The sequence below is a fragment of the Rana temporaria genome, chromosome 1 (genome assembly GCF_905171775.1).
Source record: "Rana temporaria chromosome 1, aRanTem1.1, whole genome shotgun sequence".
Taxonomy (NCBI): domain Eukaryota; kingdom Metazoa; phylum Chordata; class Amphibia; order Anura; family Ranidae; genus Rana; species Rana temporaria.
In genome coordinates this window covers 367325994-367470172 of record NC_053489.1, presented here as the reverse complement: position 1 = coordinate 367470172, position 144179 = coordinate 367325994, and the positions used below count along the sequence as shown (strand labels likewise).

The window sequence follows — 144179 nt, the reverse complement described above, 5'->3', positions numbered from 1 at the left end:
GTCCATGACCAGCACTGTTGACTGTAGACACAGAGGCTGCTTGCCGTCTTTTAGTGGCCTGTGAGCATCTGGCTCTCCTTGGTGGCCTTGCGGACATGATGATTTTTTGTTTTTCAACACCACACTACACTGTATTAGATACGGTGTACACCGCCTGAAGTGTATTAGAAACCGTACACACTGTATTGGATACTGTGTACACCGTCTGCACTGTATTAGCAACTGTACTATGGCTGCACTGTATTGTATACTGTGTACAGCACCAGAAGTGTAGTAGAAACTGTAACAATGTATTAGATACTGTGTACACTGCCTGAAGTGTATTAGAAACGGTCCACCACAGAATGCACTGTAGATATATATATATATATATATATATATATATATATATACACACACACACAAGACTGTGTGTGTATATATATTGTGACAGGAAGTCAGGTAAATCTGTGGGTGTTGTCACATACATTTCTGCCTTGTTTAGACAATACACAAATGGTTATTAGGCGTCGGCTGCAAACATAGCCAGAGAAAGGCTAAAGGCCAGTGAAAAACTTCAGCTGTTCAGAATGAGGCAATTAAGGCCTCTATAAGAAGTCCAGAGGATTACCACTGAATTGCTGCAGGTTGAGACTTTCTGAGTGAAGGAGAAGCAGTGTACTGAAAGTTTCTGAGGAGGTGAGGAGAAGATTGATTTTTCTGTGTGATAAAAAATCAAAAGACTATTGTTTTTCTGCTGTATGACCAGCACTGTCTGACCAGCACTAGGCTGAGCCAGACTCCATAGATAGGTTCCTGTGTGGTGAAGGTAGACGCCCAAAGTGGCTAGGGTTTATTTTATGTTTGATTTTGTTTATGCTGTTTGGATGCTTGCACTTGTTTCCAGCAAGACGGACGAATAAACCAAAATCTTTGTTTTCAACCGTCTTTGACTGCCAGTCTGTATAAATTCAGTGTGTAGTGAACCCATCAGGGGGGGTCACACACCCCGCTACCGAGCAAACCCTACAATATATATATATATATATATTAATACACCATTTAAAGTGTATTTGAAGCACTACACCACAGAATGCACTGTAGATATAGGGTACACTAAATACAGAGTGTGTTTGTGTGTGTATATATATATATATATATATATATATATATATATATATATATATTAATACACCGCCAGAAGTGTAATAGAAACAGTACACCACAGAATCCAATGTAGATATAGGCTACACTGGATGCAGAGTGTGAATGTGTTTGTGCGTGTGTATATATATATATATATATATATATATATATATATATATATATATATAAAATATATGAGACTGTATATACAGTATATCACAAGTGAGTACACCCCTCACATTTTTTGTAAATATTTTATTATATCTTTTCATGTGACAACACTGAGGAAATTACATGTTGCTACAATGTAAAGTAGTGAGTGAACAGCTTGTATAACAATGTAAATTATCTGTTCCCTAAAGATAATTCTACACACAACCATTAGTGTCTAAACCACTGGCAACAAAAGTGAGTACACCCCTAAATGAAAATGTCCAAATTGGTCCCAAAGTGCCATTTTTTGTGTGGCCACCTTTATTTTCCAGCGCTGCCTTAACCCTCTTGGGCATGGCGTTCACCAGAGCTCTACAGGTTGCACTGAAGTCCTTTTCTTCTCCTCCATGATGACATCACAGAGTTGGTGGATGTTAGAGACCTTGCACTCCTCCACCTTCTGTTTGAGGATGCCCCACAGATGCTCAATAGGGTTTAGGTCTGGAGACATGCTAGGCTAGTCCATCAACTTTACCCTCATCTTCTTTAGTAAGGCAGTGATTGTTTTGGAGGTGTGTTTGGGGTTGTTACCATGTTGGAATACTCCGAACAAAGGGGATCGTGCTCTGCTTCAGTATGTCATAGTACATGTTGGCAATCATGGTTCCCTAAATGAACTATAGCTCCCCAGTGCTGGCAGCACTCATGCAGCCCCAGACCATGACACACTCACCACCATGCTTGACTGTAGGCAAGACACACTTGTCTTTGTACTTCTCACCTGGTTGCCGCCACACACACTTGACACCATCTGAATCAAATAAGTTTATCTTGGTCTCATCAGACCAAAGAACATGGTTCCAGTAATCCATGTCCTTAGTCTGCTTGCCTTCAGCAAACTGCAGGCTTTGTTGTGCATCATCTTTAGAAGAAGCTTCCTTCTGGGACGACAGCCATGCAGACCAATTTGATGCAGTGTGAGGCCTATGGTCTGAGCACTGACAGGCTGACCCCCCACCCCATCAACCTCTGCAGTAATATAGGCAGCACTCATACGTTTATTTCCCGAAGATATGATGCTGAGCACGTGCACTCAACTTCTTTGGTCGACCATGGCAAGGCCTGTTCTGAGTGGAACCTGTCCTGTTAAACAGCTGTATGGTTTTGGCCACCCTTCTACAGCTCAGTTTCAGGCTCTTGACAATCTTCTTATAGTAAGGTGACCAGATTTTTTAAATGAAATGCGGGGACATATTTTTTTTTTACTAGTAATGGCAACAATCAGCGTCTTTCTGCCCGCCTCACAGCCTCTCAAGTCTTACTGTCCGGGCCCTGGCTCCTACTGGATGGGGAGCGGAGGAAGATCACTCCACCAGGGAAGGCAAGGAGATAGGCAGGTGGCTGGCCAGGATTTGAGCCAAGGCAGAAGAACATGCGAGTGAAGCTGAATGGGCATGCGCCCGAAACTGTAGAAATATTCCCTCCACTCCGACCAGCATATGATCATCAGAAAGGGCTAGTAGGCACGGCAGAGCGGGGGTGTGTAATTCAATTTTTTTTATTTTAATTCTGCACTGACTGTGTTTGAAATTGCCCCTGCCCCCTATTAAATCCAATCTGGGGACAGACTTGGTCCGGGGACAGTGTCCTCAATCAGAGTACTGTCCCCTGAAACTGGGGATGTCTGGTCACCCTATCTTATAGCCTAGGCCATCTTTATGTAGAGCAACAATTTTTTTTTCAGATCCTCAGAGATTTTTTTGCCATGAGGAGCCATGTTGAACTTCCAGTGACCAGTATGAGAGAGTGAGAGCGCCAAATTTAACACACCTGATACCCATTCACACCTGAGACCTTGTAACACACACTTTTGTTGCCAGCGGTTTAGACATTAATGGCTGTGTGTTGAGTTATTTTGAGGGGACAGCAAATTTACACTGCTATACAAGCTGTACATTCACTACTTTACATTGTAGCATAGTATAATTTCTTCAGTGTTGTCACATGAAAAGATATAATAAAATATTTACAAAAATGTGAGGGGTGTACTCACTTTTGTGAGATACTGTATATATCTTAATACACTGCCTGCACTGACTGAGTATCGTCTAAACACTGAATACAGTATATATGCTAGACTGACTGTGTGTGTCAGACACACCTGATACCCATTCACACCTGAGACCTTGTAACACTAACAAGTCACATGACATCGGGGAGGGAAAATGGCTAATTGGGCCCAATTTGGATGTTTTCACTTAGGCGTGTACTCACTTTTGTTGCCAGCGGTTTAGACATTAATGGCTGTGTGTTGAGTTATTTTGAGGGGACAGCAAATTTACACTGTTATACAAGATGTACATTCACTACTTTACATACTTTAGCAAAGTATAATTTCTTCAGTGTTGTCACATGAAAAGATATAATAAAATATTTACAAAAATGTGAGGGGTGTACTCACTTTTGTGAGATACTGTATATATCTTAATACACTGCCTGCACTGACTGAGTATCGTCTAAACACTGAATACAATATATATGCTAGACTGACTGTGTGTGTGTGTATATGTATGTATGTGTATATGTGTGTATATATATATATATATATATATATATATATTGTACAGGACGCCGTGGCTGGGTCCTGGAAGGACGTTATATTTCCCCTCTGTTTGGACTGTGGTGCCTTTAAGGGAATGGAAAGGGTTAACGCACCTGTCTAAGGAAGTAGTTTAAAGCAGACAGGAAGTGCAAGTGAGAGTGAAGGAGTGTAGGAGAGTCTATGCATGGTGAATGGTGGACAAGGAAAGCTGTGGAAGCTATGAAAAGCTGTGAAAGGACTTGGCAGTGTCCTGCCTGAAAGCCTGCTACTGAACGACTTACCTGCAAGGACTGTTTAACTGCGATAGCAGTTCTGAGCTGTACAAGTCGGTGAGACTATTATTTCTTTCGTTTTTGCTGCTGCTAAGCCATTTAAGTTTAATAAACCTCAGTTTTGATTTAAAAAGCCTGTGTCCTGCGATCAAGCCGGTCCCCCAAACATTACACTGGTGGAGAATCCGGGCAGGACAGAATAACAGGCATAAGAAGGGAAAAAAAAAACGTTTTTTTTTTTCTGTTGCATTGGACTTTATATTGAACTGACATTTAAAGGGACAGTACATTGAATTTATGTCCTGGGTTAAAGCTGCACAAACATTGAAAGTTGAAGCAATGGAGGAGCTAATTAAACAGCTGACCCTGGCTAACATACAAGCGCAAACTTACCACAAAGAGGCGCTGGCTCTGCAGCAAGAAAATACTCGCCTGTTGGTGGCCCAGTTAGCAGCCCAGCAAGCAGCCCAGCAATGGGTTATGCAGGCTCAGGTGACTGCCTTAAAGGAAGCGGTGCAGCAGCTGTCTCAGGTTCAGGAGCCAGCGGCTGTTGCCCCTGGCAACCAGGTGACTGTGAGGGCAAGCCATTTTCTACAGAAATTGTCCCTGAGCGATGATGTAGAGGCATTTCTTGCTACGTTTGAGAGGACAGCGGAGAGAGAAGGATGGTCTCAGGACCAGTGGGCCGGCCTCATTGCTCCTTTTCTCACTGGAGATCCTCAAAAAGCCTACTTTGACCTGCCACCAGATGATGCTAAAGACTATCAAAAGCTAAAGGCAGAAACTCTGGCTCGTCTGGGGGTGACTACGGCCGTTCGGGCCCAACGTGTACACCAATGGATATATCGTCCAGATCGGCCACCCCGTTCTCAAATGCATGACCTGGTGCAACTAGTAAAAAAATAGATGCAGCCTGAGGTGTTGTCTGGCCCCCAAATTGTGGAGCGGGTCGTGCTGGACCGATACCTGAGGTCCCTGCCAGATGACCTCCAACGGTGGGTCAGCCATGGAGACCCCAAAACAGCAAACCTCCTTGTTGAGATGGTGGAACGATATACAGTGGTGGAGGACCTGCTCGGACCTACCAATCGCATAGGGCCTAGTCTGCCACGGCCTGTTCGACCAACTGCTGCCCTTCGAAAGGATGTTCCAAGGAGCCCTGGGACAAACCCCCCGGAAGGCCAAGAGACACTCCCGGTACCTTTGCAGCGTTCTGTTCCTGTTCGGAGAGGAGGGGATGTACAATTTTGGCGATGTCATTCCTGGGGTCATACCCGGGCACACTGCCCACTGCAAGAGGAGCCCATGGAATGTGGGGTTCTTCGGAGGGGGGCTTTTTGTGCCCATAAAGTGTGCACCACACACCTCGACCTGGATGAGGAAAAGTTTGAGTGGGAAGTCCAAGTGAACCACCTCCCTGCCCAGGCTTTGTTGGACTCTGGAAGCATGGTAACCCTGGTTCATCCTAGAGTGATTGGGAAGATCGGTCCGGTAAGAAAAACTTTACGGGTGTATGCATTTACGGGGACACTAGAGAGTACCCGCTCATCGCGTTGTCTATCTCCTCAGCATGTGGCACTGTTACTCAAGAGGTGGGGGTGATAAAGAACTTGGTGCATGATGTTATAATAGGACGAGACTGTCCATTGTTTACAAAACTGTGGGAACAAGGAGAACAGTTCAGAGACTGGGGAGAAACTAGCCCCCCTGTTCCTGCTGCTGAGAGGGATAACCCTGAACTGCCAAATGTTAATGTGGACCCAGATGAGGAAAATGCTAATGATTGGGTTAATGGTGATGAAAGTTGTGTTGATACTATTGAGGATGTCAAGATATGTGGTCCACAGACCTACCAAAACACTAAGGGGGAGGATCCTTTCCCACTTCAGGTAATGCTGGGGGAAGAGGATGAGGAAGTGGCCTCTACCCCTGCGCTGCCGGATTTGGGTGTTCCCCAGGGGGCATTTGGGACTGCTCAGATGCAGGACCCCACTTTGGCCCATGCACGGGAACAAGTTGTAGTAGTAAATGGGGTTCCCCAAGAGCCAGGTGCGAATGAGAGGTGGCCACACTTTGCAATATATAATGAATTGCTGTATCGGGTTACCAAGGAGAGAGAAAATGTGGTAGAGCAATTGTTGGTACCCCAACAATATAGACGAAAGGTTCTGGACCTGGCCCATGACGATGTGTTAGGGGGACACCTGGGAGTTGAAAAAACGGAGGCACGGATCACCGACCGGTTTTACTGGCCAGGTCTGAAAGCAGAGGTAAAGAGATACTGTACCTCTTGTCCCACCTGTCAGTTGACCGCTCCGATGACTTATTTTCGGAGCCCTTTGGTCCCTCTGCCCATAATTGAGGTCCCATTCGAGAGGATAGCCATGGATATAGTGGGTCCCTTGGTAAAGTCAGCTCGAGGTCACTCCTACATATTGGTGATTCTTGACTATGCCACCCGATATCCTGAGGCGCTACCCCTGCGGAATACCTCCTCAAAGGCCATTGCCCGGGAATTATTCCAGATGTTTACACGGACTGGTTTCCCCAAGGAAATACTCACAGACCAGGGTACCCCGTTTATGTCAAGGGTTATGGCCGATGTGTGTAAGCTGTTCCGGATTAAACAGCTACGCACATCGGTCTACCATCCCCAAACGGACGGGTTGGTGGAACGCTTTAATAAGACCCTTAAGTCTATGCTCAAGAAAGTGGTACAAAGGGATGGGAAAGATTGGGACTGCCTGTTACCAGCTCTCCTGTTTGCTATCCAGGAAGTGCCCCAGGCCTCCACAGGGTTTTCGCCCTTTGAGTTGGTATATGGGCGGAGACCTCGCGGACTTCTTGACGTGGTTAAAGAGGAGTGGGAAAGTGAACTTGTTCAGCATAAGAGTGTCCTGGAATATGTCTCCCAAATGCAGGAAATGATCCAAACTGTGATGCCGCTAGTCAAAGAGCATTTGCAAAAGGCCCAGGAGGCTCAACGACGGGTCTATAACAGGGCTGCTAAAATAAGGCACTTCCAAGTGGGGGATCGAGTAGCGGTGCTAATTCCCACTGTGGAAAGTAAGTTCTTAGCCAGGTGGCAAGGACCCTTTGAAGTTGTGGAAAAAGTGGGAGAGGTCAATTATAGAGTCCACCAGCCAGGCAAGAGGAAACCGTATCAGATATATCATGTCAACTTGTTAAAGCCCTGGACAGACAGGGAACCGGTGACCTCCCTGGCTAGTGCAAGGCTTGATCCACAGGTTGGGGTGGAGAGTGTCCAAGTAGCAAATACCCTAACTAAATACCAAAGTCAGCAGGCAAAAGAGTTCTTGCAGAGAAATAAAGAGAAGTTTTCAGACTTGCGGGGGCTAACTAGTATCATAGAGCATGATATTATCACGGAACCTGGAGTCAAAGTTTTTGTCAGGCCCTACCGCATCCCAGAGGCTCAAAGGAAGGCCGTTTCAGAGGAAGTAAAGAAGATGCTGGACCTGCAGATCATTGAGGAATCGCAGAGTGAGTGGTCGAGCCCGATTGTGTTGGTACCAAAGCCCAACGGGACTCTGCGATTCTGCAATGATTTCCGGAAACTTAATGAGGTTTCACGGTTTGATGCCTACCCCATGCCCCGGGTAGATGAACTTATTGAGAGACTAGGTCCAGCCAGGTATATCACAACATTAGACCTTACCAAGGGGTATTGGCAAATCCCATTAACTAAGGCTGCTAAAGAGAAAACTGCCTTTTCTACTCCAGAGGGGAGTTTTCAGTACAAAAGAATGCCTTTTGGACTGCAAACTGCTCCAGCCACGTTCCAGCGAGCAATGGATAGGATTTTACGACCTCATCGGGAGTATGCCTCAGTGTACTTGGACGACATAGTCATTTTTAGCAGAGACTGGGAGTCACACTTGCTCAAAGTCCAGGCAGTACTGGACTCTCTCTGGAAAGAGGGGTTTACAATAAATCCTGAAAAATGTGCTTTGGGAATGGAGGAGGTGAAATACCTGGGCTATATCGTGGGTAGAGGGGTGGTGAAACCTCAGGTCAGCAAGGTAGAGGCTATAAAGAGTTGGCCCCGACCCCTCACAAAAAAGCAGGTACGTGCATTCCTGGGCATGGTGGGATACTACAGGAGGTTCGTACCCAACTTTGCCACATTGGCGGCTCCATTGACCGATCTGACTAAGGGTCGGAAATCGGTCATGGTGGAGTGGAATGCAGAAGCTGACAAGGCTTTTTTGGTGCTCAAGTCAGCACTGTGCCAACACCCTGTCTTGATAGCGCCCAATTTTTCAGAAGAGTTTGTTGTCCAAACTGATGCTTCCGATGTGGGATTGGGAGCTGTATTGTCACAGGTTGTTCGTGGTGAGGAACACCCAGTAGTCTTCCTCAGTAGAAAGTTGACACCAGCAGAGAAAAACTACGCTGTTATTGAAAGAGAGTGTCTGGCCATTAAGTGGGCTCTGGAGTCCCTCAGGTATTACCTCTTGGGGAGGAAGTTTAGGCTCATTTCTGATCATGCCCCTTTAACATGGATGTGGCAGGGTAAAGGGACTAATGCCAGGATTACACGTTGGTTCCTGGCGCTCCAAGAATTTAAGTTTGTAGTGGAGCATAGGCCCGGGAGACTGCATCAAAATGCAGATGCCCTCTCCCGAGTCCATTGTTTGAGCTCCACTGTTGCCTCCACCTCCTTGGCGTTGGGGCACAGGGGGGGGGATATGTACAGGACGCCGTGGCTGGGTCCTGGAAGGACGTTATATTTCCCCTCTGTTTGGACTGTGGTGCCTTTAAGGGAATGGAAAGGGTTAACACACCTGTCTAAGGAAGTAGTTTAGAGCAGACAGGAAGTGCAGGTGAGAGTGAAGGAGTGTAGGAGAGTCTATGCATGGTGAATGGTGGACAAGGAAAGCTGTGGAAGCTATGAAAAGCTGTGAAAGGACTTGGCAGTGTCCTGCCTGAAAGCCTGCTACTGAAGGACTTACCTGCAAGGACTGTTTAACTGCGATAGCAGTTCTAAACTGTACAAGTCGGTGAGACTGTTATTTCTTTTGTTTTTGCTGCTGCTAAGCCATTTAAGTTTAATAAACCTCAGTTTTGATTTAAAAAGCCTGTGTCCTGCGATCAAGCCGGTCCCCCAAACATTACAATATATATATATCTCGCAGAGCTCAGGTAGGAGGATCTGTCCATAGGATAACTATTAGTCGTGCACTCCACATATCTGGCTTTTATGGAAGAGTGGCAAGAAGAAAGTCATCATTAAAAGAAAAGCCATAAGAAGTCCCGTTTGCAGTTTACAAGAAGTCACGTGGGGGAAATGGCAAACATGTGGAAGAAGGTGCTCTGGTCAGATGAGAAAGCAAAAATCTGTGTGGTGGAAAACTAACACTGCACATCACCCTGAACACACCATCCCCACTGTGAGTGAATGAGTGAAAAACTTATATAGCGCTGCACATGCAAACTAAATCGCATCTGGGCGCTGTGAAACATGGTGGTGGCAGCATGACGTTGTGGGGATGCTTTTCTTCAGCAGGGACAGGGAAGCTGGTCAGAGTTGATGGGAAGACAGATGGAGCCAAATACAGGGCAATCTTAGAAGAAGACCTGTTGGAATCTGCAAAAGACTTGAGACTAGGGCAGAGGTTCACCTTCCAGCAGGACAACAACCCTAAACATACAGCCAGAGCTACAATGGAATGGTTTAGATCAAAGAATATCCATGTGTTAGAATGTCCAGACCTAAATCCAATTGAGAATCTGTGGCAAGACTTGAAAATTGCTGTTCACAGATCCTCTCCGTGCAATATGACAAAGCTTGAGCTATTTTGCAAAGAAGAATGGGCAAAAATGTCACTCTCTAGATGTGCAAAGCTGGTAGAGACACACCTAGAAAGACTTTTATCTGTAATTGCAGCGAAAGGTGGTTCTACAAACTATTGAATACAAATGCAGATATTTATTTGTAAAAAAAATGGAAACCATTTATCATTTTCTTTCCACTTCACAATTATGTGCCACTTTCTGTTGATCTATCACATAAAAATCCCAATAAAAAACATTTAAGTTTTTGGTTGTAACATGACACAATGTGGAAAATATTAAGGGGTATGAATACTTTTTCAAGGCACTGTTGAGGATGGGTTAGATGTGATGTGTGTACATGGTCACACTAGAGAGTTTCCCATGGCAACGGTGTTCTTTGAGACCTCCCTAGGTAATCTGTGTCCTCATATGGTTGTAGTTTCCCACCTAACAAAATTAACAAAATTGTGGTATCTTTGAAATTGCCCAGACCACCAATCAATTGATTCCTTGGAGTAAGAAGGTGATCCTGGGAAAAACTATGATGGTTAAGTGAACTTCCCTGAGTCTCTCCTCCTCTATGTTAGCAGGGATAGCAATGAAGCCTAGAGGAAGTGAACCAAAAACCTCTTGAGTTTGCCAATTTAACTATACACAGAGAAAATTGTACTACTGAACAATTGAGTGACCCAATGCCAATAAGGGCCTGGGAGAATGTGGTAAAAATAGAAGGGGAGACTGGTGAATCCAGATAAGAGCATTTTCGAGCCCATATTTTATTGTTGAAGGGGACCTCTTTTACCAAAGTGCCACAAACTGAGGAAGAAACCACTGAGCAACTGGTGATGCCCAAACCTTACCAAAATATGGCCTATGGGTTTACCTCACTCTGAACTACTAGGCTGCAAGAGCAACTCTTGCATTGAGTGCCCAGTTCAGCTGTCACCTCTAGCTGCTGTACAGTGGACACTCTGGGGGGGGGGGGGGTGGGGTTGTACTCCCTTATCTATGCCCCTGGCTCTTTGTTCCCTCTCCTAATTATTGAGGTTCATTTCAAGGGGATTGCTATAGATTTGACCAGCTCCTTGTTGAAGTTCGCTAGTAATATTGAAATCTAGTGTCTCTAATAATGGATTATGCCACGTATTATCCAGAAGCAAGCTGCATTTGCATTGCAAAGACAAAATAATTGATCACCTGAGAATGGCAGGTTCAGCAAGCAAAGATAATGGCAGATCCCCTCTCAGCAGTCAGCCAAGGAAAAAACTGCGGGCCAAATTCTCAAAAAGTCTGCCTAACTTAAATTTCAGCAGTTAAGTTACACTGACTTAAAATTTCTACCTAAGTGCCCGATCGTCAAAGCACTTACCTAGAAATTTCAGGCCGTGTAACTTAAGTGCCGCCGTCGTAAGGCGGTCCTCCTCTCCTGGGGGCGTTTAAAATTTAAATGAGGCGCGCTCCCGCGCCGGCCGTACTGCGCATGCGTGTGACGTCATTTTCCCGACGTGCAGCGCGCGAACGTAATTAACGCCGGGCGGCTTTGAGAATTTTGACGGGACACTAAAGTTGCGACGGGTGAAAAAAAAAAGACGCGCCGGGAAAACAAATAATTATAAAAAAAAATGACAGCGTCGCTCAGCATGCATTCCTGAGAGGGAGAACTCCATGCCAATTTTCAAAGAAAAAACCGGCATGGGTACCCCCCCCAGGAGCATACCAGGCCCTTAGGTCTGGTATGGGTTGTAAGGAGACCCCCCCACGCCGAAAAATTGACGTAGGGGGTCCCCCTACAATCCATACCAGACCCGTATCCAAAGCACGCTACCCGGCCGGTCAGGAAGGGAGTGGGGACGAGCGAGCGCCCCCCCCCCCTCCTGAGCCGTGCCAGGCCGCATGCCCTCAACATGGGGGGGTTGGGTGCTCTGGGGCAGGGGGGCGCACTGCGGGCCCCCCCACCCCAGAGCACCCTGTCCCCATGTTGATGAGGACAGGACCTCTTCCCGACAACCCTTGCCGTTGGTTGTCGGGGTCTGCGGGCGGGGGCTTATCGGAATCTGGGAGTCCCCTTTAATAAGGGGGCCCCCAGATACCGGCCCCCCACCCTAAGTGAATGGATATGGGGTACATCGTACCCCTACCCATTCACCTGGAGGCAAAAAGTAAAAGTTAGTAAACACACAACACAAGGCTTTTTAAAATAATTTATTATTCTGCTCCGGATGCCCCCCCTGTCTTCTTTATTAGCTCTATTTCCAGGGGGGGCTTCTTCTTCCGCTCTCCGGGGGTCTTCTTCCACTCTCCGGGGGTCTTCTCCGCTCTCCGGGGGGGGGGTTTCTTCTTCCGCTCTCCGGGGGGGGGCTTCTCCAGACTCCGGGGGGCTTCTTCCATCTTCTCCCCTCTTCCGCTGTTGACTCGGCGAACCCCGGTTCTTCTCCAGCTGTCCGGTGCCTTCTTCTTCAGCGCTGGCTGCCTGCTATGTTTGTGTGTTAGCTCAATTAGTAACAGGCAGCCGGCGCGGTCTTCTGTGACGTCAGGGTCTTCTCTTCTGTTCTTCTCCCCTCTTCCGATGTTGACTCGTCGCCTGTTGTCGCTGTAATGATGGAAGCGCGCCTTGCATCCCATTTATATAGGCATCACCGTCCCATCATGCTCCGGCAGGTACCCACGTGGTGGGTGCACGTGGGTAGGCACCCACCACGTGGGTACCTACCGGAGCATGATGGGACGGTGATGCCTATATAAATGGGATGCAAGGCGCGCTTCCATCATTACAGCGACAACAGGCGACGAGTCAACATCGGAAGAGGGGAGAAGAACAGAAGACCCTGACGTCACAGAAGACCGCGCCGGCTGCCTGTTACTAATTGAGCTAACACACAAACATAGCAGGCAGCCAGCGCTGAAGAAGAAGGCACCGGACATCTGCAGAAGAACCGGGGTTCGCCGAGTCAACAGCGGAAGAGGGGAGAAGATGGAAGAAGCCCCCCGGAGTCCGGAGAAGCCCCCCCCGGAGAGCGGAAGAAGAAACCCCCCCCGGAGAGCGGAGAAGACCCCCGGAGAGTGGAAGAAGACCCCCGGAGAGCGGAAGAAGAAGCCCCCCTGGAAATAGAGCTAATAAAGAAGACAGGGGGGCATCCGGAGCAGAATAATAAATTATTTTAAAAAGCCTTGTGTTGTGTGTTTACTAACTTTTACTTTTTGCCTCCAGGTGAATGGGTAGGGGTACGATGTACCCCATATCCATTCACTTAGGGTGGGGGGCCGGTATCTGGGGGCCCCCTTATTAAAGGGGACTCCCAGATTCCGATAAGCCTGGTATGGATTGTAGGGGGACCCCCTACATCAATTTTTCGGCGTGGGGGGGTCTCCTTACAACCCATACCAGACCTAAGGGCCTGGTATGCTCCGGGGGGGGGAACCCATGCCGGTTTTTACTTTGAAAATTGGCATGGAGTTCTCCCTCTCAGGAATGCATGCTGAGCGACGCTGTCATTTTTTTTTATAATTATTTGTTTTCCCGGCGCGTCTTTTTTTTTTCACCCGTCGCAACTTGTGTCCCGTCGAAATTCTCAAAGCCGCCCGGCGTTAATTACGTTCGCGCGCTGCACGTCGGGAAAATGACGTCACACGCATGCGCAGTACGGCCGGCGCGGGAGCGCGCCTCATTTAAATTTTAAACGCCCCCAGGAGAGGAGGACCGCCTTACGACGGCGGCACTTAAGTTACACGGCCTGAAATTTCTAGGTAAGTGCTTTGACGATCGGGCACTTAGGTAGAAATTTTAAGTCAGTGTAACTTAACTGCTGAAATTTAAGTTAGGCAGACTTTTTGAGAATTTGGCCCCCTATTTTCTTGATCATACATCACGGGACACAGAGCCTTAATTACTTAATGGGATGTCCCATAGCAATGCTAAAATTTGAGGGGAGGAAGACACAGATCGGAATAAGACCGCCATCATGCCAGAGGATCTATAGTGCTGCCTGCAGCACACTACGCCCGAAGGCGGCATCCTCGTTAACCTCTCACATCTACCTGGTAGAATTTAGTAAATGTATGGACCGAAGACCAAGTAGCAGCCTTACAGATCTGAGCCATGGAGGCCTGGTGATGCACTGCCCATGAAGCACCAACTGCTCTAGTCGAGTGCGCTTTCACCTGAAAAGGAAGGATATTGTTTTCTAAACCATAGGCTTGAATAATGACGTGTCGAATCCACCTTGCAATAGTGGATTTTGACACTGCCTGGCCTTTCTTTGGGCCTTGTGGCAGAATGAATAGACAATCAGTCTTCCTTATCTGAGCCGTAGCTTGCAGATAAACCTTTACCGCTCTTACAACATCTAGAGCAGGCGTCACTAAATGGTGGACCGCGTTCCGGCCCCAGTGGCTATTCTACCTGGACCGCAACATCGTCAAGTAGTTTCCAGTGTGTACTCTGCCTGTCGCTGGCTCGCCGCAGGTCTGTGCCTTCTCTAATGTCTCTGCGCTGCCCCCTCCCCACACTGCCTGTCTTAATTACACAAAACATGAAGTGCGACCGCTCTGGACAAAGGGCGGGACTTTTTATGTTCAAAAGTGGGTGATTGGTTGCTAGGCAGCGGGGCAGTCCCAGCAATAAATCACTCACTTTTAATGGGAAAAGTCCCGCCCATTGTCCAGAGTGCCCATGCTTCATGACCTGTGTGATTAAGGTAGGGTTCTGTGGGGAGGGGGGGTGCTGTGCTGTGAAGGACAGATGTTTGATATCAAGAGAGGACTGTGATGGGGGGTCTGTGATTGTGGGGGGTTCAGTCTGTGATTTGGGGGGTCTGTGATGGGGAGTCTGTGATGGGTCAGGACCAGTTTGTGATTTGGGGGGTCAGTCTGTGATGGGTCAGTCTGTGATGGGTCAGGACCAGTTTGTGATGGGGTCTGTGATGGGTCAGGTCAGTCTGTGATGGGGGGGGTCAGTCTGTGATGGGGTCTGTGATGGGTCAGGACCAGTTTGTGATGGGGGGGTCAGTCTGTGATAGGGGGTCTGTGATTTGGGGGGTCAGTCTGTGATAGGGGGTCTGTATTTTGGGGGGCCAGTCTGTGATGAGGGGTCTGTGATGGGTCAGGACCAGTTTGTGATGGGGGGGTCAGTCTGTGATGGGGGTCTGTGATGGGTCAGGTCAGTCTGTGATAGGGGGTCAGTCTGTGATAGGGGGTCTGTGATTTGGGGGGTCAGTCTGTGATAGGGGGACTGTGATGGGGAGTCTGTGATGGGTCAGGACTAGTTTGTAATGGGGATCTGTGATGGGCGGTCAGTCTGTAATGAGGGGTCTGTGATTTGGGTCATCAGTCTGTGATGGGTTAGGTCAGTTTGTGATGGGAGGGTCTGTGATGAGTCAGGTCAGTCTGTGGTGGGGGGTCAGTCTGTAATGAGGGGGTCTGTGATTTGGGCGGTCAGTCTGTGATGGGGGTCTGTGATGGGTCAGGTCAGTCTGTGATGGGGGTCAGTCTGTAATGAGTGGTCTGTGATTTGGGCGGTCAGTCTGTGATGGGGGTCTGTGATGGGTCAGGTCAGTCTGTGATGGGGGATCAGTCTGTAATGAGGGGTCTGTGATTTGGGCGGTCAGTCTGTGATGGGAGGGTCTGTGATGGGTCAGTCTGTGATGGGGTTCTGTGTCGGGTCAGGTCAGTCTGTGATGGGTCAGGTCAGTCTGTGATGGGGGGGTCAGTCTGTAATGAGGGGTCTGTGATTTGGGCGGTCAGTCTGTGATGGGTCAGTCTGTAAGGGGGGTCTGTGATGGGGGGTTTGTGATGAGGCAGGGGGATGTGACATAAGGGGGGGCTGAGGACACTGAACTAAAAGGGGGTCTGTGATGTAAAGAGGGGGAAGCAAGACACTGATGTAAAAGGGGGTCTGTGATTTCTGCACTAGCAAAACACAGGTCTCTGCAAGGGCAATAGAAAACAATTGTTATCTATGTGTCCTGTTTACACTGCAACAGCGTCCCTGCGTGCTGAGCAGTGTGGTGCAAAATGCATACTGTTTCTATGCACCGCAACTGAGCTGTGGTGCATAAAAATGAATGAAATGTATTTTGACATTTCAATAAAGTTGAAAGAAAAAAAGCACAAAGTGTGATGTGTGTGGGTCGTAAAGGTATGTGCATGTGTGTGGTGGTGATGGGAGGGTGTGAAGTGGAGGATATCATGTGGAGTCATAGCACCAATATGACATTCGGACCTCCGCTGGAAGAATTTTTTTCCGACCGGACCCCCGTGAATTTTAATTCAGTACCCCTGCAATAGCACATTATTTAAGGCAAATTTTGTGTTAAGAAAGCCATAGCTTATTTGTGCAGTCTATGAAGCTAATAAACAAAAGAAAAAGCCGCGCCACAAAAGTCAATTAAATCACACTCAATAAAGATGTGATGGATCCGTGGTTGATCAGATGACACACATATGTTCACAGATATTTTGATACGGTCCTTGTAATGGTAGATCCTACGTTCCACACCACCCAGTGACACATATGCATAAGGTGACCCTCCACCAGAAAATGGAAAGCCGCTTACCAGAAGGCAAGCGGTTTGAAGCAGGTGGCTATAGCCCAGCCCAGGCCTTTAATCCTCAGATTTTCACCAGGAAGCTCTCCGTCCCCTGAGCGTGATGTCTCAGCACCACCGTTGAAATATAAATAAAAAAAGACAGGCGCACATAGCGTGACTCTGTGACATACACTTTTATTTAAAAAAAAGGGTAAAATATACTCACAAACGAGCGTATTAAAAACAGCATAAAGGTAAATTGCCGGCCGGCATACAGGAGCCCTACTCCTTGTCGTGGTGACGTCACTGCGTGATCCTTTCCCAGACGCGTTTCGTCGCTATTGGACGTTGTCAATGGGGGTAGGGCCAAGCAGTACTTCACCATCTATATATAGACCCACCGCCTATTGTGAACGGCTGTCTATGAGTCCAGGTGCGCCATCTTTAGTGTGGTAAACCTTGCCCATACTTGGACCGCACTTAGTGCGTCCATACAAAAGAAAAAGAGAATAAAAAACCTTTACAGGATTTAAACGTTAGAGTTACCCACCTCTATAGCGGAGCTGCCCATCTCGGGCGGGTGCACAATTACGGTCACTGCGACGGAGGGGCTTATGGGAGCTAGAAGAGGGAAGGCTGAATGTCTGGCACCGGACATTCCTTCCAATTTCGTTCGCTCAACCTCACCACCGCCATCTAGCGTATGCAGGGGAATTAGTTTCCCTCAAGCAAAAAACGAGATATATAGAAATGCACTCTCTCTCACCACAATCCTACCAGCTACTCAAGCCACATGTAAGATCTGGGGAATCATGTACATTAATGGACCTAAATTCTTCTGGAAATGTATCCATAAAAGAAAAAATTAATTGAAAAATTATTGTATTTAACCCGTAATAGTGGAGCTAGTGTAAATATTGAAAACTCTCCGTGCAAATATGAACTTTAATACTACTTGATTGGTGAAAAATATATAATGTCATCTGACACTATCACTGTCAGAATGACCACCTCTTCATACGTTTATGTGCTGGATAGGCACAAACGGAGCAAACAAAAATGTTAACCCCCGAACGTCCTGTGCAGGAAATTACTCCTTAATGTGCTTCACAAAAATTAATTATAGACGGCGTCCATGAAATGTTGGCTTTTCGCCACACCTCAATATTCACCGACCACAGTGTAAATGTGGGATATATATAAAAAAAGAGAAGAAAATTATGTGACTAAAAAATGTGACTACAAAAATTGACTTTTGTGTATACGGTGACTGTTGTCCCTGAAGTGCATAGATCAAAGCAACCTGGACATATGATCTATCTATTATTAATTTATCACCAAATTGTATATTATTTGCTATCAAAGCAGATTATATACATGTGCAAAAATAACTATCTATATAAATAATCATATAAATAATTCATAATTATAAATTTGAAAAAATATGAAAAAATATATTAAAAAAATAGAAAAATCAAAAAAAATAGAATTTTTTTTTTTTTTTTAGAAAAAATTATATTTAGAAAAAGATAAAGATAAATACCAATTGAATTATATTACTTCACAGAAGCGCTTATCATAGAAAAAAGTTTTGCCAATCCCACCCTCATGACAGCCGATCACATCAGGCTTACATTAGGCGTTGTTAATAAAGGCGTTGACATCTGTTTCTATATTCAAGCCGAAAGGTGTATAAGTTTTGAGGCGAAAAATCCACCCCATTTCCATCTGTGAGATTTCACGTACCAGATTCCCTCCTCTCCAGTGGGGCCTATATTTATCAATCCCTAGGAACAGTGTGTTAGAGGGATCCTTCTTGTGTTTGAGCCGGTAATGGTTTGAAACAGAATGGTTTTTGAACCCCGAAAGTATGTTTGTAATGTGTTCATTGACACGTATTTGAAACGCCCGTTTAGTACGGCCTACGTACTGAAGACCGCACGGGCATTGTATCAAATAGACCACGCCTAAAGAGGCGCAAGTCACACAGGGTCCAATCTTAAAAGTCTTCCCAGTTGCTGTGGAGGTGAAAGACCTAACACATCTTTGTCTGTTTGAATTTAAAGCACAGACTCGACATCGGCCACACCTATAGTAGCCCTTTAATTGATCGAAAATAAAACCCGATCCCCTAAGGGGAGGGTCAATAACATTACTAGAGATCTTGGTCCTCAGGGGTTGGACCCCCCTGAAGATCACCCTAGGTTTCGGAGGCAAGATGTCCTTTAGGTGTGGGTCACTCATGGCGATATGCCAATGTTTATTGACAAGGTGAGTTATGGCCCTGTGCTGGATCGAGTAGGTGGTAATAAAGGGCACACCTACGGGAAAATTATCTCCCTCTCTAACCTCCCTATCCCGTAACAGATCCTTCCTATCTAATGCCGAGACCTGATCCCGGACTATTTGCAGGGATTTATGACAATACCCCTTCTCTAGAAACCGTTCGGTCAAAACTTTGGCCTGAGTGTGAAAATCACCAAGGTCAGAACAGTTGCGTCTCACCCTAAGGTACTGGCTTTTAGGAACTCCCTTAAGCCACGGTGCATGGTGGCAACTGTCTAAGGGTATGACCGCGTTCCTATCCGTGCTCTTGAAATAAGTCGAGGTCACAAGTTTACCGTCCTTGGCCTGAATGGTTAAGTCAAGGTAATGCACACTAGTCTGACTTGCCTCGAATTTCAGTTTTATCCCTCTATCGTTGGTATTGAGGTTCCCAATAAAGTCAACCATATCACCATGTTCACCGGCCCATAGGAGGAGGATGTCATCAATATACCTCGCCCAAAGGACAATATGGGGAGTCCCCTCGAGATGGATGACATCCTCCTCCCACTTGGCCATGAACAGGTTGGCCAAACTCGGAGCGTACTTGGCTCCCATCGCCACCCCCGTGTTTTGTTTATAGAAACAGTTTTCAAACCAAAAGTAGTTTGAATCTGCCGCAAATTTTAACAGGGACATGATGAAATCTACCTGCTCTGGCTGTAGGCCAGAGTCTCTATCAAGGTACAGCTTGACTGCTTCAAAACCGAGGGCATGGGGTATGATCGTATATAATGATGTTACATCTATAGTGGCCATCCATAGGTTGGGTGTAACTGGTAGATCAGAGATAATATTCATAATATGCTTGGAGTCCCTCACATACGATGGAATTTTCTTAACTAAAGGTTGCAAATAAAGATCGATATATCTGCCCACCCGGGACGTAATGGAATCTATACCACTTACTATAGGGCGTCCCGGGGGGCAGACAGGATCCTTATGTAACTTGGGGAGATAGTACATAGTGGGAGTACGGGGAGCTCGAGGTATGAGAAAGAGTTTCTCTTTAGTTGATAGTATACCTTTGAACACACCCCTCTCCACTAGTTTCTCCAATTCCCTTTTATAGCGGTTTTTGGGGTCACTTAGTAGGATGGAATACGTATTGACATCATCTACTATGTTGTGCATTTCTCTCAGGTAATCTACCCTATCGAGAATCACAATCCCGCCCCCCTTATCCGCTGGCCTGATTACCAGGTCCTTATTCGTACAGAGAGAATCTAATCCTTCTTGCAAATTTTTATTTAATCTTGCCTTTTTGATCTCAATCGACTCCAGATCTCTAATAAGAACATCCCTAAAGGTTTTCAGGGATGGTGCCAGTCCTCCCGGAGGGTTGAATAAAGAGGCGTTCGCTAGGCCAGAATGCACATAGTTGTTAATAGATGATTGATTGGAGGATGACACTCCCATCATGTACCGTTTAATATTGATTTTTCTAATAAATTTGTGGATGTCCATGTAAGTGCCGAACTTATTTAAACTTTGGGGGGGTGCGTATTTTAATCCTTTATCTAACAATAATTTCTCGGAATCACTCAAGACCTTAGAGCTTAGGTTAAAGATACCCTGCCCAGTTATATTTTGGGACGTTTGAACTGTCCTGTGGCGCCTCCCCCCTCTGTTTCCTCTCCTCTTTCTCCTAATCTCTTGGTGCCCTGCCCGGCCCTGCGAAAACCCCAATTCGGGCAGTCATTGGGTCTCAGGACAGGGACACCCTGGGATGGCGGAGGGGGTGGTGCGTACCACTCCCCTCCATTAGAGGTTGAGTATTGGGATAGTTCGGGTGCTGAATACCCTTCAGGACCCACCTTATCCCTAAGAGGGAAAAAGGAATTAGATGTGGGAACATTGTAATCCCATCCTGAACCCAACTCAGGGTGAAGGTAGGACGGTGAGGAATATTCGTCTTCCCCCGCTAATCTCCAATTATTACCAGCCGGGGTGGTGTTCCCATTGTTTGGGACACCCCATCCCCTCACCCTAGGTTCATGGGGATACATGTGGTATCCCTGATTCGGGTAATAACTCCCCATATTGGGAGGTGGCCCATAGCCCAAACCCCCTTGGGGTTGGTTTCCTTGAAAACCAGGACCATTATGAGATCTGGGTGGTCCCACAAACCGTGCGTGGTCTTTCAAGGGGGGGGGGGTCCCCTGGGGGCACCTCTACCCCTTCTAGGGGAGGGCCTAGATGCCTGCCCTCCCAACCTATTGGCAGGATTACGGCTCTGGGTCAGTGGTACCTGAGGGTTAGCGCCCCCTGGATTACCCACCATTTGCCCAGATACTTCCATTTCGGTGGTATTCTGTTTGGAAAGTTCTTCCAAATTTTTTTTCTGCCAATTGAACACTAGGTTATTTTGATAATCCTCCAGGTCCCTATTAAATTTCTTTTTCTTCTTGTTCTTTTGATCTCGGTCCTCTTTTTCAAGGAGATTCAGAAGAGTGAGGGATTTTTCTTTATACTCTTGTCCTTCTTTAAAGGGATCCAGTTTGGTTTTAATACTTTTAATCTCTTCATCTAGCCGGGTAAGTTTGGTGGTCTTCCTGTCTGTGAGGAACCTCAGAAAGGAGACTCCAGCTTGATTAAAATATTTAAACCACTCCTCGAGGTCAATATCCCCTTTTTGAGGGGAGACCTCCCACCTTAGACTCCTTGGAACCATCCCCAATTTGATGTATGATTCCAAGTACGCCATATCCCATTTAGTATGATTCTCTGAGACAAATAGATTTTTCAGCCGAGTAAACAAACCCCCCAGGTCGCCCTCATCCTCTTTGTAGGATTCAAATACTCCTTCAGTATTTAGCGTTTGCTTAGCTCTGAACTCAAAAATATCCATGACGATCCCTTTATAGATTAAACTATAAACAATAAGCAGCAGTAGTACTATCAGAAACAGCAATCAAAAACAACAAAAAAACGCGCTAATATCCCCCCGCCCTCCAATCCCCGGCAGCAGCTGGCGTGCGAAAACACAATACAAAATAAACAAAAGAAAAAGCCGCGCCACAAAAGTCAAGACAGGAAGACCACCAAACTTACCCGGCTAGATGAAGAGATTAAAAGTATTAAAACCAAACTGGATCCCTTTAAAGAAGGACAAGAGTATAAAGAAAAATCCCTCACTCTTCTGAATCTCCTTAAAAAAGAGGACCGAGATCAAAAGAACAAGAAGAAAAAGAAATTTAATAGGGACCTGGAGGATTATCAAAATAACCTAGTGTTCAATTGGCAGAAATTTTTTTTGGAAGAACTTTCCAAACAGAATACCACCGAAATGGAAGTATCTGGGCAAATGGTGGGTAATCCAGGGGGCGCTAACCCTCAGGTACCACTGACCCAGAGCCGTAATCCTGCCAATAGGTTGGGAGGGCAGGCATCTAGGCCCTCCCCTAGAAGGGGTAGAGGTGCCCCCAGGGGACCCCCCCCTTGAAAGACCACGCACGGTTTGTGGGACCACCCAGATCTCATAATGGTCCTGGTTTTCAAGGAAATCAACCCCGAGGGGGTTTGGGCTATGGGCCACCTCCCAATATGGGGAGTTATTACCCGAATCAGGGATACCACATGTATCCCCATGAACCTAGGGTGAGGGGATGGGGTGTCCCAAACAATGGGAACACCACCCCCACTGGTAATAATTGGAGATTAGCGGGGGAAGACGAATATTTCTCACCGTCCTACCTTCACCCTGAGTTGGGTTCAGGATGGGATTACAATGTTCCCACATCTAATTCCTTTTTCCCTCTTAGGGATAAGGTGGGTCCTAAAGGGTATTCAGCACCCGAACTATCCCAATACTCAACCTCTAATGGAGGGGAGTGGTACGCACCACCCCCTCCGCCATCCCAGGGTGTCCCTGTCCTGAGACCCAATGACTGCCCGAATTGGGGTTTTCGCAGGGCCGGGCAGGGCACCAAGAGATTAGGAGAAAGAGGAGAGGGAACAGAGGGGGGAGGCGCCACAGGACAGTTCAAACGTCCCAAAATATAACTGGGCAGGGTATCTTTAACCTAAGCTCTAAGGCATTGGTCTTCAAACTATGGCCCTCCAGTTGTTCAGGAACTACAATTCCCATCATGTCTAGTCATGTCTGTGAATGTCAGAGTTTTACAATGCCTCATGGGATGTGTAGTTCCGCAACAGCTGGAGGGCCATAGTTTGAGGATCCCTGCTCTAAGGTCTTGAGTGATTCCGAGAAATTATTGCTAGATAAAGGATTAAAATACGCACCCCCCCCAAAGTTTAAATAAGTTCGGCACTTACATGGACATCCACAAATTTATTAGAAAAATCAATATTAAACGGTACATGATGGGAGTGTCATCCTCCAATCAATCATCTATTAACAACTATGTGCATTCTGGCCTAGCGAACGCCTCTTTATTCAACCCTCCGGGAGGACTGGCACCATCCCTGAAAACCTTTAGGGATGTTCTTATTAGAGATCTGGAGTCGATTGAGATCAAAAAGGCAAGATTAAATAAAAATTTGCAAGAAGGATTAGATTCTCTCTGTACGAATAAGGACCTGGTAATCAGGCCAGCGGATAAGGGGGGCGGGATTGTGATTCTCGATAGGGTAGATTACCTGAGAGAAATTCACAACATAGTAGATGATGTCAATACGTATTCCATCCTGCTAAGTGACCCCAAAAACCGCTATAAAAGGGAATTGGAGAAACTAGTGGAGAGGGGTGTGTTCAAAGGTATACTATCAACTAAAGAGAAACTCTTTCTCATACCTCGAGCTCCCCGTACTCCCACTATGTACTATCTCCCCAAGTTACATAAGGATCCTGTCTGCCCCCCGGGACGCCCTATAGTAAGTGGTATAGATTCCATTACGTCCCGGGTGGGCAGATATATCGATCTTTATTTGCAACCTTTAGTTAAGAAAATTCCATCGTATGTGAGGGACTCCAAGCATATTATGAATATTATCTCTGATCTACCAGTTACACCCAACCTATGGATGGCCACTATAGATGTAACATCATTATATACGATCATACCCCATGCCCTCGGTTTTGAAGCAGTCAAGCTGTACCTTGATAGAGACTCTGGCCTACAGCCAGAGCAGGTAGATTTCATCATGTCCCTGTTAAAATTTGCGGCAGATTCAAACTACTTTTGGTTTGAAAACTGTTTCTATAAACAAAACACGGGGGTGGCGATGGGAGCCAAGTACGCTCCGAGTTTGGCCAACCTGTTCATGGCCAAGTGGGAGGAGGATGTCATCCATCTCGAGGGGACTCCCCATATTGTCCTTTGGGCGAGGTATATTGATGACATCCTCCTCCTATGGGCCGGTGAACATGGTGATATGGTTGACTTTATTGGGAACCTCAATACCAACGATAGAGGGATAAAACTGAAATTCGAGGCAAGTCAGACTAGTGTGCATTACCTTGACTTAACCATTCAGGCCAAGGACGGTAAACTTGTGACCTCGACTTATTTCAAGAGCACGGATAGGAACGCGGTCATACCCTTAGACAGTTGCCACCATGCACCGTGGCTTAAGGGAGTTCCTAAATGCCAGTACCTTAGGGTGAGACGCAACTGTTCTGACCTTGGTGATTTTCACACTCAGGCCAAAGTTTTGACCGAACGGTTTCTAGAGAAGGGGTATTGTCATAAATCCCTGCAAATAGTCCGGGATCAGGTCGCGGCATTAGATAGGAAGGATCTGTTACGGGATAGGGAGGTTAGAGAGGGAGATAATTTTCCCGTAGGTGTGCCCTTTATTACCACCTACTCGATCCAGCACAGGGCCATAACTCACCTTGTCAATAAACATTGGCATATCGCCATGAGTGACCCACACCTAAAGGACATCTTGCCTCCGAAACCTAGGGTGATCTTCAGGGGGGTCCAACCCCTGAGGACCAAGATCTCTAGTAATGTTATTGACCCTCCCCTTAGGGGATCGGGTTTTATTTTCGATCAATTAAAGGGCTACTATAGGTGTGGCCGATGTCGAGTCTGTGCTTTAAATTCAAACAGACAAAGATGTGTTAGGTCTTTCACCTCCACAGCAACTGGGAAGACTTTTAAGATTGGACCCTGTGTGACTTGCGCCTCTTTAGGCGTGGTCTATTTGATACAATGCCCTGCGGCCTTCAGTACGTAGGCCGTACTAAACGGGCATTTCAAATACGTGTCAATGAACACATTACAAACATACTTTCGGGGTTCAAAAACCATTCTGTTTCAAACCATTACCGGCTCAAACACAAGAAGGATCCCTCTAACACACTGTTCCTAGGGATTGATAAATATAGGCCCCACTGGAGAGGAGGGAATCTGGTACGTGAAATCTCACAGATGGAAATGGGGTGGATTTTTCGCCTCAAAACTTATACACCTTTCGGCTTGAATATAGAAACAGATGTCAACGCCTTTATTAACAACGCCTAATGTAAGCCTGATGTGATCGGCTGTCATGAGGGTGGGATTGGCAAAACATTTTTCTATGATAAGCGCTTCTGTGAAGTAATATCATTCAATTGGTATTTATCTTTATCTTTTTCTAAATATAATTTTTTCTAAAAAAAAAAACAATTCTATTTTTTTTGATTTTTCTATTTTTTCAATATATTTTTTCATATTTTTTCAAATTTATAATTATGAATTATTTATATGATTATTTATATAGATAGTTATTTTTGCACATGTATATAATCTGCTTTGATAGCAAATAATATACAATTTTGTGATAAATTAATAATAGATAGATCATATGTCCAGGTTGCTTTGATCTATGCACTTCAGGGACAACAGTCACCGTATACACAAAAGTCAATTTTTGTAGTCACATTTTTTAGTCACATAATTTTCTTCTCTTTTTTTATATATATCCCACATTTACACTGTGGTCGGTGAATATTGAGGTGTGGCGAAAAGCCAACATTTCATGGACGCCGTCTATAATTAATTTTTGTGAAGCACATTAAGGAGTAATTTCCTGCACAGGACGTTCGGGGGTTAACATTTTTGTTTGCTTCGTTTGTGCCTATCCAGCACATAAACGTATGAAGAGGTGGTCATTCTGACAGTGATAGTGTCAGATGACATTATATATTTTTCACCAATCAAGTAGTATTAAAGTTCATATTTGCACGGAGAGTTTTCAATATTTACACTAGCTCCACTATTACGGGTTAAATACAATAATTTTTCAATTAATTTTTTCTTTTATGGATACATTTCCAGAAGAATTTAGGTCCATTAATGTACATGATTCCCCAGATCTTACATGTGGCTTGAGTAGCTGGTAGGATTGTGGTGAGAGAGAGTGCATTTCTATATATCTCGTTTTTTGCTTGAGGGAAACTAATTCCCCTGCATACGCTAGATGGCGGTGGTGAGGTTGAGCGAACGAAATTGGAAGGAATGTCCGGTGCCAGACATTCAGCCTTCCCTCTTCTATCTCCCATAAGCCCCTCCGTCGCAGTGACCGTAATTGTGCCCCCGCCCGAGATGGGCAGCTCCGCTATAGAGGTGGGTAACTCTAACGTTTAAATCCTGTAAAGGTTTTTTATTCTCTTTTTCTTTTGTATGGACGCACTAAGTGCGGTCCAAGTATGGGCAAGGTTTACCACACTAAAGATGGCGCACCTGGACTCATAGACAGCCGTTCACAATAGGCGGTGGGTCTATATATAGATGGTGAAGTACTGCTTGGTCCTACCCCCATTGACAACGTCCAATAGCGACGAAACGCGTCTGGGAAAGGATCACGCAGTGACGTCACCACGACAAGGAGTATGAATGAATGAATGAATGAAAAACTTATAAAGCGCGGCGCATGCGAACTGAATCGCTTCTGGGCGCTAGTTGTTCGTGTCTCATGTCATCAAAAGAGCAGAGTTTTGATTCGTCTTCTGAAAGTCAGGTGGTTTTCCTCCAACCGAATGCTGGTTGGTAAAGCGTTCCATAGTCTAGGACCCTGAAAAGCAAACCTTCTTTCTCCTTTGGACTTGTATTTGGTTTTTGGTACCCTGACCAGATTTTGGTCGGTGGATCGCAGAACGCGATTCGAATTGTGAGGTTCTATCTTGTCGCAAAGATATTGCGGAGCCTTCCCATGGATGCACTTATGTGTCAGGCAGAGTGCTTTAAATGCAATTCTGTCTTTTACTGGCAGCCAGTGAAGGGTTCTCAACGAAGGTGAGATTGATTCCCATTTTTTTTTTCCCAGTCACAAGTCTGGCGGCCGTATTCTGTACGACTTGCAGACGAGAGATTTGGTACTTTGGGAGTCCGAGGTAAAGGGCATTTGCATAGTCCAGTCTGGAATTCACGATTGTTCCCACCACGACTGCTACGTCTTCTTTGGGGATAAATGGAATAAGTCTGCGTAGTAGGCGCAACAGATGGTGCGCTCCGCTGACTACTGACCCTATTTGTGCGTCCATTGTCATGAAGGTGTCGAAGATGACCCCGAGACTTTTGACTTTGGAGCTAGGGGTGATGATTTGGCCCAGAATGGGCGGGGGTGTCCAGGTTGTTGCCAGTTGACTCTTTCGGCTGGCGTGAAACATAAGGAGTTCTGTTTTTGAACTGTTGAGTTTAAGATAACTCTTAGTCATCCAGTTTTCTATCAAAGAGAGACATTTCTCTAAACTGAGATGATGATCCTTTTTGTTGCAGATGCGAAAATACAGTTGCGTATCGTCTGCATAAGAGTGATAGAGTAGTTCTTGGCTACTGATAATATCAAAGAGAGGGCGAAGATAGATGTTGAAAAGCACCGGTGACAGGGGGGATCCTTGGGGGACTCCACATGACACCGTGCGCTTTTCCGACGTGAAACAACCCAATTTAACTGTTTGTGATCGGTTTTCAAGAAAGGAAGAAAACCATGGTAAATCACCTTCTGCGACTTCTGCTACCTTGGCTAGTCGCATCAGTAACAGTTTGTGGTCTACCGTGTCAAAGGCTGCGCTTAGGTCCAGCAGAACCAGGAGACAAGATTCTCCTTCGTCTGCGGCCTCGAGGGCATCGTCCCATATTTTGAGTAAGGCCGTTTCTGTCCCGTGTCCGGGACGGAAGCCTGATTGTAATGGATCCAGTAGATTGTGGGTATCTAGATGCTGTTGCAGCTGTTGCAGCTGTAGTAGGGCTCCTGTATGCCGGCCGGCAATTTACCTTTATGCTGTTTTTAATACGCTCGTTTGTGAGTATATTTTACCCTTTTTTTTAAATAAAAGTGTATGTCACAGAGTCACGCTATGTGCGCCTGTCTTTTTTTATTTATATTTCAACGGTGGTGCTGAGACATCACGCTCAGGGGACGGAGAGCTTCCTGGTGAAAATCTGAGGATTAAAGGCCTGGGCTGGGCTATAGCCACCTGCTTCAAACCGCTTGCCTTCTGGTAAGCGGCTTTCCATTTTCTGGTGGAGGGTCACCTTATGCATATGTGTCACTGGGTGGTGTGGAACGTAGGATCTACCATTACAAGGACCGTATCAAAATATCTGTGAACATATGTGTGTCATCTGATCAACCACGGATCCATCACATCTTTATTGAGTGTGATTTAATTGACTTTTGTGGCGCGGCTTTTTCTTTTGTTTATTTTGTATTGTGTTTTCGCACGCCAGCTGCTGCCGGGGATTCGAGGGCGGGGGGATATTAGCGCGTTTTTTTGTTGTTTATGAAGCTAATAAGCATATGTTACATTGAACCATACCCCCTTAGGACACACACACCTTTCTGCATGAGGTGGCCACACAAATCATTAACTGCAGAAAACTGCAGATTTCTCTATTCCATGCACTTATTGGTTGAACTAGATGGGCTTGTGTCTTTTTTCAGTCAGACTAACAATGTAATTATGTAACTGCACTAGCTATGCACTAACCCTTAGTAAGTCTCATTTATACAGGAATGTGACATACTGCAGATGTGCACCCCAAAGCTCAAACACACGTTTGTGTGTGTGTACTGTATATTATATATATATATATATATATATATATATATATATATATATATATATATATATATATATATATATATACATATATATAGCGGATTTTTGGTTCCCCCTATTCCTGCACAGCCAGGCAACATGCATTTTACAACTTCCACACAGAGTCAGTAACCGGTCCATGAGCTTGTTTTTGAGGGATTTGCCCCCGGCCTAGCCAACTTATTTATGGCCCTATGGGAGAATGATTTTTTTATTTTCTTGCGGTGACACGCGTCTGCTGTTTTGGAAACGCTACATAGACGATGCCTTCTTTTTGTGGAGGGGGGACGAGGAGTCACTGCATGAATTTATGGGATATTTAAACTCCAACACATGGGGTGTCAGATTTACGTATCAATTTAGTTTTTCCTCTATTCCCTTTTTAGATTTAGTAATTTTTAAGGAACAAAATAATTGCTGACCAAAACACATTTTAAAATTACTGATCGTAATGGGTTTATCCCTAGGGAAAGCTTCCATCATCCCAGTTGGCTGAGGGCCGTCCCTAAGTGACAGTACCAACGAATCAGAAGGAATTGCTCCAGTTTAGATGATTTTTCAGCTCAAACAGAAATTTTAACCAAAGGTTTTTTTTTTAGAAAAAGGTTACTGTGGGGTTGATATGGAACAGGAACTAGAAAAGGTTAAATTAATGGACAGAAATCAGCAATTAACATAAAATAAATCAAAAAGGGTGAAAATAACCCATATGAATGGTCTTTGGTTACTACTTTTTTTTCTCAATATTGGTGGATTAATTAGAATATTAAAAAACATTGGCTAGTTCTCAAGAGTGATAATATTCTGAGGATCCGAAATTCCAGATAAACCTAACGTCATATTTAGGAGGAATATCACTCTTAAAGATACCCTGGCACCTAGTAGTATTAACCCACCTGAACCAGTCACTGGTATGTTTGGAAATATGATGGGGTTCTTCCCTTGACGTCCTTGAAGGTGGAAAACATCTAGGACTATGAGAACATATCATCCTTTACATCCAATATCCCATCCAAGGTGTATCAAATCAACGGATTTATCACCTGCGGGACAGTAGGAGTTATTTATTTATTTATTTGCCCATGTTGGGAGAACTACTCAAGCTTTAAAGATTAGACTTGGTGAGCATTTGGCAAATATCCATAAAGGATTTATTGGTCACAGTGTATACAGACATTTTCGTGAATGCCACAATAAAGATCACTCTGAATTCAAAATTACATCAATTGAGAAGTATTCTGCACACTGGAGGGGTAGTAAAATGACAAGAAAGATTTCCAGGAGAGAGACCAGATGGATTTTTGACATTTGCTCATACCATCCTATGGAGTTAAATTTTGAATGGGATATTAACTGCTATATCAATAATAGTTAAATCCCTTTTCAATTAACTTTGAGTATTCCAGAATAATTTTTGAAATTAACATGTGGTAATATCTATTTTGCTTTTTATTAGTGACAGGAGGTGTTGATCCTGCTATTAGGGGCTGTGGAGCGGGATCAGCTACCTTTTGAATATGTGTCACACATGCTATCTTAATTTATATTGGTTCCCTATGCTGCCTGACTATGTGTTACAGTAGTCTCCATCGTTTAAAAAAATATGGGATTTTTTTATGTAATTTCATGTCATTTTTGATGTTTAGATTATTCATAAATGTGAGCCGTTTCATTTTTGATTTAATTTACTAGAAAGAAATACTCACTTAAGTTGGGTTTTGAGTGTTACTGGAATCATAATGTTTTTGATATTTGAGGATTATGTTATGTTTTTTATGAAATAGGTATCTCTATTGAGTGTTTACCAGGGGCGGACTGACAACTCATGGGGCACCTGGGCAATAGAAGATTATGGGGCCCCTGGACTTACAGGTGGCCACCATGCCAGGAGGCAGTGCAGAGGTGGGACAACTAAAATCTCGGGATCTTCAAATCAAAAGCATGTCAGTTTCGGACATATCAGGGACAGATGTAAAAAAACACAGATTTTTTCATATTGTCCCTGGTTTTTCCTGAGCCCGACAGCCCTGATAGGGCCATCTAGTGGCATGGGACCCTCGGTCAATGCCCGAGTGTCTCAATGGTCAGTCCGCCCCTGGTGTTTACATAACGTGTGTTTTTAATATTGATACAAATGAGCAGTCATACTGTTAATCATTTTATTAGTTCATTTTATTTACATTTTAATTGTAATTGTTTTCTTAGAGTATGAAGTTCATTGTTAAGCCGGCACACTGATTAGTGTCAGCTGAGTAGGAGTAGGAGTAGGAGTATTGAGTGTATAAGGTTTCACTATATATTGTTTAACATGTGTGACACTGATTGAGGAATATAAATATTCTGTCTTTCCGGTGCCATTCCTGCTGAGTATAAAAGTATGTGGTGGCTGACGTCTGGGATATCTCCATTCCCAATCGATGCTTCTGAGGCCCCGTACTCACGACCAAACATGTCTGCTGAAACTGGTCCGCAGACCAGTTTCAGCAGACATGTTTGGCCGTGTGTAGGCCCGAGCGGACCATTTTCTGGCGGATCGGACAGGTTTCCAGCGGACAACTGTTTCCTGGACTTGCTTTAAAACAGTCCGCTGGAAACCTGTCCCCCCGACATGTACGGTCGTCTGTACAGACCTACCGTACATGTCCGGCCGCCCGCCATCCCTCGCATGCGTCGAATGACTTCGACGCATGCGTGGAAGCATTTTAAAGGCAGGCCGCCCACGTCGCCGCGTCATTGTCGCGGCGACACCGCGTCATCGATGCGGCGACACCGCGGACAAGCCCCGCGTATTGTTTACGCGCGGACCTCTGTTCGATGGTGTGTACAGCCATCGAACAGAAGTCCCCGGGCAGTCCCCGGGCAGACATGTCCGATGAAAACGGTCCGCGGACCGGTTTCATCGGACATGTCTGCTCGTGAGTACAAGGCCTTACAGGGAAATGTGTCGTAGGAGAGAATTTTGTGACGTCACCACGCACCAGCAGGCAACCTGAACCTTTGCAGCTGTGGGTTTTTACATGTTCCTTTTTTAAATGTGCTTGGAATAAGTTTTTTTGGGAATAAAGCACCAAAATTTTACCGCACATGAAGTTCTCCTATTTTTCTCTCTTTTTTAACTGCACTACTGATAAACGGAACCATTGAGCTAAACAATTGTGAAGCGGCTATCTTATGGAAGTAGAAGCTGAGCGAAGTGGAAGTCTGCTGCCGTAAATCCGTGAAATAGCTCAGTGACCCAGGGAGACTCACACGGAGGTGGGTGTGAAGCCGATCCGAGAGTGTAAATCTACAGCTGATCGCTTCAGACAAATATACGAGACCGACTCCCGTAATTAGGAGTCCATCGTGTCTGGTAAGAGGCCATCTGGCTGCTTTTTCTATCATCATATGGATTGATGTGTCATACCTGATCCGCTATTGGAATACAATATTATTTCAGAGTGTGAAGGATCCCCCGAGTTTGCTTTGCTTCTTCCATTTGGGACACATTTTTTTTTGATTGTTGTTTTTCCATATATATAAATATTTTCTATGGACTATTTTTTAATGTTATCCTGTGAACTTTAATTTATTCACCTTTGGCATTTGGTATCAATTGTTTTTTAACAATTTTTTACATCAAATGTGTTTATTTTTTACATCAGTTTATAGCTATCAATTTTTATCACATATAATTTTTCTCAACCCTTTAGCAACACAGTTTTTTTCACTTTTTAATCAATAGTTGCAATATATAGGGGGAAATACTTGGTTATATATGTGAATATTTAACAGATGTTTTGATCATTGGTCACATTTTGTTTTTGCGCAACTTTTTTTGTTTTATTGACAACATGGCTCGGCTGGGCGAAAGAACGTTATGTTACGTTGCTTCGCCCTGTGACCACTAGGGGCGTGCGCCCGCTGCTCGCCCCCGGAGCCAATGCGAGTGACCGGCGGGTGCGATGACCACCGGGCACCTGCGATCGCTCGTGACAGAGTAAGAATCGGGAGCTGTGTGTGCAAACACACAGCTCCCAGTTCTTTCAGGGGAGAAATGACAGATCGCTGTTCATACAAAGTATGAATAGCGATCTGTCCATTCCCCTAGTAAATCCCATCCCCTCAACAGTTAGAACATGCAGTGGGAACACAATTAACCCCTTGATCGCCCCTAGTGTTAACCCCTTCACTGCCAGTACATTTTTTACAGTCACAGGGCATTTTTATAGCACTGATCGCTGTAAAATTGTCAATGGTTCCAAAAATTTGATCTGTCCGCCATAATGTCGCAGTCCCGATAAAAAAAAAAAAAGAAAATCGCACATCAATGCCATTACTAGTAAAAATAAAAAATAAAATGCCATAATTCTATCCCCCATTTTGTAGACGCTATAACTTTTGCGCAAACCAATCAATATACGCTTATTGCAATTTTTTTTACCAAACATATGTAGAAGAATACATATCGGCCTAAACAGAGGAAAAAAATTGGGATATTTATTATAGCAAAAAGTAAAAGATATTGTGTTTTTTTTTAAATTGATGCTGTTCTTTTGTTTAGAGCGAAAAAAAAAAAAAAAACAACGCAGAGGTGATCAAATACCACCAAAAAAGGACGCAAATTTTGTTTGGGTACAGCATCGCACGACGTGCAATTGTCAGTTAAATCGACGCAGTGCCCAATCGCAAAAAGTGTTCTGGTCAGGAAAGGGGTAAAATCTTCTGAGGCTGAAGTGGTTAAAGGAGTTGTAAAGGAAAACATTTTTTTTGCTGAAATGACTGTTTACAGGGTATAGAGACATAATTGTTAACTGATTCCTTTTAAAAACGATTACAAATAGATAAAAATCAATCATATAATGTACCTGTAGTTTCTAGTTTCGTTTTTGCATGTTATTTCCTGCCTCTGTGCTATACCGAGCATACAGAGCCATAGAGCAGTGATGGTTTTGAAAACGAAACTAGAAACTAGACACACAGGGGCAGATCCTCAAAGATCTGCCCCGGCGCATCGTATTCGAGATACGCTACGCCGCCGTACCTTACCTGGCTTTAAATCGAATCCATAAAGAATTTGCGACGTAAGTTACGGCGGCATAGTGTATCTCAAGCGGCGTAACGGCGCGGAATTCAAATCGGCGATTAGGGGGCATGTTTCATTTAAATGAAGCGCGTCCCCGCGCCAAATGAACTGCGCAGGCGCCGTCCCTAAATTTCCCGCCGTGCATTGCGCTAAATGACGTCGCAAGGACGTCATTTTTTTTAACATAGACGTGAATTACGTCCATCCCGATTCACGGACGACTTACGCAAACAAAAAAAAAAAATTCAAAATAAACGCAGGAATGACGGCCATACTTAACATGGCAGGTCTAACTATACGCCACGAAATACCAGATTTAACTATACGCCAGAAAAAGCCGACTAGAGACGACGTAAAGGAATGCGCCGGCCGCTCGTACGTTCGTGGATCGTTGGAAACAGCTAATTTGCATACTCGACGAGGAAAACGACGTGAACGCCACCCAGCGGACGCCGAAGAATTGCATCTTAGATCCAAAGGCTTACGAAGACGTAAGCCTGTCGGATCTAACCCAGATCCCGTCGTATCTTGTTTTGAGGATTCAAAACAACGATACGTCGCGGGTAATTTGAAAATACGCTGACGTATCAGTAGATATGCCGGCGTACTCTCTCTGTGGATCTGCCCCACAGTAATCACACCTCCTTGAAGTTAGTGACCACAGAGAGAAAGCTCCCAGTACTGTGGTCATCAGGAAACAGACAACCAAGAAGTGTGGAGATCAGAGAAGAATTACAGCAACCTGAGAGAAAAAAAGAACAATGAGGACATGAAAACAGCACTGCATTAAGGTAAAGGAAGCTTTTAAGATAAAAAAAATAAAATATTTTACAAACCCTTTAAGCTGCATATGTGCTAAAACTTTTACTGGAATGAGAAATTGCTCTTTGGAATTTCTGTGTACATCTTTCTTGGGATTTTACAGCAGATATGTAAACATATTATAGGTTTTCATTTGGAAGAAAAATTGTAAAAAAAAAAAACACATGTAGTAACAAGATTTTAAAACAAACACATAATAAGGATAATTTACATCAGATTGGCCTTGTGTACATTCATATGTTGAAATACACTGTAATTTATTTCCCCTTTAATAGGATTATTCCTTCCTTCCTTCATTAATAATACATTAAAGCAGTATTAAACCCAAAAACAAAAATGCATTCAATTTCAGCTCATCAGATCTAAGATGTGCTGGCTACATTCGTTTTTCTGTTTAGACTTTTTTCCTTTATTTTCACCTGGTGATCGTACCTGTAAGTCGGATATTTTTCAACTTCCTTTAACAAGCCAAGATATCCAGCAAAAGTGGCAGTTAGAGGATTGAGAAAAAAAACATGCAACGCTAATAACCGGTCGGCTTTTATTTGCTTTATCCCAAAAGGAAAAAAAAAAAAACAGCTATAACTGCCTCTAAAGTGTTATCTGGAGTTCAGCTTCAATTTGTCAAGTCCATCTAAATTGCTAGTCTACCACTACCCTCTCCCCAGCCTGACAACGTTTCTGTCTAAAGGTGTCTGCTTTTCTTCTTCATCCAGTGTGTTACTGGCAGGATCATCTGGTGAAATAAAGGGGAATAGGGATGAGCCGAACATACCCGGGTTCGGTTCGCACCAGAACGTTCGAACAGACCCCGGGTTCGTGCGAACATTTAGAACCCCATTGAAGTCTATGGGACTCGAACGTTCGAATTCAAAAACGCTCATTTTAAAGACCAATATTCAATTAAATGTTGGAAAACATCTTTCAGAAACCGGGTCTTGCCCCAGGGAACATGTATCAATGAAAAAATTTTTTTTTAAAACGACCGTTTTTCCGGAGCAGCGATTTTAATGATGCTTAAAGTGAAAAAAATAAATGAAAAATTCCTTCAAATATCACACTTGCTGTGTGTCTATAGTAGTGGCACGTGTTTAGAAATGTCCCTGCACAACATGAAATTATTATAAGAACAAAGTAATTTAATACTGTTTGCGCACGTGCTGTGTGGCAACAATATCTCGATTATTTTAGGGGTGGTGGGGGGGGCAATTATTTTTTTGTGAAAGCAAAATTGTAGAAAAAAGGGTACCCCTCAAACATACTGTAATTGGAGCACAACAAAGAGCCACGTGAAAAGTATTGCATCAAAAATTGTTATTAGGCGCCCCTGTTACACAGGGGCACAACAATTTGTCCGTAGGCACAACACAACACTGCAACCCCTCCCAATATCTGTAATTGGAGCGCAACAAGGAGCCACGTGCAAAGTATTGCATCAAAAATTGTTAATAGACAGGGGCACAAAAATGTGTCCGTAGGCACAACACAACACTGCAACCCCTCCCAATATCTGTAATTGGAGCGCAACAAGGAGCCACGTGCAAAGTATTGCATCAAAAATTGTTATTAGGCGCCCCTGTTACACAGGGGCACAAAAATTTGTCCGTAGACACAACACTGCAACCCCTCCCAATATCTGTAATTGGAGCGCAACAAGGAGCCACGTGCAAAGTATTGCATCAAAAATTGTTATTAGACGCCCGTGTTATACAGGGGCACAAAAATGTGTCCGTAGGCACAACACAACACTGCAACCCCTCCCAATATCTGTAATTGGAGCGCAACAAGGAGCCACGTGCAAAGTATTGCATCAAAAATTGTTATTAGACGCCCCTGTTATACAGGGGCACAAAAATGTGTCCGTAGGCACAACACAACACTGCAACCCCTCCCAATATCTGTAATTGGAGCGCAACAAGGAGCCACATGCAAAGTATTGCATCAAAAATTGTTATCAGGCGCCCCTGTTACACAGGGGCAGAAAGATTAGGCCTTAGGCACAACACAACACTGCAACCCCTCCCAATATCTTTAATTGAAGTGCAACAAGGAGCCACGTGCAAAGTATTGCATCAAAGATTGTTATTAGATGCCCCTGTTACACAGGGGCACAAAAATGTGTCCGTAGGCACAACACAACACTGCAACCCCTCCCAATATCTGTAATTGGAGCGCAACAAGGAGCCACGTGCAAAGTATTGCATCAAAAATTGTTATCAGGCGCCCCTGTTACACAGGGGCAGAAAAATTAGGCCTTAGGCACAACACAACACTGCAACCCCTCCCAATATCTTTAATTGGAGTGCAACAAGGAGCCACATGCAAAGTATTGCATCAAAATTTTTTATTAGGCGCCCCTGTTAAACAGGGGCAGAAAAATTAGGCCTTAGGCACTGGTGGCGGAGCACAGAAAAACAAAATTTATTACTAGCTATCAGCAAGAAAAGTGAGGAGGAGAAAGATATTCCATCAGCAGCATAACAGGACAGTCACTCAGCATCAGCAGTCTCAAAGGGATCTAACATTTCAACAAAAAATTCTTATTCAGTAACATCAGCATCAGGTGCTTGGTAGCTGGTGTTGATCCAAGCCTGATTCATTTTGATGAAGGTCAGTCGATCAACAGAGTCGGTGGAGAGGCGCACCCTGTGATCGGTCACAAAGCCTCCAGCAGCACTGAATGTGCGGTCTGAAAGAACACTGGATGCAGGGCAAGCCAGTAGCTCAATTGCGTACTGTGCAAGCTCTGGCCAGTGATCCATCTTCAAGACCCAGTAAGCCAGAGGATTTTCCGTGGGGAAGGTGACCAAGTCGGATCTTGCTGCTAGGTATTCCCGGACCATGTAAACCAGATGCTGGCGATGGTTGCTGGAACCGGTCAGACCTTGGGGCTGCGGACTAAAAAATTGTCTGAATGCATCGGTCAGACGGCCACCTTCTCCACCGCTCCTTCTCTGACTCACCGAAGCCTCAGCAAGACGTTGTCCAGGGCCAGGTTTTGGTAATCCCCCTGGTTCTGGGAACGCATTGCACAGACCCTTCTGCAAGGCCTCCCGCAGAAGTTTCATCTTCTGCTCCCTCTGCGATGGCAACATAAGGTCCGCTACCTTACTCTTGTAACGTGGATCAAGGAGAGTTGCCAGCCAGTAATGATCCCTCTCCTTGATAGCACGTATACGAGGATCCTTACTCAGGCTTTGCAGGATCAGGGAGGCCATGCAGCGTAGGTTTGCAGAGGCATTCGGGGCAGAGCCCTCTGGGTCACTGAGGACGACAGGATCCGCAGCCACCTCATCCCAGCCACGTAAAAGTCCACGTGTTCCTTGGGACTGTAAATGATCCCTTGAAGACTGCTGCTGTTGATGCTGTGTGCTAGGCTCCACCTCCACGCAGCTGATACAATCATCCTCCTCCTTCTCCTCTTCCTCCTCCTCTTCCTGTGTTCTGGGTGGGCAAGCAGGAACAGTGTCTGGATAAAGGGGGCCTTGAGAGGTAAGGAAGTCCTCCTCTTCCTCCCTCTGTTCTGCCTCAAGGGCCCTGTCCATTATTCCACGTAGGGTGTGCTCCAACATGTGAATAAGCGGGACAGTCTCACTGATGCATGCACTGTCACTGCTCACCATCCTCGTGGCCTCCTCAAATGGTGACAGGACAATGCATGCATCCCTGATCAAGGCCCACTGGTGTGGTGAAAAAAACCCAAGCTCCCCTGAGCCAGTTCTGCTGCCATATTGGCACAGGTACTCATTGATGGCCCTCTGCTGCGTGTGCAGCCGCTGCAGCATGGCCAACGTAGAGTTCCATCTGGTGGGCATGTCACAGATTAGGCGGTTCTTGGGCAGGTTGTATTCCCTCTGGAGGTCTGTCAGCCGAGCAGTGGCATTATATGACCTCCGGAAATGCACACAGACTTTCCTGGCCTGCTTCAGGACATCCTGTAAGCCCGGGTACCTGCCCAAGAACCGCTGCACCACCAAATTGAGAACATGCGCAAAACAGGGCACATGGGTGAGTTTTCCCTGTCGCAGGGCAGAGAGGAGGTTGGTGCCATTATCGCTGACCACCATTCCAGGCTTCAGCTGGCGTGACGTCAACCACCTCTGAGCCTGCCCCTGCAGAGCTGAAAGAACCTCTTCCCCAGTGTGGCTCCTGTCTCCCAAGCACACCAGCTCTAGCACCGCATGGCATCTCTTGGCCTGCATTCCTGCGTAGCCCCTCGTACGCCTACGGAGCACGGCTGGTTCTGAGGAAACATCACCACAGGAAGAGGCCACAGAGGAAGAAGAAGAGGAGGGGGTGGAGGAGAGAGGTGTGTCACAAGCAGTAGTAGTGTTTTGGAGGCGTGGTGGCGGAACAACCTCCAAAACTACTGTGCCTTGCCCTGCGTCCTTCCCAGCTGCCAGCAGAGTCACCCAATGGGCCGTAAAAGACAGGTAACGTCCCTGTCCATGCCTGCTGGACCATGGGTCAGCAGTAAGATGCACCTTACCACTGACCGCCCTGTCCAGCGAGGCATGGACATTGCCTTCCACATGCCAGTAGAGAGCCGGAATCGCCTTCTGTGAGAAAAAGTGGCGTTTGGGTGCTTGCACATTCCACAAACTCACGGAAGGGGGCAGAATCTACCAACTGAAAAGGTAACAGTTGAAGTGCTAGCAAATTTGCTAAGCTAGCATTCAACCGCTGGGCATGAGGATGGCTGGGAGTGTACTTTTCTCGGCGCTGCAGCAGCTGGGGCAGGGAAATTTGTCTGGTACTATCAGTAGATTGCCCGCATGTACTACCACTACTAGGTTGTGACACACCTATTTCTACAACTTCAGTGCAGGCTTCAGAGAGGACTGGGGGTCTAGTGGGGTTGGAGGTCACAGAAGGGCAAGGGGAGGTACGCTTTGGTCTTTGGTGTGGGTCTTTCTGGTATGCTTGCCAACGAGCTGCATGGCAGCTCGATATATGTCTGGACAAGCATGTGGTGCCCAAGCTGGTGATGTTTTGGCCACGCGAGATACTCTTGAGATATATGTTGCAAACAGCAAAGGTACGATCTGATGGACATGTTTCAAAAAAGGCCCACACCAAAGAACTTTTGCTGTACCGTTGAGACACAGCAGTGCCACGTAATGCAGTTGGTGTGCTGCCCTTAAGCTGACCCCTGGAGGGCATCCTGCCTCTTTGGAGATGTGCCTGTGCTTCATCCTCCTCCTCCTCTTCCTCCTCCTCTCTCCTATCAGGCACCCAGGTAGAGTCAGTGACCTCATCATCCCCTCCCTCCTCATCATCACTGTCGAAAACCTGGCAGTATGCTCCAGCTGGGGGAACATCACTCCCAGATTGTTGTCCCTCTCGGCCACCCCCTCTCCCTGGGCTCACATCAATGCCTTCCTCTATCTGTGTTCCGTCATCGGAGTCTTCAAAACGCTGCGCATCTTCATGTAGCATGTACCCAACACTGTGTTGAAACAGTTCGGGGGACTCCTCAGGAGGACACGGTGGGACTAGGGAAGGATTGTGTGATGCCATTGTGCAGAGGGTAGAGGATGCCTTGGCAGCTGCTTTGCCAGACGAACTATGATCAGTCTGTGTGAGAGAGGATGAGGAGGACGAGGACGGCTTGGTCATCCACTCAACTAATTTCTCTGCATGTTGAGGCTCAACACGGCCAGCTCCCGAAAAAAAGGGAAGAGCGGCCACGGGCACGTGCTGAAGAGGATGCACCACATCCACCACCAGTGTTACCTCTAGATGCAGAGCCTGCTTGCCCTCGTGACTCTCTGCCTCTCTTTGTCCTTCCAGCCATATTTATGCGTTCAGGTGCTATGTAACAAAACAGGCGCAGTCACGCCGACTGCGTTCAGGTGTTAGTAAACTGCACACACGCAGTAAGAGCGACTGCGTTCAGGTGCTATGTAACAAAATAGTCGCAGTCACACCAACTGCGTTTAGGTGGTATTAAACAGCACCCGAACAGTAAGAGCGACTGCGTTCAAGTGCTATGTAACAGCACACACGCAGTGACACCAACTGCGTTTAGGTGGTATTAAACAGCACCCACGCAGTAAGAGCGACTGCGTTCAGGTGCTATGTATAAAATAGTCGCAGTCACACCAACTGCGTTCAGGTGGTATTAAACAGCACCCGTGCAGTAAGAGCGACTGCGTTCAGGTGCTATGTAACAAAATAGTCGCAGTCACACCAACTGCGTTCAGGTGGTATTAAACAGCACCTGCGCAGTAAGAGCGACTGCGCTCAAGTGCTATGTAACAGCACACACGCAGTCACACCAACTGCGTTCAGGTGGTATTAAACAGCACCCGAACAGTAAGAGCGACTGTGCTCAAGTGCTATGTAACAGCACACACGCAGTGACACCAACTGCGTTTAGGTGGTATTAAACAGCACCCGTGCAGTAAGAGCGACTGCGTTCAGGTGCTATGTTACAAAATAGTCGCAGTCACACAAACTGCGTTCAGGTGGTATTAAACAGCACCCGCGCAGTAAGAGCGACTGCGCTCAAGTGCTATGTAACAGCACACACGCAGTGACACCAACTGCGTTTAGGTGGTATTAAACAGCACCCGCACAGTAAGAGCGACTGCATTCAGGTGCTATGTAACAGCACACACGCAGTGACACCAACTGCGTTTAGTTGCTATTAAACAGCACACACACAGTAAGAATGACTGCGTTTCTGTGCAATTCAATAGCCCAGTTGCATTAACAGCGAATGCGTTTCTGTGCAAATAAATTGCACACGTGCAGTAACAGGTAATGCGTGTATGTGCAATTACCTAGCACACGTTGAATAACAGAGTACTATGTTTAAGCTAATCCCTAATGCAGCCAATACAACACGTTAGAGCACTGCATGTAGAACAATCTCCTGCCTGACAGATACTAATAGCAGATCTAGCTGAGCTATACAGTTTACAAATATATTGACAACTCCTAGGGATGTGAATATATTCTCTACAAACTGTAGATTTAACTATACTGACTAGCCTTCCTGCTCTATCTATCTATCTATCTATCTATCTATCTATCTATCTATCTATCTAACTGCGTTCAGGTGGTATTAAACAGCACCCGCGCAGTAAGAGCGACTGCGCTCAAGTGCTATGTAACAGCACACACGCAGTGACACCAACTGCGTTTAGGTGGTATTAAACAGCACCCGCACAGTAAGAGCGACTGCATTCAGGTGCTATGTAACAGCACACACGCAGTGACACCAACTGCGTTTAGTTGCTATTAAACAGCACACACACAGTAAGAATGACTGCGTTTCTGTGCAATTCAATAGCCCAGTTGCATTAACAGCGAATGCGTTTCTGTGCAAATAAATTGCACACGTGCAGTAACAGGTAATGCGTGTATGTGCAATTACCTAGCACACGTTGAATAACAGAGTACTATGTTTAAGCTAATCCCTAATGCAGCCAATACAACACGTTAGAGCACTGCATGTAGAACAATCTCCTGCCTGACAGATACTAATAGCAGATCTAGCTGAGCTATACAGTTTACAAATATATTGACAACTCCTAGGGATGTGAATATATTCTCTACAAACTGTAGATTTAACTATACTGACTAGCCTTCCTGCTCTATCTATCTATCTATCTATCTATCTATCTATCTATCTATCTATCTATCTATCTATCTATCTATCTAACTGCGTTCAGGTGGTATTAAACAGCACCTGCGCAGTAAGAGCGACTGCGCTCAAGTGCTATGTAACAGCACACACGCAGTGACACCAACTGCGTTTAGGTGGTATTAAACAGCACCCGCGCAGTAAGAGCGTCTGCGTTCAGGTGCTATGTAACAAAATAGTCGCAGTCACACCAACTGCGTTTAGGTGGTATTAAACAGCACCCGCACAGTAAGAGCGACTACGTTCAAGTGCTATGTAACAGCACACACGCAGTGACACCAACTGCGTTTAGGTGGTATTAAACAGCACCCGTGCAGTAAGAGCGACTGCGTTCAGGTGCTATGTAACAAAATAGTCGCAGTCATACCAACTGCGTTCAGGTGGTATTAAACAGCACCCGCGCAGTAAGAGCGACTGCGTTCAGGTGCTATGTAACAAAATAGTCGCAGTCACACCAACTGCGTTCAGGTGGTATTAAACAGCACCCGCACAGTAAGAGCGACTGCGCTCAAGTGCTATGTAACAGCACACACGCAGTGACACCAACTGCGCTTAGGTGGTATTAAACAGCACCCGCACAGTAAGAGCGACTGCGTTCAAGTGCTATGTAACAGCACACACGCAGTGACACCAACTGCGTTTAGGTGGTATTAAACAGCACCCGCGCAGTAAGAGCGTCTGCGTTCAGGTGCTATGTAACAAAATAGTCGCAGTCACACCAACTGCGTTTAGGTGGTATTAAACAGCACCCGCACAGTAAGAGCGACTGCGTTCAAGTGCTATGTAACAGCACACACGCAGTGACACCAACTGCGTTTAGGTGGTATTAAACAGCACCCGTGCAGTAAGAGCGACTGCGTTCAGGTGCTATGTAACAAAATAGTCGCAGTCATACCAACTGCGTTCAGGTGGTATTAAACAGCACCCGCGCAGTAAGAGCGACTGCGTTCAGGTGCTATGTTACAAAATAGTCGCAATCACACAAACTGCGTTCAGGTGGTATTAAACAGCACCCGCGCAGTAAGAGCGACTGCGCTCAAGTGCTATGTAACAGCACACACGCAGTGACACCAACTGCGTTTAGGTGGTATTAAACAGCACCCTTTTATAGTGTGGGGCGTGTACTAATCCCCCTGAGCCATAATTGGCCAAAGCCACCCTGGCTTTGGCCAATTATGGATCTTCATTTTTTGCGTGCTGTGATTGGCCAAGCATGCGGGACATACAGCATGCTTGGCCAATCATCAGCGCTCAACGCCGCAGTGAATTATGGGACGTTTTGCGTCACTCGAATTTGGCGCGAACGACCCGTTTTGTTCGAGTTTCGTCGAACGATCGAACGACCGATGTTCGAGTCGAACATAGGTTTGTATCGAACGCGAAGCTCATCCCTAAAGGGGAACAAAAAGCTAAAAAATAAAAATATAAAAAGTATAACACTAGTGAAGCTCACCACATCTAAGTACTGGTAAGCTGCAATATATTGTATTTTTAGTTTTAGAGTTAATACCTCTTTAACCACTTGTCCACCGCGCGCCGTCAAATGACGGCGGGCGGAGGACTCCATTGTTCTGACAGGACGTCATATGACGTCATGTCATTTAAATAGGGAATGCGCGCGATCGCGTGCGCGCATCCCTGTACTGTCGGTGGCGGCGTGTCACCGAGACACCGCTCGTCACCGACAGGGGTGAACAGCGGCGCGGATGCGCTGTTAACCCTGTGATCGGCCGTGATGAATTCACGGCTGATCACATAATAGGAAGAAGCGGTGTATGCGTCGCGCGCGCGATCGCGCGCGCGCCGCGAGTGCACGTCGGTGGCAGCGTGTTCTCGGGAACACTGCTCGTCACCGACAATGGTACACAGCCATTGGTCAGGGCTGTGTACCACGTGATCAGCTGTGATCCATTCACAGCCTGATCACTAAATGTAAACACAGAGCCTGCAACACTGTTGCCAGCTCTTTTTCTCCTCACACATCGTTTCCAGTGTGAGGAGAGAAGAGCTAGAAGCAGTGAGTTAGTTCTGTGTTTCTGTAGTGTCTGCACAAACACCACACCTGTCCCTTTGCCCCCCCCAATTGTCACTAGTCACCCAACAGTCACCCATAAAGTGCACCTGTCACACAAAGAGACTGCCATCAACCGTCAACCATCAGTGACCTGCCCTGTCCCGTCACCCATCAGTGACCTGCCCTGTCCCGTCACCCATCGGTGACCCGTCCTGTCACCCATCAGTGACCCGTCCTGTCACCCGTCACCCATCAGTGACCCGTCCTGTCACCCGTCACCCATCAGTGACCCGTCCTGTCACCCGTCACCTATCAGTGACCCGTCACCCATCAGTGACCTGCCCTGTCACCCATCTGTGACCATCAGCGGTGCACCTGTCACCCATCACGCGTCACCCATCAGTGACTGTGCTCTATCTCCCATCACCCATCAGCGGTGCACCCGTCACACATCAGTGACATGCCCTATCACCCGTCACCCATCAGTGACCATCAGCGGTGCACCCATCAGTGACCATCGCCGTCACCGTCTGTCGCTTGTCACCCATCTGTGACCATCACCCGTCACCGTCTGTCGCTTGTCACCCATCTGTGACCATCACCCATCACCGTCTGTGACCTGTCACCCCATTAGTGACCATCGTCTGTCACCCATCTGTGACCATCGCCGTCACCGTCTGTGGCTTGTCACCCATCACCCGTCACCGTCCGTGGCCTGTCACCCCATCAGTGACCATCTCCCGTCACACCATCACCCATCAGTGACCGTCACCTGCCACCCATCGTATACAGCTACCCGCCAAAATGTCCAAAAGATTGTATTCTGGTGAGGAGGCGTTCCAGATCATCTCAATGACCGATGAGAGCACCGGGGAGCTCTCATCAGATTCCATTTCTGATTCCGAATCAAATTCGTCATTTGAACCGATTCAACACAGCAATGACTCAGATGAAGAATGGGTCCCCCCTAAAAGGGCAAGGCCCTCTGAAAACCAGGCAGCCGCCAGCAATAGGCCCAGTACCAGCGCTGTCGCCAGCAATAGGCCCAGTACCAGCGCTGCCGCCAGCAATAGGCCCAGTACCAGCGCTGCCGCCAGCAATAGGCCCAGTACCAGCGCTGCCGCCAGCAATAGGCCCCGGGAACAAAGGTCCAGTACCAGCGATGCCGCCAGCGAAACCCCTCGCGAACAAATGCCCAGGCCCAGTACCAATGCTGCCACATCACATCCAAGTACCAGCGCAAGAAATTCAACCCCCCCAACTCCTGGAGTGTCACGTCCCCCAGGAGCCAGGGCCACTACATTTATGCCAGATGTTCTTGCCAATCCAACATGGCTGCCTTCCGGATCTGGATCAACAATTATTCCCCCTTTCACAGCACAGCCAGGTGTGCAGGCCAACACCCAAAATTTTTTAGAAATTGATTTTTTTCATCTTTTTTTGCCCGACACTTTTCTGCAGTTCCTTATCAACCAGACAAATTTGTATGCCCAGCAGTTTATTGCCAACAACCCCCAATCATCTTATGCCCGTCCATTTGAGTGGAGAGAAGTAAATTTGGAGGAGTTCAAATTGTTTATTGGCCTTACGATAAACATGGGGCTTAACAAAAAAATTCAAGGACATTCCTATTGGTCCACCAAACCCATCTACCACCAGCCCATGTATTCTGCCACAATGCCCAGGTCCCGATATGAAATGATAATGAGATTCTTTCATATCAATGACAATACCCAGTGCCCTCCCCGTAATCATCCAGATTCCGATAAGTTGTATAAGATTCGCCCCCTGATAAATTTCCTTTCCCAACAATTTGCAGAACTCTATGTCCCCGATAAACACATATGTGTGGATGAATCCCTGGTACCCTTTTGTGGCCGTCTAGGAATAAAGCAATATATTCCTAGTAAAAAGGCTAAATATGGTGTCAAGTTTTACAAACTGTGTGAGAGAGCCACGGGATATTTGTATGCGTTCCGCATATATGAAGGAAAAGATTCCCAGCTCCAGCCCCCTGAGTGCCCGGCCTACATAGGCACAGCTGGAAAAATTGTATGGGACCTGGCTTACCCACTCCTGAGAAAAGGATATCATCTTTACCTTGACAATTTTTATACGAGCCTGCCCCTTTTCCGACACTTATATGTTGAAAAAACCCTGGCCTGCGGAACCTCCAGAAAAAATAGGAAGGGCTTCCCACAATCCATTGTAAGCAAAAAGCTGCAAAGGGGGCAAAGAGCAACACTGAGGTGCAACGAAGTGCTGGCCTTGAGGTGGAAGGATAGCAGAGACGTGCACATGCTGTCCACCATTCATAATGACACTGCTGTTGTTGTTCAACGAAGACAAGGTCCCATTGAAAAGCCAACATGTGTCCAAGAATATAATTTGTACATGGGGGGGGTGGATTTCAACGATCAAATGATTCAGCCCTATCTATCAATAAGGAGGTCCCGATTCTGGTACAAGAAGGTAGCAATTTACCTTATCCATTTGGCCATTTATAACTCTTATGTAGTCTACTCCAAATCCACTGAAAACCCTGCCCCCTTCCTACACTTCACAGAAGAAGTAGTCATGGCCCTCATCTATGCAAAAAGACCCCCCTCTGAAACCCTTTGCTCTGATGTTGTTAGCCGACTTCATGGACGCCACTACCCTTACAACATCCCACCATCCGAAGAAGGCCGAAGACGGCAAAAAAGATGTCGCGTGTGCAGCAAAAAAGGATTTCGAAAAGATACCAGCTACCATTGTCCCCGATGTCCCTCCCAACCTGGCCTTTGCATTGGAGAATGCTTCGAAAATTATCATGAATCCCTAAAATATTAGTCTATATTTTTAACCATTTCCCCCATCTCACCATTTTCTGACCATTTTCATCCTACTGCCTTCCACGTGAACTGACCCTGGCCTGTTTTTTGACTATGCCTCTGCCTACCGTTTGGACTGCTTATACGTAAATTGACCCTGGCCTGTTTTTTGACAATGCCTCTGCCTACCGTTTGGACTGATTTCACGTGAACTGACCCTGGCTTGTTTTATGGACTATGCTTTTGCCTACCGCTTGGACTGCTTCCACGTAAACTGACCCTGGCCTGTTTTTTGACAATGCCTCTGCCTACCGTTTGGACTGATTTCACGTGAACTGACCCTGGCTTGTTTTATGGACTATGCATTTGCCTTCCACTTGGACTGATCTGTTGCCCTGCTATTGTAGTACACAGGGGTCTCACATATGTGAGGGGCTCCAGAATAGTTTTTCCGGATGGAGAAAACATTTTTTTTGTTTTCTCCGGGTTTCGTAATTTCCGGATTAGGGTCTGGAGTCCGGAGGCTTCATAGAGATTTGGGTGGGTCGAAGCCTCTACCCCTGTGCCCCTGTGCACAGGTCTTACCCGATTGCAGCCCTCAGCCTGCTGCTGACTTACTGCCATCATGCCTGCCATCATATTTGCCTGCGGCATGAATGAGCCAGACCACTGCTATCTGGAAATATGCTGCCTGGAGAATCACTATAGCTGTCGCTAAACACATCCCTGACTGCTGCCTGGACCAGTGCTCTCTTCTGTGGACACTACTAAAAGCACAGGTAAGACTTTTTTTTACCCTTTCCGCAATATAATTTATTTTGGATTGTAATTCTAGGTATGTACATGCTATGTGTTAGAAATATGAAGAGCCTTCAAAAATGATAGGTTGCCAGGAAATTATATATGTAATGTATGCTCCTAGAATGCCTGATGGTGCTACTTGGATGTTGGGCATCTGTATGTGGCCAAGCTGTGTAACAGTCTCACACATGTGGTATCCCCATACTCAGAACGAGTAGCAGAATGTATTTTAGGGTGTAATTTTTGCTATGTACATGCTATGTGTTGGAAATATCTTATAAATGGACAACTCTGTGTAAAAAAAATGAGTTTTATTTTTTTTTCCACGTTTTCCCAAAACTTCTGGAAAAAAAATAACCGCTCAAAAGACTCATTATGCCTCATAGATTATACGTTGGGGTGTCTGCTTTCCAAAATGGTGTCATTTGTTGGGCAATTCCATTGTCCTGGTGCTCCAGGGCCTTCAAAAGTGTAATAGGTGGTTGAGAAATGAGATGTGCAATTTATGCTCGTAGATCGCCTGATGGTGCTACTTCAATGTTGGGCCTTTGTATGGGGCCAGGCTGTGTAAAAGTCCCACACATTTGGTATCCCCATACTCAGGAGGAGTTGCAGAATGTATTTTGGGGTGTCATTTTTGCTATGCATATGCTATGTGTTCGAAATATCTTTATAAATAGACAACTTTGTGTAAATAAAATGCGTTTTCATTTTTTTTGCACATTTTCCCAAAACTTCTGGAAAAAAATAACCGCTCAAAAGACTCATTATGCCTCCTAGATTATACGTTGGGGTGTCTGCTTTCCAAAATGGGGTAATTTTGTGGGCAATTCCATTGTCCTGGTGCTCCAGGGCCTTCAAAAGTGTAATAGGTGGTTGAGAAATGAGATGTGCAATTTATGCTCGTAGATCGCCTGATGGCGCTACTTCAATGTTGGGCCTTTGTATGTGGCCAGGCTGTGTAAAAGTCCCACACATTTGATATCCCCATACTCAGGAGGAACAGCAGAATGTATTTTGGGGTGTAATTTGTTGTATGCATATGCTCTGTGAGAGAAATAGCCAGTTAATATGTCAATTTTGTAAAAAAAAAAAAAAAAAAAAATTCTTCATTTTGCAAAGAATTGTGGGAAAAAATTACAACTTAAAAAAAATCGCCATGCTACTTATTTAATACCTTGGAATGTCTACTTTCTAAAATGGGGTAATTTGGGGGGTATTTGTACTTTTCTGACTTGTTAGTATCTCAAGAAATTAGATAGGCAGTCAGTACTTCAAGTGTGATCAGATTGATCATTTTTCAGGGATTGGCACCATAGTTTGTAGACTCTATAACTTTCACAAAGACCAAATAATATACACCAATTTGGGTTATTTTTACCAAAGATATGTAGCAGTATACATTTTGGCCAAAATGTATGAAGAAAAATTACTAATTTGCTAAATTTTATGACAAAAACAAAGAAAAAGGCAATTTTTCACAAAATTTACGGTCTTTTTTTGTTTATAGCGCAAAAAATAAAAAACCCACGAGTGATTAAATACCACCAAAAGAAAGCTCTATTTGTGTGAAAAAAAGGACGCAATTTTTATTTGGGTACAATGCTGCATGACTGAGTAATTGTCATTCAAAGTGTGAGAGCACCGAAAGCTGAAAATTGGTCTGGGTAAGAAGGGGGTTTAGAAGCACTGTATTGAAGTGGTTAAAGTGGTCATAATATGATAAACATGATGATAATAATAAAATGAGTCATGGCCCAGGTTAAGCCCACCACAATTTAATACATTTACACTGTAATGCAAATACATAATTATTATTACTCTAATCGGCTGATTGTGTTGGCGTATTATGCAATCTCTGCTTTGCAAAGGTATACACAGACAAAATAATTTCATAGCAAAGTGCAGTGCCATGAACACTTGAAATGCGTACACTGTGCAGCCAGTTATAGCTGAGTGTTCTAGACTAGAGATCAAACACTCCCTCATGTGGTAGTATTAACATACTACAGTACCTGGAAAAAGGTTAGAGATTACAGTTCAGTTTTACTGTTACATTGCAATTGCCAGAAACTAAAGAAATCCATTATGTTAGACACTTTTGCTGTAGAAATGATAGATGTACAATTAATAACAATACTATTGGCCTAAATAGTAGCATAATGATTCAGTGAGAATAAAAGTTTATTAAATCATAATACACATAATTGAATATTGCTAAAGAGCATTTGCAGCTTTATTTATTTCAGCCTGATTATCCATTCTCATAATTTGTCACATTATCTCACATTTTTCCTCAGCTACTTTTTTCACTTCTGTAATGGTTCCTTGAGCCCTTGTCTTCAGCACATTCATATCAAAGTCAGGCAGCATGGAATGTAAAAAGCCCTGTTCTTCTTCCTCCTCTTCATCCTCCTGCACCATCTTCGCAAGATCTTCTGGAAGCTCCACATCTCCCCCTGCCATCTGCAACTGGGCATCATCCTTCTCACTCTGCAGATTAAAAAAAAAAAAAATGTATTTTTTTTATATGTATTCTTAACTCAAAAGTGACTTCTATTGCTCTCAGCCTTCGCCAAATTGCTTTTTATTGCACTAATGACCCGATTTCCTATTGAAAGGTGGCTGGCTGCATTTGTTCTTCATGGTCCCACTGTCATGGTCCCCTGTCTTGCTTGCTCCCAAGATTGACTAGGAAATATGGACTTGAGGATTTGTAGTGTGCATATAGCAGTGCACATGACCACAACTAATGTACACTAATCGTTCCAAACAAATAGAAGTTAGATAGAAAAGGAAAGTTTAAAAGATCTCACGGAGGACATTACAAGAAACCACAAACCGCAGTAAGAAACAATTAAATTTATAATAGTGTGAAAGTCTTGGCTGCAAATTAGATGTCTTGGAGCTGTGTGTTTTAAATTACGTTAATTTGCATGAAATTATCATTCATATACATAATTATTTGCAGCACAAGTGTAACCTGTGCAGATAGGCACCAAAGCAATAGGAGGCCACAGCTGTAACCAGGTTCTTTCAAAATACAATAATAAATTCAAATTCAGACAAAAAAATATTTGTGTTAACATCAGTTATATTCTCGATAGCAAGCTTTGGAAAAGGGTTGGGGTCCTTTCACACAGGCTTGTCTGCTTGGCGGACCCCACTTACTCAGCGGTGGATCGATCTGCTGATCCCCCGCTGAGCAGGTGGATGACAGGTCTAAATCCTCCAAACAGAATTGATTAATTTCTTCACATGTCTTTATTGGAAGAATGGAAGAAGAAACTTTCAACAAGTTATGGAGCAGCAGGGGCGGACTGACCATTCGGAAACTCGGGCACTGCCACTAGGGGGCCCCATCAGGGTTGCCAGCTTCAGTAAAACCAGGGCGATTATGTAAAAATCAAGCCATAACCGTCTACAGCACCCAACTGAGGCACTGTGAAAATAATAACAGTAAAACCTTGGTTTGAGAGTAACTTGGTTTGAGAGCATTTTGCAAGACAAGCAACACTTTTTTTTATAAATTTTGACTTGATATACAAGCAATGTCTTGATATAAGAGTAGTGTCATGTCACAACTGAGTATAAAATAAAAGAGAGTGTAGCAATAGGGTTACATTTAACCACTTAAGGGCCGCCTCCTGCACATATACGTCGGCAGAATGGCACGGCTGGGCACAAGCACGTACCGCGATCGGTCCCCGGAGCTGAAGAACGAGGAGAGCTGTGTGTGAACAGAGCTTCCCCGTTCTTCACTGTGGCGCTGTCATTGATCGTGTGTTCTCTGATATAGGGAAGCACGATCAATGACGTCACACGTCCAGCCCGGCTCCCCTACAGTTAGAAACACATATGAGGTCACACTTAACCCCTTCAGCGCCCCTAGTGGTTAACTCCCAAACTGCATTTGTCATTTTCACAGTAAACTATGCATTTTTATAGCATTTTTTGCTGTGAAAATGACAATTGTTCCAAAAATGATTCAAAATGGTCCGATGTGTCCGCCATAATGTCGCGGTCACGGAAAAAAAAAAATCACTGATCACCGCCATTAGTAGTAAACACATTTTTGTTATAAAAATACAATAAAACTATCCCCTATTTTGTAAACACTATAAATTTAGCGCAAACCAATCGATAACCGCTTATTGCGATTTTTTTACCAAAAATAGGTAGAAGAATACGTATCGGCTTAAACTGAGGAAAATTATTTTTTTTTTATATATTTTTGGGGGATATTTATTATAGCATAAAGGAAAATAATATTGCATTTTTTTCAAAATTGTCGCTCTATTTTTGTTTATAGCGCAACAAATGATCAAATACCACCAAAAGAAAGCTCCATTTGTGGGAAAAAAAGGACGCCAATTTTGTTTGGGAGCCACGTCGCACGACCGCACAATTGTCAGTTAAAACGACACAGTGCCGAATCACAAAAACCGTCCGGGTCCTTTACCTGCATTTTGGTCCGGGTCTTAAAGCGGTTGTAAACCCGCATCAAAAATTTTTTTTTCTCCTGCAAGGCAAAAGTCATAATGCACCGAATTATGAAATACTTACCTCGGAACGAGGTGTGTAGAACTTACCTGGTCCACGCCGAGCGAGATATCACCTTGACTCGGCGTGTCTTCCGGGTATCGCCGCTCCAGCGATGACGTCACTCCCGCGCATGCGCGGGAGATTTAAGTTCGGCAAGGTCCGGCGACTGCCGGTCCTTTCGCCGTAGATCCCCCCTGCGCATGCGCCGCTGCAATCAGCGGAGCATTGCGAGGGGAATATCTCCTAAACCGTGCAGGTTTAGAAGATATTCTCCTTACCTACAGGTAAGCCTTGTTATAAGCTTACCTGTAGGTAAAAGTAAAAAAAAAGTGTTTTTCAACCACTTTAAGTGGTTAATGAAGGTATAACATTTAGAAACTCACATGGTTGATGATTAAAACAGGCCCATCTAAGTATGCAGGCATCTGGGGTAAAGCTGTCCACAAACAGCTACTGACACCTCCCACAAATTTTTTTATTGTAAAAAATAAACATAAAAAATAAATTTACACTGTCTATTGCCCTACTGACACCATCCTACACATACTACCCACCACCATATACTCCACACCCTTCTCCTGCACATACTACAGACTGCCATATACTGATCATTATATTACTGTCACTGTTACTGTCAGTGACAGCCAAAGATGAATTTAACTTAGTTTAGCAGGGATCGGCTAAGATTCAAACCATCTATTAGTAGGCTGATTGTACACAAGTGATAGACCGACTTGGGTACAATCAGCCTGTCTGATTGTTACATGCAAGGATTTTTTCGAGGTGGGGTTGGGGGTGGACAGGGTGAGGTTGAGGGTGGGGCTGAAGGGGGCCCTGGGAAGCACAGTAAACAATGCCAACATACTGACGTAACAGACGGAACAGAGCAACTTGCAGCACCTTATACCCAAAACTGTCATTGGATGAGGCCTGAAAATCCACCCCGTAAAGCTTAGGTGGCAGCCTTGCAAATATCAGAAACAGATGCCTGATGCTGTAAAGCCTTTGAAGCATGGATCTGGAGGGAAGAGAGAACCCTATGCTTTAGATCAGGGGTAGGACATTTTTGGTACTCCAGGTGTTGTTCTGACAGCTTGCACAGGCATGCTTGGACTTATAGCTAGACCTTATGCTTGAAAGATTTCGTCACAAGATGAAGAAATCTCTGTGCTGGCAGCTCAGCTGTCAGCTAATTGCCAGCTCCTATCTCTCCACAGTGATCCACCTGTTGATGATCCTGCTCGTCAGCTCTGTCTAATTAAAGCCTTCCGGTTCATTTGCTCTTTGCCTTCGCCTGTGTTAACATCACAAGAGACTTTCTCAGTCGCTCACCAGTACAATAGAAGGGACAGACTGCACCTAAATGAGGAGGGTGCAGATGTGCTGGGAGAAATGATAGCCAAAAAGTTAGAGAGGTTTTTAAACTAGGCGATGGGGGGGGGGGGGTTCAGAGGTAGATATAGTCAGTGTGGAACATAGTCCAGAGGGTAGTATTGGGGGCATTAGTGGTAGGTTGACTAAAGCACAAAAACCCAAGGTAAGTATAGTAACAAGTCCTAGTTGCAATCTCGGAACACCCAATAAGAGGATAGTATGCAACCGGTCTAAACTACATGGCATGCTCACCAATGCCAGGAGCCTGGCGGACAAGATGGGTAACTGATACTGCTGTACAAGGAGAATTTGGATTTTGTGGGCTTTTCAGAGACTTGGTTCAACAGCTCTCATGATTGGCTGGCAACCATTCAGGAGTATACCCTTTTTCGCAGAGATAGAGAGGGTAAAAAAGGGGAGGGGTATGCCTGCATATCAAGAATAATGTGCAAGTGAATGTGAGAGATGACACCACTAAGGGAGCTAGGGAGGAGGTGGAATCCTTATGTGAAAATAATACTGGGAATATGTTAGGGCCCACTAACCTGAGGGAGGAGGGGGAGGCAGACCTCCTATCACAATTTAGATTAGCAGCAAAGATGGGAATTGTTATCATAATGGAGGATTTTAATTATCCAGACATAGACTGGGCGTAGGGAACCACACATTTGTCTAAGGCACACCATTTCCTAAATGTCTTGCAGGACAATTGCATGGGTCAGATGGTAGATTTACCAACTAGAAATAAAGCGTTACTGGATCTACTGAATGTCAACAATACAGACCTGATCACGCATGTGGAAATATGGGGCAATTTAGGAAAGAGCGATCACAGGTCAATTGGCTTCAGTATAAATTAACCAAATAGGAAACATGAGGTAAATACAAAGACACTGAATTTCAAAAGAGCCAAATTGCCTAAACTATGAACCTTGCTAGAAGATATAAATTGGGATAAAATCTTAGAAACAAAGAACATGGAGGAGATATGGGTTCGCTTTAAGAGCATATTAAATAAGGGCATTTGCCAATGCATCCCAATGCAAACAAAAGTCCTGGATGGCTTAACATCAATGTAAAAATGCATATAAAAAGCAAAGGAGAAGGCCTTCAAAAAAATTCAAGGTTGAGAGATCATCACCAGCATTCAGACTTTATATATAATATAAATAATATATTTATGCAATTAATGCAAAAAGAAATGTAGGGGTGCAATTAGATAGAACACATAACGGAGGAGAGCAAAAAAAATCCCAAGAAATGCTTTAAAGTATGTAAACAGTAAAAAAGGGACAGACCATATTGGCATATTCATAAAGAATGAGGAAGGATATCGGGTTACAAAGGATGGTGAAATGGCGAAGGTATTGAATTTATTCTTCTTGTCTTCATGAGGGAATCGGAGGGCTTCAGTAACCAAAACTGCAGTGTTTATCTTCCTGACACGTCACAGGATGCACCTCCTTGGTTAACAAAGGACAGAATTAAAACTAGACTTGGGAAACTTAACATTAATAAATCACTGGGACCAGATGGCTTGCACCCGAGGGTACTTAGGGAACTCAGTCAAGTAATTGCCAGACCATTGTTCTTAATTTTTACTGACAGACAGTCCAATATTTAAAAAGGGCCCAAAATTCACCCCTGGGAATTACAGAACAGTTAGCCTAACATCAATAGTATGCAAGTTATTGGAGGGGATAAGGGAATATATACAATATTTTAGTAATGAGAACGGTATCATTAGCAGTAATCAGCATGGATTCATGAAGAATCGTTCTTGCTAAACCAATCTAATAACCTTCTATGAGGTGGTGAGTTGCCATCTAGATAAAGGAAAGCCTGTAGACATGGTGTATCTGGATTTTGCAAAATGTTTACTGTACAAAGTAAGGTCCATTGGCATGGACCATAGGGTGAGTACATGACTTGAAAACTGGCTACAAGGGTGAGTTCAGAGGGTGGTAAAAAATGTGGAGTACTCAGAATGGTCAGGGGTGGGTAGTGGGGTCTCCCAGATCCTATATTGGAATGCTATTTTACAAGGTTTTTAATGTGTTATACATAGTTTGAATAAAATCTTTGGAGGTTTTACATACAACATTATGGTAGTTTTTCTGTGATTATGAGCTCTGTCTAGAGATTGCCACAGGGATATCCATGAGACTAACTGGATAAGGAGAGAGCAGATACTGAACTCCATCTGAGCGGTGACCATCAGCCAGGGATAAATGTATTTTATTTTGTATAATACAGACCCTAACTCTAATTAGCCCAAACCCCTCATGTACCCAGATATCACATTAGAAATCAGAAGTGCTAGATTTAAAAACTAATATGCAAATTTTTTCCTAAAAAGGGTTTGGGGATCCGGGTCCTGCCCCAGGTAACATGTATCAATGCAAAAAAAAGTTGTAAAAACTGCAGTTTTTTCGGTAGCAGTGATTTTAATGATGCTTAAAGTGAAAAAAAAAAGTGAAACATTCCTTTAAATATCGTACCTGCTGGGTGTCAATAGTATGCCTGTGAAGTGGCACGTGTTTCCCGTGTTTAGAACTGTCCCTGCACAAAATTACATTTCTATAGGAAAAAAGTAATTTAAAACTGCTTGCGGCTTTAATGTAATGTCTAGTCCCGGGAATATGAATGAAAATCATTGATAAAAATGGCATGGGTCAACCCCCCCCCCCCCCAGGCCATTACCAGCCCCCTTGGGTCTTGTATGGATATTAAAGCGGAGGTTCACCCTAAAAAACAACAATGTACCATCCAAACCAGCATACCAGCGTCAGCTACAGTATGCCTTTTTTTGCGCTGTACTTACTGTTTAATCCGTCACTTTCGTTTCAGACTCCCGCAGGAAATAGGCGTTCCTATGAAGAGGGGAACATGATTGACGGCCGGCTATGGCGTGTCACGTGTTCCGAAAATAGCCAGAGTAGGACTCGGCACTTCACAACGCTATACGGCGCCATAGCCGGCGGTCAATCATGTTCCCCTCTTCATAGGAACGCCTACTCCCCGCGGGAGTCTGAAACTAAACTAAAGGATTAAACTGTAAGTACAGCGCCAAAAAAAATAAATAAAGGCATACCGTAGCTGATGCTAGTATGCTGGAATGGATGGTAGACCAAGAATTTTTTTTTAGTGTGAACCCCCGCTTTAAGAGGGGAACCCCGCACCCAACTTAAAAAAAGGAAAGGCGTTTGTAATTTTGAACTGGTACATTTTTAAAGTGTAGCTCCAGCAAAAGAAAATCTATTTTTAAGCTTTTTGGAAAACATAGGGAAGGGTTATCACCCCTGTAGCATTTGTTTTGCTGTCTGTGCATCTGTTCAGAAGATTTCACCTCACTTTCTGTCCCAATGTTTTTTTGAACATTTGGGGTTTTTAGTGAAACAAGGATTGATGATAAAGCATCAGTGAAGAGGAGACACCTCTTAGGCCCCGTACACACGACCGAGTTTCTCGGCAGAATTCAGCCAGAAACTCGAGCCGTATTCTGCCGAGAAACCCGGTCGTGTGTACACTTTTGGCCGAGGAAACCGACGAGGATCTCGTCGGGCCAAATAGAGAACATGTTCTCTATTTCCTCGTTAGTCAATGAGGAAACTTGGCTCGCCGAGATCCTCGGCAGCTTCACAAGGAACTCGACGAGCAAAACGATGTGTTTTGCCCGTCTAGTTTCTCGGATGTGTGTGTACTGGGCCTTACAGGAGAGATAAATAGAGGAAAGTACCGCGCTTGGGAACAGTCTGGGAGTAGTAGAAAGAGGGGAAGGTGTGTTGAATAACTAATGAATATATAGAGAGACTGCTGCCCCCCGAAGAGTGATCCCCTAGAGGACACAAAAGAATAGAAAAAAGATGTGAGGGTCGTGGCGCTGTCTCGGCTGGGGCTAGATATATCAATTAATGATAAGGTGGACTTGTGTGTGTGAACCAGATGAGGGGATCCAAACAACACAAGCGCCCAAAAAGTTCCTGGTGTGAGTAAGCAATGCAGTCTAACTCTCAGACATGGAGTATGCTGTATATAATAAACGCGACAAGATTATAAATGTGAGGTGTGTGTAACAATAGAGGCACTAAGTGGCATCACAAGGTGCCCAATGTGTGTGACAGTCAGTCACAAAAATAAACAAACCAAAATGTGCACTAAGTGAAAACCAGTACAAAAAATAAAAATAAAAATAAACACAGATACAATAAATGTATGGTGACAGATGGCCGCCTCCCAGCATTAAATACGCTGGATCAGGATCGGCTGTGCGCAGGTGAACAACTCAGAAGTTGTTAATTATAATCATCTATTAGTCCAAAAGTGATAAATTCAAAAGAATATAGTTCATTAATCCACGTGGGGTGATCAAATGCAGAAAAAAATCAAAAATCAAAAAATATAATAAACAGTAGTGTTCGTGAACAGATGGTTCCAATCAAGGTGACTAGTCACAGTATGCAGTTGGTGAAAGTTCACGCAGTGATTCCGGTGCTCCCCCTCCTGGGTCCCCACTCACCAGAGACACTCACCCCTGCAGGGGTAAAGTGCATATATGTGTATAATCTCCAACGGCAGGGCTTTCTCCTTCCTGGGTCCTCTGGGTGGAAATTCCAATCCCGGTGGTTCAGATCTCCTTGACCTTCCGAGTTCCTCCAGGGGAAAGAAATGAGCTCATATAGCGTAGTATGTTCAAAAAATAGGTGGTAATTTATTCGCACTGCCACTCATGGCATGCACAGAATAGGCAAGTTAATACAAAAATAAATAAATAGAGGCCATATCTGGGGCTGGGGTTGGGGTATCAGCGTAGCTGGGCTAGATGAACCCGCATTGTCTCCCCTCCCTCTCCCCCAAAAATGCCCTGAGACCACCTTCATATCAGCCGCGATTGGACGGGGAAACTCCTGCAAATTCCCACGATTGGCTATCACTTTAATGTGGGAGGGTCTCTCCACGTTGACGCTTGCTATTTAAGCCGCAAGCTGCGGCAGGCGTGTACCCGCTTCAGAAGACGTTATACTTACGAAACGTGCGTAAAGCGGATACACGCACGCCCACACGCACTTCCGGGTTAACCAGCTGTTTGTGTTTGGAACGCACGCCGTTCCCAGGCTGGCGCTGACATTTCTTAGAGAACACGAGTGCTGTGCTGGGAAGTTACTTCTAGTGTACAGCTAGCTGCATACCTGTTTTTTCCTTTGTTTTTAATTCTTTTATTGGGAACTCGGTTCCAGTTTTATTATTTATTTATTTATTTTTGTATTAACTTGCCTATTCTGTGCATGCCATGAGTGGCAGTGCGAATAAATTACCACCTATTTTTTGAACATACCACGCTATATGAGCTCATTTCTTTCCCCTGGAGGAACTCGGAAAGTCAAGGAGATTTGAACCACCGGGATTGGAATTTCCACCCAGAGGACCCAGGAAGGAGAAAGCCCTGCCGTTGGAGATTATACACATATATGCACTTTACCCCTGCAGGGGTGAGTGTCTCTGGTGAGTGGGGACCCAGGAGGGGGAGCACCGGAATCACTGCGTGAACTTTCACCAACTGCATACTGTGACTAGTCACCTTGATTGGAACCATCTGTTCACGAACACTACTGTTTATTATATTTTTTGATTTTTGATTTTTTTCTGCATTTGATCACCCCACGTGGATTAATGAACTATATTCTTTTGAATTTATCACTTTTGGACTAATAGATGATTATAATTAACAACTTCTGAGTTGTTCACCTGCGCACAGCCAATCCTGATCCAGCGTATTTAATGCTGGGAGGCGGCCATCTGTCACCATACATTTATTGTATCTGTTTATTTTTATTTAAATTTTTTGTACTGGTTTTCACTTAGTGCACATTTTGGTTTGTTTATTTTTGTGACTGACTGTCACACACATTGGGCACCTTGTGATGCCACTTAGTGCCTCTATTGTTACACACACCTCACATTTATAATCTTGTCGCGTTTATTATATACAGCATACTCCATGTCTGAGAGTTAGACTGCATTGCTTACTCACACCAGGAACTTTTTGGGCGCTTGTGTTGTTTGGATCCCCTCATCTGGTTCACACACACAAGTCCACCTTATCATTAATTGATATATCTAGCCCCAGCCGAGACAGCGCCACAACCCTCACATCTTACAGGAGAGAATTTCCCTTCCTAGGGGTAGATTTCCTCTCACTTCCTGTTGTCTCCTTCCGTTTGCAAGTAGGAGTCGTTTGTAAGTTGGATGTTTAAAAGTAGGGGCCTGCCGAATATACTCTGCAGAAATTTGGGCCTTAGGTGTTGGTGTTGCCACAACACTGTAAGCCCTCACAGTTAGTCTTGGTGGGCGCTGGAACGCCCTGCTGTGAACTATTATATCAACATTTTTAATTACATGCCATTGTTGAACATTGTGAACATTGTTGAAAAATTGGGCCTTTGGTGGTGGTGCTGGTGCCACAACACTAAGTCCTCACAGTTACTCTTGGTGGGCGCAGGAATGGGCCCTGCTGTTAAATGTTAGATCAATAATTGTAATTACATGCCCCTATTGAACAGGGGCAGCAAAATTGGGCCTTTGTTGGTGGTGGTGCTGGTGCCACAACACTGCAACCCCTCACAGATACTCTAGTTGGAGCACTGGAATGAGCCCTGCTGCAAAGTATTGCATCAAAAAATTGTAAATACACGCCCCTGTTAAACAGGGGCAGAAAAACTGGGCCTTAGCCACTGGTGGCGGTGCCCAGAACCAAAAATTTTCTTACAAGCTATCAACATGATCATTGAGGAGGAAGAGGATAGTCACTCAGCATCAGCATAGACAGTCTTGAAGGGATCTGACATTTAAAAAAAAAATATTTGGTTACATCAGCATCAGGTACTTGGTAGCTGGTGGTGATCCAAGACTGATTCATTTTTAGGAAGGTCAGTTGATCGACGGAGTCGGTGGACAGGCGCACCCTGTGATTGGTTACAAAGCCTCCAGAAGCACTAAATATGCGTTCTGAAAGAACACTGGATTCAGGACAGACCAGTAGCTCAATTGCATACTGTGCAAGCTCTGGCCAGTGATTCATCCTTAAGACCCAGTAACCCAGAGGATTTTCGGTGGGAAAGGTGTCCAAGTCTCTTACCCCTAGGTATTCCCGCACCATGTAAAACAGACGCTGGTGATGGTTGCTGGAACCGCTCATACCTTGGGGCTGCGGACTAAAAAATTGGTCATCGGTCAAATGGCCACCTTCTCCACCGCTCCTTCTTTGACTGACTGAAGCCTCAGCAACACGTTGTCCAGGACCAGGATTTTGTAGCCTCCCAGTCTTTGGGAACGCATTGCACAGACCTTTCTGCAAGGCCTCCCGAAGATGTTTCATCCTCTGCTCCCTCTGCGCCAGCAAGATAAGGTCCGCAACCTTACCCTTGTACAGTGGCGGAACTACCACCATAGCGACCCACGCGGGCGCTATGGGGCCCGCAGCCGAGTGAGGATCAGGGGGGCCCGGCAGGAACGTTGTTCCCGTTAGCAGCTGTGGCTGCTTACACACACACACTGCTCCAGGCACGCTCTGCCAATGAGAGCACACTGCCGAGGGATCTCCTAGAGACTTCACAGCTCTGACACAGCCGAAGGGAGACCGGAGATGCAGAAGATTTCATTTCCTGCCTGTGCCGTGCCGATTTCTGAAGATGAGGTCAGGTAGGTGGAGAAGCATGGCTTTCTATGTGGAGGAAGGAGGGGGTGAGAATTCCTGCCTGGAGCAGTTTATTTTAGTGGGAAGGTTAAGGAAAGGGGGTGGGTTTGCTTTTGGAGAAGGACCCCCCTCCCCCCTGTAAGTTTCTTGTAGGGAAGTTTACAGGGGGTGGTTGGCAGGGATTTGGTTCTGGGTGGGAAGTTTGTTAAATGAAGGGAGATATTATTTAGCATTAGATATGAGGGAGATATTTTTGCCTTGAGGTTTGATCAGAGACAGGGGGGTTAATATTGTGGGGATATATGAGGGAGGGTGGTGTTTTTCAGTGGGGAGTTTTGTTTGTGGGGGTTCTTAAGCAGTAGAGGGGGGGATTTTTTCCTTTAGTTCACACTAATGTGGCTCTGCAAGGTGTATTTTGTGTGGGCATGGCAGCCCATTTATACTGTGTGGGCTGCTGTGCCTCCTTAAATACAAAGAAAAGGTCAAAAGGACCCTCCACCATTTCTGGAGTCGCAGCCCGCACAGGAATCGCAAATGCAGAGCAGTTCCCACATCGCATGTCTCCTGTCGGCAGTTTACACTGCCCCATATGAACTGCTGGGAGTGCCAATTAAAACTTAATGGCACCCCCAAATCAGTTCGCATATCGCAGTGCGATCTGCAAATTCGGACAGGAATTGAATCACATGGGTGTGAACACCCAGGGCTCAAGTCCTGCGGGAACGCATGGGAACAACGTTCCTTTACTTTTTCCACAGCAGGAATGCCGTTCTCATTGTCAAGGTGCACCGACCTCCCCTACCTTGGTCCTCCTATTCCTCCTCCTCCAGCGGCCGCTGTTACAAAGTCCCAGCTCTAGTGATGGGTGAACACTGATTCATTGGCAAATTGAATCAGTGTGATGTAAATTATAGGAGCCGGGACTTTGTTACAGCGGCCACTGGAGGAGGAGGAGGTGGACTGAGGGAGGGGAGGACGGGATGGCGCTGGGATATTCAAATCCCAGATTCAGACACATGCCAGGCTTCATTGCTAGACACAGATCAGGCTGCATTGCTGCACACTGATTAGGCTGCATTTGATGGACACTGGCAAGGCTGCATTTCATGGGCGCTGATCGGGCTGCATTTGATGGACACTGGTAAGGTTGCATTTGATGGGCACTGGCAAGGTTGCATTTGATGGGCACTGGCAAGGCTGTATTGATGGGCACTGATCAAGCTGCATTTGATGAGCACTGGCAAGGCTGCATTGATGGGCACTGATCAAGCTGCATTTGATGAGCACTGGCAAGGCTGCATTGATGGGCACTGATCAAGCTGCATTTGATGGGCACTGGTAAGGCGGTAAGGCTGCATTACTGGGCACTGATCAGGCTGCATTTGATGGGCACTGATCACGCTGAATTGTATGGGCACTGGTAAGGCTGCAATAATGAGCACTGATCATGCTGCATTTGATGGGCACTGGCAAGGCTGCATTGATGGGCACTAATCAGGCTGCATTTGATGGGCACTGAGGAGTGAGTGGCCCAGGGCAGGCAGCCTGAGGAGAGGGGCCACAAGCCGGCATACTCAGCAATCCCAAACTTACTCTTCTGCACAGATTAACACATGTGTGCATACGCATTGGGGCAGCAGGGGTCCCACACATTGGAGCCTGAATAGAAATATAGTGCAGAAGGAGTCCCAGTTGTTGCAACTTGTTTTAGAAATTCCCTGCGAGGGAACCATTATCACACAGTGTGGTGTGTTTTATTGTTAGTATAGCATACAGATTAAATTATTTTGTTGTTACATCTGTGCTATATTTATTTGTTTAATGCATGTGAATGTTAGATGTGTCCTCAACTCATAAACTGGCGCTTCACAATAAATATTGCAGTTTATTCATTCAAAAAGTACTACATAAAACATACATTATGCTGTGTGTATGTATATATATAGTAATCTCATGTTGTGAAGGGACATTTCTAAACACGTGCCACTACTATAGACACCCAGCAGGTACCATATTTAAAGGATTTTTTTTTTTCACTTTAAGCATCATTAAAATCGCTGCTCAAGAAAAAACTACAGTTTTTAAAACGTTTTTTTTCCATTGATACATGTTCCCTGGGGCAAGACCCGGGTTCTCAAAGACGTTTTCCAACAATAACTTGAATATTGGGCTTTAAAATTAGCACTTTTTTTAATTCGAACGTTCGAGCACGTTCGCTGCATGGGGCACAGGTCACGGTGCATGGGGCACAGGTCACGGTGCATGGGGCACAGGTCACGGTGCATGGGGCACAGGTCACGCTGCATGGGGCACAGGTCACGCTGCATGGGGCACAGGTCACGCTGCATTGACACTAGGGCGGCTCTGGGGGGCCCCATACAACATTTTGCTATGGGGCCCTGTGATTTCTAGTTACGCCCCTGCCCTTGTAACGTGGATCTAGGAGGGTTGCCAGCCAGTAATAATCCCTCTCCTTGATAGCACGAATACAAGAATCCTTCCATGGGCTTTGCAGGATCAGGGAGGCCATGCAGCATAGGTTTGCTGAGGCATTCAGTGCGGAGTCCTCTGGGTCACTGAGGATGACCTCCTCACAGCCACGTACAAGTCCATGGGTTTCTTGGGACTGTAATTGATCCCTTGAAGACTGCTGCTGATGCTGAGTGCTATGCTCCACCTCCATGCTGACACAATCCTCCTCCTCCTTTTCCTGTGTGATAGACGGGCAAGCAGGAACACTGTCTGAATAAAGGGGGCCTTGAGAGGTAAGGAAGTCCTCCTCTTCCTCCCTCTGTTCTACCTCAAGTGCCCTGTCCATTATTCCATGCAGCATGTGTTCCAACAGGTGGATAAGAGGGACTGTCACTGATGCATGCACTGTCACTGCTCACCATCCACGTGGCCTCCTCAAATGGTGACAGAACAGTGCATGCATCCCTGATCATGAAAAAAAACAAGCTCCCCTGACCCTGTCCTGGTGCCATATTGGCACAGATACTCATTGATGGCCCTCTGCTGCGTGTGCAGCCGCTGCAGCATGGCCAACGTAGAGTTTCACCTGGTGGGCCTGTCACAGATTAGGCGGTTCTTGGGCAGGTTGTATTGCTTTTGGAGGTCAGCCAGCCGAGCACTGGCATTATGTCAGTCGGAAATGCACACAGATTTTCCTGGCCTGCTTCAGGACATCCTGTAAGCCCGGGTACCTGCCCAAGAACCGCTGCACCACCAAGTTAAAAGGGTTGTAAAGGATTTTTTTTTTTTCATAATAAGCATCCTTTACCTGCAAACACTCCTCTTTTCACTTCCTCGTTGTTCGTTTTTGCTCAGAAGTTGCTCTATTTCTTCTCTGTTCTGTTCACTTCCTGCTTGTCTGATTATTACTCACCACAGTGAAGGGAGGCTTTACTGCGGTGGTCAGTGACATGCTCGCCCCCTCCTGGGAACTACATCTGTGTGGCAGGACTCTCTACGTGTTAGAGACTTCAAGGAGGTGTGAATTACTGGGCGTGCCGCAATGCATACTGGGGAATTTAGTTCTTACATGAACGAGCGCCGCAAACCAGGAAGTGAATGAGAGAACAGAAATTAGAACGCCGGAGGTGATATAGATGAAGGAATTTAATAGGTATTTACATGTTTAACAGAATCATTACACTATTCTGTCTGTCTACCTTGCAGACATTAATTTTAGCCAAAAAATATTTTTCCTTTACAACTCCTTTAAGGACATGAGCAAAACAGGGCACATGGGTCAGTTGTCCCTGTTGGAGGGCGGAGAGATGGTTGGTGCCATTGTCGCAAACCACCATTCCTGGCTTAAGCTGGAGTGGCGTCAAACACCTCTGAGCCTGCCCCTGCAGAGCTGACAGAACCTCTGCCCCAGTGTGGCTCCTGTCCCCCAAGCACACCAGCTCAAGCACCACATGGCATATTTTTGCCTGCTTACCTGCGTAGCCCCTTGAACGCCTACGGAGCACCGCTGGTTCCGAGGACAAATCAGCACAGGAAGTGGCCACGGAGGAAGAAGACGAGGAGGGGGTGGAGGAGAGAGATGCGTCACAATCACCAGTAGTAGCATTTTGGAGGCGTGGTGGCGGAACAACCTTTAACACTACTGTACCTTGTCCTGCATCCTTCCCAGCTGCCAGCAGAGTCACCCAATGCACCGTAAAAGATAGGTAACGTCCCTGTCCATGCCTGCTGGACCATGAGTCAGCAGTAATATGCACCTTACCGCTGACCGCCCTGTCCGCCCTGTCCAGTGAGGCATGGACATTGCCCTCCACATGCCGGTAGAGAGACGGAAGGGGGCAGAGTCTACCAACTGAAAAGGCAGCAGTTGAAGTGCTAGCAATTTAGCCAAGCTAGCATTCAACCTCTGGGCATGTGGATGGCTGGGAGCGAACTTCTTTTGGCGCTGCAGCTGCTGGGGCAGGGAAATTTGCCTGCTACAATCTGACGTTGGTGTACCGATAACAGATTGCCAGCAAGTACTTTATTAATTTTACACCTTAATTCGTATCAGTGCAGGCTTCAGAGAGGACTGAAGGTATAGTGGGGTTGGAGATCCCAGCTGATGAGGAGCAAGGAGAGGTCCGCTTTGTTCTTTTGAGTGGGTCTTTTAGGTATGCTTGCCAATGAACTGCATGGCAGGTCGACATATGTCTGGTCAAGCACAGGGATGGACTGGCCATTGGGACTACAGGGAGTTTCCCGGTGGGCCGATGGCTCAGTGGGCCGGCTTCAGTGACAGCAGACTGCCGCCCCCCTCCTCTCCTCTGTCTCGCCCTTCCCGCAGCGCTCACCTGGGGAGAACAGAGAAGCAGGGGGAGGACCAGAGGAGCAGGGGGAACGACAGATGAGCATGGGGAAGGAGACAGACAGCTGACTCAACAGCTATGGCCTGGGGGTTTCTCACTTCTGCCTAATCTTGTCCATAATAATGTCTAGCTTCCCCACTGGTACTGCCTATAAAAGTACCAGTAGCAGCCGTTCTACTCTAATAAAGTAGAACGGCTAGTGGCTAGTAAAGGGGGAGAGGGGGGGGTGCGGGAGTTGTCCCGCCGCCATGGGAGAGACCTGTCAAAGTAGGCCTGTCTGGATGAAGTCCAGGGCCAAATTTTTGTCCCAGTCCAGCCCTGGTCAAGCATGTGGTGCCCAAGTGGGTGATGTTTTGGCCACGCGAGATGCGCTTGCGACATATGTTGCAAATAGCAGCGGTGCGATCTGATGCACTCATCTCAAAAAAGGCCCACATCAAAGAACTTTTGGAATAACACGGAGAGACAGCAGCGCCCTGCACATGCAGAGCTCTGCGGTGCAATGCAGTTGGTGTGCTGCCCTTAAGCTGGCCCCTGTAGGGCATCCTGCCTCGTTGGAGATGTGCCTCCTCCTCTCTCCAATCAGGCACCCATGTGGAGTCAGTGACCTCATCATCCCCTCCCTCCTCATCACTTGAGCAAACCTGTCAGTATGCTGCAGCTGGGGGAACATGACTGCCAGATTGCTTTACTTCTTGGGCACCCCCTCTCTCTGGGCTCACGTTACTGCCTTCCTCTAGCTGTGTACCATCATCGGAGCCTTCAAAAATCTGCGCATCCTCCTGCAGCATGTACCCAACATTGTGGTCAAACAGTTCAGGGGACTCCTCAGGAGGACATGGTGGGGCTAGGGAAGGAGTGACTGATGCCATTGAGCAGAGGGAAGAGGCCACGTTTGCAGCTGCTTTGCCGGACAAAGTACCCTGAGCCTGGGTAAGAGAGGATGAGGAGGATGAGGACAGCTTGGTCATCCACTCTTCCAGGTCTTCGGCATGTTGCGGCTTAAACACAGCCAGCTGCCGAAAAAAAGGACGAGCGTGTCCCATGGCCACGTGCTGATGAGGATGCACAGCGTCCACGACCAGCAGCACTGTTGCCTCTAGACTCAGAGCCTGCTTGCCCTCTTTTATCGGCTCGTGACTCTCTGCCTCTCCTTGTTGTCCTTCCAAACATACTAATGGCCTGCAGGGAGATGTAGCTGCACAAATACTGACAATACTTGCTGATCACTGCCTGTGGTATTAACCTGAGAACACCTGCAATTGTATTCACGTAGCTTTAGGTGCACACTGTGCAGAGGACACAGTACACCACGTGAAAATACTTGCAGATCCCTGCCTGTGGTATTAATATGAGAACAACAGCAATTGTATTCACGTAGCTTTAGGTGCACACTCTGCAGAGGACACAGTACACCAAGTAAGAATACTTGCTGATCAACCACTGCCTGTGGTAATAATATGAGAACAACAGAAATTGTATTCGCGTAGCTTTAGGTGCACAATCTGCAGAGGACACAGTACACCAAGTGAGAATACTTGCTGATCAGCCACTGCATGTGGTAATAATATGAGAACAACAGAAATTGTATTCCCATAGCTTTAGGCGCACACTGTGCAGAGGACACAGTACACCAAGTGAAAATACTTGCAGATCCCTGCCTGTGGTAGTAATATGAGAACACCAGCAAATGTATTCATGTAGCTTTACGTGCACACTGTGCAGAGGACACAGTACACCAAGTGAGAATACTTGCTGATAAGCCACTGCCTGTGGTAATAATATGAGAACAACAGAAATTGTATTCATGTAGCCTTAGGTGCACACTCTGCAGAGGATACAGTACACCAAGTGAGAATACTTCAGCTAGCACAATCACCTGCCTGCCTGTCAGTATCTTAGGAAGAGCGGATCTACCTAAACTCAATACAGTGTATAAATATTGTAAGGGGTTAGCTCGGTAGCGGGGTGTGTGACCCCTTGGATGGGTTCACTACACACTGAATTTATACAGACAGGCAGTCGAAGACGGTTGAAAACAAAGATTTTGGTTTATTCTTCCATCTTGCTGGAAACAAGTGCAAGCATCCAAACAGCATAAACAAAATCAAACATAAAATAAACCCTGGCCACTTGGGTCATCTACCTTCCACACAGGAACCTATCTATGGAGTCTAGCACAGCCTACTGCTGGGTTGACACTGCTGGTCATACAGCAGGAAAACAATAGTCTTTTGATTTTTATCACACAGAAAAATCAATACTCTCCTCACCTTCTCAGAAGACTTTCAGTACGCTGCTCTCCTTCCTCACAAAGCCTCAGGAAGCAGCAATTCAGTGGTAATCCTCTGGATTACTTATAGAGGCCTTAATTGCCTCATTCTGAAGTTCTCCAACAGCCTTTAGCCTTTTCTGGCTACTGTTGCAGCCGACGCCTAATAACAATTAGTGTATTGTCTAAACAAGGCAGACATGTATGTCCCGTCTGTGACAACACCCACAGATTTACCGGACTTCCTGTCACAATATATATGCACAACACCTGGGATGCATATATATCCTCTACACACTGTAACTCTAACTGACTAGCATGCCTGCTCTATCTAACTTAGAAAAAATTACACTCTCTCTCTCTGTCTCTCTCTGTCTACTCTTAACCACCGCAACACACTACACAAGGCCGACTTCCAGGCGGCCTTATATAGTGTGGGGCGTGTACTAAACCCTCTGAGCCATAATTGGCCAAAGCCAAGCCACGCTGTGATTGGCCAAGCATGCGGGTCATAGTGCATGCTTGGCCAATCATCAGCCAGTGAATAATGGGCCATGACACGCCACTCAAATTTGGCGTAAACGGCCCATAACGTTCATATTTCAACGAACGGTCGAACATACGATGTTCGAGTCGAACATGAGTTTGACTCGGACATGAAGCTCATCCCTAATTGTCTGTTTTTAAATCAATATTTGCCTAGGGAGTCCACATGGCAAAATTTAGGCCAGTTTAACCAACAATTTTGCTTTGAAAAAAATGTGGTGAATTTCATCTGTCATCCCTAGTTAATGTCCCTTTGATTCAGGTAGCCAGGGGCTTAACCACCTGTTTTTACTGCCCCCTAAAGCCTACAATATAGCTGGAGAGGGCTGTTCACATACAAGGCAGCTGCTTAAGTGACGGCAGCTGCTTAAGTGCACTCTGAAAAGAAACCCACCATGGATCGTTGTTTAGAGGCTAAACAAATGAGAGATGCGCTAATCTGCGTATTATTAGTCTTTCCAGGTTTGGACAAACAAATTCAATTTAGAGCCGGTTCACACTGGGGAAACACGACTTTACGTGCGACTTTGGGAGGCAACTTGAACACGACTTGAGTATGAATCACAACGCGACTTATAACACAACTTGAAGTCGCCTCCAGGAAGGGGAACTCAATGCCAAATTTTAAATAGAAAACCGGCATGGGTTCCCCCTCCAAGAGCATACCAGGCCCTTAGGTCTGGTATGAATTTTAAGGGAAACCCCCTACACTGAAAAAAACGGCGTGGGGTCCCCCAAATCCATACCAGACCCTTATCCGAGCACGCAGACCGGCCGGTCAGGAAAGGGGTGGGGATGAGTGAGCGGCCCCCCCCTCCTGAGCCGTACCAGGTGGCATGCTCTCAACATGGGGGGGTGGGTGCTTTGGGCAAGGGGGCGCCCTGCGGCCCCCCCACCCCAAAGCACCTTGCCCCCATGTTGATGGGGACAAGGGCCTCTTTCCGACAACCCTGCCGTTGGTTGTCAGGGTCTGCGGGCAGGGGGCTTATCGGAATCTGGGAGCCCCTTTAATAAGGGGGCCCCCAGATCCTGGCCCCCACCCTATGTGAATGAGCACCCCTACCCATTCACCTGGTGGAAGAAAAATGTCAATAAAAAAACACTACACAGGTTTTTAAAGTCGTTTATTAGGCAGCTCCGGGGGTCTTCTTCCAAAATCGGGGGTCTTCTTCAGACTTCTCCCTTCTGCCGGGCACCACTGCTCTCTTCTTTCAGCTCTTTTACCAGCGGGGGCCCGGTCTTCTCCCTTCTTCCAACTTCGGGGGGGGGTCTTCTCCGCTCTCTTCTCCCGGTCTCCGGTTCTTTTTTCCTTCTGCCGGGCACCACCGCTGTCTTCTTTCAGCTCTTTCACCAGCGGGGGCCCGGTCTTCTGCATCGCCTTCTTCTCTTCTTCGATGTTGACTCGACGCTCCCTCCCGCTGTAATGCCAGGTGTGCGGTGAGCGGCGATTTTATATAGGCCTCTTATGACGTCACAGTCCCAGCATGCTCCAGGTGGTGACAGGGTAATTATGTCGGAGACTGGGAGAAGAGAGCGGAGGAGTTGGAAGACCCCCCGAAGGGAGAAGACCGAGCCCCCGCTGGTAAAAGAGCTGAAAGAAGACATCGGTGGTGCCTGGCAGAAGGGAGAAGTCTGAAGAAGACCCCCGAAGTCGGAAGAAGACCCCCGGAGCTGCCTAATAAACTACTTTAAAAACCTGTGTAGTGTTTTTTTATTGACATTTTTCTTCCACCAGGTGAATGGGTAGGGGTACGATGTACCCCATACTCATTCACATAGGGTGGGGAGCAAGGATCTGGGGGCCCCCTTATTAAAGGGGGCTCCCAGATTCCGATAAGCCCCCCGCCCGCAGACCCTGACAACCAACGGCCAGGGTTGTCGGCAAGAGGCCCTTGTCCCCATCAACATGGGGGCAAGGTGCTTTGGGGTCGGGGGGCCGCAGGGCGCCCCCTGCCCCAAAGCACCCACCCCCCATGTTGAGGGCATGCCGTCTGGTATGGCTCAGGAGGGGGGGCGCTTGCTCGTCCCCACCCCTTTCCTGATCGGCCGGTCTGCGTGCTCGGATAAGGGTCTAGTATGGATTTGGGGGGACCCCACGCCGTTTTTTCGGCGTAGGGGGTTTCCCTTGAAATCCATACCATACCTAATGGCCTGGTGTGCTCTTGGAGGGGGAACCCACGCCGTTTTTTTATTTTAAATTTGGCGTGGAGTTCCCCTGTGGGAGGGAGGTGCTTGCCTTAGAACAGGTTCACACTGGGGCGACTTCCTGTAAAGTTGCCTCACTGTGAACAGGGATCCGACTTGGAGGCGACTTCCATTGAAATCAATGGGTACAATTCGCCTACAATTTGGATTGAAGTAGTACAGGAACCTTTTTTCAAATTGGAGCGACCGCAGTAGTGTACATAGTTAGTCAGGTTGAAAAAAGACACAAGTCCATCCAGTCCAACCACAAAAATAAAATAAAAATAAAAAATAAACAAACAAGAAAATAAAAAAATAAAAAACACAGTACAATCCCATACACCCAACTCCATACCCACAGTTGATCCAGAGGAAGGCAAAAAACCCCAGCAGAGCATGATCCAATTTGCTACAGCAGGGGAAAAAATTCCTTCCTGATTCCCCGAAAGGCAATCGGATTTACCCTGAATCAACTTTACCTACAAATCTTAGTACTCAGTTATATTCTGTACATTTAGGAAAGTATCCAGACCTTTCTTAAAGCAATCTACTGAGCTGGCCAGAACCACCTCTGGAGGGAGTCTGTTCCACATTTTCCTCTTACTGTGAAGAAACCTTTCCGTATTTGGAGATTAAATCTCTTTTCCTCTAGACGTAAAGAGTGCCCCCTTGTCCTCAATGATGACCGTAAAGTGAATAACTCAACACCAAGTTCACTATATGGACCCCTTATATATTTGTACATGTTGATTATATCTCCCCTTATTCTCGTCTTCTCAAGAGTGAATGAATTTAGTTATTCTAATCTTTCCTCATAGCTGAGCTCCTCAATGCCTCTTATCAGTTTGGTTGCCCTTCTCTGCACTTTCTCCAGTTCCCTGATATCCTTTTTGAGAACTGGTGCCGAAAATTGGACTGCATATTCCAGATGAGGCCTTACTAATGATTTACGAATTTTCGTATTTTCGAATTTTCGTATTTCCGTTCCCCCCCGTATTTTCGTATTTACGAATTTCGGAAATTCGGATTTTCGGAAATTCGGAAATACGATTTTTTTTTGGCTTTTTCAATTTTCGAAATTTCGAATTTTTCAATTTTTCAAATTTCGAATTTTTCAATTTCCGAATTTTTCAATTTCCGAATTTTTCAATTTCCGAATTTCGAATTTTCGTATTTCCGAAGTTTCGTATTTACGAAAATTCGAAATTGAAAAAATCGAAATTTCGAAAATTGAAAAAATCAATTTTCGAAATTTCGATTTTCGAATTTTTCAATTTTCAAATTTTTCAAATTTCGAATTTTCGTATTTCCGAAATTCGTAAATACGAAAATTCGAAATTTGAAACCATTTTCAATTTTTGAACTTCGATTTTTTAAATTTTCGAAATTCGAAAAATTCCAAATCTGAAAAATTCAAAATTCGAAAATGGAAAAATTCGAAAATTGAAAAATTCGAAAATTCGAAAATTGAAAAATCCGAAAATTTTCGATTTTCGAATTTTTCGAAATTTGGTATTTCCGAATTTTCGTATTTTCGTATTTACGAATTTTCGTATTTCGAAATTTCGAAAATTGAAAAATAAAAAAATAGAAAAATTCGAAATTTTTTCGTTTCATTCGTTTTTTCCGTTTTTTGCTTTTTCGGAAATCCGAAAATTTACAGAATTTCCGAAACAATAAAAAAAACGAATGAAACAAAAACGGAAAAAAATAATTTTTCGAATTTCCCGATTTTACGAATTTACGGAAAAATAAAAAAACGAAAGTAACATAAACGAAAAAAAGGAATTTTTTGGCAGTGCACATGTCTAACATTAACCACGACTCTCTGAATTCTGTCTTTCAGCCAGTTTTCTATCCATTTATAAACTGATATATGCAGTGTAGACCTTACCTTACACATGAGCCGTGTGTGCGGAACTGTATCGAACGCTTTTGCAAAATCCAAGTAAACCACGTCCACAGCCACGCCTCTGTCCAAGGTTTTACTTACCTCTTCATAAAAGGAAATCAGGTTTGTCTGACAACTTCTGTCTTTCATGAATCCATGCTGTCTGTTGCTTAGTTTTTTCCCCAGCAAGAACTCATCTATGTGGTCTTTTATTAAACGTTCCAGTATCTTCCCAACTATAGAAGTTAGACTAACAGGTCGAAATCGAAATTTCGAAAATTGAAAAATTCGAAAAACGAAATTTAAAATTTTTTCAAATTTCGAATTTTTCAATCTTCGAATATTCGCAGTTTTCACTTTTCCAATTTTTCAATTTCTCAATTTCCGAATTTGGAAAATTGAAAAATTCGAAATTCGAAAAAAATCGAAAATTTCCGAATTTTCGAATTTTCGTATTTCTGAATTTTCGTATTTACGAATTTCGAAAATTCGAAATTGAAAAATTCGAAAATTGAAAAATTTCGAATTTTTCAATTTTCGAATTTTTAATTTTTCGAAATTTCGAATTTTTCAATTTTCGAAATTTGGTATTTCTGAATTTTCGTATTTGCGAATATTTTCGTATTTCCGAATTTTCGCATTTCGAAATTTCTTAAATGTTCGAAATGTTGCTTAAATAGTTTTTTCCCAGCAAGAACTCATCCATGTGATCTTTTATTAAACGTTCCAGTATCTTCCCAACTATAGAAGTTAGACTAACAGGTCTATAGTTACTTGGTAAAGACTTTGTTCCCTTTTTAAATATAGGCACCACATTGGCTCTACGCCAATCCAGTGGTACTATTCCTGTCATTAATGAGTCCCTAAAAACTAGATACAATGGCTTTGAAATTACAGAGCTCAATTCTTTTAGGATCCGTGGGTGGATGCCATCTGGTCCAGGTGCTTTATCCACCTTTATTCTGTCTAAATATTTCTGGACCTTTTGAGCCATTGTGGATTTAGGGCTGTGTCACTACCACCCCCATTTTGGACATGAGCTCCCCCATGCTCAATGGTATACACAGAGCTGAAGAAAGCATTTAATAAATTAGCCTTCTCTTTGTCCCCAGTCACCCAATCTAGATTATTTAGTAAAGGGCCTACATGCTCAGACTTGACCTTTTTACTATTAATATATTTGAAGAATTTTTTGGGGTTTGTCCTACTATCTTTTGCAATCTGTCGTTCGTTTTGAATTTTTGCATCTTTGATTTCCTTTTTACATATCCTGTTATATTCTTTGTAACATTTAACCAACACTAGTGTTCCTTCATTTTTATATTTTTTAAAAGCTATTTTCTTATTGTTTATAGCTTTTTTAACTTTGACCGAGAGCCACATAGGTTTTATCTTTAGCCTTTTAAACGTATTGCCCATGGGAACATACTTTGTAGTGAGTTCATAAATGGTCTTATTGAAGAATTCCCATTTCTGTTCTGTGTTCATCAATGCCAATATTCCCTCCCAGTCCAAGACCTGGAGAGCAGCCCTCATCCTTGGAAAATTTGCTCTCTTGAAATTAAGTGTTTTTATCTTTCCTGTATGTATTTCTTGCTTACAGCTAACATCAAATGAAATCATGTTATGATCACTGCTACCCAGGTGTTCCTTTATCTGAACATTAGTAATAAGCTCTGCATGCTCTACATTAAGACGGCTCCATTTACTTACATTCATTTCTTCATGCAGTGCGACTTGAGGCGACTAGGGGCGACCTGGGGTGACCTGAAGTCGGATCCCAGGTCGCCCCAGTGTGAACCGCCTCTTAGAGATCTGAACAGGTCTGTGATTAGAAATGGCAGAAATATTTATTCAGACCAGAACTTTCTTTAAGTCATGTTTTGTTGAATGTAAGCACACAGCTTGAACACAGATGCTAGAAACCAATTTTTACCTGTGGCAGTCTGTACTTGTCTCTCATATGCATTCTGACTGTTGCCCTCTCTGCTTTCTTCTGTGCAAAGACATGGTCCCGTTCTATCCTGTATAAACACATATCAGTACTTTTCTTAAACAAGATATGGGAAGAAGCATAGGCAAATTTGCTTATGAGTTTGGACAAAAACTTTATAAAAGTGGAGGTTTTATGTTCGGATCATGTGTCATTTATAGTTGTCAAGGTTTTATACTGCACCTCTTTCAAGACTTCTCTTGTCCCAGCCATCAGGGCAAAAATAGGATTTTTATAACAGCTTACCTGTAAAATCCTTTTTTTGGAGTACATCACGGGACACAGAGCACCATAGTGATTACTCCACCTATAGGTGAATGGACACTGGTACAGAAAGTCCCCGTCCCTATATAACCAATCCCATACAGGGAGCACCTCAGATTTTGTAGCAAAGCAATATATATTGTGACAGGAAGTCAGGTAAATCTGTGGGTGTTGTCACAGACGGGACATACATTTCTGCCTTGTTTAGACAATACACCAATTGTTATTAGGCGTCGGCTGAAAAGTAGCCAGAAATTGTCTAAGGGTGTTGGAAGACTTCAGCTGTTCAGAATGAGACAATTAAGGCCTCTATATGTAGTCCAGACGATTACCACTGAATTGCTGCATCATCCTGAGGTTTTGTGAGTAAGGAGAGCGGTACTGAAAGTCTTCTGAGGAGGTGAGGAGAGGATTGATTTTTTTGTGTGATAAAAATCAAAAGACTATTGTTTTTCTGCTGTATGACCAGCAGTGTCTGCCCAGCACTAGGCTGTGCCAGACTTCATAGATAGGTTCCTGTGTGGTGAAGATAGACGCCCCAAGTGGCCAGGGTTTATTTTATGTTTGATTTTGTTTATGCTGTTTGGATGCTTGCACTTGTTTCCAGCAAGATGGAAGAATAAACCAAAAATCTTTGTTTTCAACCGTCTTCGACTGCCTGTCTGTAATAATTCAGTGTGTAGTGAACCCATCCAAGGGGTCACACACCCTGCTACCGAGCTAACCCCTTACAATATATACCAATAAGAGGGGCGGGACCTTTGTGTTCCGTGATGTACTCCAGGAAAATGATTTTACAGGTAAGCTGTTAAAAAAATCCTATTTTCTTTATCGTACATCACGAGACACAGAGCACCATAGTAATTAATATGTGGGATGTCCCAAAGCAATCCCATCTGAGGGGAGGGATACACAAATCAAAGCAGATGCGAGGACCTATACTGCTGACTGCAGCACACTGCGTCCAAAGTCGGCATCCTCTTGCCATCTTATATGCACCTGATAGAATCTAGTGAATGTATGCACTGACAACCAAGTTGCAACCTTGCACAGAAGCCTGGTGATGCACTGCCCAAGATGCACTGATTGCCCTAGAGTGTGCTTTAACTTGAAAAGGTGATATCTTCCTTTTCAGACCAAATATAACAATAACAACCTGACAAATCCACTTTGAAAATTGTCGATTTTTACGCTGCCCGCCCTTTTCTGGGGCCATCTGACAGCACAAACAAAACATCAGTTTTCCGTATCTGAGCTGTCGCCTTCAGATAGGCTTTAACTGCCCTCACTACCTTCAAGAGTAACAATTTTTCTTCCGCAGAACAAGGTTCTGGAAAAAAGGAAGGCAGGGCAATATCTTGATTCAGATGGAAACCTGACATTACCTTAGACAGAAAGGTTGGGTGAGGACACAACACTACCGTATCCTTTTGTACAACTAGAGGGAACTGGAACTGGAGAACGTGCAGAGAAGGGCAACCAAACTGATAAGAGGCATGGAGGAGCTCAGCTATGAGGAAAGATTAGAGGAACTGAATTTATTCACTCTTGAGAAGAGGAGATTAAGGGGGGATATGATCAACATGTACAAATATATAAGGGGTCCATATAGTGAACTTGGTGTTGAGTTATTCACTTTAAGGTCAACACAAAGGACAAGGGGGCACTCTTTACATATAGAGGAAAAGAGATTTCCCCTCCAAATACAGAAAGGTTTCTTCACGGTAAGAGCTGTGAAATTGTGGAATAGACTCCCTGCAGAGGTGGTTCTGGCCAGCTCAGTAGATTGCTTTAAGAAAGGCCTGGATTCTTTCCTAAATGTACATAATATAACTGGTGTAACGGTCACCACCGTTTACGATATTCCCATTCCATTGCCCCACGACAGCTTATCCGACAGTCCACAATCCAGCAGACACGATCCATCCCATTTCCCAGAATGACCGAGACACAAGCTCTAGCTCTGGTTTCAAAATGTATGAACCCTTTTAATGGTATCGTAGCTTTCTTATATACAGTACAAACATGTTAATCACAGGGACAAAGAAACAATCCACCCACACATCACACAATGGGGCTTCATTACACATTCAGATGGGCTAATTACTAATCATCCCCCAGAGGTCCCGTCTCCGCATTAGAGGGGTTAATTACTACAGTTTGACAAGTTCCCCCCACCTGTTACACAAAACATATTCCTTTACTAAACATAATTGACATGCTAATTCCCTACCCCTGAAAGGAGACATCTGACCCTTCAGACTTAGTTAGCATCACACAATGGAATGTCGTTCAGGAGTCCACACAATTAACACCTCAAAAGCATGTGTCCCCCATTGAACGAAAACACTCCACTGACCTGGTGGGGTCAGAATAACCACTTGTAATATCTCAAGATATCCTGCAATATGAATTATCAGTTATCAATCACCCTATACCCAAAAGGTGCACAGGGTGACCCAAGAGTCATTAGTGATGCTGGCACAGGAGTACCCCTCATTCTTCAAAAGTCTCTGGGTGTCACGGGTCATTCCGTTACATCTCTCCCCTTTCGGTGGGAAACTGACACAGGAGGGAACCCCAAACGGTTTGACTCCGAAGTTAGTCAGTAGTTCCAGTCCTCCAATGCTGGTATCCATACCGTACCCCAAATAAATTGCTCCAAACAGAGCATTACTCACCCAGCCAACCTCTGCCTCTCTCAGAGAACCTGCCTGCCGCTGGGGAGAGGCCTGGACTGGCAAAGCCGACATCCTCCTGTCTCAGTGCCGCACCATTTTCTGGGGTTGTGTCAGTGAAGACTGAAGTCCCATCCACTACCACAGGAACTCCCTCTTCCGTTAGTTGAGAGCAGAGGCTTGTGGCACTCTGCTCTGTTGCCAGCTCTTCTACTGGGTTGCTGTGAGTGGAGACCACAGTCCCATCCACTACCACAGGAACTCACTCTTCCGTTAGTTGAGAGCAGAGGCTTGTGGCACTCTGCTCTGTTGCCAGCTCTTCTGCTGGGTTGCTGTGAGTGGAGACCACAGTCCCATCCACCGATGTCAGCTCAAGCTGTAGTTGTGTGCAGAGGCCAGTAGCATCCTGCCCTGCTGCCAGTGATTTGGCTGAGAGTAAAAGCTTAACCACCTCAGCTTGTTGCTTGAAAGAGGGGCCAACTGCCCCGGCTCCCTGGAACTCCACACCATCCGCTTCGGCTTTAGGGATGGCAATCTCCATATTTTCCACTGCCAATTCATCAGCTAGGATTTCAGAGCTGTCATCTGAAATTTCCTCATAGTCCCAGGCAACGGGAGCCCCACCCTGCTGCTGAGCAGAGTCTAGAAGCTGTCTGTAGGCGATCTACAGCTCCCATTCCTGAATAGCTAGAAACTCCAAATCTTCCTGCAACCAGTGGCCTTCCGAGACATTCAATTTTTCCTCTCTGTGCTCCATTATGTCCTCCAAGCACCACTCCCGGTCATCCCCGAAGTCAGGATCACTGGACATCCTCCAATACAATAGTCCCAGGCCATCATAGTCAAAGCCTTCCATGGGGCTGTCATCCGCTGACCATGGGCAATCTTGAGCTACATACCACCGGAGGGCTCTGTAGCTCTCGTCCAACCGCATCTCTGCCCAGATCAGCCTGCTTAACTCGGCTGTCCACTTCTGCTTCGGTTGTTCCCCCAATAACGGCATTCGTGCATCATACTGCGGCCAGTACCTTACATGGATGGAGGGGAGGACCTTCCCCTGGTGTTGCTGCTCAAGAGCTAGCGCTTCCTTCTAGAGTTGGCAATGAATCGCATCCGACCATCCCAGCAGGGCCTCCTCTGATACTGGTCCTCTGTGCTGTATCCGCATATCTTGTAACCTCCTTCGGAATTCCTGTTCCATGGAGACTGGTATCTGTACCTCTCCTCTCTCTTCAGTTGGTGCTGCTGTGACTTCTGCTGCTGCAGCACCTCTTTGATGTAGCCAAGTGGTATCCACAGCCGCGATAACCAGGTCTATGGTCTCCGGTGGAGGATTAGGACCATACTGTGCCAGTCCACATTTAACAGCCCGATCAAAACTTTCTTCCTCAGGTGTCCTGTCTGTTACGCTGGGCCTTTCAGCTCTATCCATTTTGACAAGTTCTGCAATAATGTCCCTTTTCTTACAGTTGCTGGCCGGTCTCCCCCGGCTCTCCAGTAAGTTAATGAGGGAAGAGAGCTTCAGACGTTCATACTGTGTCTCCATTGTCCTGTGTCCTTGTAGCTGTTCCTCTGGCGATGGAAACATCCCACTGCTGCCACCTCTGTAACGGTCACCACCGTTTACGATATTCCCGTTCCATCAGCCACGACAGCTTATCTAACACTCCAACCATCCAACAGACACGATCTATCCCATTTCCCAGAATAACCGAGACACAAGCACTAGCTCTGGTTTCAAAATGTATAAACCCTTTTAATGGTATTTTTGCTTTCTTATATACAGTACAAGCATGTTAAAGTTAATCACAGGGACAAAGAAACACTCCACCCACACATCACACAATGGGGCTTCATTGCACATTCAGATGGACTAATTACTAATCATCCCCCAGACGTCCCGTCTCCGCATTAGAGGGGTTAATTACTACAGCTTGACAAGTTCCCCTCACCTGTTACACAAAACACATTCCTTTACTAAACATAATTGACATGCCAATTCCCTACCCCTGAAAGGAGACATCTGACCCTTCAGACAATTGAATGTCTTTCAGGAGTCTACGCAATTAACACTTCAAAAGCATGTGTTCCCCCATTGAATGAAAACACTCCACTGACCTGGTGGGGTCAGAATAACCACTTGTAATATCTCAAGATATCCTGCAATATGAATTATCAGTTATCAGTCACCCTATGCCCAAAAGGAGCACAGGGTGACCCTAGACCCAAGAGTCATTCGTGACGCTGGCACAGGAGTACCCCTCATCCTTCAAAAGTCTCTGGGTGTCACGGGTCATTCCGTTACAACGGGGTACTAACATTTATAGGTAAAGTTGATCTGGGGAATATCCGATTGCCTCTCGGGGGATCAGGAAGGATTTTTTCCCCCTGCTGTAGCAAATTGGATTGTGCTCTGCTGGGGTTTTTCGCCATCCTCTGGATCAACTGTGGGTATAGAATTGGGTATATGGGATTGTATGATCTTATTATTTTTTTTTTTTATGGCTGAACTTGTCTTTTTTCAACCTGACTAACTATGCAACTATGTATGGCTCTTTACAAGAAAAAGCTGCCAATTCTGATACCCTTCTTGCGGAGTTACCGCAACTAAGCACGCTAACTTCCTTGTCAAAAGAACCAAGGAAATCTTGCGCATCGCTCAAAAAGCTGTCTTTGTAAAACTGACAGAACCAGATTCAAATCATATGGGCACAACGGTGTCCTAATTGGCGGAGCCATATGTGTTACCCCTTGTATAAAGGGCCCGGAACAAAGAATACGAAGCAAGCGGCCTTTGAAAAAACACTGACAAGGCCGAAATCTGACCCTTGATTTCTACCTCCAACTGTAGGAAGGCAAGAATTCTACCTATGACAAAACTTCAGAGGTTGCCATCCTTTGGTTTGACACCAGGAAATATAGGCCTTCCAGACCCTATAATAAATGGTCCTAGCAGGTTCGGGCAATAAGGAAGAGTCCATGAACTCCTAAAGCCCCATACACACTATCAGTTTTCCTGCTGGTTTTCTCTTCAGGTTTACCAAAACCATGTAGTACAAGGACCTGCCTGATTGCATTCAAATTGAAACGCTTAAGGTTTGACCTCATATTAGATGGTTTTGGTAAACCTGAAGAGAAAACCATCAGGAAAACTGATAGTGTGTATGGGGCTTTACTGTCATCCTTACGATTTCTGCATACCAGGATCTTCTGGGCCATGCTGGGGCTATTAGAATTACTGGTTTCTGTTCCTCTTTGATCCTGCGAAGAAGCAGCTGTAGCATCTGAACTGGAGAAAAAACATAAATCAGTGAAAACTGATCCCACTGGGTCACTAACACATCTGTCCCGCATGCGAGTGGATCCCTTGTCCTTGACATAAGGCTGTCCAACTTTCTGTTGAACCTGGACGCTAATACAACTATATCTGGGGTACCCCATCTTTGGCATATGGCCAGAAAAATGTTGGGATGTAGAGCCCTTACTATTTGTTGACTACTCAAGAAATCCGTCTGCCAATTCTCCACCCCTGGCATGAAAACTGCAGATAGGCAAGGTACCTGCTCCTCTGCCCAGGCCAGAATTTGATTCACCTCCTTCTGGGCTGCACGGCTTCTGGTGCCACCTTGGTGATTGGTATAGGCCACCGCCTTGGTATTGTCGGATTGTAGCCTGATGGGACAACCTTGCAACCTGAATGTCCAGGCTATTAGAGCTAGACGTGCTGCCCGAACTTCTAGGATGTTGATGGGCAAGGTCTTATTGGACTCTGAACACTTCTCTTGGACCTGGCTGCTCCCACACAGTAATAATTGAAATTATGTGCTTCAATCATCCTGACACCATATTAACCACGGTGCCGTGATGATTGAAGCGCCAACACCAGCCATTGCCCCTACAAATTGCCGGCAGAAATTTTGGCAGTGCCCCTCCCGAGATTAGACTCTGCATCCGCCCCTGACATATACAGCTTTAATGTATGCAGCATGTGTTAAAGCAATATGCCTCTATGGAAGCGTGCGTTCATGGAAGCATGAGTCCATACAAATATGCTTTTAGGCAAAATATGAAAAGTGTGCGCTGTACACACGCATTCATGTAGCACATGTGCCATGAAACAAGCATCTTTGCAAAGCAAGCATGCATTTATGAAACGTGTTGTGCAACATTACACAACACGTATCTATGCAGACATGTATTCCTATGCGATCATGAGGAATCATGTATATTTAAGTAAACATTGTGAACTTTGGGGGTTCTTTAGCTCTACGGGATTAAGTGCTTAAATGTAACAGTGAACAAAAAGGGTTTTTATTTGTGACCAAATGAAACAAAACAACGCTTTCTTCAGCACACAGGGAAAAGCATTAAAGCAAAAGTCCTGCTTGTCTCCAGCATAAATGAAAAAGTCTGTTTTTCCTTCAGCACAGCAAACAAAACAAAACAAAACAAAGGCACATACGGTTTAGGTAGATCTTCCAGTCCTTCTCAGCAATGCACAGCTTCTGCAGACAGGTTTACTCCCAAACTCCTTCACACCCTCTATCAGCACTTCCTGTCCTTTAAGCTGATTTCCTGGGAGTTCTTAACCCCCTGTGTGCCTGAAAGCCAGGGGTCAGAAGGGGAGGCTCTCCTGAATCCTACATCACTGCTTTAAAGGGACCAGACTCCAAAAATGTGCGCAACATAGCGTCCATCCAGGACCCAACCCCGGCGTCCTGTACAACATGTAATAACCGCCGCACAACGATATACGTCGACAGAATGGCACGGGTGGGCACATGGGTGTACATGTACGTCCCTGCCTTCCCGCGGGTGGGGGGTCCAATCGGGGGGTCCAATCGGACCCCCCGATGCCTGCTTCAGGAGCGATATGTGATAAGGGGGCAACCATTGATTTCTGGCCACCCCCTCACGATTGCTCCTGGCGAGTAAGAAGCTTCCCCTGCCTGTGTAATGTAAACACAGGCAGGAGGAAGTGATGTCATCTCTCCTTGCAGCGGTCTTTTCGTCCAGAGCAGCGAGGAGAGAAGACATCAAGTAAGTTGCACAACACCACACTGACACCAGGACGCACAGCCTTGTTTACTTCCCATCAAGTTGTCTGCGTTGATGAGTCCCTGATTAAATTTTCTGGCCGCTTGTCTTACAAGCAGTACCTTCCCAGCAAGCGTGCCAGATACGGAATCAAGCTCTATAAGTTCTGTGACAGGGCAACAGGCTATGTATGGAGCTTTATGGTTTATGAGGGAAAAGATAGTCACGTAGAGCCGGAGAACTGCCCAGACTACATAGGGAGCGCTGGCAAGATTGTGTGGGACTTGGTGTCACTCTTATTCGGGGTACCATTTGTATGTGGACAATTATTACACGAGCGTGCCACTTTTTAGTCACTTGTTTGATCATCAGATTGGCGCATGTGGCACCGTGCGACCTAATCGCCGGGGCTTTCCCCAGGGGCTTGTAGATTCCGGTCTTAGACTGGGGGAGAGAGCCTGCTTGAAGTGTAATAATTTGCTCGCTGTGAAGTGGAGGGATAATAAGAATGTTTTCGTTCTTACCTCCCTTCACGCAGACACGACAGTCCAAATTCGTATGGCGGCTAGTGTTGTGGAGAAGCCCCTCTGTGTCCACGAATATAACCAAAATATGGGAGGGGTGGACCTCAACAACCAGTTGTTGGCACCGTATCAAATTGCCCATAAGGCCAGACGCTGGTACAAAAAAGTGTCTCTATACTTATTTCAATTGGCTTTGCTGAACGTTCATGTGCTATACAGAGCTTCAGGACAGACTGGATCCTTCCTTACATTCCAGGATGAGATCGTCACAGCCCTTCTGTATCCAGGCGGTGCTGCACCTTATCATTCCCAACCAAATGCAGCATGAGAGGCATTTTCCGTATGTCCTCGAGAGTACCCCTACCCAACGAGCCCCCCAAGGAAAATGTTGTGTCTGTAGAAGGCGTGGATATAGGCATGACACCCGTTATTGTCCCCGCTGTCCTGACAATCCTGGTCTTTGCATTGGTAAATGTTTTGAACGCTACCACACACTAGTGCAGTTTTAGCGTAGGGTACAGCATTCCACAGAATAGGACACATTTACACAGGGTCTCCCAAGATGCCATAGCATTTTGAGAGACCCAAACCTGGAACCGAAAAGTTGAACAGTTACAGTTACAAAAAAAGTGTTAAAAAAATAAATAAATAAAAAACACAAAAAAAAAAACGGTTAATTGATCTCTCCCTCTCTATTCTCTCTCTATTCTGCTCGTTTTTACTGTATTCTATTCTGCAATGTTTTATTGTTGTTATCTTTTATTATGTTTGCTTTTCAGATATGTAATTTTTTTATACTTTACTGTTTACTGTGTTTTATTGTTAACCATTTTTTTGTTTTCAGGTACGCCATTCAGCTGCAGCGCGGATTTATTTATCTTGACAACAACAGCGTTTGCTCCCACGATACATAAAGCCGTGACTCCAGTGCTGTAGGAGGTGATTTCACCACCACAGTTAAAAAAAAAGAGCATACATGCCGAAGCATGGGGGCAGCAGGGGCGGAGGAGCGATTTTGCTCCTAATGCTGCGTACATTTGGTCGAAATTCCGATGGAGGCCTGCCCGTGGAAAAGTCCAATCGTGTGTACGAGGTATAACTTTTTTGCGGGAGGATGTCCCCATGCTTCAGCATATATATATTTTAGGCACAGATTGCATTAAAAAAATTTTTTTTTGTTTTTTTGGTATTTGCTTTGCAGGTATGGTATGGTAAGGTCTTACTGTTATACTGTAATGTAACTTTGTTTTAATGTTAAACATCATTTGCTTAGCACAGCCCTCAAAATTTCCACTCGCCTGCTCGCATATGGCGAGTGGAATTAAGAGCACTGTGAGTGCTCTGGCTCAGCTCGAGCGGGGGGAGGCTGGCTGGCCAGCTTGTCTCATCTCAGGTGGGGGGCGGATTCGCTCAGCTCGGGAGGGAGGGGCGGGCTGGCCAGCTCTGCTCGTCACAGGTGGGAGGCGGGTATGCTTAGCTCGGGCGGGGGGGGGGGGGGGTGGGCTGGCCAGGCCTGCTTATCACAGGTGGGAGGCGGGTACGGTCAGCTCTGCTCACCTTTGGAGGGAGGCGGGTCCACTCAGCTCGGGCGGGGGGAGGGCCGACCAGCTCTACTCATCACAGGCGGGTATGCTTGTCACAGCTCTAGCAGGGAGGCAGGCTGGCTGGCTGGCTGGCTAGGCTCTGCTTATGCAGTGGGGGAGCGTCTGCTCAACTTGGGAGGCGGACTGGCTGCCTCCCAAGTGGGTGGGTCTACTTAGATTAGCCGGGGAGGAGGGACGGCTGGTTCAGCTCAGCTTGTGTGGAGAGCAGGTCTGCTCAGCTCGGAGGACAGGAAGGCGGGCCAGCTGCCTTGGCTCAGGCAGTGGGTGTGTTCGGACTTTCCACCATCTGACAGTTCCTACGGAATGGTTGTTGATGCAGGAGCTGATGCTAGCAAAGTCAGCAGATGTCTGAAAACACGACAAGCTTGGGAATGCCCTACCCTTTCTACATTTTAAATATCAGGTACTACAAAGCAGCTTGAAAAGGTACTCTTGTTTTATGGGTGAAAAAAAAATAGAAAATCTAGTATTGTTCAGAATTAAATTTTGTGCTGAAACTTGTCCGAAACATATAGTGACATGGGTTTATCAGTGGCATGTACATATTACTATTACATTTGTTGTGTCTAGAGAGGAGCACTTTCTGTCTGTTGGCACAATACGTTTTCTTCCTAAGGGCTCTTTCACACGGGGCGGATCAGTGATGATCCGCCCCATGAACCTCCGCTTGCTCAGCGGGGATTCCTCCGCTGATCCCCACTGAGCCGGCGGATGACAGTGTGCGGGGACTGCCCTGTCTTTTTCCGCTCTCCTCTATGGGGGGATCGGATGAACACGGACCGTCTGTCCGTGTTCACCCGATCCGATCCGCAGACGGATGGAAAAATCGGGTTTTCCTCCATCTGCAGAATCGGAGGATTGCGGAGCCAGGTGAGATCGGGTGTCAGCGGATGTTCATCCGCTGACACCCGCAATCTCATAGGGACGTCCCTTTTTCATCCGTATATGGATGGATAAAAAAGTGGACATACGGTCCGCCCGTGTGAAACAGCCCTAAAGTGCACCTGTACTTTTTCATGCTTGGCAAAGTAATAGGTTAAAGAGGTGTTCCAGGGCAAAAAATTAAAAAAATTAAAAGCCAGCAGCTACACATACTGCAGCTGCTGGCTTTTAATGAATGGAGACTTACCGTACCTGTCATGGTGTCCCTTGATGTCGGCACCGCAGCTGATGTTTCCCATCAGCTGTCGGGGGCTGCCGTCACCCTTGCGGGTAAGGGAACCCTACTGCGCATGCGCGAGGCACGCTCCTCTCTCCTATTAGCGTGGCGTCCAGTGCAGGAGGGAGCCCTGTGGTGACGTCGCCGGGGGACTTCCGCAAGTGGGGAGGGATACCTGTCTTTGACAGGTATCCTGTCCCCACGAAAAGGTGCCAATTGTGGCACTGGAGGGGCGGGGGGAGGAATCCGATGAGCGGAAGCTCCACTTTAGGGTGGAACTCTGCTTTAAGTTTACAGTGTCTATCTCGCTTCTCCCCCAACTGCCCTTCTATTTCTGGGTATGTGAGAGCGTGACAGTTTCTCCCCCTTTAATCCACCGTACAGTTCTGGGTCCTTAAACAGCTAGGCTTAAAGCAGATCTCAACCCAAAAGGGGAAGCTCTGCTTGTTTGCTTTTCTGGGTGAGATTGCTGTATAACGATTGCGACGATCTACGAAATTTCCAGGCCCCCCTCCTTACCACCACTGCCTTCTGACAGACACACAGGTCCCAGAATTTACAAGGGCATTTTTAGGGGCGGGGCGGGGCAGGGTAGGGGTTGGGTTGGGTGTGGCAACTGGTGGCGAGTAACTCTTAAGGCCTGGCTAGTAGCTCAGGACTTAAAAATTTTGAGCCCTGGCTTAGCAGGTACACCATTCAGTTGCAGCACAGATTTATTTATCTTGACAGCAACAGCGTTTGCTCCCACGATACGTAAAGCTGTGACTCCAATGTTGTAGGAGGTGATTTCACCCCCACAGTTAAAAAAAAAAGAGGATATATGCCGAAGCATGGGGACAGCAGGGGCGGAGGAGCGATTTTGCTCCTAATGCCGCTTACATACAGCCGAAATTCCATCGGAGGCTTGCCCGTGGAAAAGTATGACCGTGTGTACGCGGCATAACTTTTTATGCCGCGTACATACAGTCAAAATTCCAACGGAGGCTTGCCCGTGTAAAAGTCAGACTGTGTGTATGCGGCATAACTTTTTGTAGGAGGATGCCCCCAAACCAAACTACATACATAAAGCATGACGTGTTTGGTATTCACGTACTCGGGCTAAGATCATCTTTTTTATTTCATCAACCATTTGGGCAATATAGTGTGTTTTAGTGTATTAAAATTTTAAAACGTGTATTTTTCCCCCCAAAAATGTGTTTGAAAAATCGCTGCGCAAATACTGTGTGGAAAAAACAAATGCAACACCCACCATTTTAATTTGTAGGGCCTTTGCTTTAAAAAATATATATAATGTTTGGGGGTTCAACGTAATTTTCTTGCAAAAAAAATATATATTTTCATGTAAAAAAAAAGTTTCAGAAAGGGCTTTGTCTTCAAATGGTTAGAAAAGTGGATGATGTGTGACATAAGCTTCTAAATGTTGTGCATAAAATGCCAGGACAGTTCAAAACCCCCCAAAATTACCCCATTTTGGAAAGTAGACATCCCAAGCTATTTTCTGAGAGGCATGTCAAGTCCATGGAATATTTTAGATTTTGACACAAGTTGCGGGAAAATGTATTTATTTATTTTTTTCTACGCAAAGTTGTCACTAAATTATATATTGCTCAAACATGCCATGGGCATATGTGGAATTACACCCCAAAATACATTCTGTTGCTTCTCCTGAGTACGGGGATACCACATGTGTGAGACTTTTTGGGAGCCTTGCTGCGTATGGAACCCCAAAAACCAAGCACCGCCTTCAGGCTTTCTAAGGGTGTAAATTTTTGATTTCACTCCTCACTGCCTATTACATTTTCGGAGGCCATGGAATGCCCATATGGCACAAACCCCCCCCAAATGACCGCATTTTGGAAAGTAGACACCCCAAGCTATTTGCTGAGAGTTATGGTGAGTATTTTGCAGATCTCGCTTTTTGTCACAAAGTTTTAAAAAAAAATTGGATTTTTTGTACTCACCGTAAAATCCTTTTCTCTGTCGTTCATGGATGGACACAGCCTTCTCAAGTGTTAGATAATTAAATACATGTTACTTTAACAGAGTTGAACAGCCACGCCCAGGGGGCGGTCCCTCTGGACCTAACCCTCCTCCCTGCAGCATGCAGCCTCAGTTCGAAACAAGCAGTACAAACTTAAAAAGGAGGGATGGTTGCTGTGTCCGTCCATGGACGACAGAGTACAAAAAATCCTATTTTCTCGTATCATCCATGGACAGACACAGCCTTCTCAAGTCTTGACAAGTGGGACGTCCCCAAGTGTCAAAAAAATTAGGGGTGGGAACAGTATCAGTAAAAACAAACAACTTCACCCCAAACAAGCAGAGCTACTCAATGGAGGAGTTGCAACTTTAAACAGCCACCTGCATAACTTGGCGGCCGAAAGAAGCATCAGAAGATGCACTCACATCAACCTTGTAAAACTTGGAAAATGTGTGAACCAAGTTGCCGCCTTACACACCTGTGAGACAGATGCTTGATGTCGGAAAGCCCAGGAAGCACAAATTGCCCTGGTCGAATGTGCCGTGACCGGAAAGGGGGGCGCCCACCCCTTAAGAGCATAGGCCTGTATGATGGTCTGCCTGATCCACTGAGAAATAGTGGCTGACGAGACCGCCAGGCCCTTTTGTGGACCAGACACCGACACAAAAAGTGAATCAGATCTCCGAAACTGAGCCGTAGCAGACTGGTACACCCACAAAGCACGTACCACGTCCAAAGTATGAAGCGCAACCTCCTTAGGATGTGCCGGCCGAGGACATAAGGAAGGAAATACAATGTCCTCATTCAGGTGAAAGGCCAAAATCACCTTCGGAAGAAAAGAAAGTTGCAGGCGCAATACCGCTTTATTCTTATGGATGATCAAGTATGGTGACTTGCAAGACAAGGCCGCCATCTCAGAAACCCTTCTGACAGAAGTAATGGCCACCAAAAAGGCCACCTTCTAAGATAGCGCCAAGAGGGGAATCTCTCTGATGTTTTCAAAGGGAGGTTCCTGAAGAACCGATAACACCAGATTGAAATCCCATGGAGGAAGAGGTGGTTTAAGAGGGGGAAGTATATGACAAACCCCCTGCACAAAGGTACCCACCAGAGAATGGGCCGTCAAAGGCCGCTGAAAGAACACAGCCAAGGCTGAAATCTGTCCCTTAATGGTGCTTAAGGCAAGTTTCTGATCCACTCCATGCTGTAAAAACAGCAGGACCCTGGAAACCGCACAAAGAGATGTAGGCCTTCCAGGTGCGATGGTAGATCTTCCTGAAAGAAGATTTCCGTGCATGGTTGAGATGACTGAGTCGGAAAGACCCCGATCCCTTAAAACCTGGCTTTCAATAGCCATGCCGTTAAAGCCAGCGACTGTAAAGCAGGATGAAGTATGGGACCTTGAGACAGAATGTCCTCCCGCATCCGCCACCAGGCGCACGAGATCGGCATACCAAGGACGCCGGGGCCAATCCGGAGCAATTAGAATCATCGGGATCCCTTTGGCCTCCACTCTGCAGAGCAGCCGAGGAAGCAACTTCAATGGGGGAAAGGCATAAATTAGCTGATACTGACCCCACGGGGTCACCAAAGCATCTGATGCGTCTGCCCAGGGATCTCTGGACCTGGCCACGAACCTCGACACCTTGCGGTTGAAGTGAGAGGCCAGGAGATCCATGTCCGGTGTGCCCCACTTCCTGCAAAGGAGTTGAAACACCTCCGGATGCAATGACCATTCCCCCTGGTCCAGCACCTGACAGGCATACAACCGCATTGGAGTAGCTGTCGGCCCGGTCCACTGTGAGTGAGACAACACCACAGCCCAGTCCTGGAGCAAAAAAGCTCACCGGCCACCCCAGGAGTCATGGGGTATGTCGTGGCAGACCCAGCCCTTAGCAATGATGTGCTCACACTCGCTGGCTGGACTGAGGAGACTACAAGGATCTATATATCCAGCCTGTCACTCAGCCGGCAGTTGATAGAAGATTCTCAAATAAAGAAAATAACAAAATAAAAGAAAACAAAAAAATCTCCTCAGAGCGCTGTGCCCAAAGGGAGCCATACGTCCTTCTCCTTTGCTAGGCAGAAAAAAAACTGAGGCTGCATGCTGCAGGGAGGAGGGTTATATCCAGAGGGGGCGGGGCTGTTCAACTCTGTTAAAGTAACATGTATTTTATTATCTAACATGTTTCTGCCTAGTCCTCTCCTGTGAACAGGAACATAACCCACTTGTCAAGACTTAAAAAAGGCTGTGTCCGTCCATCTTTTCTTTCTTCATTTTCAAAAACAAATGAGAGCTGTAAAATACTCACCATGCCTCTCAGCAAATAGCTTGGAGTGTCTACTTTCCAAAATGGGGTCATTTAGGGGGGTTTTGTGCTATCTTGGCATTTCATGGCCTTCGAAACTGTGATAGGTAGTAAGGAGTGAAATCAAAAATTTGCACCCTTAGAAATCCTGAAGGCGGTGCTTGGTTTTCGGGGCCCCGTACGTGGCTAGGCTCCCAAAAAGTCCCACACATGTGGTATCCCGTACTCAGGAGAAGCAGCAAAATGTATTTGGGGTGCAATTCCACATACGCCCATGGCATGTGTGAGCAATATATCATTTAGTGACAACTTTTTGTAAAACATTTTTTTTTGTCATTATTCAATCACTTGGGACAAAAAAAAAATATTTAATGGACTCAACATGCCTCTCAGCAATTTCCTTGGGGTGTCTACTTTCCAAAATGGGGTCATTTGGGGGGGGGGGGTTGTACTGCCCTGCCATGTTAGCACCTCAAGAAATGAGAAGTGTGCAAAAAATTCTGCGCTAACCAATTGCCAAACCAAAACAAGAAAAAAGCACCACAACAGCAGCTCTGTTTATGTGATAGACATAGATAAAGAATTAAAGAAACAGTGAAGAGCTGCTCTATAAAAAAACAGATGAGACCACATCCTTGTCTGTTTTTTTCAATATTCATATTGTTAGTCTTTTTAAGTGTGTTACATTTGATTTCAGCAGACACATTATGATATATGATCTTTTATGGTCTGTATGCACTGTATTTATGATGGACTAATTCCAATATTGGTCCTTCACGGTATAGCGCACCTCAAGAAATTAGATAGGCAGTCATAAATTCCAGAAAATGTACCCTAGTTTGTAGATATACGCTTGACATTTTTTTTACTAAAGACATGTGGCTGAATACATTTTGGCCTAAATGTATGACTAAAATTTAGTTTATTCGATTTTTCTTTTTTTTACTTATCTTTTATTTTATTTTATCAAAATAGAATACAAGAAGTTACAACTGATAATAGTACACATACAAACCAAAAAACATATAGGTAGATTCAGAGAGATTGGTGTAAACTTGCGGCGGCGTAGCTTAGCGTGTTTAGGCTACGCCGCCGTAAGTTAGCGAGGCAAGTACTTGATTCTCAAAGTACTTGCCTGCTATGTTACGGCGGCGTAGCCTAAAGCGGGCGGGCGTAAGGGCGCCTAATTCAAATGTGTGTAAATGGGCGTGTTTTATGTTAATGGAGCTTGACCTTACGTTTTTGACGGTGTTTTTCAACTGCGCATGCGCCGGGCTCCTACATTTCCCAGTGTGCATTGCGGCTAAGTACGCCGCACGGGCCTATTGATTTTGACGTGGACGTAAACAACGTAAATCCCTATTCACGGACGACTTACGCAAACGACGTAAAAATTTAGAATTTCAACGTGGGAACGGCGGCCGTACTTAACATTGGATACGCCACCTAGGTCCTAGCTCTAACTTTAGGCGGCCTATCTCTTACGTAAACGGCGTAAATGTACTGCGTCGGCCAGGCGTACGTTCGTGAATCGGCGCATCTACTAATTTACATATTCTACGCCGACCGCAATGGAAGCGCCACCTAGCGGCCAGCCTCAATATTGCAACCTAAGATAGGACGGCGCAAGCCGTCGTATCTTAGATATGTTTAAGCGTATCTCTGTTTGAGAATACACTTAAACATAAGTCGGCGTAGATTCTGAGTTAGGTCGGCTTATCTACTGATAAGCCGGCCTAACTCTTTCTGAATCTACCTATTATTCCATAAAATTCACCATACATCAATTATTGATCTATACATTCATCACTCCTATTACATTGTTCTCTTATGCTAATTCCCACCCCCCCCCCCCCCAAATACCAAAAATAAATAAAAAATATCTGTGAGCTATGCAACAGAAAGAAGGTAGGGTCATCTGGGATCAAATCTTCAATACATTTTTGGGAAATTCTCCGTACCTCCTCCCAGTAATGTCTCATTTTTTGGCACGACCAAAAAATGTGTAAAAGTGTTCCTTGCTCTTTGCCACATCTCCAACAACTTTCCGCTACTTCTTTATCAAATTTATGTAGCCTTTCTGGAGTGTAATACCATTGTGTGAGAAGTTTATAGTTAGCTTCTTGAGTCTTCGAACACACCGAGGAATTAAGTGCCAGGAAGATTATTTGTTTATGCTGGGTTGGGGTGAAAGTTCTCCCCAGGTCCCTCTCCCATTTGCTAATACTTGGCATCACAAATTCTTCCGAGGGTGTGTTCAAAAACCCATACATTTTGGATACCACTATTGAAAGTGATTCCACCTCGCTACAACATCTCTCCAGTACCGTCAGTTGCCTTTGGAATTCTGTTACCGGGCCCATTGATCTTAGAAAATGGCTTACCTGAAGCGCCTGCCACATTGTAAGTTCAAATAAGCCTCCTACCTTTGTTAGGTCCCCAATGGAAGGCCACGCACCTGACTTCGAAAAATCTAAGACCTGACAGAGGCCCTTTTCTCTAAACTTTTCAGCTGTACCCCTCTCCATCCCTGGAGTAAAATTAGGGTTTCCTATTATAGGTAGCAATGGTGATTTACCTGTTGAGAATTTCTTGTTTCCACATATTTTTGCTGAAATTTGTAATGTAGGCCCTATTATAGGGTGTCTCTTGAGATATCTAGGGAGTACCACATAGCACCAAGGTGCTCTAGTTAATGGGATTGGACTTACATATTGCTCTATGTCTACCCAGCGTTTACACTCCCCATGTCTGCACCAATCTACCAGCCTTGTCAAGTGTGTTGCTCTGTAGTATTTTACTATATTTGGGACTGCCATCCCCCCTGAGCTCTTAGGCATTCTCAACAAGTCTCTTTTGATTCTAGCTTGTTTCCCTGCCCATATAAACTTCATGAACAAGGTATTCACCTGACGGAGAAAGACTGCCAGGATGGAGATTGGCAGAGCCTGAAACAGATACAGCACTTTTGGTAGAACACACATTAATAGGCAGATTCAGAAAGATTTAGGCCGGCGTATCAGTAGATACGCCGGCCTAAGTCAGAATCTGCGCCGACGCAAATTTAAGTGTATTCTGGAAACCAGATACGCTTAAATTAGGCTCAGATACGAGCGGCGTAAGTGTCTTACACCGTCGTATCCTAAAATGTAATTTTTAGGCTGACCGCTAGGTGGCGCTTCCATTGCGGTCGGCCTAGAATATGTAAATGAGTAGTTACGCCGATTCACGAACGTACGCTTGCCGACGCAGTAAAGATACGCCGTTTACGTAACGCATTTTCAGGCCTAAAGTTATTCCATCAAATAGCTGGAATAGTAATGTTAAGTATGGCTGTCGTTCCCGCGTCGAAATTTGAAAATTTTACGTTGTTTGCGTAAGTCGCCCGTGAATAGGGCTGGACGTAATTTACGTCCACGTCGAAACCAATAGGACTGTGCGGCGTACTTTGCCGCAATGCACACTGGGATATGTACACACCGTTTGTAAAATACGTCAATCACGTCAGGTCACCCCCCCATTAACATAAAACACTCAGCCGAATTTGAATTAGGCGCGGTTACGCCGGCCCGATTTACGCTACTCCGCCGTAACTTAGCAGGCAAGTACTTTGTGAATCATGTACTTGCCTCGCTAACTTACAGCGGCGTAGTGTAAACACGATACACTGCGCCGCCGTAAAGTTAAGGCGGTCTTGCTGAATCTAGCTATTTCACTATACTTCCTCTCCCAAACCATGAGTGCAGCCCATGGGCCATATTCTCGTAGATCCTGCGGCGGCGTCGTGTAAGCCATTTACACTATGCCGCCCCAACTTACAGGAGCAAGTGCTGTATTCCCCAATCACTTGCTCCGTAGTTTGGGGCGGCGTAGTGTAATTGGCCCGGCGTATCCCCGCGTAATTCCAAGGGGGCGGCTTGTATTTAAATTAAACGCGCCCCCGTGCCGTTCGAACTGCGCATGCGCCGGGCTTAAAATAGCCCAGTGCGCATGCTCCAGTTCTCGACGGAAAACGTCAATGACGCCGACGTGTGCGTCATTGACGTAAAGTCGTATTCAAGAACGACTTAGTAAAACGAAGTACCCGACGGGAAAAGACGACGCGGACCCGACGCCATACTTAACATGGCATACGTGGGACTGGCATAAGGTTACCCCTCATATAGCAAGGGTAACCTTACGCTTACGCAAACGACGTAAGCGACGGTTACGCGACGCGATTTCGTTCGGGAATCAGGTATCAGGCTCATTTGCATAAACAAATGAGACCTGAACGTAAACGCCATCTAGCGGCCGGCGGCGAATTACATTTATGTTCCGACAGTGTAAGTGACTTACACTAGTCGGATCCTAGCCTAAATCCGGCGTATCTTGTTTTGTGAATACAAAACAATGATACGCCGGCGGGAAATTCGATTTACGCCGGTGTATCAGTAGATACACCGGCGTAACTTGTTTGAGAATATGGCCCAGAGTCTCCATTTGTCTAAGAGTATTCATATTGCATTATATAATGGGGGGAAATTCAACGCATTAATATTCTTGATGTTTGATTAAATATATGTACCCAGATATTTTAGGGCCTTCTCCCATTTAAACTTGAAATTCTGTTTTATTATATCTCCCATAGGGCCAGGGACCGCCACATTCATTGCTTCAGATTTAGTGTTATTAATTTTCAAGTTAGATATTCTTCCATAGGTCTCAATTTCTCTTACTAGGTTGGGGAGTGAAACATGGGGGTTAGTCACTTAAAATAGCAGGTCGTCCGCATACGCTGCCACCTTGTGTATCCGCTCTCCCATCTGTATTGCCTGAATATCCGGCGGATTCTGTTTAATAGGGGCTCGAATGAGAGAGCGAACAACAGGGGCGATAGGGGGCATCCCTGTCTCGTGCCATTTGTGATCTTAAAGGGGCATGATAGTACTCCATTGACTCTTACTGAGGCATGTGGGTTCATGTAGACACTCATGATCCATCTGACCATGCGTTCCCCCAATCCAGCCTGTCTCAGTACTTCCTCCAAAAAACGCAAATTTACCCTATCAAACGCCTTTTCTGCGTCGGTGTTCAGAAATACGCAGGGGATTTTTTTCTCTCCGGCATAGTGCACCAGGTTAAGGATTTTAATTGTGTTATCCCTGGCCTCCCGGCCAGGGATGAACCCTACCTGATCTAGATCTACTAACTGTGCTAACCATGGTTGGAGCCGGGACGCTATAATTTTTATAACAAAAATAGAAAATATATTAATTTTTTCAAAATTTTCGGTCTTTTTCCATTTATATTGCAAAAAAAAAAAAAAATCGCAGAGGCAATCAAATACCATCAAAATAAAGCTCTATTTGTGGGGAAAAAATTACGAAAATTTCGTTTGGGTACAACATTGCATGACCGCGCAGTTACCAGTTAAAGCAGCGCAGTTCCAAATTGTAAAAACACCTCTGGTCTTTAAGCTGCATAATGGTCCGGGGCTGAAGTGGTTAACACGCTTCATTATGCAACCATGCATCTTTAGGCGATCATGCATCTTAATGCGATCAAGCCTCTCTGTGTGATCAAGCACCCTTGTGCAATCAAGCATCCTTGTGTGATCGAGCCTCTCTGTACGATCAAGCACCCTTGTGCGATCAAGCATCTTATGCGATCAAGCATCTTTCTGCAACTAACCATCTTTATGTGATCAAGCATTTTTATGTGACTATGTAAAAACCATGCATATCTATACAAACATAAACATGCATCTTTATGTGACCATGTATCCATAAGTGATCCTGTCACTTTTTATGTCATCAACAATAAAAAAAAATGTTTTTACACAAACATGTCCAAACATGCATTTTGTACACCCATGATCATGTATTTTTATGCAAACATGTGAACTGGTAAAAGCAGTAAACTTCAGCAACCATGTGCTCCAGAAACCGTGCGTTTTAGCATCTATGCGTTTTGGCAACTGCGTGCTCCAGCAACTGTGCGTTCCAGCAGTCGTGCGTTTTAGCTAGTTTGTAAGCAAGCACCTGCTCAACTGCAGTTGGTCTCATACTCAGACCTGCAGGATACCAAGCACATATGCACTATATTGGAGATACAACTCCCTAAAATGCACCCATGCTCATGTTTTTTTAAGCATGTGCTGTAAAACATGCAATTAAGAAATAAATTTGCAAGCACGTATATTATGCTGTTCCTGCCTACAAGCAGATAACACCTTTAAAGTGAACTGCTAATCATATAGGGGTGTATCTACTTACAGATGTGCAGGCCCCTTGTATTGACAGAAAATATGCAGCATGTAATCATGACTTGTCTGCACCCTGTCCCCCCCAAGCAAGTACTCACACACTCACGGGCCGCCATTCTGTCTCCAAGCCCTATCAAGCATCCTTGATCTGAACCTGTCCCCACATGGAATGGCCGCCCTTCCACTTCTTGCCTAAATAAAAAAATAGGCTAGACTTGAGCAAACCTGCGCCCTCTAGTGGCTGGGGAAGAAACAGCAGCCCACATGAGCAAGAGCATATAGCATGATTGAACAGCACACTGCTCCCAGTGCCCACCGGGAAAACAGTCAGATCTCTCTCTTTTTTTTAAAAGAGAAACTGCAAACAAATGCAGACTTGCCATTCCTCGCTGCAGGACTCTGTAGATAATAGAAGTCCAATCTTCACTCATTACGGCAAGCTTTGTCATGACAGACCTTCAAGGACCGGGTCCCCTTTGTATATAGGGTCCACTCCCTTAGACCTGTACAGCACCCTGCCAGAGAAAACCTGTGGTATGGAAATGTGACCAAGGCGCTGGGTCCCAGAGTCCAGCTCTCATAGAGAAGCATTACAGGCAAAAACGTTGTTCTTCAGTTTCCAGGCTCGGGTACCATCGGTTTACCCTTTTTTGTTTCTGGCTCTTTGAATGGATCCGATTGCATAGCCCCTCCTGATTCATCTACAGGATCACCTGTGGAGCTCTTCTTAGCACTTCATTAACACCTTAGACACTGGCGAAAAATCGGAGGTACTGTATGGGAGGGGTTATATAGGGAGGGGGACTGCCTGTCTTTTGAGTGTACCAGTGTCCATTCACCTATAGGTGGCGTATAACCCACATAGTAATTACTATGGTGCTCTGTGTCCCGTGATGTACGATAAAGAAAAATTATTATTTTTTTTTTACTAAAGTGCTTTATTTGCTTTGTATAGGTCCCTATGGCTACTGGATAGTAATTAGCTACATATTTAAACTGCAATGTAGATGTACAGATTACTTAGTGACTTTACCTTTTCAAAGAATGGATTACTGTGACACAATTCAAAAACGTAAAAATTAGTAACTATCAGAGTCTGGTTACATTTGCATGCCTGTGAAGAATAACATTTTATACACTCATCATAAAATGTACAGTGCTAATTTATACCAAGTGGTGTTGGAGTAAAGTAGTTAAAACAGTTCTATTTAAACATGAAAAACAGTCAGATGAAAATGTATTCTCTATACCTTTATGTGCAATATAATACATATGGTATAAAACGCACCGTACATCTTGAGATTTTGGAACACAATCCAGAAACAATTTCCTGCCATCTTGCTAGATTTTTTATGTGCAATCAAATACTTGATGCGTTATATAGTATATTTATTAAATTAAAATAAACCTCAAGGGAAAGGAAAATATTACATTTCAAAATAACTAGCAGTCCAGGTTGTCATGGCATTATAATCTGAAAAAAATCCAACCAAATATATAGAGTACTTAAAGGGGCTGTAAAGTTTTTTTTTATTTCTTCAAATAACAAGCATGTCATACTTACCTCCCACCGGAGCTCCTGGCTCCTCCTCTTCTCGAGTGCCCAACGGAGAGCTGCATTCCCTGGGGGCACTCATGTGGGCACTCTCCCGAGTCCTGCTGCTACATCCATTGACACAGACAGCAGGACTCGGCCCCGCCTCCTGGCTCCCTTTTCACTGGCTTTGATTGACAGCAGTGGGAGATAATGCTCCTGATGCTATAAATCCAGCCAATGAGTACCCGAGACAGCGACTGGAGCTGCTCTGCTCGTCCCCGTCGCTGGAACGATCGGGTTCAGGTAAGTAAAAGGGGGGCTCTGTGGGTCTGCTGCACTACAAAATACTTTTTCACCTTAATACATAGAATGCATTAAGGTGAAAAATCTTGAGGGTTTGCAACCATTTTAATGGTAACCATTAAGTTGTCTTCTTAGCTGCGATTCCTAGCACCTTGAACTGCACAAGCTACATTTTATTTTGCAGGTTGGAACCAACATACAATTACTATAATACAATGACTATATAACGTTTATTCCCTATCTATTTGCCAAGCCTGTTTATCACATACAGTCAGATCTCTTAAAAAAAAATTATATATATATATATATATATATATATATATATATATATATATATATATATATATATACTATATTACCAAGTATTAGGACGCCTGCCGTTAACAACTTGCCCACTGAGCACTTAAACCCCCTTCCTAACCAAACCAATTTTCAGCTTTCGGTGCTCTCACAATCTGAATCACAATTAGTCATGCAACACTGTACCCATATGACATTTTTGTCCTTTTTTTCCCCACAAATAGAGCATTCTTTTGGTGGTATTTAATCACCAATGGGTTTTTTAATTTTTGCGCTATAAAAGAAAAAAGACTGAAAATTCTGTAAAAATATGTTTTTTTTTCTTTGTTTCTGTTTAAAATTTGCATTCATGGAAGCATGAGTCCATACAAATATTATTTTAGGCAAAATATGAAAAGTGTGTGCTGTACACACACATTCATGTAGCATGTGTGCCATGAAACCAGAGCCGATGCGCGTGACAGGCGGCCGCAATTTCCGCCTGTGACTCACGATTGCTCCTTAGAGAGCCAGAACGGGGATCTGTCAATGTAAACAGACAGATCCCAGTTCTGTCAGGGAAGTAGAGGAAGATCTGCTGTTCCTAGTGATCAGGAACAGCGATCTCTCTCTATTCCCTGTCAGTACACTCCCCCCCACATTAATAAACACCTCCCCTAGGGAACACTTAACCCCTTGAGCATCCCTAGTGTTAACCCCTTCTCTGCCAGTGACATTTATACAATAATCAGTGGCTATTTATATCACTGATCTCTGGATAAATGTCACTGGTCCCAAAAAAGTGTCAAAAGTGTCCGATCTATCCGCTGCAATGTCGAAGTCCTGCTAATTACTAGTAACAAGTTATAATAATAATAAAAATACCATAAATATTTCCCCTATTTTGTAGACGCTATAACTTTTGTGCAAACCAAATAATGTTTTTTTTTTTTCTTTTTACCCCAATTTTTTTTGGTGGGATATTTATTATAGCAACAAGTTAAAAATATATATATATTTTTCAAAATCTGTTTATAGTACAAAAATAAAAACCACCAAGGTGATCAAATGCCACCAAAAACGGAAAATTGTATACTCACCTTTCCGTAATTTTCCTTTCCTGACGCATCTTCATGGCAGCACACACTGGGTTGTGACTCCGCCCCCACAACCTGACAGGATTGGTTAGCTATAAATTCGAAGAGGAGACACCCGGCATCATTCTCCGTAAATATCATCATCATTGAACAACAGGGTGGGAAGTTGTGTGCTGCCATGAAGATGCGTCAGGAAAGGAAAATTACGGAAAGGTGAGTATACAATTTTCCGTTTTCCTGACGCATTCATGGCAGCACACACTGGGAAATAACTCGCTAGTCGGGCGGGTTCAATGCAAAAGTATTTTATTTCCTATAGAGCCGAAGAATTGGCCCTGAAGATAGATCTGCCAAACTCGGAAGTTGCCAACAGAGCGGCGTCCACTCTGTAGTGGGTGATAAAGGTATGCCTGGAAGACCAGGTTGCTGCTCTGCAGATGGTCTCTGAAGAGACTCCACAATATGCTGCCCAAGAGGTAGCCACTGCCCTAGTTGAATGCGCTTTGATGCCTTCTGGGATCTCCAGCTGTTGAGTGGAATATGCTTTTTCCATGGCCTTAACTAGCCAAGAGGCGATGGTTCGAGAGGAGGCTGCCTGACCTCGTCTGGCTCCGTGAGGTATAATCAGGAGGGCGTCTGTTGACCGAAGGTGGATAGTGGCTGATAGGTAGTTAGAAATTGCAGACTTAATGTCCAAGGCATGCGGTTCACCATCTTCGTTTGAAAGGCATGGCAAGACGATGTCCTGGCCGTAATGGAAGGCTGAAGTAACCTTGGGAAGGAAGCGATCCGAAGGCCTTAGTACCACCCTGTCGGGCAGGAAAACTAAGTATGGTTTCTTTGACATAAGAGCTTGCAACTCCGACACTCTCCTAGCCGAAGCAATGGCAATGAGGAAGGACAATTTTAGGGTCAGGTCCCACAAGGAGATTGAGTTGAGTGGGAAGAAGGGAGGATTGGACAACGCCTCCAGAACTACTGAAAGATCCCAAGCCGGAAAGGATGGTCTCCTGGGCGGCCTAATTTTAATACATGCCTTCATGAACTGAATTATCAAGGGGTGCAGGGCCCATCTAGTGCCCGTTTTGGCAGACAGAGCGGAGATCTGTACCTTCAGGGTGCTTGAGCTCAGACCTTTGTCGATTCCTATTTGCAGAAATTCTAGGATTTGGTAAGGATCCGGAGAGACGTGATTCCAACCTTTGAGTTGCGCCAAGTGGGCGAATCTTTCCCAGACTCTGGTGTAGACAGTGTTCGTGGTGACCTTCCTGGCCTGCATTAAGGTTGCTATAACTGCCTGGGAACATCCTTGTTCTCTAAGCCTAGCCCTCTCAACCTCCAGGCTGTCAAGTGGAGTCTGTCCGGAGCCGGATGGAGGAGCTGACCTTGGTGAAGGAGGTCTGCTGAGACCGGAAGGAGGATAAGAGGTCGGGTATTGAGTTGCAGGAGAGTCGTGAACCACGGTCTCCTCGGCCAGAATGGTATTACCGCGATCACTGTGACTGATGACCTTCGGAGCCGAGATAGAAACCTTGCTATCAAGGGAGTTGGGGGGAAGATGTACCCCAGATTGAAGTCCCATGGATGAAGAAGGCAATCTGTCCCTTCTGCTGTCGGAAAGGGAACTCTGGAAAGAAACTTCACGCATTTGGCATTCGCTGGTGTTGCAGCCAGGTCGATCTCTGGAGTCCCCCATGCCTCCGTCAGAATGGAGAACTCCCGGAGGTTCAGAGACCACTCGTTGTTTGAACGAAGTTCCCTGCTCAGGAAGTCGGCTAGCGTGTTCTGTGCCGCTGGAACGTAAACTGCTCTCAGGTCTAATAGATGAGCCTGTGCCCATTCCATTATGGGGTGAACCTCCTCTAATAGAGTGTGGCTTCGGGTACCGCCCTGTCTCTGGACATAAGCTACCGCCACCCTGTTGTCCATCCGGATTAAAGCGGTCTTCCCTTGTAGCAGAGGCGCGAAGGCTAAGAGTGCCTGGAACGCAGCTCAGAGCTTTAAAATGTTCGAAACTGTGCCCCGGGCAGGGAAGTGCCACGGTCCCTGGGCTGTCTGGTCCCGGTAGTGAGCTCCCCAGCCCTTCTCGCTGGCATCTGAGGTCACGATCTCTGGACTCGGAGGAGCTATAGGTCTGGATCTCCTGAGGTTGGGAGGAAATGTCCACCACACAAGAGCGTGCTTCACTTGAGTGGGGATTCTGATGCATTGGTGCATTGAAACTCCGTCCCACTGTCTTAGAAAGGAGTTCTGGAAGGCTCTCATGTTCCACTGGGACCACTGCATCATGGGAATGGTTGAGGACATTGAGCCCAGTACGCTGAGGCAGGTTCTGGCTGACGCGAGTTTGGAGGACAGTAGATTCCGTACCTTCTGAACTAGAGGTTCCACCTTCTCCAGGGGCAGCTGTACCCTGTTCTGTTTGGTGTCCAACTCTGCCCCAAGGAATATCATCACCTGTGAGGTTTGAAGGCTGCTCTTCCGCCAATTGATCAGCCAGCCGAAATTCTGAAGGGTAGAGATCAGGATCTCCCGCTGGAGGAGCAGAGTCTCCTGGCTTGCTGCTAAGAGCAGGATGTCGTCCAGATAGTGATGCACGCGAAGTCCCCTTTCCCTGAGGAGAGCTACGAGAGGTAGGAGGACCTTTGTGAACGTTCTGGTTGCCGAAGAGATGCCGAACGGTAGGCATCGGAATTGGAAGTGCTGTTGGCTGATGGAAAAGCGTAGAAACTTCTGTAACGCCGGATGGATTGGCACATGGAGGTAGGCGTCGGAAAGATCCACTGACAGCATCCAATCCCCTAGATTTACTGCCAGAAGGATAGACTGGAGACTTTCCATTTTGAAAGCTTCTATCTGAATTCTCCTGTTGAGACGTTTGAGGTCCAGAACGGGCCGAAGGTCCCCTGACTTCTTTCGGACCAAAAATAGAGGGGAATAGAATCACCTGCCCCTTTGGTGCGAAGGAACTTCTATGACTGCCCCCTTCAGAATCAGCTCTGAAATATACTGAACGAGAAGCTTCCTTTTGTCCGGAGAAGATGGAATCTTGGTGGGTTGGAAGACAGTGTGAGGCAATGCCCCCATAAAGTTCCACTTGTGACCCTGACTGATCGTAGAGAGAGTCCATGGGTCCTTTATGTGCTCTGACCACACTTGTGCAAAAGCCCTGAGCCTGGCGCCTACCTGAGCTGGGTGGGCAGGCAAAGCTTCAAAAGGACTTTGGTTGGTCCCCCGCGGTGACGGGCTTGGTCTTCTGAACCCTTGTAAAGGGAGGGCGAGTGGTTCTCCAATCTCTCCTAAACTCCCTGCCGGGGCGATAGGTTCTGGCCTCCCTGTATCTCTCAGGCAGATTGCGCCTGAAGGTAGGATTCCTCTGAAGCTTGGGTCTCCTATCCGATGGAATAAGCCCCGACTTTCCTCCAGTGACCTTGGAGATCGCCGAGTCCAATTTAGCGCCGAACAGGTTTGCGCCATCGTATGGTATCTTGCACCAATTTGACTTCGATGTTGTGTCAGCGACCCAGGGTTTCAACCATAAGGCTCTGCGGGCCATCACTGAGGCTAACATGGATCTAGCCGAGGAGCGAATCGCATCTACTGAAGCCCCTGCCACAAAGTCGCCAGCCAGTCTGATTTCCTGTAAAGTGGAAATCACCTCCCCCTGATCGGTACCTTCCAGGAGGGCCTTTTCAGCATTGGCTGCCCATGTGGAAATGGCTCTGGCGACAGCTGCCGTGGTAATGGCTGGTCTGCATGCTCCCCCTGCCGTAGAGTATGCCTTCTTTAGCTCCAAATCAATTTTGCGGTCAAGGACATCTCGGAACGAGACCGCGTCTTCTATAGGCAGCGTGACATGCCTGGCGAGCCGCATTAGGGATGAATCAACGATGGGGGCGTTGATGAGGGGGGAAACTTTAGACTCCTTCAGCGGGTATAACTTAGCTAGTTTATTGGACAGACCAGGCCGCTTGTCTGGTTTTTCCCACTCGTCTTTGATGAGGTCCTCCAATTCCTCAATGAAGGGGAACAGTTCGGGGTCCCTTCTTAATTCTGGGAAGTATTTCCCCACCTTCGGGGGATCCGCCACAGGTTCTTCCCAGCCAATGGCCTCCTTAACCGAGCGTGCAAAGGGTTCGACCAAGCTAAATTCAAACCCTGATATCATCTCCTGTTCCTCAGGATCGGGAAGGGTTCCTGGTAGCTGGGCATACGGACTAAAGGCCGAAGAGGTTCCCGGAGTGGGGTCATCGCAGGCTAGAGGGGCCACGGCCCAGGCTGCTTCTTGTGCCGGCTCTCTTGGACGGTCAGAAGAGGCTCTAACATCCATCTCCCTTTCCTTCGTTGCTTCATTAAAGCAAGAGTGACAGGCTAGCTTCCCTGGCATTGCAGTAGCACCGCATACCCAGCAGGCGTTTGCTGCAGGACGGGCATGATAATGTTCACGGTGCGATGAGGGAGACCGTCTGCGGTGGGACCGGCTGCGACGGGAACGGCTGTGGCGTGATCGGCTATGCCTTGATCGGTGGTAACGGGAGGATGATCTTGACAGACTCTTGTGAGACCTTCTGCTTGATACATGCCTGGATCTCTCCCTGCGCCGTGGGCTTTCGTCTCTAGGCCTGGTGGGACTGCAAAAACAAAGGCAGTGTTCAGTGGCCGGGTCTCTTTTTTCTCTTCAGTACTTACCCGTCAAATGATGGCCTCCATACCTCGTTTGTTGGTAGTGGTCTGCTAGGGCAGTGGGCTCCATGGAGAAGACAGCAGCAGATATGGGAGCTGGAGAAGCAAAGAAATGGTTAAAAGGTTAAAAAATATAAAATGAGGTGAGCCTGGCAGAGGAGAAGAGCTAGGTACCTTGCAGGAAAAAATTCCAGGAAAAACGGCAGAGCAGCAGCTGGGAAAAGGAAAAATCAAAAAAATGACATTTTTTAAATTCGGCGCCGCCGTCGCGGCGCTGATGACGTCATCGCGCATGCGCAGTAGCGCCGCGCGTGTCCCGACGCCATTTTGGATGAGGGCGAGGGAGGCTGCCGCATCATCAGAGTGCTGCGCGCATGCGCAGAGCAGACGGGGAGCGCGGTGGTGGAGGGGAAGCATGGGACAACACAGCCCAGCAAGCCTGAGGAGAAAAAAAAAGGTAGGAACTTCCCAGAAAAGTTAACAGGCACAGTTAACAGGCACCTACATATATATATACTAACAGGCACAGCAGATAGGCACATATATATATGTATAAAGGCATCAAACAAGGCATATAAATAGTGGAAAAAAAGGCATACAGAAGGCAGCTAGCCAAATACCTGGAAAAAGAGGGAGACCCACTGCCAGAGTTCTAAGCTCATTTAGAGCCTGTGGATGCCAGGAAATTTTGCCGGGATTTAGCCCCTGAGACCACCAGAGCGGGGATCCCCCCATATAGCTCTATTAGAGACTGTACAGGGGGGACTTCCAAACAGGAGAGGCTGAACCTGCTGGGGCGATAGCGGTAGGAGGCAAGCTGTACGTCCACGTCCTGTCAGGTGAGGATAAAAAAGAAAATGATGCCGGGTGTCTCCTCTTCGAATTTATAGCTAACCAATCCTGTCAGGTTGTGGGGGCGGAGTCACAACCCAGTGTGTGCTGCCATGAATGCGTCAGGAAAGAAAGCTCTATTTGTGGGGAAAAAAGGACATAAATGTTGTTTGTGTACAATTTCGCATGACCACGCAATTGTCAGTTAAAGTGCCATATTGCAAAAAATGGCCTGTTCAAATAGGGGTAAATCCTTCCAGGGCTGAAGTAGTTAAACACTGTGTTTTTGATTCTTTGCGCTATAAATAAAAAAAGACCATTTTTTTAAAAATACATTTTTCTTTGTTTCTGTAAAAAAATTTAGCAAATAAGTAATTTTTCTTCATACATTTTGGCCAAAATGTATACTGCTACATATCTTTGGTAAAAATAACCCAAATCAGTGTATATTATTTGGTCTGTGTGAAGGTTATAGAGTCTACAAGCTATGGTGCAAATCACTGAAAATGTATTACACCTGCCATCTAATTTCTTGAGACACTAGCAAGCCAGGAAAGTATAAATGACCCCCTTTTTGGAAATTAGACATTTAAGTGTATTTAGTAAGACTGCTTTCACACTGGGGTGGGGGCAGCATTGGCGGTAAAGTGCCAATATTTTTGCAGAGGTATTTCCCCGCTAGCGGCCGAAAAAGGGTTTAAACCGCCTGCAAAGCGCAATCGCAGCAGCGCTTTGCCGGTGGTTCGGCCGCTCTGCCCATTCATTACAATGGCCAGGAGTGGTGGAGGAGCGATGTACACACCGCTCCTTCACCGCTCCAAAGATGCTGCTTGCAGGAGTTTTTTTTAACGTCCTGCCAGCGCATCGCTTGACTGCAGGGGGAACATTTTACAGGTGCTATTTTTCGCCCAAAAGAGCCTTAAAAACGCCCCAGTGTGAAAGGGGTCTTAGAGGCATGCCAAGTTTTTTCACGTTGTAATTTTTCCACATAATACTTAGCAAAATGAAGATATATATATATTTCACAAAATGTACATAACAGGTCATTTCGCTCACGTTGCATATGCATACCAGACACCCCAAAATACATTCTTCTACTCCTCCTGAGTATGGCGATACCACATGTGTGAGGCTTTTACGCAGTCTGGCTGCATAGAGAGGCCCGACATGCAGAGGGCACCATCAGGCGTTCTAGGGACATAAACTACACATACAATTTCCTGACAACCTATTAGGCCTCGTACAGACGGACGGACTGTCCGCTGAAAACGGTCCGCCGGACTGTTTTCAGCGGACATGTCCGCCCGGAGATTTCTGTCTGATGGTTGTACACACCATCAGACAGAAATACTCGCGTACACGATACGCGGTGACGTGGCCGCGCCGTCGCCGCGACGATGACGCGGCGACGTGCGCGGCCCTGGAAGTTTAATGCTTCCATGCATGCGTCGAATCACTTCGACGCATGCGAGGGATGGCGGCCGATCGGACATGTACGGTGAGTCTGTACAGACGACTGAACATGTCCGACGGACAGGCTTCCAGCGGACATGTTTCTTAGCATGCTAAGAAACATTTGTCCGCCGGAAAACGGTCGGCTGGACAAATGCTCGCTGGAAACCTGTCCGGTCGGCCGTACACACGACCGAACATGTCTGCTGAAACTGGTCCGCGGACCAGTTTCAGCAGACGTGTTCGGTCGTGTGTACGGGGCCTTACACTTTTAAAGGCCCTGGAGCACCAGGACAATGGAAAGCCCACAAAATAACCCAATTTTTGAAAGAAAACACACCAACGTATATTCTAGGAGGCATAATGAGTCTTTTGAACATGTCATTTTTTTGCCATGTTTTTGGAAAATGTGGAAAGAAAATTAAAACACATCTTTCTACAATTTTTTTTACACGTTTTTATGGTGCTGACGGGCGCTGATGAGGATCCACTGATAGGGTGGCACTGATGAGCACTGTATTGACACTAATGGGCACTGTAGAGCACTGCTGTGGCACTGTTGTGGCACTGATGTGTCATTCCTGGGTACTGATGGGCAGGGCCGCCATCAGGGGTGTACAGACAACCCCCCTTTTTTTATATATTTTTTTATAATTGTTTTAATATTAATATATATATATATATATATATATATTATTAAAAGGGCCCAGAGGTCCCCAGTGGCTCGGAGGTCCCCAGGGCCCCCGGATGGCAACCCCCCTTTTTTTAATATATAAAAATAATGTTTACCTTTTTTTTTATTTATTTTTTTATTTATTTATTTATTTACAGGGACCAGAGGTCCCCAGGGCCCCGAATGGCCCTGGGGACCTCTTATTTATTTATAAAAAAAAAAAAATTATATATATATTTTTTTATCATTTTTTTTTTTTATTAAAGGGCCCAGAGGTCCCCAGGGGCCCCGGATGGCTACCCCCCTTTTTTTATAATTTTTTATTTTTCATATATATATTTTTTATTTCTTTTTTTTTTGTAAGGGGCCCAGAGGTCCCAAGGGCAACCCCCCAATTCGTGTCACCCCCCGCTTCTCAATTCAGGACCCCCTGCTTCTCAACTTCCTCAATTAGCGGTGGCACCCCCCGCTTCTCAATTCGCTTCAGCCCCCCCCGCTTCTCAATTTAATTTGCTGTGTAAGGGGCCCCATAATTCCTGATGGCGGTCCTACTTGTGGTATCGGAAGATGAGAAAGTAGCTGAAAAGCCCATCATCGGTTAAGACGGCTGGCAAGGGAAAGGAAGTTATTCCAGGTTTTGTGAATGTACTAGGGACAGCATTGGAACTGTCTAAAGTCTGGTACTAAGAGCCAAAGAATTCCGGCAAACACTGTGACATATCTCAGGTATAGGGCTCATGCCAAACCAGCATTGCAAGATCAGACAGTTTTGTTTACACCAGATGAGGCCCATCATTTGCCCGATATCGATGAGACATTCGCATCACTCCAAAAGGGACAATTTTCCAAACTATCCATCCCGCTTTGGAACACAACTAAGCGGGACATTACTTTACCAGGTCAGACTAGGAGGGGTTGCCTCGAGCCCATAAAGGTAACATACCCAGCTCAGGTGAAACTGAAGCAATCAGTGAATTTGGCCACTCACTCAGTATCTCATTGGCCAAAGACCAGAGGCGTTGCTATGGGGGTGCGGGCCGCACCCGGGTGACACCTGCCAGAGGAGTGACACCGGGGCCGCCGCTACATACAGTTGTTACTTGCGGAGCGTTGCGAGTGTGCCCACCGCGCTCCGCATCACGGCACAGTTACTTCCCTGTCAGGCAGAGTGATCTCTGAGTCTGCCCGACAGGAGCTATCTAGTTCCGGTGACTTGTCGTTAAGGTTCCCCTAACGAGAAAGTTCCTTTAAGGACTGCGCAGGAGCAATCCTTGCCGACGGAAATCTCCGAACCTCGGCCAGCATCCAGGCTCATTCTTTAACATCCCCGTAGATTGGAGGATGTTAAAAAAGGAGCCAGGAGGCCGAGCGAGCCGTCCGAGCAAAGCGAGGACTTGAGGCTGACTGGCCACTTTCCTCAAATTCCACGTCGCCCTGGATGCCGGCCGAGGTTCGGAAATTTCCGTCGGCAAGGATTGCGCCTGCGCAGTCCTTAAAGGAACTTTCTCGTTAGCCGGAACCATATCGGCAGATCACCGGCTGACGTGACATTGTGATCCATAGGCAGAGAGAAGCGCGGTGCGGGATAGAACAGTCAGCAGTACTAGATAGTAAAAAAGGACCAGGAGGAGGCTGACCACCCGGGAGCTGCTGCCTGGGATAAGGGAAGAGACCGGAGGGGAGCCTACCTCACAGTAAGTGGCAGCGGCACCAAACACTTGGTCCGTGCACACACACAGTACATGCCATTCCCTCTGTCTGTGCCACCAGTGAGAAGAATGGCAGTGCCGGCTGACTGTGTGCGATGCATCAGAATGTACAGAATGTGCAGGAAACAGCTGAGGGGTAAAGATGATGGGGAAAGGTGAGGGGGGGTCTCACTCATCTCTGTCACCCCGCCTTCTGTCTCACCCCCCACCCCCTCCCTCTCTGTCTCACCCCCTCCCTCTCTGTGTCACCCCCTCCCTCTCTGTCACCCCCTCCCTCTCTGTCACCCCCCTCCCTCTCTGTCACCCCCTTCCCTCTCTGTCACCCCCTCCTTCTCTGTCACCCCCCCTTCTGTCACACCCCACCCCCTCCCTCTCTGACTCACCCCACCCTCTCTGTCACCCCCCTCTCTGTCTCACCCCCACCCCCTCCCTCTATGTCTCACCCCATCCTCTGTCACCCCCCTCTCTGTCACACCCCCACCCCCTCCCTCTCTGTCTCACCCCCTCCCTCTCTGTCACCCCTCTCACTGTCACACCCCACCCCCTCCATCTCTGTCTCATCCCCACTCCCTCTCTGTCACACCTCCACCCCCTCCCTCTCACCCCCTTTCTCTCTGTCTCACCCCCCACCCCCTCCATCTCTGTCTCACACCCCACCCCCTCCCTTTCTGTCACCCCCTCTCTGTCACACCCCCACCCCCTCCATCTCTGTCTTACCCCCACCCCCTCCCTTCCTGTCACCCCCCCCTCTCTGTCACACCCCCACCCCCCATCTCTGTCTCACCCCCACCCCCTCCATCTCTGTCTCACCCCCACCCCCGTCCATCTCTGTCTCACCCCACCCTCTACATCTCTGTCTCACCCCCACCCCCCTCCATCTCTGTCTCACCCCCACCCCCTCCATCTCTGTCTCACCCCCACCCCCTCCATCTCTGTCTCACCCCCACCTCCTCCATCTCTGTCCCACCCCACCCCTCCATCTCTGTCCCACCCCTACCCCTTTCTCTCTCTCATCCCCCTCTCTATCACCTCTCTCTCCCCCCTTCTGTCTCTAACCTTCCACCCTCTCTTTCCCTTTTAGGGCAAATTCCCACTAAATCAGCATTAAATCAAAGAGCAGCCGGAGCAATTTGACACTCCAGCCACTCTGCATTGCAGGCTGCTAGGGGGCAGTATGATTAACAGTTTGGTGCATCATACTTCCCCCTCTTTTTTTGTAAAAACTTTGTTTGAAGTGTATATAATGTACATTTTATTCTCCAAAATGTCAGGCAGCACACTGTCATTTCAGGTTCTCAAAAGAAATGCATTCTGTTGCATTTTAGATTTTTCATGTTTTCTCAGTGTATAAAAAAAGTTGTAGGGGGCTGGCAATGCTGTTTGGGGGAGGGAGGCGCTTCAGAGTCCAGTGCCTATAGGCTCCTGAGATGTGAATTCCGGTCCTAGAGAAAGAAAGGTGGGGGGAGGGGGCAAAGAAAAATGGAGAGAAAGAAAAAGGGATAGAAAAAACAAGATGGATAGGGAGAGAGAGAAAAGGGAAAGAAAGGAGAACAGAGAGCAAACAGTAGGGTAAAAAATATTTGGAAAAGGTTATTGGGTGGTGGGGGGGGGGGGGACACCATATTTTACTGCACCAGGTGACACCAACCCTAGCGACGCCACTGCCAAAAACATCCAGAACAGGACCAGAAGGTCGAGTGGATAACCTAAACACGAGTCAGTCACTGGTAAGCCACGCTAACCGGGAACACTGGATTCCACCAGTGCCCATCGACCACCTACAATAGGAGGATCAACAGGTAGTCAAGACAATATTAAGGGAGGAATGCAATGCTTTCGCCAAAGATGACTCTGATGTAGGATGTATTCCCTCCCTACAATTGCAACTTTGCCTCATAGACAAAACACCTGTTAAGAGAACTTACATGTCTGTACCGAAACCACTGCACCAAGAAGTGAAAGAGGATCTGCAGAACTGCGGATGGATTGTAGAGTCAAAATCTTCATACTCATCACCCACATAAGTGCATAAATAAGAAGGATGGTAGTTTAAGACTGTGTTGCGACTACAGAGAATTGAACCAGAAGTCCATCCCTGACCACCATTTAATCCCTAGGATCCAAGACATGCTGGACAGCCTAGGAGGAAGTTCATGTTTTTCTGAGCTAGACCAAGGCAAAACCTACCATCAAGGATTTGTGCAAGAATCCAGTCGACCACTGACTGCCTTCATCACACCTTGGGGTCAGTATGAGTGGATCCGAATACCCTTTGGCCTTAGCTCTGCCCCAGCTGAATTTCAACGCAGCATGAAAACCTGTTTAATGGGACTGAGGGATGAGATCTGTTTACCATACCTAGATGACAACCTGGTTTACAGCAAATCATTCCAAGTACATGTGGCGCATGTCCGGTTGGTACTGCAACGATATCCACAACATGGAGTCAAGTTAACATCTAGAAAGTGTGAACTCTTCTGAAACAAAGTCAGATTCTTGGGAAAGGTCGTGTCCAAAGATGGCCATTCCATGGACCAAGCAGACACTGCGCCTGTGCTAGCCTTGAAGAACAACCAGCCAAAGACTGTTGGAGAACTCAGGAAACTACTAGGATTAATTTCCTACTATTGCCCTTACGTCCAAAACGTTTCCAGAATTGCAAAACCCCTCTATGAATTACTGTCGGTGGATACAACACCTGCCACAACATCGGCACAGACTAGCCAGTCCAGGAAGACGAAGAAGCCATCACCAAAGATAAAATGTCATCTATCCTCCCATCAGTCTATAGTCTGGACTGACCACCACCAGGTAGTGCTGAACGGGCTTATTGAGGTGTTAACCCAGGGATGGGTTATCCTGACTACAGAAAATCCTTTGTCCTGCACTGTGATGCCTTGCAAGAAGGATTGAATGAATGAATGAAAAACTTATATAGCGCGGCACGTGCGAACCAAATCTCCTTTCTCCTTTGGACTTGTAATTGGCTTACGGTATCCGGAGCAGATTTTGGTTGGTGGATCGCAGAACGCGATTGGGGTTGTGAGCTTTTATTTTTTCGCATAGATAATGGGGAGCCTTCCCATGGTTACACTTATGTGTTAGACAGAGTGCTTTAAAAGCAATTCTGGCCCATATTCTCTCTAAAAATCCGCGGGCTGCGCTTAAGGCACTTACACTCCGCTGTCCCAACTTACAGGAGCAAGTGTTGTATTCCCCAAACACTTGCTCCGTAAGTTGGGACGGCGGAGTGTAAATGCCCCGGCGTAGCCTGGCGGATCTCCAAGGGGGCGGCTTGTATTCAAATTAAGCGCGCCCCCGATTCTAATGAACTGCACATGCGCCGGGCTTCAAAAAGCCCAGTGCGCATGCTCCAGTTCTCGGCGGAAAACGTCAATGACGCCGACGTGTGCGTCATTGACGTAAAGTCGTATTCAAGAACGACTTACGGAAACGACGTACCCGACGAAAAAACACGACGCGGACCCGACGCCATCCGTAACATGGCCTACGTGGGACTTGCGGAAATTTACTCCTCATATAGCAGGAGTAAGTTTCCGCTTACGCAAACGACGTTAGCGACGCTTACGCGACGCGAACTCGTTCGGGAATCGGCGTAGAAGGATCATTTGCATATGCAAATGAGTCCTTCACGTAAATGCCACCTAGCGGCGGCCGGCGTCATTACATTTAAGATCCGCCAGTGTAAGTGACTTACAGATGGCGGATCTTAAGTGTATCTATGCGAAAATGATTCTAAGAATCAGTCGCATAGATACACGGGCCAAAAAAGGGAGATACGATGGAGTATCCTGAGATACTCCATCGTAACTTCTATGAGAATATGGCCCTCTGTCTTTTACTGGCAACCAATGAAGGGATCTCAGTGAAGATGAGATTGATTCCCAGGGTTTTTTCCCAGTCACAAGTCTTGCGGCCGTATTCTGAACGACTTGCAGACAAGCGATTTGGTACTTTGGGAGTCCGAGGTAAAGGGCATTTGCATAGTCCAGTCTGGAGTTCACAATTGTTCCCACCACGACTGCTATGTCTTCTTTAGGAATAAAAGGAATAAGCCTGCGTAGTAGGTGCAGCAGATGGTGGGACCCGCTGACTACTGACCCTATTTGTGCATCCATTGGGAGCTGTATTGTACCAAGAGCAAGCTAATTGCTTATGGGTGTAGAACTCTCACACCTGCCGAGAAGAACTATCACATGCATTCGGGGAAACTAGAGTTCCTGGCGATGAAGTGGGCCATATGTGATAGGTTCTGAGTCTACCTATACTACCGTCTGTCCTTTGTAGCATATACTGACAATAACCTCTTAACTTATGTCCTCATTGTGGCAAAACTAAGCGCAACAGGCCATCGATGGGTTGCAGAATTAGCTGACTAATTTCACTATCAAGTATTATCCAGGAAAGAGAAATGCAGATGCGGATGTACTTTCACGTATGCCATTAAGTCCTGAACAATACATGCAACAGTGTTCACAAGAAGTGGACCCCAAAATCATCGGGTGCATAACCCAAGCATTTCAAGTTTGTCAGAAAGAAGAAATGCTGTGGCTGGGTCCAATAACCATTGCCCATACAACGTCAACAGTAGATGGTACCCAAAAGAAGGTAGCTCAAATACCCAAAGGGACCATAAGGACAGCCCAAAGAGAAGACTCTGTGATTGGCCCAATGTGGAAGTACAATAGCCAAAACAGGTTCCCATTAAAACAGGAACGACAAAGTGGACCGATTGATCCCTTCATACTAATGAAACAATGGACCAAACTATACTTCGACGAAGATAGAATCTTGAGATGGAAAACATCATCAGGTTCTCAACTAGTGTTGCCCAAGTTGTATCATCAGCTGGTGTTGAAAGAATTACATGAAGAAAGGGGACACTTAGGAGTCGAAAGGACTGTAAACCTGATCAGAGAAAGATTCTTTTGGCCACATATGCAGAGAGACGCTGAGAATTACATCAACCACCAGTGCACTTGTCTGAAAGACAAACGCCCACATGAGCCTACTAGAGCTCCGTTAAAAAAAATTAAACACCACTTTTGAGCTGGTCTCCATCGACTTTCTCCATCTCGATACTTGTAAAGGAGGTTATGAGTACATATTAGTGGTAATTGACCATTTCAACAGGTTTGCTCAGGCCTACGCAACCAAAAACAAGTCAGCAAAGACTGTTGCTGACAAGATATTCAGTGACTTTGTGTTGAAGGTGTATCCCCTTTCAAAATGTATAAATTGTACTGATGCCCTCAGCATCTTCAGAGCAATTATATTGAAAGTATACCATGTCCAATATTGTTCTCCATGCTTGTGGATAGCTACATGCTTGAATATTAAATACATCTTCTTGGATTCGGCTTCAGCAGTCAACGTTACTGAAAGCCCTTGAGTTCTGGGCTTTCCTTATCAATTGGTCCTTTGAGCCGGGAAAGATACTCTACAGACACCGCTGAGACACAGAACTAGACAACACAAGCTGGCTAATATAAGCTAACTTTATGCTTACTGTGATTTCCCCTTGTGCTGTGCTGATTTTTGTAAGTCGGTGTAATGTAGAAGTACTCATTTTCAAGAACCTTGATTGTTGAATTTTGTTATTTTTATTTTTTAACGTTTATTTTTACTTTTCATACTACCTGTTCTAATTACTGTCCTTTGTATGAGCGTGGTCTGTGTGTTATGTTGAATGGCTTGCCCTATTTCAGGTGCAATGTGTGTTTAGCTAGAATTTCTGCAGTTCCCGAGTCTGGGCGACCAGCCTGGTCAGAAATTGGGTTTTTGGACTCAAGGACAAGGTTTCATTCATAGGCTGTGGCTGATAAGGTACTATGTGTGTTAAGGCCCTGGTTTATTGCCAAGGGTGATGGCCTGCTTAAAAAACAGCGCTGCTTGTAACCGTAGTACCAGTTTTGAATAAAAAAAAAATCTGTCTTCTGTTTTTCTACTGCGTGATTCTCTATATAATCACATAATAAGCAGAAGTACTGTCCCTCCTATTCTCCAAACAGTGTCTATAAACTGATGTGGATGACTTGTCATATTCTATACTGTCTCTCTTTTTCTCTCACAGACACTAGAACTTTCTCCTATTGAATTATTTTTTTGATTACTGTACTGCACCATGTTTTAGAATATGTGATGCTGTGTGTGTGTGTATCCTGAATGAGTGGCTTGTCTAAGGGAGTGCTTTTTACATTCTTGATTTTTTTTTTTTTATCTGTCTATGTGACCTAATTTCTGTCAGTCTGCGTGGCAGATTTGTTCATTGTATAGTCTGGTATAGAACCTTGGCCGGGATTGTGGGTCAGATAATACTGTTCCTTCTATTGCCTAGGTTCACTGTGTGTGTGTGACGTGGGAACCTAGTAATAGATTAATTCTTAAGGAAGTCTCATCACCGTGTGAGATGGGGAATTGTGCCACAAAGGAGGATCTGTGTGATCCCATTGTGAACCCTTACTGGTCTGCCAAAGATTATATGATATATAACTTTGGAGTAGGGATGAGCCGAACATACCCGGCTTCTGTTCGCACCAGAACGTTCGAACAGACCGCGGGTTCGCGCGAACATTTAGAACCCCATTGAAGTCTATGGGACTCGAACGTTCAAATTCAAAAACGCTAATTTTAAAGACCAATATTCAATTTAATGTTGGAAAACGTCTTTCAGAACCCGGGTCTTGCCCCAGGGAACATGTATCAATGGAAAAAAAAGTTTTAAAAACTGTCGTTTTTTCTGGAGCAGCGATTTTAATGATGCTTAAAGTGAAAAACAAATTTTGAAAAATTTCTTTAAATATCACACCTGCTGGGTGTCTATAGTAGTGGCACGTGTTCAGGGCTGGTGCAAGGATTTTTGACACCCTAGGCGAAACCTTATTTTGCCGCCCCCTTGGCTCCTCCCCTGACCCCACCCCTTTGTGCTTGCCCTGACCTTTTTAATGGCTGCTCAAAAACAAAATAAAAATACCTTCAAAGTTGCTGCTTTCTCCACAAACCAAACTTCTCCTGCAATCCTCACTCCCAGCACTCTGCCATTCCTGCTCCCAGCAATCCTCACTTCCAGCATCATGCCATTCCTGCTCCCAGCAATCCTCACTTCCAGCACTCTGCCATTCCTGCTCCCAGCAATCCTCACTCCCAGCATCATGCCATTCCTGCTCCCAGCAATCCTCACTTCCAGCACCCTGCCATTCCTGCTCCCAGCAATCCTCACTTCCAGCACCCTGCCATTCCTGCTCCCAGCAATCCTCACTTCCAGCACCCTGCCATTCCTGCTCCCAGCAATCCTCACTTCCAGCACCCTGCCATTCCTGCTTGCAGCAATCCTCACTTCCAGCACCCTGCCATTCCTACTTGCAGCAATCCTCACTTCCAGCACTCTGCCATTCCTGCTCCCAGCAATTCTCACTTCCAGCACCCTGCCATCCTGCTCCCAGCAAAACTCACTTCCAGCACCCTGCCATTCCTGCTCCCAGCAATCCTCACTTCCAGCACCCTGCCATTCCTGCTCCCAGCAATCCTCACTTCCAGCACTTTGCCATTCCTGCTCCCAGCAATCCTCACTTCCAACACCCCGCCATCCTGCTCCCAGCAATACTCACTTCCAGCACCCTGCCATTCCTGCTCCCAGCAATCCTCACTTCCAGCCCCCTGCCATTCTTGCTCCCAGCAATCCTCACTTCCAGCACCCTGCCATTCCTGCTCCCAGCAATCCTCACTTCCAGCACCCTGCCATCCTGCTCCCAGCAATCCTCACTTCCAGCACCATGCCATCCTGCTCCCAGCAATCCTCACTTCCAGCACCCTGCCATTCCTGCTCCCAGCAATCCTCACTTCCAGCACCCTGCCATTCCTGCTCCCAGCAATCCTCACTTCCAGCACTCTGACTTTCCTGCTCCCAGCAATCCTCACTTCCAGCACCCTGCCATTCCTGCTCCCAGCAATCCTCACTTCCAGCACCCTGCCATTCCTGCTCCCAGCAATCCTCACTTTCAGCACCCTGCCATCCCGCTCCCAGCAATCCTCACTTCCAGCACCATGCCATCCTGCTCCCAGCAATCCTCACTTCCAGCACCCTGCCATTCCTGCTTGCAGCAATCCTCACTTCCAGCACTCTGCCATTCCTGCTCCCAGCAATCCTCACTTCCAGCACCCTGCCATTCCTGCTCCCAGCAATCCTCACTTCCAGCACCCTGCCATTCCTGCTCCCAGCAATCCTCACTTCCAGCACCCTGCCATTCCTGCTCCCAGCAATCCTCACTTCCAGCACCCTGCCATTCCTGCTCCCAGCAATCCTCACTTCCAGCACCCTGCCATTCCTGCTCCCAGCAATCCTCACTTCCAGCACCATGCCATTCTGCTCCCAGCAATCCTCACTTCCAGCACCCTGCCATTCCTGCTCCCAGCAATCCTCACTTCCAGCACCCTGCCATTCCTGCTTGCAGCAATCCTCACTTCCAGCACTCTGCCATTCCTGCTCCCAGCAATCCTCACTTCCAGCACCCTGCCATCCTGCTCCCAGCAATACTCACTTCCAGCACCCTGCCATTCCTGCTCCCAGCAATCCTCACTTCCAGCACCCTGCCATTCCTGCTCCCAGCAATCCTCACTTCCAGCACCCTGCCATTCCTGCTCCCAGCAATCCTCACTTCCAGCACCCTGCCATCCCGCTCCCAGCAATCCTCACTTCCAGCACCATGCCATCCTGCTCCCAGCAATCCTTACTTCCAGCACCCTGCCATTCCCGCTCCCAGCAATCCTCACTTCCAGCACCATGCCATCCTGCTCCCAGCAATCCTCACTTCCAGCACCCTGCCATTCCTGCTCCCAGCAATCCTCACTTCCAGCACCCTGCCATTCCTGCTCCCAGCAATCCTCACTTCCAGCACCCTGCCATTCCTGCTCCCAGCAATCCTCACTTCCAGCACCCTGCCATTCCTGCTCCCAGCAATCCTCACTTCCAGCACCCTGCCATTCCTGCTCCCAGCAATCCTCACTTCCAGCACCATGCCACCCTGCTCCCAGCAATCCTCACTCCCAGCACCCTGCCATTCCTGCTGCCAGCAATCCTCACTTCCAGAACCCTGCCATTCCTGCTCCCAGCAATCCTCACTTCCAGCACCCTGCCATCCTGCTCCCAGCAATCCTCACTTCCAGCACCATGCCATCCTTCTCCCAGCAATCCTCACTTCCAGCACCCTGCCATTCCTGCTCCCAGCAATCCTCACTCCCAGCACCCTGCCATTCCTGCTCCCAGCAATCCTCACTCCCAGCACCCTGCCATCCCACCTCCCCCTTAGCCCAGCCTGCCACCTCTGTGACATGTGACAGCTAATGCGTTTAGGTGCTATTAAACAGCACACGCGCAGTTACAGCGACTGTGTTTATGTGCAATTAAATAGCCCACACGCATTATCAGCGGCTGCGTTTAGGTGCAAATAAATAGCACACGTGCAGTTACAGCAAATGCGTTTAGTTGCTATTAAACAGCACATGTGCAGTCACACCAACTGCCATTCCTGCTCCCAGCAATCCTCACTTCCAGCACCCTGCCATCCTGCTCCCAGCAATCCTCACTTCCAGCACCATGCCATCCTGCTCCCAGCAATCCTCACTTCCAGCACCCTGCCATTCCTGCTCCCAGCAATCCTCACTTCCAGCACCCTGCCATTCCTGCTCCCAGCAATCCTCACTTCCAGCACTCTGACATTCCTGCTCCCAGCAATCCTCACTTCCAGCACCCTGCCATTCCTGCTCCCAGCAATCCTCACTTCCAGCACCCTGCCATCCCGCTCCCAGCAATCCTCACTTCCAGCACCATGCCATCCTGCTCCCAGCAATCCTTACTTCCAGCACCCTGCCATTCCCGCTCCCAGCAATCCTCACTTCCAGCACCATGCCATCCTGCTCCCAGCAATCCTCACTTCCAGCACCCTGCCATTCCTGCTCCCAGCAATCCTCACTTCCAGCACCCTGCCATTCCTGCTCCCAGCAATCCTCACTTCCAGCACCCTGCCATTCCTGCTCCCAGCAATCCTCACTTCCAGCACCCTGCCATTCCTGCTCCCAGCAATCCTCACTTCCAGCACCCTGCCATTCCTGCTCCCAGCAATCCTCACTTCCAGCACCATGCCACCCTGCTCCCAGCAATCCTCACTCCCAGCACCCTGCCATTCCTGCTGCCAGCAATCCTCACTTCCAGAACCCTGCCATTCCTGCTCCCAGCAATCCTCACTTCCAGCACCCTGCCATCCTGCTCCCAGCAATCCTCACTTCCAGCACCATGCCATCCTTCTCCCAGCAATCCTCACTTCCAGCACCCTGCCATTCCTGCTCCCAGCAATCCTCACTCCCAGCACCCTGCCATTCCTGCTCCCAGCAATCCTCACTCCCAGCACCCTGCCATCCCACCTCCCAATATCCTGCCATCACTTAGCCCAGCCTGCCACCTCTGTGACATGTGACAGCTAATGCGTTTAGGTGCTATTAAACAGCACACGCGCAGTTACAGCGACTGTGTTTATGTGCAATTAAATAGCCCACACGCATTATCAGCGGCTGCGTTTAGGTGCAAATAAATAGCACACGTGCAGTTACAGCAAATGCGTTTAGTTGCTATTAAACAGCACATGTGCAGTCACACCAACTGCGTTTAGGTGCTATGAAACAGCAAACATGCAGTCAGACCAACTACGTTTAGGTGCTATAAAACAGCAAACGTACAGTCAGACCAACTACGTTTAGGTGCTTTATAGGTGAAGTGAACTCCTGCGCTGTCTAGAGTGAGGGGACAAGTGAAAAGTGGGGATACTGCTGCAAATAAAAAAGAGGTCTACCTCGATAGACAAAAAGTGATAATTGTAACAAGTGAAATATTTGCGCTGTAAAGTGTTATACAAATTAATGTGTGTGTGCATATAACCACATACATATACAAGTACAAAAAATGGGTGGGGAAAATCCAAAAAAGGGGGAGTGACACTAATATACCAGTAAACAATATTGTTGAATAGTCATTAATCGAGGGCACAGTGCTGAAGAGGTCCAGGTACAACAAAATCCAACCATGTAGGGGTGCAGTTCATCAATACTTTATCCAATCAATAACGTTGTGAAGTGAAAAATGTTGAAAAACACAACAATAAAAATAAAATATAAAAATAGAAATAAAAATAAATATAAAAATAAAAATAAAAATAGGAATAAGGGTCAAAGTATTTCAGAAGAAGGAGGCCTTGTATCCAAAAAGGGTGAAAGATAGAGAGTGAGCCGTAACCAAGATCTCATATATGCACCTCTAGTGATCCCAGCAGCTCACCTCTAATCTGGCAAGCTGGATTAAATCAGCCTGATCCTGATGGGTGTGGTCCGTTGTTGAATATCACATACGGGTCTCCATAAAGTGTATTACATGAAAAAGTAAAAGGAGTAGAAACCAAATGGTGTGATAACGTCACAGAGAGGGATAGCAATGTCTTCTGATTTAAACCAGTGGAGATGCACTCACATGTGGGTGAAAAAACTGGGGCTCTTATCCACGAACGCCGAGCTCGTCAGTCCCTCCTTCCTCTCCCTTACTGATTCTCCAGGGTTAGGAGTCCCGTGTCCCCAATGGTTCACGAGTCGGCTCTTGTTGTGTATGAGGATCTCGGTGGTGTATGTGGGGTAAGAGAGAAGGACAAGCATGAACAATATAACATAAAAGACCTTCCTCCACGAGTGCGGACTTGCAATAAATCTGTGCCTCCAACACTTCCCCTCTATCTGTGGCTCAGTCCGGACACTCAGATGTGGCAGTCATACATGGGGGGAAGTGGAATAAACAACCACAGCATAGCCCAGTCAGACGTGAAAAGTTTATTTTAAAAGCACTTAAAAACTCACATTTAAAATCGAAATTGCTGCATCAATCCGACGAGTGGCGAACTCGTATATCCAGTGGTCGGATGCTGGAGTGTGTCAAGCCCTCCAATCCCTCCAATCCCGACGCGTATCGTCAACATGTGACACCACCGAGATCCTCATACACAACAAGAGCCGACTCGTGAACCATTGGGGACACGGGACTCCTAACCCTGGAGAATCAGTAAGGGAGAGGAAGGAGGGACTGACGAGCTCGGCGTTCGTGGATAAGAGCCCCAGTTTTTTCACCCACATGTGAGTGCATCTCCACTGGTTTAAATCAGAAGACATTGCTATCCCTCTCTGTGACGTTATCACACCATTTGGTTTCTACTCCTTTTACTTTTTCATGTAATACACTTTATGGAGACCCGTATGTGATATTCAACAACGGACCACACCCATCAGGATCAGGCTGATTTAATCCAGCTTGCCAGATTAGAGGTGAGCTGCTGGGATCACTAGAGGTGCATATATGAGATCTTGGTTACGGCTCACTCTCTATCTTTCACCCTTTTTGGATACAAGGCCTCCTTCTTCTGAAATACTTTGACCCTTATTCCTATTTTTATTTTTATTTTTATATTTATTTTTATTTCTATTTTTATATTTTATTTTTATTGTTGTGTTTTTCAACATTTTTCACTTCACAACGTTATTGATTGGATAAAGTATTGATGAACTGCACCCCTACATGGTTGGATTTTGTTGTACCTGGACCTCTTCAGCACTGTGCCCTCGATTAATGACTATTCAACAATATTGTTTACTGGTATATTAGTGTCACTCCCCCTTTTTTGGATTTTCCCCACCCATTTTTTGTACTTGTATATGTATGTGGTTATATGCACACACACATTAATTTGTATAACACTTTACAGCGCAAATATTTCACTTGTTACAATTATTACGTTTAGGTGCTATTAAACAGCAAACGTGCAGTCAGACCAACTACGTTTAGGTGCTATAAAACAGCAAACGTGCAGTCAGACCAACTATGTTTAGGTGCTATTAAACAGCAAACGTGCAGTCAGACCAACTACGTTTAGGTGCTATTAAACAGCAAACGTGCAGTCAGACCAACTACGTTTAGGTGCTATTAAACAGCACACGTGCATTAACAGCGACTGCGTTTCTGTGCAAATAAATAGCACACGTGCAGTAACAGCTAATGCGTGTATGTGCAATTAAATAGCACACGTCCACTAACACTGAATACTATGTTTAGGTACTATGTTTAAACTAAAGACTATGCAGGCAATACAACACGTTAGAGCACTGCATCAAGCACAATCTCCTGCCTGACAAATACTAATAGCAGATCTAGCTATGCTATACAGTTTATAAATATATGTACAACTCCTAGGGATGTAGATATATTCTCTACAAACTATAAATTTAACTATACTGACTAGCCTTCCTGCTCTATATATCTATCTATCTATCTATCTATCTATCTATCTATCTATCTATCTATCTATCTATCTATCTGGTAGAAAAGACACCTATCTCTCTCTCTCTAACTGTCTGACTGATCTTCTCTTTAACAAAAGCCGGAACACACTACACGAGGCCGCCTTGCAGGCTGACTTTTATAGTGTGGGGCGTGTACTAAACCCCCTGAGCGCTGTGATTGGCCAAGCATGCGGGACATACAGCATGCTTGGCCAATCATCAGCGCTCAACGCCGCAGTGAATTATGGGACGTTTTGCGTCACTCGAATTTGGCGCGAACGACCCGTTTTGTTTGAATTTCGACGAACGATTGAACGACCGATGTTCGAGTCGAACATACGTTCGTATCGAACGCGAAGCTCATCCCTACTTTGGAGCAGGGACGGTCCATCCCCTGAAGAAATGGAACCGAGGCACACAAGAGTTTATACCTCTAGAAGGGAAGCTTGACCCTAAGTTCTGGAAAGAATGTAAAAAATACTATCCAAGTACTTTTAAAACAAGAAAAGACAAGCAGGCTTTAGATAAATGGATGCGTGCAAGTAAGCAGTGTGAAAACATGTTGAAAACGAGATTGAAAGAAACCTATTGCCCTGTGATAAAGTTATATGAATACAGTGCTGAAGAGCCTTATGACAATATTGCTGAAATGACTGTAAGCAGATTATACCCTATGTGACAGGAAGTCATGTAAATCTGTGGGTGTTGTCACAGATGGGAGATACATTTCTGCCTTGTTTAGACAATACACCAATTATTATCAGGCGTCGGCTGCAGAAGTAGCCAGAAAGGTTTAAGGGCATTGGAAAACTTCAGCTGTTCAGAATGAGGCAATTAAGCACTCTATAAGTAATCCAGAGGATTACTACTGATTGCTGCATCCTGAGGCTTTTTGAGTGAAGGAGAGCAGTGAACAGAAATACTTCTGAAGAGGTGAGATGCTATTGATTTTTCTGTGTGATAAAAATCAAAAAGACTATTAGTTTTTCTGCTGTATGACCAGCAGTGTCTGCTCAGCAGTAGGCTGTGCCAGACTCCATAGATAGGTTCCTTTGTGGTGAAGGTAGACGCCCCAAGTGGCCAGGGTTTATTTTATGTTTGATTTTGTTTATGCTGTTTGGATGCTTGTACTTGTTTGCAGCAAGATGGAAGAATAAACCAAATTCTTTGTTTTCAACCATCTTCGGCTGTTTCTCTGTATCGTTCAGTGTGTAGTGAACCCATCCGGGGGGTCACACACCCCCGCTACCGAGCTAACCCCTTACACCTACATTACCACCCCCACCTACCTATAGTGATCAAAGTGCAGCGAACAGTTCCACTGTGCATAATTCATCTGCACCACCACCCCTACCATCCCAGCCAGAAACAACAATAGGTGCATATTCTACTATACCACTAACAGAGGGATTCTCAGACATCCTAACTTCCTCCCCCTCAGGGAGACCTGTGATAACACATCAGCCTCCCATGTCCCCTATTTCAGCCAATCAATCAAATTTTTGGGGGCCTGTGAAAACTCAATTGATAACAGCAAATGATGGGGCAATAACTACTGTCACCTGGCATATCTCCATCACTAACTCTGATTGATTTACAGATAATTATAGAAACCATGCCTGACCCTAAAAGAAATCCACATGCTCTAACTAAAAAAATGAAAGCGTTACAAATTGCTTACCAGTTTTCAGCATTTGATATGCACAGAGTTTGTTGTGCATGCCTGGGTGTCCAAATCACAAATCAAATTATTAATATCAGTGGCAGTCTTAAAGAACCTATACCAGATATTGATGTGAAAGAGGGTGAGGAGTGGATTAACACCTTCTGTACACAGGTGCAAAAACAATACAAGGGGGGTGACTGGGCTGGTCTATTGCAGACAACCCTGGGTGCGAATGAGACATGTGATATGTTCTTTCAAAGAATGAGTGAGCATGTTGCTGCATGTTATCAGAATGTAAATGAGGAAGTGATTGACGGAATCCTTAGAAGTGCTTTGATGAGTGGGTTTAACAAAAAAGTGAGTGACAGAATAAAGATGAGAAGACCAGAATGGAGGACAATGGGGTCCTTTTCTATAATGGATTTGGCTAGAAACATGGAACAAGATAGAGGATAAACAGAAAAACAGACCACAGAATGTAATGTATGTAGGTCTAATGGTAAATTTGCACCTGAAAATAGTGGTCATAAAAAAAAATAAAAAACATTTTAAGTCAGGAAAACATGATCCCTCTAATGTGACATGTTACAGATGTCAGAAAAGGGGACATTATGCTAGACATTGCAGGAATGATGAAGCTAAACCTCAAAATTAACCTGAACTAGAATAAAGGGAGTCATCTAACCTGGGTAGATATTGACAAGGTCAACTAGTGTCTAATAAAGCCTTTGAGAATATTATGTATGCTGATGTTTCTCTCAAAGGTAATGATAACAGTCAAGATGCTTTTATACCCCCTTCCTTTTTCTAATTTTCCACATGTAAATTTAGACTGTTTGGTGGATACTGGGGTGGCCAAAAGTGTTCTAAAAGCAGAAAATATACCTTCTAGTATACTGACAGAAAAAAATAATTAATGGCATTGGACTGGGAGGAGTTTCATGCCCACTTCAAGAAACCAAACCTGTTAAACTGAGATTAGGAAACCAAACAGAGATCATTACTAGTCTCTTAGTGTCCTCATCTACTCCTGAGAATCTTCTAGGGGCTGGTGTGTTGTCACAAATACAAGCCTGCATTCAGTATACACCTGATGGAATTAAAGTAACTACACCCTATCTGATGAGGTGTTAAATCAAGCTACTGCTGCCATACTAGTGACATTCCTAAATTGAGCCAAGTACCTGAAACTCTGGGCAATTGACATGTATGATGTTGGGTTGTTGAATGTGACACCTTTACATGTCAAACTAAAGGAAGGAGCTCACCTTCCACGTAAGCCTCAGTATCCCCTGAATCCACAACAGATAAAAGGGATACAATTACAACTTGACCGATATCTGGAAATATGTAGTTGTCAACTGTACTTCACCTGCAAATACTCCTCTATTAACAGTAAAAAAGAAGGGTGAACCAGGACAACCAACTGTATACCGGTTGTTACATGATTTAAGAGGGTTGAATACGCTAATAGAAGAAGATACTCCTATTGTTCTAAATCCGCACACTCTGCTGACTCAAATTCCTCCCACAGCTACCTGTTTTTCTGTTATTGATTTGGCTAATGCACATTTTTCTGTTCCTATTACCATAGAGTGTCATTATTTTGCATTTACTATGGCCAGGCATCAGTATACCTGGAAGAGGCTCCCTCAGGGTATGGTAAGCTCCCCCTCAGAATATAATGCTGCATTATCCCAAATCCTATCTCCGTGGAAACCAAAGCACAGTGACACATTCCTACTTCAGTATGTTGATGATCTTCTTTTGGTTTGTAGGGTTCAGTCCACTTGTAAAGAAGAAACCATTAGCTTACTGGTGTTTCTGGCACAAACAGTGAACAATGCCTCTAAGCAGAAACTCCAGTTTTGTCAAGACAAGGTTGTTTTTCTTGGTTATTTCATTTCTGCAGGCATTAAGCACCTGACAGCCCAGCGTGCCCAGCTGATTAGAGACTACCCTCTGCCGAGGAATAACAGACAGTTGAGAGCCTTTTTGGGATTAGTGGGATATTGCAGAGACTGGATTCCCAATGCGTCACACTTAATGGCTCCACTGTATGCACTTACAGCAGGTGAGAGGTTTACCATTGAAAAAACTCATCAGGAAGCCATGCAACAACTACAACTGGCAGTATCCATTGCCCTCGCATTGGCACTACCCAATTACAAAAAAAGTTTTCTTTCTTCTGCCATGAACTAGATGGCCAGGCATCAGGGGTTTTTACTCAGAAGCACAGGGGTTAGCAAAGGCCTGTGGCTTATGTCTCTTGCACATTAGATCAGTTATCAAGGGCTCCCCAATCTGTGTCATGACCAGTGTACTCGAGATATTCTCCCACCTTCCCTTTTACACCCCCATTGACCCCTTTCTACCTTACTTCTATACCCATCCTCTAACAATACCCCCCTTCATACCAATGAATGATAATATTAATAATAGACCACACCAAAGTTGGAGTATAAATGGCCATAACAGCCTTTTTTATTAACCAATAATATCAAAACTCCAACTATTAAAATAACTTTAATCCAAAATAACTTTCCATTAACATATTTCACATTTTAAATCACAATTTATTAAACACCCAGTCTGTTGGTCTCTGACGGTACCCCGAAACTGACACATTTTCCACTACTACACTGCGGGACCATAATTGTTGTACCATACCAGGCCTCCAGCCATATACCAGCTCAAAGACTACCCCTTCCCACAGTGCAACCATAACCGTATTCCAGGAGACACCGTTCCACTGGAATACAACAGAGGGGCACAAACCACCGATGAGCCCCCACCTCTGATTTTTCCACCGTCAAAGACCAACAACACCGCCACAGCCAACTAAGGGGAACCCCCTTACCCTTAGGGGCCCCTCCACACCCGCAGGGCACGTTGAATCCCATCCTGTAAGCCTAGCTCCCACAAATCAATCCCCACCGACGACAAATGCATCCCATCCCCACAAAGGTACATTCCCACGTTGACTTCTAACTCCAAGTGCCGTATAACCAAACCCCCTTACTGGCCACGAACCGCCCAATCACTTTATTCAACCTCACCCTCGCCTTGTAGAGTTTGTCAACCGACCTTGCCATCCGCCAGTCAGTTCGGGCAACAACGTCGGACCACACAATTAACATCTTGGGGAATGCCTTCTGCATCGCCAGAAAATCTGACTTCACAGCCGCTATCAGATACCCAATGGATCTGACCCCCAAGTCCTTCCCACCCACATGTAAAGCCAGCACATCGGGTGGTCTGTCCAACCGCGCGTACCAAAAAACCTCCGGTACAACCCTGCTCCAAACCATCCCTGGGATCCCCTTCCACCTAATGCAAGCCTTCTGCCTCGGGATCCCCAGCTGCCTGCCGTCTGGCCTAGCGTCTGCTCTCCTGGCCCCCAAAAGACATACGAATGCCCCAGAATCCAAACGAGGCGTGAATGACCTCCATCTGAAACAAAAACACAGAAACTCAGTAGAACCAATAACCCACGACACAAATAATCTGATATAACCCATCACACAATTGCTGACCGGACCCCCACCCATTAAACTACCTCCGCCACCAAGTGGGGGCGCACATAAGAATAAAACCTCCTGGATTCCCACCGCCCAATCTGTTTTATCGCCGCTTTATCCAACCCGCACCTGGCAGCCTCCGTGGCCGCCCCGATGCACAAGGAGTGGGAAGCAAACTGTGTACCATCGAGGCCTGCCACCCAGAAGCACTTGCGAAAAACGGCCACAAATTAAAACCTGGACAAAAAGGACCCATCCCCGTGCACTAGGAAAGGCCCCCCCCCCCCCCCCCCGACCGGTCGCACCTCCAAAAATTCCCTTGTTGCTTTTACCGGGCAAACCGCTGCCCCCGGTAACGTAAACAACTGAATCTCGACCCCCTTACCCCTCTGATCCATTTTTGACCGACGTAACCGTAACACCACCCTATTGTCGAAGAGGCCCACATCCCCTACCGCCAGGCCCCCCGATACCCTTCGAGACGGACTCACAATCTCCCCTACTCAAAATGCACCAAAAAACGCCAGTGAAAAAGCCGCTTGAAACAAACGCACCTCATAACCCGATGAACACACACCGTCCAACTGCCCATTAATCGCCTGTAAAATTGCGAACGAAACCGGCTTCATCGTATACCTATGAGGATGAACCTTCCGATACCCTTTTAGCGCCTGACGCACCCAAAAATCCTTTGTAGAATCGGGCAGGCCTTGCAGCTTGAACCAAAAAGCCAAACCTGCCAGCTTCCGCTTTATTGCCGACACTGAACCCCCGTCCTAGAAAGTGACCAAGGTACACATTTTACAGGTGAAATCATGCTGACTATTTTGTTCTATCTAGGGCAGGGGTGCCCAACCTTTTGAAGAGCGATGGCCATTTAAGCGACTTGGTAACTGGTCGCGAGCCAAAATAAGTGGAGTGGGCGGATGACATGCATACTGCAGAGCGGACATGGACACAGCCCACTCTACTCTTGGGCCCTCCGATCTGATCTGCCCAGATGGAAGGGGACGGAGCCCCTTCTATTTTTTTAGCGGATCAAATTGGAGGTAGGCGGGTGTAAATGGACACAAGTCCATTTTCATCTGCTGCTCCATAGAGGTGAATAGAGGGTCCAATTGGGTCGGACTGATCCTGTGAAAGGGGCATAAGGCTGCTTTCCCACTGATGCGCTGCAGTTTTCCCACACTGTGGGTGCAGTGCAGTGCACCTGTGGCTTTCCTGTGGGTTAACTGCACTTTTCTATAGATTTCTATTATATCCTGCAGGTTTGGTGCACTTTCTGAAAGCACACCAAACCTGCAGGTAATTACAGAAGTCTGATCCACTACACCTGCGGATCAGTTTAAAAGCAGCCGAGTAACCAATGCAGAAGATATGCCCATATATACACTGTGATTTTAGTAATGAACTGACCTATAATAACCGAAAATAAGTCAGGCAGTGCACATTTGGTATCACTCTACCTGTGACAGGAGCCGGTGCTATAAAGGAAGCATTGGCTTATGTGTCTCTGCTCCGCAGCCCCTTGCTTCCTCTACTTCTAGTTTCATTCACAACAGTAATGCTCTGAGATAAAGGGTTGGGAACCCAAGATCTGGGCTTGCCAACCCACCATCACAGGGCAGGAGGTCGCGGGCCACATCTGAGGGCTCTGCGGGCCACTGGTTGGGCACACCTGATCTAGGGATAGATCAGGCTTTTCATACACCTTATCACCCAGAAAGCAGTGGAAAGGTTGAAAGACTGAATGGTGTCATCAAAAACAGACTTGCCAAAATTTGTACAGAATCAGGTAAACCTTGGACAGAATGTTTGGCCATTGTACTATACTCAGTTAGGACAACACCTCAGACGAAAACTAATTTAAGTCTATATGAAATATTGTTTGGCTCTGTTCCAAAAACAGGATTATATTTTCCTTAACAGATGCAAGCTCAGTTTGCAGATCTTACTGGGTATGTGGTAACACTAAACAAGCAATTGTTTAAGACTCATGAAAGAGTGTTTTCTTCCATTCCAGATCCAAACTCAGACCCAGGAGCTCATTCTCTAAACCCAGGAGATTGGGTGGTGGTAAAGAAACACGTACGAAAGGGGCTTGAACTCACATACTAGGGCCCATTTCAGGTGCAACTAGTGACACACACAGCAGTGAAACTCCAATCCAAAGACTCCTGGATACACGCTAGCCATTGTAAAAAGGTCACAGAGCCTGCAGAATGAAGGTAGTATTACTCATATGCCACGTACACACGGTCGTTTTTATCGGCATGAAAAAAAACGTCATTTAAAATGATCGTGTGTGGGGGGTTCACATCGTTTTTCGGCTTCTTTAAAACGACAAAAAAAAAACATCGAACATGCTGCATTTTTTAATGTTGTCTTTCAAAATGTCGTTTTTCGTGAGGAAAAAAATGATCGTGTGTGGGCAAAAACGACGTTTTAAACCCGCGCATGCCCAGAAGCAAGTTATGAGACGGGAGTGCTCGTTCAGGTAAAACTACCATTCATAATGGAGTAAGCACATTCATCATGCTGTAACAGACAAAAAAGCACGAATCGTCTTTTGCTAACAAGGAATCAGCTAAAAGCAGCCCAAAGGCGAATAGAACTTCCCCTTTAGAGTTCCGTCGTACGTGTTGTATGTCACCGCGCTTTGTTCATCATTTTTCCAAAACGATGGTGTGTGGGCAACGTCGTTTTTAATGATGAAGTTGGAAAAACTTAGTTTTTTTTCATGATGAAAAAATTTCATTTTTTTTTATGCCAAAAAACGACCGTGTGTACGCGGCATTATGCTTTGTTACACCACTAATCTTTGCTTTACATGTTGATCAAAATCATTATTTTACCCTACTTAATGTAACTGCCTTTGGGCCGAATAAGACCGACTGTTGGATTTGTGGGGCACAGATAAAGCATGGTAAGCAAGGCAATCCACTGACTACAACTCCATTTTACTGGGATAATGAGACTTGTGAGTTTAACATTAGTATTAGAGATGTATGTGAAGGCAATTTTTCTATTGAACAGTATAGATTAAGGCCCCTTTCACACGGACGGATAGAATGGTGCTTTTAGCTGTGGATTCTACCGCAGCTAGAAGCACACAATGCTTTCCTATGACACCCTTCACACACTGCGTTTAGCTGCGGTTTCGTTGCCTGCAGTTTGGTGTGAATAGAAAAAATAGAATTGAATGCGTCCATGTGCGATTTGGCGCAGCTATCTGCACATAACCGCAGGTAATCGCAGTGCACTGTGTCAGCTGCATTTGGTATTAATCTTAAGGGGGAACTCCACGTCAAATTTTAAGTAAAAAAACGGCATGGGTTCCCCCTCCAAGCACATACCAGGCCCTTAGGTCTGCTATGGATTTTAAGGGGAACCCGTACGCCGGTTGGCGTGGTCACCCGGTGATATCCACCCCCTTATGTCGTCACCACCCGGAGCATGATGGGACTGTGATGTCATAAGAGTCCTATATAAATCGTTGCGCACCTGGCATTACAGCGAGAGGAAGCGACGTGTCAACATCGAAGAAGAGAAGAGGGAAGAAGACTTTGCGGAAGACTGGGCCCCCGCTAGTAAAAGAGCTGCAAGAATATAGCGGAGAAGCCCGGCTGAAGGAAGAAGGCACAGGAGAGCAGAAGAAGAGACCCCCGAAGTTGGAGGAAGACCCCCGGAGCTGCCTAATAAATGACTTTTAATACCTATGTGGTGTGTTTTTTTTACATCTTTTTCCTCCAGGTGAATGGGTAGGGGTACGATGTACCCCATACTCATTCACCTAGGGTGGGGAGGCCGGGATCTGGGGGCCCCCTAATTAAAGGGGGCTCCCGGATTCCGATAAGCTCCCCGCCCGCAAACCCCGACAACTAACGGCCAGGGTTGTCGGCAAGAGGCCCTTGTCCCCATCAACATGGGGACACGGTGCTTTGGGGTGGGGGGGTCGCAGGGAGATCAGTCATCTCAGCCAGACAGGGTATATGCAAATAGAAGAGGGACTCACAATAGTGTAAAATCCTCACGATTTAATTGGTAAAAAAGGGTATGCACTTACATCTCAATAGATCAGACAAGGCATCCAACAAGTAAACAAGCCGGCCAGCTCTAAAAACGAACGCCCGTATCTTCCGGGTTCAAACGATATGCGCGGTGATGTCAGAACGTCGCCTCCCTACGTTTCGTCACAAGGGGACGTGGTCACGGAATTTTTTTTTCTCTTGTGTATCAACTAGGGCATAGCAAATATCAATATGAATTGAAGAATTGTACTAACACATCATATAACTGTCAGTGTGTGAAAATCAATCAAGAAGAAATATATTACACTGTTAATTGGACTTGTATGAATGAGCCCACCGATGCATGGATGGAAAATGGTAAAGTAAACGTATATGATCGTCTTCAATGTCTGAATATAATTGATAATCAGACTCAGAAAGATATTGTATTCCAGGCCCATTTAATGCTAAAATATTATGAGTGCACCATACTCCCCTAAACTTGTTCTTTATATGTGGAAATAATGCTTACCAATTTATCCCTAAATATTGTCAAGGTACCTGTTATTTAGGATATGTACTTCCAAAAGTAAGCTATTTTAAGCACCTCCCAACAGGAAGCTCCCAAAGGCACTCTGGAAAGCATAGTGAAGTACTTGTCAGCAATCATCTCCCTTAAAAGGGACTGATGGAGTCTGGGAAGACGGATATGTACCAGACCATTTTAATGTTAGGGAGGGTGATAGATTAGTGGCTATAATACTTCCCATGTATGGTCAAGCCGAAGCTATACAAATGATAAAGAGACTGGCACGAATAATGGAAAACAATGTGAACGAAACTACAGAAAGTATTATCCTCCTAAATAAACAACAAAAAAAGCTCTGGATAGTAGCCCTACAAAATAGAATGACCCTTGCTTACTTGTTAGCTGAACAAGGAGGATTATGTGCATTAATTAATGACACTTGCTGTACATATATACCTGACTATAGTATTAATATAACTGATCACTAGGGATGAGCATCGTATTCGAGTCGAACTCATGTTCGACTCGAACATCGTATGTTCGATCGTTCGCACCAAATTCGAGTTACGTTTCACAGACCATAATTCACTGCGACATTGCTGGCTGATGATTGGCCAAGCATGCACTATGACCCGCATGCTTGGCCAATCACAGCGTGCAAAAAACGGAGAGCCATAATTGGCCAAAGCCAGGGTGGCTTTGGCTAATTATGGCTCAGGGGGTTTAGTACACGCCCCACACTATAAAAGTCTGCCTGCAGGGCGGCCTTGTGTAGTGTGTTGCGACAGTTAACAGAGAACAGAGAGAGACAGAGAGAGTGTCATTTTTTGCAGGAAGATAGAGCAGGCAGGCAGGCAGTCTAGTCAGTTAAAGCGCGGGTTCACCCAAATTTTTTTTTTTAATTTTACACACATTAGAGCCAGCATAGTAAGGGCATTTACATTCGGCGTTTTTTTTTTTCTCTGTACATACCTTTATATTCTGTTTTTCTCCAGGGCTTCCGGGTTCCGATGACTGTAGGACTGTGCGTTCCTATCCTTCCGTTGGATTATTGACGGCTTGTGAAACAGGTGACCTGTCGCACAACGCGCGTCACCAGATGTTCGGGAAATAGCCGAGCTGCAAGTCGGGACTATACGGCACCTGCGCAGTCAGCTCTACACGGCGGGCGCAGGCGCCATATAGTGCCGACTCGCAGCTCGGCTATTTCCGGATATCTGGTGACGCGCGTTGTGCGACAGGTCACCTGTTTCACAAGCCGCCAATCATCGAACCGAAGGATAGGAACGCCCAGTCCCCCAGTCATCGGAACCCTGAGGCAAGGAAAGGAACACCCAGTCCCGGAGTTATCAGAACGCGGAAGCCCTGGACCAAATCAGAATATAAAGGTAAGTACAGAGAAAGAAAAAAAAAACTTGCCAAAAGTATATGCCCTTACTATGCTGCCTTTAATGTTAAAAAATCGTTTTTAGGGTGAACCTCCACTTTAATGTTACAGTACAGTGTGTAGAGGATATATATACATCCCAGGTGTTGTACATATATTTATACACTGTATAGTTTAGCTAGATCAGTTCTTCCTAATTTACTGGCAGGCAGGTGATTGTGCTATTTAAAGACGTTATCACAGGCATACTATAGAAACCCAGCTATATATTTTTTTTATTTAAGCATCATTAAAATCACTGCTCCTGATGCAGGAGCAGTGATTTTAATGATGCTTAAATACAAATAAAAAATAAAAATGAAAAATTCTATAGTATGCCTGTGAAAACGTCTTTGAGAACCCGGGTCTTGCCCGAGGGAATATGTATCAATGGAAAAAAAGTTTTAAAAACGGTTGTTTTTTCAGGAGTCCTGAAAAAAAACGACTGTTTTTAAAACTTTTTTTGCATTGATACATGTTCCCTGGGGCAAGACTCGGGTTCTCAAAGACGTTTCACGAGAATAACTTGCATATTAGGCTTTAAAATGAGCACTTTTGAATTCTAACGTTCAAGTCCCATAGACGTCAATGGGGTTCTAAATGTTTGCGCGAACGTTCGGTCCGTTCGAAGGTTCTGGTGCGAACCGAACGGGGGGGTGTTCGGTTCATCCCTACTGATTACATCAACAAGGTAAAATAAGCTGTGGCAGCCTTAAGGAGAAGGCCTAAATCCATGCTTGATGGTATTTCTGATAGTATCAAGGGCTGGTTTAACAATCTTTTTGGTAATTTAGGTAAATGGCTTTCTGATATTCTGTATTCTATTGGAACTGTCCTCCTCTATGTCATGGGTTTCTTCCTGGCAATATACCAGTTGTATGCAAAAGTTTAGGAACCCCTGACAATTTCCAAGATTATCATTTATAAATATTTGGGTGTTTGGATCAGCAATTTCATTTTGATCCATCAAATAACTAAAGGACACAGTAATATTTTAGTAGTGAAATTAGGTTTATTGGATTAACAGAAAATGCGCAATATGCATCAAAACAAAATTAGACAGGTGCATAAATTTGGGCACCCTTGTCATTTTGTTGATTTGAATACCTGTACAATCACACTGCACACTGAATCTATACTGCTGGGCAGGTGGAGTGTGATGATGATATTAATAATTGTACACAGTACGAAATGTTCTAAAATACTGTATATAGTGTTTTTATTCTTCAATCAGTTAATATAAACATCTTTGATATTAAAGATGTTATAGAACATAATTGCATTGTAGAATATAAAAAAAAAATCTCAGTTACTTTGCCGAGTAACTAGTTACTTTGCCAATAAAGTAACTGAGTCACTAACTCAATTACTTTTTCGGACAAGTAACTTGTAATTGAAACAAATTACTTTTTTAAAGGAAGATGAACAACACTGGCGGTGGGTGGTATGTACAGGAGAGGAGTTTGGAGTGTATGGCGGTGGGTAGTATGTACAGGAGAGGAGTGTGAAGTGTATGGCGGTGGGTGGTATGTACAGGAGAGGGGTGTAAAGTGTATGGTGGTTGGTAGTATGTACAGGAGAGGGGTGTGGAGTGTATTACGGTGAGTAGTATGTGCAGGAGAGGGGTGTGGAGTGTATGGCGGTGGGTGGTATGTACAGAAGAGCTGTTTGGATTGTATGGCGTTGGGTGGTTTGCACAGGAGAGGAGTGTGGAGTGTATAGCGGTGGGTGGTATTTACAGGAGAGGGGTGCGGAGTGTATGGCGGTGGGTGGTATTTACAAGAGAGGGATGCAGTGTATGGCGGTGGGTGGTATTTACAGGAGATGGGTGCGGAGTGTATAATGGTGGGTGGTATTTACAGGAGAGGGGTGCGGAGTGTATGGTGGTGGGTGGTATTTACAGGAGAGGGGTGCGGAGTGTATGGCGGTGGGTGGTATTTACAGGAGAGGGGTGCGGAGTGTATGGCGGTGGGTGGTATTTACAGGAGAGGGGTGCTGAGTGTATGGCGGTGAGTGGTATTTACAGGAGAGGGGTGCAGAGTGTATGGCGGTGGGTGGTATTTACAGGAGAGGGGTGCGGAGTGTATATATGGATGGTGTATGGGAGGGGGTGAGGACTGTATGGATAGATGGTGTATGACATACACAATACCCCAAACACTAACTGTACAAGGCTCCCAGTCCCAGAGTGATCTCCGCAGGTAACATGGAGGCTCCGCCTGCAACCCCACCTCTGTGTGCCTTTGCAGCCTGCAGCTCCGCCTCCGTGTCCCGTCTGCAGCCAGAGAACCCGACTCCGTCTCCACATTTCCGTCTGCAGCCAGAGCACCCGGCTCTGCTTCCACCTCCACATTCCCATCTGCAGCCAGAGCACCCGGCTCTCCCTCCACCTCCACGCTCCTATCTGCAGCCAGAGCACCCGGCTCCGCCTCCACCGCCACATTCCCATCTGCAGCCAGAGCACCCAGCTCCGCCTCCACATTCCCATCTGCAGCCAGAGCGCCCAGCTTCGCCTCCACCATGTCCATGTCTTGTCTTCAGCAAGAGAGCACCCGGCTCCGCATGAAGGTGTCGGGAGAAATTTTGGCCGGCAGGAGCGAAAATGTCGGGTGAGACACTGCCTGCGTTACAGGCGGCCAGAGACATGTCTCACAAACCGGACAGGTGGTAACCCTGCAATCCGGGGACAAAATCGGGGACAGACAGGCTCCGGGGACAGTGTCCTCGGAAATCGGGGACGTCTGGTCACCCTACCCTACAGGTTAACCCCTTCACTGCCAGTGTACTTTTTACAGTAAGCAGTGCATTTTTATAGCACTGATCGCTGTAAAAATGACAATGGTCCCAAAATGGTGTCAAAAGTGTCCGATGCATCCGCCATAATGTCACAGTCATGATAAAAATCGCTGATTGCCACCATTACTAGTAAAAAAATTATTAATAAAAATGCCATAAAACTATCCCCTATTTTGAAGACGCTATAACTTTTGCGCAAACCAATCAATAAACGCTTATGGCGATTTTTTTTTACCAAAAGTATGTAGAAGAATACGTATCGGCCTAAACTGAGGAAATTTTTTTTTTATATATTTTTGGAGGATATTTATTATAGCAAAAAATATTGTTTTTTTTTCAACATTGTCACTCAATTTTTGTTTATAGCGCAAAAAAAAACAAAAAACGCAGAGGTGATCAAATACCACTAAAAGAAAGCTCTATTTGTGGGAATCGCAAAAAGTGGCCTGGTCTTTGACCAGCAATATGTTCCGGGGCTTAAGTGGTTAAGTGGTTAACAGTTACCAAAGGCAACTGTGATGTGGAAACAACCACACAGGAACAGTGGAACAGAAATCGCTACACTGTCAATGGTCAGAGGCCCAAGTGTTCACTACAACTAGTGTGTGTATTATAATATTGCCCAAAAAAAAAGAAGAAGTTAAATACCTCCTAATAATGTATATTTACATGTGCGTGTGTCAGTGTTGCCAACTTACCAGATTGAAATTTACTGGCACGACACCTGAAATTTACTGGCGCATCCACGTTTTTACTGGATTTTCACAAAAGTTACTAAATTACATTTTAAGTGCAAATTTCAGTATTTAGGCTACAAAGTATGCTAGGCAAATAGCAATGTGATTTAAGGTAGATATTAAGGTAAAAGAACATATTTTTGTTATTTTCGATATAATAAGGGCAAATTATTTGGTCACATCACCCCCTGCCTCCATCCCCCTCTGCCACCAACACCTCCTGCCTTCACCCTTCTCTGTGGTGCCACAATCTCCCCCTGCCTCCAATCTCCCTCTGCCTCCAATCTCCCCCAGGCCCCCTGCCTCCAATCACCCCCTGCCTCCATCCCCCTCTGCAGTGCCACCAACAACCCCAGTCTCCATCCCCCACCCTCTGCGGTGCCACCATCCCCCTCTGCAGTGCCACCAACACCCCCGGCCTCCAATCACCCCCTGCCACTTACACCCCCTGCCTCCAATCACCCCCTGCCACTAACAAACCTTGCCTCCAATCTCCCCCAGGCCCCCTGCCTCCAATTACCCCATGCCTCCATCGTCCCCTGCCTCCATCCCTTTCTGCGGTGCCACCAACAACCCCTGTCTCCATCCCCCACCCTCTGCGGTGCCACCATCTCCCTCTGTGATGCCACCAACACCCCCTGCCTCCAATCACCCCCTGCCACTAACACCCCCTGCCTCCAATCTCCCCCTGACTCCATTGCCCCCTGCCATTTGAACAACAACATTTGCCTCCAGCAATCGTTCTAAGTTCATGTTTGCAAAACTTTCAACACAATTTGAATCAGGAATCTATAGCATATTACTCTTCAGTATGTATTTCCTAAAGTTCTCTGTGTATACAGGTGAAAAAAAATTGAATATCGTGCAAAAGTTATTTTATTTCACTAATGCAACTTAAAAGGTGAACCTAATATACAAGATAGACTCATTACATGCAAAGCAAGATAGTTCAAGCCGTGATTTGTTATAGTTGTGGTGATTATGGCTTACAGCTCATGAAAACCCCAGTTCCACAATCTCAGAAAATTTGAATATTGTGAAAAGGTGTAATATTCTAGGCTCAAAGTGTCCCACTCTAATCAGCTAATTAAGCCATAACACCTGCAAAGGGTTCCTGAGCCTTTAAATGGTTTCTCAATCTGATTCAGTAGGAATCACAACCATGGGAAAGACTGCTGACCTCACAGTTGTGCAGAAAACCATAATTGACACCCTCCATATGGAGGGAAAGCCTCAAAAGGTAATTGCAAAAGAAGTTGGATGTGCCCAAAGTGCTGTATCAAAGCACATTAATAGAAAGTTATGTGGAAGGGAAAAGTGTGGAAGAAAAAGGTGCACAAGCAGCAGGGATGACCGCAGCCTGGAGAGGATCATCAGGAAAAGGCCATTCAAAAGTGTTGGGGACTTTCACAAGGAGTGGGCTGAGGCTGGAGTCGGTGCATCAAGAGCCACCACACACGGACGGATCCTGGACATGGGCTTCAAATGACGTATTCCTCCTGTCAAGCCACTCCTGAACAACAAACAATGTCAGAAGCGTCTTACCCGGGCTAAAGAAAAAGAGACCTGGTCTGTTACTCAGTGGTCCAAAGTCCTCTTTTCTGATGAGAGCAAATTTTGCATCTCATTTGGAAACCAAGGAGCCAGAGTATGGAGGAAGAATGGAGAGGCACACACTGCAATATGCTTGAAGTCCAGTGTGAAGTTTCCACAGTCTGTGTTGATTTGGGGAGCCATGTCATCTGCTGGTGTTGGTCCACTGAGCTTCATTAAATCCAGGGTCAACGCAGCCGTCTACCAGGAGATTTTGGAGCACTTCATGCTTCCTTCCTCAGACAGGCTCTATGGGGATGCTGACTTCATTTTCCAGCAGGACTTGGCACCTGCCCACACTGCCAAAAACACCAAAACCTGGTTCAATGACCGTGGCATTACTGTGCTTGATTGGCCAGCAAACTCACCTGACCTGAACCCCATAGAGAATGTATGGGGCATTGCCAAGAGAAAGATGAGAGACATAAGACCGAACAATGCAGAAGAGCTGAAGGCCGCTATTGAAGCCTCCTGGTCTTCCGTAACACCTCAGCAGTGCCACAGGCTGAGTTTCCATGCCACACCGCATTGAGGCAGTAATTGCTGCAAAAGGGGCCCATACCAAGTACTGAGTACATATGCATGCTTCTACTTTTCAGAGGTCCGATATTCTTCTATGTACAATCCTTGTTTTATTGATTGCATGTAATATTCTAATTTTCTGAGATTGTGGATTTGGGGTTTTCATGAGCTGTAAGCCATAATCATCACAATTATGACAAATCACGGCTTGAACTATCTTGCTTTGCATGTAATGAGTCTATCTCATATATTAGTTTCACCTTTTAAGTTGCATTAGTGAAATAAATGAACTTTTGCACGATATTCACATTTTTTGAGTTTCACCTGTGTAATGAAAGATTGCAATTGAACTACAAGTGATGATAATTAAAAAAAAAAATTGTAACAGTAGACAGAGGCCCGGATTCAGAAAGACTTACGACGGGCGTATCAGAAGATACGCCGTCATAAGTCTGAATCCGCGCCGTCGCAACTTTAAGCGTATGCTCAAACTGAGATACGCTTAAATGTTGCTAAGATACGACCGGCGTAAGTCTCCTATGCCGTCGTATCTCAACTGCATATTTACGCTAGGCCGCTAGGGGCGTGTACGCTGATTTACGCCTAAAATATGTAAATCAGATAGATACGCCTATTCACGAACGTACGCCCGGCCGTCGCAGTACAGATACGCCGTTTACGTAAGGCTTTTTCCGCCGTAAAGTTACCCCTGCTATATGAAGCGCAGCCAATGTTAAGTATGGATGTCGGGCCAGCGTCAAATTTTCCGTCGATTACGTTGTTTGAGTAAGTCGTTTGCGAATAGGGCTGTGCGTAATTTACGTTCACGTCGAAAGCATTGGCTTTTAATTTGGAGCATGCGCACTGGGATACTTTCACGGACGGCGCATGCGCCGTTCGTAAAAAGCATCATTTATGTGGGGTCACGATGATTTTACATAAAACACGCCCACATCTTACACATTTGAATTAGGCGGGCTTACGCCGGCCAATTTACGCTACGCCACCGCAACTTACGGAGCAAGTGCTTTGTGAATAATGCACTTGCCTGTCAAAGTTGCGGAGGCGTAGCGTAAATAGGATACGCTACGCCCGCACAGAATTACACGCTCCCTACCTGAATCTGGCCCAGAATGTTTATATCAAAAGAACAAATTCTGTTTATGCAGTTCATCGTCTGTTTAAATGACGTTGACTAACCTTGTTGCAGCATTTTAATTACACTGGTTGATACATGTCATTTACAATTTTGCTCTAGAGGTAAAAAAAACAGCTACAATTTTTCATATACATCAATAAATATGTTTTAACGTATTAATATCTGATTTACACTTTTGAGAGCTGTAGAAATCAAACTTACTTCTCTTCCACCAGCTGTCTTTGATATTCCTCAAACTCTTCTCTTGTCATACCCTTCGACTCTGCCGTCTCTTTGCCATCTGGATTTTCTTTTGTCTCCGTTTCTCCCCCAAGGTTATTTCCCAGATTCTTCATAGAAGATCCCATCATAGTTTTCAGCATAAACGCCATGTCTGTATTTTTAATATGGCAAAAAATGAAGAAAAAAAAAATCTCTCTTCTGAACACTACAGAAACCTCAATGTTTTGAATGTTATTATATGATATAATGTTAATTATTATTTAATGGTAATTAACCATTTCAAATTATGTTTGCAGGAGTTCTATAGTTCTTTTGCCTGTTGATATCTCTGTTACAGTGCAAGGTGAATGTGTCCCTGCACAGACAGCCTAAACCAGCTTAAGGCATTAGGTATTAGTGAGGTGGAGATAACTGTATTCCTTTTTGCAGAGGTCCATATACTCCCTCCTGTTAAGCCCCGAAGCTGCTCAAGATATCCCCAAGTTAAAGCACATAATTCCTTTAAAACTAAAGAGGGTATATACCGTATACTGACAGTATTTTGTTGATTAGAATGAAAAATCAACAGTTGACAGTTTTTGTTTTAATTATAGTGTTCACATTAATAGAACTTGGTTAATTGTTTCAGCTCCTTAGTAGTGCTACCAGTTTTACTAAATTCTGAATTTTCATTATAACCTATTCCTTAAAGGGGTGGTTCACCCTAAAAACTACTTTTTTTATTACAATGGCCCCCCACATTACAATACGATTAAGGCTCTTATTATTTTTTTGAAGCTGTACATACCTTTGTACAGCATATTCACCCGTTGCGAGTCCCGCGGGAGTGGGCGTTCCTCACACGGGGGGGGGGGGGGGAAGCTCGTTTTTGGTCAAAATGTCAATCACAGACATGTGAGGAACGCCCACTCCCGCGGGACTCGCAACTGGTGAATATGCTGTACAAAGGTATGTACAGCTTCAAAAAAATAATAAGAACCTAATATTGTAATGTGGGGGGCCATTGTAATAAAAAAAAGTAGTTTTTAGGGTGAACCACCCCTTTAAAGTGGTAGTAAAGTATTTTACCTACAGGTACGTTTATAATAAGTCTTACCAGTAGGTACTGTGAATATCTTTTACATTTTCACCATTCAGAAGATATTCACTGTGGCTGCAGCCAGCAGGGCAGCCGTCACAATTTTTGGCCCCTTACTCAGCTTTAGGCAGGGCCCCCTGGAGCAGAGAACCAGGGGGGCCCTCCTCTCTACTGGCGCGAGATGATAAGCGGGGGGTTGTGGTAACAAAAGTGTCATCTCTTCTCTCTCCTGCCGCGAGATGATAAGTGGGATGGGGGGGTTGGTGCTGACGAACAAAAAGTCAAGTCTTCTCTCTCCTGTCGCGAGTTGCTAAAGTCAGACGGAAAAAAAAATGGGGGGCGTCCGGGCCCCAGGGGACCATCGGACTCCTTACAGGTGTAATGCCTGTACCCCCTTGATGGCGGCCCGGGCAGCCAGTGACATCTCCAAAGCATGCACAGTAGCTCTGCCTTCAGGGAGCACTAAGTGTGACAATAATGCAGAGTTACGTCACTGGCGCATGCACAGTAGCTCTGCATTCAGTGTACAGTGACGAGTGAGAGTGCCGTCAATGCAAGAGCGCTGTGCTGTGATCATGATTCCCATGCACATGCAAGAAAAATTACATCATTGCAGCCCAGCTGTTCAAACAGTCCAGAGAGCGCAAACCTGGAAGGAAGACAAGGTGAAGATGGAAGTGCCACAGTGGTGACAGCACGCTTCTGGAGGGCTCCAATTAAGTAAGTTTGTGGTGCATACTAGCACATTATGGCATTACAGGGGAACCATGTAAAAAAAAATTACTTTACTACTGCTTTAACACATTCACCTACCCAAATCACAAACATTTTTGAATCTGTTGTCTGGCTTATGAACAACCATAAACAAGGAATAATGTATATTTAAACCCAATCACTAAAATCATAAATACGCTTTAACATGTTAATGTACTTTTGAAATTTGCAGCTTTTATTGAAACAACTGGTCGATCCTGCCATTGAGGTCCTGTGCCTGTCATGCACTTTTTCTGCTGCATACTTACCCTGTCATATGGGCTTCCTAAGGAAACCATAAGTGGCTTTGTCAACAGCCATTTTTTAGGTATGATGCACTACTGTCACCATCAGCAAACTCAACCTAAGAGATGCCAATGCAGCATTTTACTGCCGTGCATTTATGTAGACTGGATGTGCGTGCAAAAAGGTTGCAGGAGACCAGCACCACTAAGATCGAACAAAGGGTGGGAAAAAAGGAAAACAAGTATTTTATTTAACAACTTCAGCCCTGGAAGGATTTACCCCCTTAATGACCAGGCCATTTTTTGCGATACGTCACTACGTCGCTTTAACTGATAATTGCTCGGTCGTGCGATGCTGTACCCAAACAAAATTGGCGTCCCTTTTTCTCCTAAAATAGAACTTTCTTTTGGTGGCATTTGATCACATCTGCAGGTTATTTTTTGTGCTATAAACAAATAAAGAGGCAACAATTTTAAAAAAATTACTTTTTACTACATATCCCCCAAAAAATATAGAAAACATATTTATTCATCAGTTTAGGCCGATATATATTATTCTACATATTTTTGGTAAAAAAATTGCAATAGGCATATATTGATTGGTTTGCGCAAAAGTTATTGCATCTACAAACTATGGGATAGATAGACATTTCGGCAGACAAATCAGCCCCCAAATGACACTTTTTGGGGAGTAGGGCCATTTTTACATTGATCAGTGCTATAAAAATGCACTAAAAAGTGGGTAACTAAAGCGCTAGCCAACAGTGAAAAATAATGAGTGACCAGTGAAAACCAAAATGCTGCTCAAATCTAAATTGTGCTAACAACAAATAAAGGGTATGAATAAAAAATGATGAGCGCAAACTGAAAATCTAAAAGTGAATATCAAGA

At 45.6% G+C, this 144179-nt stretch overlaps 1 protein-coding gene across 1 annotated transcript; it reads right to left on the bottom strand.

Moving 5' to 3' along the window:
- Positions 1 to 50129: 50129 nt before the first annotated feature.
- LOC120910469 (complexin-4-like) lies at positions 50130 to 141584 on the bottom strand. The gene is made up of 3 exons (XM_040322229.1): positions 141192 to 141584; positions 75225 to 75312; positions 50130 to 50456 (listed from the first exon to the last, which is right to left on the bottom strand). Exons 1-3 carry the CDS (start codon positions 141359 to 141361, stop codon positions 50238 to 50240), a joined length of 477 nt encoding a protein of 158 aa, XP_040178163.1. The 5' UTR covers positions 141362 to 141584; the 3' UTR covers positions 50130 to 50237.
- Between the last annotated feature and the right edge of the window lie 2595 nt (positions 141585 to 144179).

What these genes read in the sequence shown, in the direction of transcription:
- LOC120910469 (XM_040322229.1), bottom strand. Translation starts at nt 141,361, where the DNA reads ATGGCGTTTATGCTGAAAACTATGATGGGATCTTCTATGAAGAATCTG. An exon ending in AGACAGCTGGTGGAAGAGAA is followed by an intron (nt 75,313 to 141,191) that starts GTAAGTTTGATT and finishes GTGTTTATACAG; the next exon opens with GATAGAACGGGACCATGTCT. An exon ending in ACAAGTACAGACTGCCACAG is followed by an intron (nt 50,457 to 75,224) that starts GTAAAAATTGGT and finishes TTTAATCTGCAG; the next exon opens with AGTGAGAAGGATGATGCCCA.